Raw genomic sequence first — 118556 nt, 5'->3', positions numbered from 1 at the left:
TTTGTTTGTTTGTTTGTTTGTTTGTTTTAATGATAAGCGGCAGTGGTTACCATGGGGAAAGGTCATGAGCCACGGGCCATGACAAAATTCAGTATCAGAGCTTTATTGGGGGGAGGGGGGACAAACGAACCAGGCCTGGGGAAGAAGCACGTGCAGAGAGAGAGAGATGAGATAGTAGGGGACCAGGAGAGAACAGAGAGGGGAAAGGAGTCTATGTCCGGCTTTGTAAGGATTCCCATGAACATGCGCAGGTGGGCTCACAGAGCTACACCACGCATGCGCTGATCGCGTGACCACGCCCCACACATGTAATCTTCAGCACGCACTGATGATGATGTAAGACGCAGCCCCCTTGCTTAGCTCCTGAACTGCAAGTGTGCAGTCAGGCCGCTGGAGTGGGGCCAGAATCCTAACACATTGGCTCCATTTTTTTCCCCTCTTGCTAAGCTCCTCCCACTGTGTTTCCTCACCTTCCGGTGGAGGGGTGGGCACTAACACCCAAGTTTTTCCTTTTAGCTCAACACCAGCCCCTATCTCAAGCGCCATGTGTGATAAAGTTCTGTAAATAGGGGACGATGCCGTATGGGGTAGCGAGAATCCTAATTGGTCTTACTAATAAAAACCTAGGGCCAGATATCTGGGTAAAGGCTGAAAGAGCAGAGAGACAATGGAGCAAGCCGCAGCCACCTCTTGCCTCGCCAACTCCTCAGCGCAAAAGGGGCCATGCTCCTGTCTCCGCCCACCTTATATTCCTTTCTCTGCCCAGCCATATCACTTCCTGTTTCCTCCTCCCAAGTACTAGAATTAAAGGCGTGTGTGCCTCCAAGTACTGGGATCGAAGACATGATCCCAAGCGCTGGGATTAAAGGTGTGAGCCACCACTGCCTGGCCTCTGTGGTTGACTAGTGGCTAGCTCCGCCCTCTGATCTCCAGGCACGCTTTATTTGTTAGAGCACAAACAAAATATCTCCACAGCCGTGTCTTGAATAAAAGGCTGTTTCAGATTTTAATCTCACCGGTGGCACTTTTCTTTCCTTAAAGACTCGATTCGTCAGCTGAAGATACATCTCGGCTGGTAGAGCGCTTGCCTGGCGTGATGAATAATACCGGGCAGATGGGGAGGGGATGGGGAGTTAACCATTACAGGGAAACTTACAAAGTAATTTGAAATGACATCTTCTGTCAAAAGAAAGCATGGCAATTGCTACAAAAGACAAATACAGAAACAAAAGAATGGGTTTCGTTATGACACTTCATGCAAACATATCGTTGTACTTCTCTCCTATTCATTCCTCCTCTTCCCCCAATCTCTCCTCCCCTCTTCTGCTGGTCCCCTTCACCCCTCTCCGCAAGAAGCCCCCCCCCCCTCCCTGCTTCTGCTTTCAAGGCTTGGCCTGTTAAAAGTCAAGTTGTTGCTCCATCTGGAGAGCTGTGTAGTAACTCCTCAGAAGGGTGATGGTGGTACGCTGCACCGGCTATGAACTAATGACCAACAGATGGCGCTGTTTCCCCCATAGTCAGAATAAGGGGTCCGGAGCCGAACTCTTCATCACCCTACTGACTTTGTATCTCATCCCCCAGTGTCTGGTCTTCCTGACTTTGTGCTCTGAACACCTCTTGTTCCCGGTGGAAATCTTCAGGGCTCTCGCCCATTCCATTGAAGAATCGGGGCATATTCCACACAGTCTCATCATCTCATGGAAAGATCAGCCTCGTTGCAGAAAATCCACACGCAGCCACCATCATCACCGCTTCTGCCATGCCAACCCGGAGCTTTCTTTCTTATCTGACAACTATGATAAAGAAGCCCTTCCTATGGAAAAAATACACAAGCTTCTCAGTCCCGGGCATTCTGAATGTAGTCTTCTAGCTCTTCCCAGAAACTGTCTTGTAAACCAGTTTTTCTGCGTCTAGGAATCTAGATCTACTGAGCTTGAGGTCACACGATATGTTGCAGTCTCCTTCCAGATAGAGGTAAGAGGCAGAAAGAAAGCCATTGGTTCTGTGGGAATCTGGGTTTAAATGAAGGCAGCCCCTCTTTCTGGAGAAAGCAGTACCCAACCCCCTCAAATTCCTAGCTATTCACGATTCACAGGAAGCAGCCAGGGTCATTCATGGAATAATCCTGTTCTTTCTATAACTGTCCCCCACCCCCACCCCCTTTTATTTTTCTGTAACTGCTCTTAAAGAGGATTTCACTGCCAAGACACACAGCAATAAAGTCACTGGATAAGGAGGTATTGATTATTTTGGATACATCATTCCATTGGGCAGAAAAAAAACACACAGATGTAGGCTGTGAGGGTTGGAATGCTATCTCTGTGTGCTCAGTGACAGGTATGTATGTCAAGAACCCAAGTGTCAGCCTTAGTTCCCAGCAAGATCAGAGATGAGACAAAGGCTGCTTTGCAGGTCATTTATTTGGGGAGCAGAAACCTAGGGATGATGTTGGGACAGAGAGAAAGTTAATCCAAGGATGCGCTGTTGAGCAGAAGCATCTGTGAGGGGTCCTTCAGAAGAGCTGTGTAGAATGCACCGCAGAACTGTCCGCCCAACACCCAACAGAAGAGGGTACCCACCCACCAGCTCCTACCCACCATCACTCAAACAGCAGAGCCTCTCCTTCCTCCCCCTGCCTGGCTTAAGATCGAAACGTCACGGTCTAATCCATTATCCATGGGCTGTCCTGTAGAGGGAAAATTGAAACTGTTCAGAAATCATGTTCTCCAAGTGGGAGTGTCCCTGACCCTTGTCCAGAAGGGAGGCTGGTTCGTGTTCATTTTTGGAGGAAGAACAGCCATTTCTACATTACATCATTACATTATATTACACGGGAAAACTGGAGGAATCTTAACTATGGAGTCAGAGTGGATGTTGATATTGGGTACCCAAAGAGCGTACCGAATTAGTAAATTAGCATGTTTTCAGGCTACCAAGGACTCATTAACACTTTTCCAGTACTGGGGGGATTTTCCACCATTTGAGTCCCAGCCCTCAAAGGCAGAAACCAGAATGCTAGCTTTTCCAACAGCTAGTCTAGTGACACACGGCCATCCCCTGGTATATGATCATCTGATCCAAATAGGAGCTGTGTCGGGGAAGCAGGCATCTCGGCAGATGCTGTCTAGGAGAGGAAGAATGGAAGCATCAGAATTCTGAGACCAGCAGCCACAGAAGAGCGTGTTTATGGTGTCAGGGGTAAAAAGATGAGCGATGTGACAGGCTGCAGTGGATCTTCGTGACAACCTTCCTGTCGTGGTTTAGATGGTCCTCCTGCTTGAATAGCTCCCAAGACTGATCTCAGGCATCCAGTATGGTTTTTTGTTTGTTTATTTGTTTTAATAAACTTGCTTGCTGCTAACTTAGAGTAGATCTTATTGATGGCTTCTGGGAGTTCTGTCCCACCTGCAAGGTTCACTGACCACACTGTAGCTCGTCCTTAGAGGACTGCATCTTGTCAGGTTTTTGTTGTCTTCTTGTCTTTTTTTTTTTTCTTTCTTTTGGTTTTTTGAGACAGAGTTTCTCTGTGTAGCCCTGGCTGTCCTGGAACTCGCTCTGTAGACCAGGCTGGCCTCGAATTCACAGAGATCCACCTCCCTCTGCCTCCTGAGTGCTGGGATTAAGGGCGTGCACCACTACCACCAAAGCATTGTTTTGTTTTCTAATAGCATACTCTCCCGATGTCATTCATTGTTGTTTGATGGCCTTTCCCCCGGTTTCAGGTGTGCAGAAGCCTTACTTATATCTTTGGGGGGAAAAAAGAAGCCATGTATGGGGTAGATATCTTCATGTATGTGTCTAAGACCCAGCCAATGACAGATTAAAAAAAAATGTTTTTCTTCACGTTTCTTCACTGATTTGAGTGACAGTGATATTGATCAGGACGGGCAGCAGTTTGGATAATCTCTGTGTATGTCACAGGATTAGATCACGGTTTTAGGCTCTGCTGATACAGATTTAATAGCAAATGCACACAACTCTAAAGTTTTCTGAATTCTCTCCCCCAAATTGATGATATCTTCTAGTTGTAGTATTTTATAGAGTTTCCCCCACTCCTCCAGCATATACCCCGGGGTTTGGCTCCCAAATACAAGAACATCTAATGTTTCATATGTTAAATTGAGCTAGCTCTTGTTTGAAGTAAATAAATGAACGCCTGTGGGTGTGGAGAAGGGTGGAGAAGACATGGAAAGTCACGCTGGGAACAGACAGCTGTCGGGGAAGACACGGACGGACTTCCTGTGTAACCGAAGCGCATTAAGGATTCCAAATAAACTGCCCTTCAGGAGCAACTGTTCTCATCAATATTAGATAAATGTGACTGTTCAGGGAGCTATGCATGAACACCTTTGGACTACATGTGTAAGATGCAGTCTTAACAGAGAGACCCTGCTAATTAAGAAATAACAAGTGATTAGAGAGGCTTCACCCAGCAACTGATGGAAACAGATGCAGACCCATAGCCAAACATTAGGCGGAGCTCAGGGAATCCTTTGCAAGAGGGGGAAGAAGAATTGTAGGAGCCAGTGGGGTCGAGGGCACCACAAGAAAAACCACAGAGCCAAACTAACCTGGGCTCATGGGGGTTCATAGAGTCTGAACCGACAACCAGGGAGCCTGCATGGGCCCCACCTAGGCTCTCTGCGTATATGTTACAGTTGGGTAACTTGGTCTTGTGAGACTCCTTACAGTGAGAGCAGGGGCTGTCTCTGGCTCCATTGCCTGCTTTTGGGACCCTATTCCTCCTACCGGGACTGTCTCATCCAGCCTGAATAGGAGAGGAAGTACCTAGTCTCACCGCAACTTGATACACTATGGCTGACTGGTCTATGGAAGGCTCACCCATATCTGAAGAGAAATAGAGGAAGAGTAGATGGAGGAGGAGAAGGCAGGAGGAGGAACTGGGAGGAGAGGTGGGAGGGGAAACTTTGGTTGGGATGTAAAAGCAAAAAAATTAAAAAAAAAAAAACCCACCTCAATTAGCTTTCGAAGTATAACCCCTAAAAAAAAAGAAAGAAAGAAAAGAAAAGAAAAAAAGAAATACCAAGTGTTTTCACGAATCCTTATATTTTGCTTTGTGAATGTGTATAGCCCTTTCAAATCTCCTGTCCATTCAGTCATTCATTTGCTCCTTCATTTATTCAGCTACCAAGCATTTACCAACTTGGCAACAGACCCTGGGGATATTCCTGGGTAAACTCTTCTTAGTTGCTGCCATGATGAGTCTCTGAAAGACAGCCATGCCAAGAGCTGGTTTAGGATGAAGAGGAATATTCCTAGCCGTGGGAAATGGAGGGCTGAAGCCATTCCATAAAATCTTGACACAGAGAGAAGGATGAAGAGTCCAGAAACCCTGAAGGGACAACGATAAAGTGACAACCAGAAACATGCCTGCATACACTATGAGCTCAGCTTTATCTTTTGGTTAAATTCCATACATTTATTACGTTAAATGGCATGAAGGGACTTGAGTCTAGTCTTGCCCTCTGAATGTCACAGTTTTTGAATATTGCCAGTCTTCACCAAATCTCTTCCTCGGCCGCTCCCTTCTGAAGGATCCAGTAAATGAGAACAGCCACCCAGGCCAGTCTCCCCACCCCCAGCCGCTTACATACCCCTCCCTCCCTCCACATGGGTTTCACCTTGAAGGAGTTTGCTTATTTACCATGGATTAAGCCCAGTACCGGTTTAGTAGGGATTAACATGGAAGCGAGAAGAATTTATTTACTGAGCCAAGACGTTTTTGCCTTTGTTTCCTGTGAGTCAGATTATATTTCTCTTCTGCTCAGCATCTTCCGATGACTGCTTTTCACTGAGAATAAAGCCTTGCCAAGGTCTTGAACTGGGGCTCCCGCTTCACTCCAAACATTGTGCCCCTTCCTGGCCCGGGGTCTCTGACCTTGCTTCCTCATCTCCTAGACATTTCTCCTAGACACCTGCCTAGCTTGGGCTCTCTCCTTAAGTGTCTCCTTAGAGAGGCTGTCTGTAGCCTCCCTGTCCAAGGTAACCGCCATGTTGCCTTTTCTCTGTGATTCTCCTAGCCACCTTGTGTTCATAGCACACATCTCCACAATGTAAGACATGCATGATGATCGTCTACCTTTATGCTGCTGCAGACGCTGCTCCTTGGGACAAGAATGGCAGCTCTGGTTTGGTCATTGCTTGCCCCGCCCCCAAGTCCGTCTCTGGCACACGCTGCACACTTAATATGCATTTGACCCGTGAGTGATCCCACAAATGAATAAACATGTGTGCGGCCGGCACTGGTCTCTCATTCTATGACCGCATGCTTCTTGGTCCCATAATGTGGAGAGGATCTTCTTCATACTCGGGCCCAGAGACGTTACTTAGTTCCCAGGCTCAACTGCCAGTACTGTGAATAGGGCCAGAAGGGCCCAAGATACTAAACTGAGTCCCCATTTGCTTTGACCAAATCCGTGTGTTCTAATGATACCAAGGGTGGGGGAGGGGAGGGGATCTTTCCCCAAGGGAAGGGCTCTCTTTTCCTTTGTGACGCTGAAATACAGGGACTCGTGTGGCAGAGAGCCAGCTGCACCAACACTGCCAGGGGAAACCCGGGCATCATCTTCTGCGACACCCTTTATGATTATGTAGGTGAATCGCACGCTCACAGCTGATTAAACACAAGTTTACCGTGTTTCCTCTTAGCCTATCACATTCTTCTCTGGCTCCCCGCGGTAACTGATTTGTGTTTTATCTGCTTTGCTTTGTTGTTACTTTTTTGGACGGGCTTGTGGAGAAAGAACTGTTCATCCGTCCCCTCTGCACACCCCATATGGTCCTCCCTCACTCCGTCTTCAGCTTCCCTCGAAATCCATCCCCCACGGCTGCGAACACTGTTTCAGCTGTTGCTTTATTTGGAGAATTCCTTATTTAAGAACTGGTTCATCCTCCGAGTCGATAGCGCATTAATCACTTGTGTTATCTCCTCAGATTACCTTTCACAGTTGGTTTAGTTTCAATTCCCAAGTTCATTTTATTTGAGAAACATGTCGGCATGATAGCGATTTACCGTAGCCACAGCAGAGGCACATAGAGCAGAGGCCGATGCTTCGCCGATGTATCAGCAGGAAGAGGGATGCTTGCTAAAATATGTCCACCTCACAGCCCAGCTCACTCCCCTGTGGGAGTTTGGCTTGTGCTCTGGGTCTCGGTTTTTGCAGTGGCCAACAAGGATGACAGTCATCACCTCTGTTGACTGCCAAGGCTACTTCAAGGTTTGATTCATCATGTTTGAGGTAGATTCCCCACCGCCACCACTAAAGCACTGTACAGTATACCAGTCTCAGAAAGGAAATGTATAAAATCAACTGCCATCCTAAATATGTAATTAAAAAATTACTTGAAAGGTATCCTTGTGCTGACGACATCAGAGAGCTTTATTCTATTGCCGAGTAATTTAATATGTGATGCTTTGTAAATGAGTTCACATTCAATGTGGATAAAGAAAATAAACACTCTCTTCCCAGTGCTGGGGGAGGGGCTCTCTTTAACGTGTGGCTACTGCCGACATTTCTGGAAAGTACATCGGCTTGTGGATGCCTCCTGAGAGGATCAGCAGAGATGATTGACTTCCAAGGCCACACAGCAAGACAGCCACGAAGCAAGGGCAGACTGAAATCCCTGAATCTCTGAGTTGCTAGCCTGCCTCTGACCACGAGGCTCTGTAGCCTCCTTTTGCAAATAATTGCTCTCATTTAATGATTTTTTTTAAAAAAGCCATCAGGGATGTTTCCACAGGACAAAATAGGGAGGATTTGCCCACTTAGCTATTAATCTTCAGGCAGTCCTGGTGACATGAGAATTTCTCATAATGTGCTATAGAGCGGGGAGGGGGATGCCAAGAAGGTAATTAAAATTGCTGTCATACCTTTAGGCTACTACAGACTACAGGGTGCCGTGAAGGTCAGTCATGTAAGGCGAAGCCTGTGCTTATAAAAATAAACCCAGCATTCTTGAGCGTCACAAAGGGCGGTGTGTATTCTGGTTTAGAAACTCAGCTGCTTGATGAGAAACTATGGAGCCATGACTTCCAGGGGGAGCTGTCAAGATCGTGAGTGGACGAGAATCTATCTAGATGCATAAAATGCTGACAATGTCGCATATATGGCTAGGGGTGGATTACTAGAGTGTGTGCGGGGTCTGGGGGGCGTTAACGTGGATGCTGTATAGGGAGACAGGGAGTCTGCAGGATGAACAGGCTGGAAAGCAGATCACAACCCAGCTTCCTAGTTCTTTTTTTAGGAGGTTGTGAGGCAGATCTTACGTGCTTCAGTCGGAAGACTTATTCTTATGAATGCCCAGAGCCGACAGTGGGAAGGACCCTGAGAACCAGAGCTTTCTTCTCTGCCTCTTGCATACATCTCATCAGAATGGAGAAACATCTAACCATCAGCACGAAAGTGACTCTGGGATCCGTGTCTTAAAAGAAAAGTACTTTACCAAAGCGAGGTTTAGTGGTGGTTGTTTCTAGTTTGTTTTATTTTCTGAGCACCCCATGGAGAAATGAGAAAACCTCAACTGTGTCTTTGGGTACATTTTAAACACTTAAGTTTAACGGACTGAAGCAGGTTGACAAGGTGAGGGGTAATGTGTTCAGCTTGTAGGGAATGCGTTTGAAACCCACTGAAGCTGAGCGAAACTCTGTTCAGGCATGGCCAAGCTTCTAAAGCAACTATTTATGCTCATCACAGTCAGTTTGACAGGTAGGTAAAGCCATAAAGGTCAAAATAGAAGATATTCTGTGATTTAAGGATGAACCACCCTATGCTTCACATCTGGCTATGATGCTGTGGCAGCTACTGTGTTTTGGGGACATGGTCAACAGAGGACCCCGGCTGACCTAGAGGGACCAGAGCCTAGTGGCACCTCTAGGAATCTTGGGAGGCTCTGTGCACTTTCTAGAGTCCCCAGAGGGTGTCACTCCACACGTACACATGAACAGAATGCACAGAGGTCCTATGTGGACCTAAAGATCGCTTTTCGAGAAGCCTGAAGCTAGAGTTCATCTAGTCTCACAACACTCAAGGAGGTCAGAGTCTTGGCTGTTTATTAAAATAAAGGCATCATTTTTGCAACGACCCCGTGCAGTTCATGAACATCAGCCCTACGTCACTCAGGAGCTCAGTCTCACAATTGTAGTAAGCTCTTGGGGAAAGGAAACCCTTGACCAAAGACCCACAGCCTAGGAGATGTACTTGAGGCTGGCGGTCACCACTGTGGGACATTTGCCTCTCCCGCTCATGATCATTTACCCACAGTCATTAGAAGCGTCTTCCTGAGCCTAAACTGAAATCTTGCGGGTCCCACAAATTGAGCAATGATTGCCAGCGCTGTAGAGCCAGCTTCTAGAGAATGTCTAAGAATGAAAGGGGATCGGCAGGAAGCTGGGGAAGTTCAAACAGGAAGTGCCAGGTCCACGCAGCCACAATGTTCAGTCCCACGATTTATCAAGTTCGGGACATTCCATCCTGTGTGGTATAGACTTTACAACAAAACCTTACATGCTTTATTTATTTATTTATTTATACCTTTTTCTCCAATTTATTCCCCCACCCCCTATTTTTTTTTAACAAGAACCCACAAATTTTTAGGCTAGGAATGTAGCTCAGTGGATAGAATGCTTGCCTACCATAGTCAAAGTCCTGGGTTCAATCCCTTAGTACTTCCAAACCAGACATGATGACACATGCCAGTAATCCTATCACTTGGGAGGTTGAGGCAGGAGGATCAGATTTAAAACAAAAGAAAAAAAAAAGGCAGTTAATTTTTTTTGTTATGTTTACTTTTTATTTATTTATTTATTTATTTATTTTCCTTTCTTGAGACAGGGTCTCAGCAACCCTGGCTGACCTTTCCAATGGGCCATGTAGCCAAAGATGACCTTGATCTTCCCAATTGTTGGGATGGCAAGTGTGTGCCATCTGTCAATTACCCAGTTCTAAAACCTTCCAAAGGAATCATCCTAGGTCATCCTTCCTATCCCGACCCCACGTCCAAGTTACCGGGCAGTCTGTCAGTGCCTTCTCCAAAACATATGCGCCCACCCCTCTCCGTTTGCCTAGCCATCTCCCCAGTCCAGGTCATTATCTCATCTCCTGTGGCATCAGGGCTGGTCTCAGTCTCTTCGGACCCCCTTTCTACCCAGTTGCAGTACTAATACTCCTAAAATGGAAATGACAGCGAATCATTCTCCTTCACTAAACCCTTTAATTGCTTCCCACAGCTGGAATTAAGTGCTGCGTCCTACTAATGGCAGGCAGCAAGGCTCTGTCAGCCTCAGGACCCCGCCCTCTTGTTTACTCCAGATCGGTGATCTCTGTTTCCTGCCTGCATCACATTCGCTTAGAGACCCAAAGGAGACCAATGTAGTCCAGGCACGCGGGCACTGTTTTAACAATGAGTGCTGAAGGAGAGAGAAAACACACGCCACACAGGCAATACAGATGGAAGGATCTGGAGGAAGGGCTCAGTGGGTAAGAGACCTTGCTGTACAGGAGGAGAACCTAAGGGTGAATCCACATAAAACGCAGGCGTGACCTCACACCACTGTAACCCAGCCTCAGAGGACTGAGACAAACAGATCCCAGGAGCTTGGATGAGGTTCAGGTTCAGGGAGAAACCTCAAGGGAACAGGAAGAGAGCAATAAAGGAAGTGTCTAATGTCTTCTTCTGTCCTTTCCTTGAATGCACATGGGTGCACGTGTCCACACCCAGGCATGTGATGTATGCATATGCACACATAAACACAGAAAGAATCTTAATTTATAGGTAACCAATTTGTTTTCCTCTTATGGGCACTCCAGGCAGACACATTCAGATGGAACAGTTGAGAACAATTAAAAAGCTTGCTTTGAAGGTTTGTAAAAAATATAGGTTGCATACCAAGAGGAGATATCTTGCACAGCCATATTCCCAGGATGCAGTTGGGTGCCCTAAGCATCTTCAAGCATCTGTGGTTGTTTTGCAGAACAGAGAACTTCCACTCCTTCTGGTCAAAGGACAAAGCCCCGGAGAAATACAAATGCAATTTAAAAGAGTTCTTGGTCAGTTTAGCCATTTGCATTCAAAAGAAATTATTTCTGAAGCATCCCTTTCAGAATTCCAATTAGAGATATAAAATGCCCACAACGTAAATGGGAAGGTTTAAATTGAGGTGTAGATTCATATTGAGGTTACTAACTTAATAATGTTTGAGACATCAAATAAATGTTCCATCGTGCTTTGTTCGTAACGCATGCAAGTTATATCTGGGTTAGTTTGGGTTAATAGTCCCTTTAATTATCCTAATGAGCCTTCCTCGCTCGCCCAAGCTATATTCTCCTTCCTTTTGGCCTCATACCACTGTCTATTTTTAACAGCCTCCCTAAAATGGGTGTCAAGGGAGTCAGTGGTGTCTGGGAGAGGAGAGTTTATGTCTGAGACTCTGAATTCATTCATTGATTCTACAGAGATTTAAGCATACCTACTGTGCACCAGACTCTGGGCAGTGGAGACAGAGCAGGAACAAGGCAGTTTGTGCCTTGCAAGAAGAGCCTTAAGTCTGGTTAATGCCGGTTAGCATGGAAACAGCATGTGAAGAAGAACCCGTAAGGAAAGAGGTTACGGCAGCGTAGCCTGTTCAGGGATGGTGTCTAGGAGGGCTGTGATTTGATGGGTGTAAAATTCAAATAAATCAAGCAGAAATGTGGGTGTCCCCAGCGGGGGAACCAGCTCCAGTGGACCTAGAGGCATCCTCTAGGCACTGAGCACCCCTGACACTCAGCCCTGGTCAGACACACTGTCCCCTGGAGCACAGGGGCCTTCCCTTACCTGTCCTCTGGACCTCTGGTGCCTCTCCATCCCCCTGGTTTAGTTCATCTGTTTCCTACCCTGTTATCACTCTCTTATTCCAGTTTCAACTGGGAAATCCTCGAAAGGCACCTTCCCGCCTCCTAAAATCTCTTGTGCGTTATTAGAACAAGGTGAAGGGAAATGCACACGGCCCCCACGCTGTGAATGTCACTCAAAGGCGCCTTGTGGCAACAACTATCCGAATGACTTTAATTCCGTATTGATGCAATTTGGGGTCAGAAAGGCTACATTTGCCTGTCTGCCTATCCCTTCCTTCATCTTCCTGCAGCAAAAGCTTCTCACCAGCAAGAGCCTTCTTCGTCTGGCTGCATTGTTTCCCAAGTGTCCAGCGGAGCTTTCGGCTCGTGTTAGGCATTCCAGAAATATTTGTTGAAACATTTTCATTCATTTTACGGGGGATAGGATGCTCTGACCATCTTGACTCCCAAGAGCTCCTGGGGGTCCAAAGAAAGAGGCAGTGTTTCCTCGGAGTGGGTGGTCGAGGTTCTAACAATGCCAGTAAACCGTAGACAAGGCTGTTCAAAAGAGGGCAGGAACCCTGGGGCTCTCTCCTCGGGGCTTTGACTAAAGCCTGCTTTGCTAAATGTTATCTCTTTGTGGCAGGTAGATATGATTTTTTAAACATTTTTTTTTTTTAGCATGCACTCTCATATGCCCTGTAAATCCACTCATCATTCAGAGCCTGGGGGCGGGTTTGGGGGGGTCTGGGGGTGGGGAGACCTTTCTGGGTCACTACTTGAAGAGACATAAGCACCGATGGACCAATGTCCCTAGACTTTCCGAGGCTAAGACCAGCCACTCCTGAGAAGTCCCTGACCAGCCTTTGAATCTGCTCTTGGGATAGGGGCGCTTTTATACCAAGAGCCCCAGGATCCCTGGACACCCTGTTACCGCAGGGTGGGTGCAGCTAACCACGGGGTCACCCTCCTCTTCCCTTTGCTCTCTCTGAGCTGCCCTTGGGCCCTTTCCAGCCTATGAAGTTCCTCCTGTGACTCCCCCACTCTGAGAGCGGCTGTCTCCTCACTTCAATGAGCACAGCTACCTCTACTCAGGGCCCATCAAAATCCCCTGAGGCAAAGAAACAGTCGCCGCTGCCCGTGTGCCATGAAAAGCAGGACAGAGAACAAGCAGAGACTATCAAGACATTCCCATGCCACACACAGTCCCGCTCGACCATTTCAACTGGTCTTGTTCAGGTACCAGTTAAAGAAACACCCTTAGGAGGACCCCAGGATGAGGGCCAAATGCCCAATATTGACAACATTCTCTCACTCCCTGGACAATAAAGAGAAATGGAGGACTCTTGGCCAGGCTCAATTCCCTGTGTTCCCAGCATCGGAAGGCTCTTGCCAGCTCCTCTTTAAATCCTGTCAACTCCCCCAGCTTCCCAGGAACCTTTCTGGTACGTGATCCTTTTCACCCTTCTGCCCCGGAGAAGCTTTCTTCCACCCTCTCCTCAAACCGCTAGGAAGAGTCCCTGAAACTTCAAAAGTGACTCGTTCAGACACTGCTGTGGTGGGTAGAATATAAATGTTCCAGAGTCCTGACATCTTCTATGGGGGATCTTTCAAAAAGGACTTCAAAGAAAGTGCTCTCCGGCTTTGAGAATTTCCCACATAAGTAATAAATGAAAATAATTGCCCCTTTCTAGATGTATCTGATTTCGTCGAGAGAGACCGGGTTGTTAAATAGACTGGAGAGCCTGAGAATGTGCCTGGGGCCTCAGCGGTGCCTGGACCCTCAAGGGAGCATTTGAGGGGCCTCTGGTATCACTGCCTCCTCCCAACAGCCTCCAGGATGGTGTGTGGGCACTGGCATTTGGAAATAAACTCTATTCTCTCTTGGGGTAATTATTATTTTTCTTTTCTAAATACTGAATTCATTAGGTATTGTTGTTCGAGGCAGGGTCTCAATGTAGCCCAGGCTGGCCTCAAACAGACTTTGCAGTAGTCAAATACGACCTTGAACTTCTGATCCTCTGGCCTCTTCCCCAAGTTCTGGGATTACAGGCATGTGCTCTAGCAGGCCCAGTTGGTGAAGTGACGGAGATTGAAGCCAGGGCTTTGACATGCTCAGTAAGCACTCTACCCAATGAGGTACATCCTCAGCCACTAAATCGACGGTTTTAATGAATGAAGTTGTTTCAGTGAAATTAAAACCTGAAACAACGTCTTCTTGAGAGTGTGGCATTTCCCCTGTTTATAGAACCGTATGATACCTGTCACATGACTTAGGGGCTGGTGCCGAGCTAAAGGGAGAGGCTTAGGCATTCGTGCCCACCCCTCCACTGGAAGAGGAGTAATAAAAAAAAAAAAATGAAGTAAATGTTCCCATTCTGGTCCTCAGTGTCCCTAGAATAGTCCCTGCCTCGTGGAGCTTTTGAGAAGACTGGATAAAGTAACATCTGGAAAAATGCACAGCCCCACTGGGGTGCTCAGGGCCAGTGCTAAGGAAGTTAGCTGGCTTAGTTGCTAACTTAGGAGATCAGCCACATTCTGACCCACAGGGTCAGTCCTGGATGCCCATCAGAATTTGCTGGGTGTTTTTTCTTTCTTACTTCCTCTTTTTTTTTCCCCACTTTTCTTAAAATCCAAGCTTATGCTCATCTGTGGACCGTGAGTTAACTGTCCTGCTGAAGAACTTTCCAGGTGTTTCTGATGTGCAGCTAGGTGAGGCCAAAAAACTTGTAAGGCCAAGGACCACACCTATCACTGAATGAAAGCCGGCCAGGTGGTAAAGGGATGGGGACTTCAATATCATAGCGAAGATTCCAACTTGAAGTTTGAAAGTTTTGAAAATGCCATCCTTTGTTATTAGCAAATATATAATTGCTAGGAAAAGATAAATAACAATGGCCAGCTTAATCAAAGTAAAGCAATTAGGCTTACTATAATGTGCGCTCAGCACTCAGAAGGCCCGGGCAGAAGGGTCCACGCAAGTTCAAGGCCAGCCTGGGATACACAGTGAGCCACCAGAGGCCAGACTACATAGTAAGACTTGGCCTTAACAAAAAACAAAAAAACAAAACAAAACAAAAACAAACAAAAACAAAAAAAAACACAAATCAAATAAACAATAATAATAATAATAATAATTGAAAACAAAACTGAGTTCCCCAGCTGTCCTGTGTCTAGGGAAGCCTTGTTGACCCAGTTAAAAGCCAGAAAACAAAAGCACATCTAAATTAACAAGGGGGCAGTCATTTAATGCAGAAACCCAGTTAACATAAAGAGACACAAAGCCAAACAATAGGTCAGACTTCAGACGATACTGCATAGTGTTACGGATCGGCTCTTACACAGTTGGTCTGTTGTTCTTATGCGTTTGAATCCAGTACAAAGACAGAGAGTTGACTTCAATTCATGAAAAGTAACAGTAAGGCAACAGAAGAATAATCCTCTGGTGACAAGGAGCAGCCACCAATAACGCACGAGTAGCAGGTGCTGACACAAGACACCGTTAAGGACCAGTTCTGAAGATGCTGCATTAAAAAATCGAACAAGCCTGATACAGTGACAAGAAAATTATACTCGTTTTGTTATGAATCCTTTCGCAGATAGAAACAACTCTCCGGCGATCGTTATATACAAACTTTCTGAAACAAATGGAGATCGTACAAATTTTTCCCATCGCTGTTCCTCGTTTCTGATGCCTATAAATGTCCCGTGGCACACTGTTCCTCATTTCGCACAGCCAATGCATAAATAGTCATTAAAGCACTTGAACCCACGGTAGTCTCGTCCTTAGGAAGGTTGGGAGGTTCTGTGTGGATTTTCCCATCAGTCATCTGGAAAGGGCTGCAGGCAACAGGTTGGAATGTAAAAGACCTCTTTGTGCTTGGAACCCTGGGGTGAACTCAGTTCCGCTCCCATTTTGGAGGGACCCCACTCTGTAGCTGGGCCTTCGACGACGACCAGGGACGGTGCGGACAGTCATACCGTGGAGTCCCTGCCAGACTTGAGATGTGCAATCTTGGTCCGGCTAATAAACGGGTAGGCGATGCAGAGCCCTCCAGCTGCCACGATAAAACCCAGACTGCACCAGGCACAAAAGATGGACCAGCTGTAGCCGTGTTCCACATCGTGAGGCAGGCTGTAAAGGAGTTTCGGGACCCGGTTCAAATCATAGGAGACGCTGGCGGCGTATGTGCAGAGAGAGATGGTGCAAAATATGCCTGTGAGTGATACAAAGAGAACAGAACGATCAGTCGCACGCGTTTGCTTGTGTCCAGGCAAGACGCCGGACGAGCCTCCGTGAAAATCAGACCGCTCCAAAGGCGGAATTCCGTTACTTGAACGGATTCATTCCGTAAAGCGTTGACAAACTGCAGGGACAGTTCAGGTCATTTGGGTCACTTAGGTTTGTTCTGCCTGGTGTAAATAATGCTGCATGTTTCAGTTCGGTTGTGTTCTTATGTCTTTCACAATTAATTAAAAAATCTGCTCTTTCGGTGGTGGTGGTGGCGGCGGCGGCGGCAGCGGCGCACCACCTCTAATCCCAGCACTCAGGAGGCAGAGGCAGGTGGATCTCTGTGAGTTCGAGGCCAGCTTGGTCTACAAAGTTCCAGGATAGCCAGGCCTGTTACACAGAGAAATTCTGTCTCAAAAAACCCCCAAACCAACTAACCAACCAAACAAACAAAAACTGGTCTTTGGTTTTGTGTGTGTATGCAGTTGTGTGTGTGTGTGTGTGTGTGTGTGTGTGTGTGTGTGTGTGTGTATACATGTATGAGTATCTATGTGCTGGTGCATGTCCATGTGCAGGTATGCATGGAAGCCACAGGATAATCTCAGGTGTCATTCTTGAGGTGCTCTCCACTAATTTTTTTTTGAGACAGAGTCTCTCATCTCTCCCAAGCCTGGAGGCCAACCAAGCAGACCAGGTTGGTTGGGCTGTGAGCCTCAGACATCATCTCTCTCTGTCTCCCTAGTCCTGGAGATCAAATCCCAGTTCTCATGGAAGCTGGCACTTTACCAACGAAACTATCACCCCCCAGGCTGTGTTTTTTGGTGCTGTTGTTGTTTGTTTTTCTGAGACGGAGTTTCATTTAGCCCAGGTTCTTCCTGGAAGTCACTGAGGATGACCCTTGCACATTGGAGCCTCCTGTTGCCACCTCTGGAGCGCTGGGATCACCAGCATGCATCACCACACCTGATTTTTAGGTAATGCTGGAGACTGAGTCCTGTATACAAGGCACGCACTCTACCAACCGAGTGACACTCTCAGCCCTTAAAAATTGTTTTTAGGGAAAAAGAACTCTAACAATCTTTCAGATCTAACACTAAACAGCTGTCATTTCCTTTGCTCTGCCAGATCTACATTTTCATAGAGCTGCCCTCATTGTACAAAGTCATCTTGCTTTTCTTTCTTTTTCTTTTCTGTACACATTGGTTTTATTGTAGCAAAGCAACTTGGACACTTCAACATTTAAAATAAGCATCTCTTGATTATTATATTCATCATGCTGCCTGTAAGAGTAAATGAATTATTAGAAGTAGCTATTTTTTTTTGGTAAGATACAGAATCTAACACACACTAGACCTTCATCGATTTTTTAAAAAAAAAATAACGAATACTTCCAAGTAATATAAATTACGTCTAGGAATTTGGAATTGATGTGAAAATCTTAGTAAAGGTATTGTGCACTTTAATCGTGCAATTTGTAATTAATTTGAGTGGTACATATATGTGCCATATATGTGTGTATATGTGCATATGATATATATGGTATATTTTATATATATATATAACAATATTTTACCTTATCATATCAATATGTGTATGTACAATTGTCCTTTAAGAACACTAAAGTCAGGGCTGGGTAGACAAAACAAGGGCTCATTTGGTAAAGTTCTTGCCTTGCAAGCATGAAAGTCTTGATTTAATAGCCACATAAAAAGCCAATCGTACTGGCACATACTTATAATCACAGTATTAAGAAGGAAGAGACAGGCAGATAAATTCTTAGGGTTTACTAGCCAGCCAGCCTAGCTCATTGGGCCAGCACAACACACACACACACACACACACACACACACACACACACACACACACACCACTTACAAACATGTTTCTTAGTGCCCGAGTGACGGTCCAAGGATGTAAATGCTTCCTGCTCCCTAATGGTCCCTCAGGAATGTTTTAGAGGAGTGGGTATAGGATGAGAATGGGGTGCTTGCCAAGTTCATGAAATAAAATGAACAAATGAAAACAGAAACTGGCATTTCAATCAAGTGTCAGAATGTCCAAACCCCGCACGGTCTCTCATCCTGCCCTCCCTGGATTGTCACTGTGGACAGAGGAAGTGTCATCTGTTGGCTGGGAAATGGCTTTCACATCCTTGGGGATACACAAGGCACAGATTTTAAAACTGAAAAGACAGAGGCAAAAAGAAGCAAGAACTCTACCCCGTCTTAATCTGCAGCTTTGGAGATCAAAGCCACTAGCAGAGAAACAAACTCAGAGCAAGCAGCAGTTTGCAAGGAATGAAGATCACCCTACACCCTAACGCCATTTTACAACCTCTTGACCGCCGCCTCCATTTGGATCATGCAAAAGCACATTACCCAAATCTTTTTCCAAATGTACACTCGGAAAATAAACATTCTAAAACAAAAGTACTCTGTCTGAGATAATTTGGTATTCCCTACTCTTTGTCTGGCTTTGTTTCTAAGCTCAAAAATAAATGTTTTTGTTTTTCTGAAAAGGATAAAGTAATATCGCTTGAATTTTTTTTTTTTTTTTTTTTTTTTTTTTTTTTTTTTTTTTTTTTTTTTTAAGAAACATGGTTTCTCTGTGTAGCTCTGGCTGTCCTGGAACTCACTCTGTAGACCAGGCTGGCTTCGAACTCAGAGATCTGCCTATCTCTGCCTCCAGAGTGCTGGGACTAAAGGCGTGCGTCACCACCCAGCTCTGCAGTTTTTGTTTTGTTTTTTTGTTTGTTTGTTTTTGTTGTTGTTTAGCAACAGACATATCATTCAAGTTGTCCAATAGGGAAACAAGAATGGAAATCATTCTTTGATCAAGGAATAAACCATTTAAGAGAACTTCCCAGCTTTTCTCAAACCCCATGAAGAACAAATGTCCTTACATCTGTCCACATGACTGCACTGACAATAAGAACCATGTTTGTGAACAATAAGACCCTGAAGGGATGCTGGTACTAGAACAATAGAGCTGTTGGGGGAGGGGGGCGGGGATTGATCTCTGGAACATCAACAGGTAAACCATAATGGTGCAACAATGACCTCTTCCCAGGGAAAACAGCTTCATCCTGCACTCAGACGTCTGCACACAGCTGACTGCCTAAAAGCACGCATTTTTACAAGCAGCATGATGTTAATGACCTCTGAAAGCTTGAGTTCAAGCTTGGATTTTCCAAGCATCCTTTGATGTAAAATGCACTGGGCTGGGCTGCAAGAAATATTCATTGTAGTCTCAGCTCTTCGTGACCCTGATATTGCCTCCCTCGCCTTCCCTGGGGCCTTCGTGGAGAACTGGGGCATGCCCACACAAGTCCCTTATAGTGTCAACCCTCCTATTCTTGCTAATCCCAAATAAGACACAGAATAAGTCTATTCCCCAAGATGTCTTCGTGTCTATAGCACTATTAGGAAACTTAGCTTTAAAAAAAAAAAATGCAACAGCTTACATAGCTTTCTGAATAAACTCCCTTGAATTTTATCTCAAATGTTGATTTTTATGAGCACCCCCTCCCTCCAAGGACTCTATGGAACTGCTTTCGGTGTGATGTGTTTTATTATTACACCCTCGGTTCATGCTGAATAGAAAGGATGCTAAGAAGCCATCTAATCTGAAGACATGACCAGGCCAAAGGGTTCTCTCGGCCTCGTGTCCTGAATGAGTCTGTGTTTTCCTGGGCACCTGGTGAGTTCAGACCTCATGGACTCTGTGTGGAGTGTATCTAACTGGATTTCTTTTCTTTTCTTTCTTTCTTTCTTTCTTTCTTTCTTTCTTTCTTTCTTTCTTTCTTTCTTTCTTTCTTTCTTTCTTTCTTTCTCTCTCTCTCTCTCTCTCTCTCTCTCTCTCTCTCTCTCTCTCTTTCTTTCTTTCTTTCTTTTTTTTGTCCAAGAGGCCAGGGCTGAAGGTCCCTAAAGCTAAATCTGTGTCCCTCCCCCTTCCATGAGCAAAATAGAGACTATTTTGGCAAGCTTTTTAGCTTCTACCCTCAGTCTCGGATCTAACTTGCATTGTGTTATGGTTTGGAGTTTAAATGTCCATCAACGGCCACGTGTTGAACTGTTGTTTATCAGCTTGTGAGTGTTAAATATAATAATAATAATAATAATTGTATGTCAGTGACGGGCCTGAGAAAGGAAGCTGACACACAATCATCCCATGAGCCAAAAAAGTCCAGAGGAAAGAGGAGACAGTAGTAGGGGAGGAGAATTAGTGTTAGCCTCTTTTCCCAGGTCACAGCACTGAATGTTAAATATAATAGTAAATGGAGTGACCAGTTGGGAAAGACAGGTGATTATGTGTCAATCTCTTTCTGGAGCCGACCACTCTCTTATTATATTTAACAGTGGGCATGACTGAGAAACAGTGGAATCTTTGGCAGATGGGGAATGGCAGAAGAAAATTAGGTCACGGGGTCACAGCCCCCTTGAAGGAGCTATTGGAACTCTATGGGCTTATTCTGTCTCCGGTCCCAAAGCAATGGGGCTAAGAGACCATGGACTGAAAACTCGGAAACCGTGGACCCAAAAAAGCAAACAAAACCTTTCTTCCTTTTCAATTGGTTTACCCAGGCATTTTGTCACTGCTATGGAATGCTAACACATCTTACAAATCTGATTGTCCCTTTCTATTACTTTTTTTTTCTTCCTTGCCTATATTTATTTTACCATGAAATACCACATGTGTCTCCTAGCCAGCCACTCAGGTCCTTTTGGCAAGAGGTACTCATCAAACTGATGAAATGTTATCTCCTTGCCTCACGGGCCATGGCATGAGAGAGAGCCAGGTCTACTGGCCCACTCAGGTGTCCCCTGTCTGCCCTATCCTCTTCTCACAATGTCCCCTCTGCCTCCAGTGGTGTGGTCTCTCCTTCTAGAAGCTCTTGGAGTTGTTCTAGATGAGACGAAATCCAAGGAGAGATGAACAGGAGGAGCTATTCCATCCAGACCCTGGAGTCCCTGAGGAAGTCTGAAAACATGAAATGGCTACCACTGTTCTTAGTACAATGGAAAGGCTTATTCATGGTCATACAAGGAAATGTAGTGAGAGAAGACAAACTTTTACAAGATCTTGTAAAGAGAAGTTTGTCCCATTCAAGATTTAAAAAAATAAAATCCAGCTGGGTGTATCACCCCTTTCATTCCAGTACTTGGGAGGCAGATGTAGGTCGGTCTCTGTGAGTTTGAGGCCAGTCTGGTCTACATAGTGAGTTCCAAGACACCCAGAACTACATAGTGAGACCTTGTCTCAAAGCAAACAAGTAATCCTAAATCCTAAATTTGATCACATCAGGGGGAAAAAAATAACTTGTTTTAAATAACAAAGGCATGCCTACTGACTGCAGCCAGATTTATAGTTTAGGCCAGTTTTGATATAAGCTTGATTTTAAATGCCTCACACATCTTACAGTGTTCGTGTGTATGAGCTTGATAAAGCTACCGTAGCAATGAACTACAGACAGAGAGGATTAAAGAAAGAAAGCTATATTCTCAGAATTCCAGAGACTGTGAATCTAAGCTCGAGGCATCAGTATAAGGGTTTGCTTCTGAAACCACCTGACCTTGGACATGGCTGCCTTTCCCTCATCACTTCACGTGTAACCATTCAAATCTCCCCCTTCTCCAAGACCAACACCCTCTACCCGGCTTACGACCCAACATGTTGCCCTAATTTGATGTGAGTTTCTCTTTAAAGTCCCTGTTTCCAAGTTAAGTCACACGTTGAGGTCCTAGGGGGTGGGAATTCAACATTATAAATGTTGGGAAATTCAACTTAACCCTTAGCATTGGGTGTGTTTGGGTCTGCTAACTGGATAGAGTATACTTCTATTTCTTTTACAGGTCTTAGCAAGATTGCACTGTCTTAACGTAGTATGTTAGCACTTTTTATTATCTTCTATGTCCTGGACCTAGTTCTCGTTAGATGAGAGGTGGTTTTATGTGATTCCCTTAGATCTAGAACCCAAAGTGTTCTATCATTTCCCAACATGCATTGCAAGCAAAGATAGTAGGTGCCTCTTGGATTACCTGTAATTTCTACACAGTGGCTACCAGGCATACGCTCATAGAGTCAAGAAAGCCTGCTAAACAAAACTGAACTCTACAATTAACTGATTAATACCCTCTTAAGAAGTAATTCATGGGGGGCTGGTAAGATGGCTCAGTGGCTAGAAGCGACTGTTGGTCTTGGAGGGTTAGGGTTTGATTCCCAGCTCTCACATGTTGGCTCACAACATCTGTAACTCCAATTCTGGGGATCCAATGCCCTCTTCTGGTCTATTTGGGCACTCCATACACATACATACTATACAAATACACAAGCAGGCAAAACCACTCAGACACACAATAAAAATAAATCTTTTTTTAAAACTTAAAAAAAAAAAAGTAGTTCATACCAAATTGCCCCATGAGGGAATGACCTACTCATGAAGTTATTTCAGGTCATACTGCATTCTTACCAGTAGCAATCTAGTTCATACAAGGGACAGAGAGGGGTATGCAGGTATGTTTGCATTCAAAAGTTCAAAAAAGCCAAGGCCTATCTTGAGGATCCATAGGAAGAAAGGTTAGTTTTCCATTCTTCAATCCCACTCTCCCTTCCCTCCCTCTTCTCCTCCAATAAGCTCAAACTTCCAGCCCAACCGGAGACCCCAGGAGAGAGAGAGGTTTCCCTGTCCTGAGCTTGTTCCTGGCTATAGCTGGAGTATCTTCAAAGAGTGAATAATTACCGGTTTCCTGACAACCCCTGTATGTGGCTACTTCTCTTATAAAATATTAAAGGGTTTTCTGCCGATATTCTTAATTAGAACGCACCATGACATCATAGAAGGGCAGGACTGGAGGGGATATTTTTAGATCGGGACAGCAAATAAATTGTTGCCACCGTCCCAGATCATCAGCCCGATTTCCTGCCCTAAAACCTCCGAGGTGCCCATGGCCAGCTTGGAAGATGTAATAAGGCTAACCGAGGCCCCTTGTTTTTGATCTCCCTCCTTTGAAGTGCTTAAAAGGCCCAAGAGTAGAAGCCACTTCCCTCGGCTCAGCCTGCTTGATAAACAACTGACTACAACACCCAGAGGCATAAACATCGATTTTCTTTTCCCTATGCCTTCAAAAGATAGCCTGCCCATCATTCCGGTCTTTTCGCCCTTTCAGCAAAAAAAAAGAGACTTGTTCCTTTTCACACAGATGAACTCAAAAAGCCTCACCTCCGTCGTCTTAACTAAATGATGTGGCAGGCCTGCCAGAGACAGACAAAACTTATAAAAATAAGTAAACAAACACAATGAAAAGATCCATGGTCTTCAATTCCTTTAAAAAAAAAAAAAAGCTAGTCTTTTTCTGCAATATGGCATCCATTTCCTTTAGAGGCAAAGTCTGCCCTGCTTAGTGTGACTATTTCATACATTTTTGTTGCAGACATGTTAATGTATTTGATTTTGCAACAATGCCCCAGACCTTGCCGACATGTTAGGTAACTCAGGCCGCATGTGCCCGCCATATGCTCTTACGAATATAAAATATTTAGGTCTTGAATTCCAAAACACACTGAGTCCCCAGGGTTTCAGATAATGTATCAAGTGTCTGTGGCTTAGGGTTGTAGTTGATGGACAGCCTAGATCATTCTAGGAGAAGACCTGCTACAGCAGCAGACCCCTTTTACTTAGATGCACGGAAGCAAAGGAAGGGCCAGGCCAGGGTGAGTGCTGGCTGCTCCTGATGCTTTGAGGGGCTGCCTGCACTCTGCTGTTGGCATGGGGGTGTCACATGCCATGCCACGTGTGCTCTTCCAGAAGGCTTCAGCCTTTGAAGGACCATAAGTACAGTTGGGAGTGAGACCGGCACCCAGGGAGGAAAACGGAATGCAAGCTTGCTTCAAATAGGAAGACTTCCGGTGTATTAAAAAAAAAAAAATAGCTAAGGGCCAGGGAGAGGTTTCAGCAGATGAAGCTGCTTGTCCAGCCCTGAGTTCCATCCTGGGAAGCCACATGGTGAAGGAGAGAACTGAATCCCGCAAGCTGTTCTCTGACCTCCACATACCACACACCACACCACACACACAAACACAAACACACACACACACACACACACACACACACACACACGCATGCACGTGCGCACACACACCTTAAAAATTTAATGACAGACAGATTAAAATTCCATAACAGATAAAAAATATACAAAAATTGAAAATATTGAACAAATTAACCCTTTAATGGCAACAATTACAACTAAATTAGTATTGTCATCCAACAGAATGCTTCGTTTACTCATTTTTTTTAAACATACATCTACATGTATGTGCTCGAGTGTGTGAGTGTGCACATGTTTATGGAGATCTCAGGACAACCCTGAGGAACTTTCTTTACCTTCCTTGAGACAGGGGCTCTCATTGGCTGGGAGCTCCCTAAGTAGGCGTGGCTGGCTGGTCAGCGATCCCTGGCGACTCTTCAGCCTTTGCCTCCCCACCGCTGAGATGACAAGCACACACCACCACATTCAGAATTCTATTTTTATGTGGGTTCTGAGGATTAAATGGAGGCCCTCATGCTTTGCGGGGTGTGTGTGTGTGTGTGTGTGTGTGTGTGTGTGTGTGTCTTTGCTGAGTCAGTGATCAACCCAGATGCTTCATTCACTCAATGTGGATAGAGTACTCATTCACACCACACTGAAGATAGTACATCCTAGCAACAGGCAGGGGCCTAAAGCCGGAAAAGGAGGGTCTCGCTGACTCAGTCCTCTGTGAATGCCACTGGGTTTGAGTGCGTAACCTCAGAGCATGTGATAATCACAGGTGTAATATGACGCCCCAGGTCCTTCTCCAGGAACCCTGGCAAGGCAGGAGAGTAGGGGTCGGGCACATGGGGTTGCAGCCCAACCCTCAGATGCAGACTGATGTCCAGAAGGAATCGTTCCACCCGCAAGTCTTCAAGGCTGGTCCGTGGGCCACGTGGCTGAAGGAGGAATGCTGTTCTGTGTCTCTCATCTTAGCAGCTCAGCTGTTACATCACTGGGGTTCCCATTGAAGGGCTAGCTAATCAGTTCAGGCAGAGAATGAAGACGCCAGCCTATTAGAAGGGGCTAAGTTTAGCATCAAAAATCTGTGGGAGGGCTGCTGTCTCGAGGTGATGAAGGCAGCCTGCTTAATTAAAATCAATTCTTTTAACCCTTCTGTGTTTCCATGGCCCGACACTGCCTGGGAAGGCGCTCCAGCCAAAGCTATCTCATCTGGTGTCCCGAGAGGACTTTGGAGACATTGTTTGTAGCAACAAAATCAAAAGGAACCTCCCTACAACCCACTTCAAGTGACAGAAGAACACAGGACCCTGAAAACTGTCAGCTCTTCTGTGTGATGACAAGATGCTGGATTTTCACTTTCCTTTCAGTAAATACCATCTCCTTGGCCTCCCCAGAACTATTAGGCCTGGCTTGTGTGGCCTTATGATTTATTTCAATACTAATGGCTGTTTCATATTCTGAACATCCTTAGTTACTCATGCATTACCTCTAGTTTAAAAAAAAATGACCTTTAAAATAATCCTTCTGTGACTTTTGGTGTGGGGCCTTTCAAGAGTTTTGGGGAAGTGGTCAAGCATTACAATGTATAGCTGCAACCCCAAGATTCAGAGGACAGAGGCAGGACAGCCACAAGTTCAAAGCCAGCCTGGACTACATAGCAAGTTACAGACTATCCAGGGCTACATAGCAAGACTCTATTTGAAAAACAAATTAAAAAAAACCATGCTACAAGAAAGCAAACTACAACTCTTCAATGTATTTTGGGCTGGAAACCAAAAACTTGGGGTGCAACTCACAAAGGGGAGAGAAAGGGAGAGATTTTTACTGACTACGAAGCCCCAGCCAGGCTTAGATGAATCTTTGAACAATTTGATTACTTTGTCTGGGCTGTTCATTGACATGAACCCAGAGTCTGGCTTTACGGGTTCAAATCCCTCTTCCAAACCTTGGGAATCAGCTTCAAGCCTTCCTGAACTACGTCCCTGGCTCTCCCTCTAAACCCAGAAGAACTAACTTGGCTTTCTGCTCCGAATGATGCGGAGTCCATGGTCTGTCTGAATGTTTTGTCGGGGGTGTTTATGACAGTCCAGAGACAAGGCCCCAGCCCTGCATGGAGAAGGAGCTGAGTGGAGTAAAGAGGAAGGGGGGCTGTTTCTCATGTCAAGGCTACGAGGTGAGACCCTAGAAATGAAGCACCGCTTATCATTCATTGACTCTGAGAGAAATGTAGAGAAGATGGCGTGGACGTGGACGAGAATACCACACTGAAAACCATTCTTTTGTGCACTTAGTATATGCTAATAGAGCAAAAAAAAAAAAAACAAAAAAAAAAAACAAAGTGGGGTCAGCCCTGGAGGCATGTTGCTGCCAAGACACCAGCTTGATAAATCCCCCATAACAGAGGGAAGTATTGGGCGGGGGGAATCTTGTCATGGTCACTTGAGTACCAAAACCTAGGGTAGTGTTGGTTAAGCTGGGACAACATTGTGAGACTTGATTTGGCATTCTCTTACTATTCACACCTTTACTTCCTGGCGAAGGCTGAAAAGAAAATCATTTCTTCTCTGTGGCCACCTTCAGCTAGTCATTGACTCTAACTCCCACCTCCCTTTCAGACAGAAATATCCTTCAAACTTGTTAACCAAAAAAACCTAGCCATGTCTCTACGCCCCTTAGGCTTTAAGTAAAGTCATCCTTCGATGAAAACTTCTAGCAGTTTCCATCACCTTCCCTTCAAATTCATGCTCTTCTCTTCACTAAGAGATCTCTAAGGATTTGGTCCCTGACTATGGTGGTCCCCAACCTACCTTGTGTGGTTTATTTCCTATTGTTCTTCCTTCTATTGCTCGGAACACGCTCACCTCACTCTTGCCCAGGATCCGGGGCTGGTGGCTTCCTCAGCCCACAGTTCTCTGCCAACTTCCGGCTGCCCACTTCTCGTGGTTTAACTCAGAAATGGTTGCGTCAGCATCACCCAGCCCGACTGCACACTGCTCATCTTCTTCACAGCTTTTATTGCTATCACAGATCATTTCTTATGTCTCTCTATGATAAAAATGGGCGGTGACATCGCATGCTAGAGAAGCTGTGTGGTGTCTAAGACCAAGAATAGCCGCTAACATAGTAAGTCCTCCAATAGCGACGCCAAGGTACATATACTACAAGGGGACTTAATGCTATTGAACTTCCTCTCTTTGAGCAACCCTGAGAAAAAGTGGCCCATCTTTGTCAAGAGTCCAAGCCAGAATTCAAGACACAGAATTAAACAATGAGACAGAAAATATCACCACTGGATGGCTCTTTGGTTGTTGTTGTTTCGAGACAGGATTTCTCTGTGTAGTTTTGGTGCCTGTCCTGAATCTCACTCTGTAGACCAGGCTGGCCTCGAACTCACAGAGATCCTCCTGGCTCTGCCTCCCGAGTGCTGGGATTAAAGGCGTGCGCCACCACCACCCAGGCCGGCACCAGCACTGGCTCTAATGGACACTTCCCTCTGACCCACTAATGCTACCGTGGGAAAACAGGCAATGCCCTTTGGACACTGTTCCCTTTGAATTCTGTATTTCCTAGGAGAGCTGGGTGAGCTTCTTCTGCTTGCTCTCTTCCCACCCGTGAAAACAAAACGAATCGTGCTACGACCACGCCGAACGCCGGGCCGCCGAGAGGAAATCGATGGTGTGCAGTATACCTGTCATGAGGAACAGGAGTCCAGCCACGTGCTGGGTCAGGCTCTCCTCCCAGAAGAAGCTGACAGTGGCCACGATGCAGCCACACAGCAGGACAGCCACCGCCATGCCCAGGAAGCCAGCTGTTATTCTTCTTAGATCTAATCTCAAGACAGAAACAGACAGTCAAAATCGGAGGCGGGGGCAGGGAAGCGACTGAAAAGGCAGAACGAAGACTTCCATATGCCTTATGAGAAGAAATCAGGCAGGGCCTGGGGCCTGCAGGGTGGGGGGTTGGGGGGATTCTCACTCTGGGATGAGTGTACCTCCTCTGTATCCGTGAAGTCAGTTCAGAGGGGACAACCCCAGGGTAAACGTGAGTAACAAACAAGGTACATAGTAAAGGGGGTGAGGAGGATTCAAGAGACACATTCTCAGCCTTCAAAGAGCAACCCAGATGAAGGTCAGCGCACCACAGTGGCTGTTATTAACCCGGCTTCTCCCTCTTTGGAAGAAAGAGCCTAGAAGGCAAGCTTGCACTACAAGAGGGTTTTGTCTGAGCATCCCGGATGCCAGTTAGTTTTGTATTTTTCATTCCTAGCTACTCCTGTCTACTTTCAACGGGTATTTAAGAAAAATGGGAGAAAGTGGCGCCACCGTGGAGAAGGAAGCAGGAGCCTACAGTGTGTGACTGAGACAGGTAGCTACTCATAAACACCTCACCACCACTAAATATAAGACTCACAAGCTGAGTGCCTATTTACCCAGGCTAAAAGGGGAGTATACCCATGGGACAAGTCTTACAAGCAGAGTACCAACTCACCTATTTACTCAGGCTAAAGAGACTATGCCCACGGGACAAGTCTCCACCGTATGCCTAACTGGCAACATCTATATAAGCTATTCTCAACTTGTTGGTCACGACCCATTTGAGGATCACTTATCAGACAACCTGCACATCAGATATTTACATTACGGCTCATAACAGCAGCAAAATTATAGCTATGAAGTAGCAATGAAAATGATTTTATGATTGGGGAGGATCATCACACCACAAGGAACTGTATTAAAGGGCCACAGGATTAGGACGGTTGAGAACCACTGATCTATACAGAAATGTGCCTCCCACTGGCAACACTCAGGTTGCCCGCCTTCTGGTTAGTTGACTTTTCCATTGTTTCCTTCTGTCCTTCCTGCTTCTGTTCCTCTCTTTGTTCGGAAGAAAGCAAACTGAAAAGAGTTCTGACCTAGATGCTTGGAGTCTACGATGCTTCTTAAAACAAGAGTTCCCAAACACACACCTGCTGCCCCGAAGGCCAGGCAACAAGTCTGAACAAAATACATGTGCAGGCAGATCTCAGCAAACAGCTGGGTTTCTCTGCTGCTGTGGGATGATCTTAGGGGCACTGTGTGGAGGAAAGATTGGCTACAGTAGCTTCCAATCTTGGCCATAGCATCTTAGCCACATGTGGTTTTCCTATTTTTTTTTTTTTTTTGGTTGGTTAATTGGTTTTTCGAGACAGGGTTTCCCTGTGAACTTGGCAGTCCCGGAACTCACTCAGTAGACCATGCTGGCCTTGAACTCACAGAGATCCACTTGTCTCTGCCTCCTGAGTGCTGGGATTAAAGGTGTGCACCACCACTGCCCAGCTGGACTTCCTTATTTCTTCAAAGGGAGTCCTTATTTTCATCTCAGAGCTTTTAAATCTTTTAATCTGAATTAAAATAAGGCTTTTTATCCCCTCAGAAGAGAAACTATACATCACAAAATAAGGGGTCATGGAGAGTGTAACAATTTAAATATGCTGAATTTAGTGTTATGGGTACAAGGATACAAAGAATTTGGAGATGGCCACATAACAAAGAATTTGGAGATGGCCACATACATGGAGAGGGACTGATAATAGCTCAGTCATTTGCTATAACATCCCAAAGCCCTGAGGTGTGAAAGATCTGTCCTCTGTGACTACTACAAAATCACAAAGATCAGACATAACCTACAGGGGCCTGGCACCAGTTCCAGATACGGTGGTGTTCTTACTGGGAAATGTGGTACAGATCACTAAGCACGGCTCTCTTAGAAACAGCCAGGTACTCGGGCACTGAAAGCATCTTTCTCTTAGATGCTCAAATGATTGCCTTATTGGGTAAAGAGGCCCAAACCTGGAGAGTTAAAGAGATGAGGTCCTTTGCAGTAATTTTTCTATCTGGCCAAAGTCAGTAATAATGAGACTGGTCTTCACAGACACTTAAGACAAAGACCGTCAAATGTGCTCATAAGGTGTTAAGAAGAAAGAAAGACCGCTCAGATAAGACTGAACGGGTCTACTGAGAAGTGCTTGCTCAGATTTGCCAGCAAGAAAGAACTTTCAAGAAATCTATCATGCACTCAGAAAATGAACCACGTTTTATCCAATGACTTGTGTTTGACAGGGTTTCTCTACAGACTTGGCTATCCTAGAACTCACTCTGGTTGGTCTCAACCTCGGAGATCTGCCTGCCTCTGCCTCCTGAGTGCTGGGATCAAGGGCGTGCGCCACCACTGTGTGGCTTTTACCCAGTGACTTTTCTCAGTCCTAAAGTTGTCATCAATATTTATATTAGACCACTGTGGTGGCGATGTACGAGCCCACATGTTGTAGTGAGAATCGGGACAGAGCCTTTTGCTCTACAGGACAATTTACTAGAAGAATGAGATCATATCTACAGTGGCTTTCTCCGCCAAACAACATGACCACAGTACTCTTCACTGCTTGTTCATTGGAAAAGACCACAATTCTGCCTTCTGACTCTGGGGTGCACAGGGAAGGACTCAGTGTCTTATTTTGCTTTCACATGCCGCCCGCCCCTAAGCAGCTTGAATCAACAATTTCCAGGTAAATATCCACCCTTTTGAGTTTCACATTTCGTGATCTTATCTAGACTTCCACATCTCCTTGACAGTGAAAGAGAGCAGTTCTTTCCACTGAGATGTAGAGATAAGAGACACCCTCTGAGAAAATTATGATATGGACTCATAAAGGTATTTCAGCAGAAATACAATAATCTGAGCTGAACACAGTAGCTAAAATAAATATTATATAAAGAAAAAAATGAGAGCAATGAAGGTATAACATTCAGGGCAAGTCCTTATACCCACTAACTTGGTTTACAAAAACAACAACAAACAAAATGAGATGGGCTAGGAAGGTGGGTGGTGGTTAAATAGCACATATTGTTCTTGAAGATGATCTGAACTTGGTTCCCAGCACTCATATATTGAGTGGCTCACAACCACCCATAACTCCAACTTTAGGGCGATCTAGTGGTGCCTCTGGCCTCTGCGGGCACCTGAACTCTCATGCCACCCCCCCCTCACAATACACATCATTAAAAATAAAACTTTAAAAAAGAAAAAATGTTCAGCTACCCCAAGTTAATTAGCAATGCCACTCGGGCCGACAGGCACACAGCCCTGTCTTGTGGAGCTTGACACCGGATGTCTCTCACACTTGAATCTGTGAACACAGCGTGTTCACAACATAGCAAACTGATGCTCGGAGTGTTTGACCAAGTTCAGCGGGGCCTCGAGGGCACATTGGATAAACAACTTTCGATCCAAACTTAAGAGGGAGGTGGGGATTTTTTTTTTCTTCCTCTTGTCTAATCCTTTCCCAGAAATACTTACGAAGCAGGTGCCATTCATCTTGCTGGATTGTCTTGGTTAAATTGAAAGGAATGTTTCTTAAGCGGATTGGCTGAGAAAAGTGGTACTTGATAGCTGTGCATCGCTGTGCGATACCTTGAAAGAAATAAGAAATGCGATTTGCTAGCTTTTTCATCTGGAGCCCAAGGCAAAATAATTTATCCTAAATCGGGGAATGAATGGGAAAGGGGTAAGGAATCCTGATGACTGTCATTCACAGAGGCAACTCATAGCAGCAAAATGCAAAACCTTAAAATAGATTTTAAAATCACATTCCATTTTAAATGCATTTTATAACGGTATATATATATACATAGATTTAAATTTTTATATATATATATATATACATATACATATATATGCCTTTCAATACTGGATGAGTTTGTACAACTTAAACACAAAGCTATTCAGGGGGAAAATGTGCTAAAATGTACAAATGGTTGAAGAAAACCAGCCTAGAATTTTAAATCAGCACTTCAATACCTTCCCTAAATTCGGTCTAGTCTCAAACTCTCAATTAAGTTTCACTCCCAAAATTCATTGGTATATGTGTTATTTGGAAACTAAAAGGCATTTTTTTTCCATAGTCGCATGGTGGTTTAGAGCGTAGCTATAATTGCCAAACAAAAGTCTATTTAAGTACTCCAGCAGCTGGGGTCGCTGCTTAATGTTGCTGACTTGAACTGTGAATCTTGAGAAAGACTTTAGTCTTGGTGGAAAAGGAATTCTTTTCTTCCCCTCATCTGGCGGCCTGGCCAGTCCCAAATTTTGATACGGCCTCATCTAGCCATTGGGTTATCTCCAGCCCTCTTCCTCATCCTCTTGTTCAGGGCGTTCATTGAATGACTTTACGTGTCTGTTCTTCTAAAGCCTTCTGAATCCTATGAACAGCATCGTTCCTCTCTTAAAACTCAACCACAAACAAAACATACTTCACTCAGGGTCAGTCATCATGGCCGGTTGTCCAGATAAATGCATCTCATGAACTAACTGTATAAACAGCATGAGTGTGTGATAGCCCTTTGGCCTCCGGCAGCTGCTAACTAGAGAATCCTCACAGATACAAATTAATCTCCAGTGGGTAGACTTCCAGGAAGTCAAAAAGCAAAGTGAAATAAAAAAAAAATCAGACAGTGAAAGGAAGTTAATCTTACAGAAATAAATACAGGGGAAACCTGCCAACACTAATATTAGATTGGACAGAAGACATTCCTCAAACTCAAAGACTGACTTGAGGCAACAGGTAATCTATCCATAATGAGGAGGGGGAGGGAGTTTGTAATTAACTTGGTAAAACAAGTCCCCTAAGGAAAGACCCAAGACTTGGCCGCTGAGTTTTACCAAATGCTTGAAGAAGAATCAGCAATCCTCAGACTCTTCAAAAAACCAACAAACAAAACAACAACAACAAAAACCAAACAGAAGTGGAGAAAATGCCTCCTACCTGGATCTGAAACCAAGACATCACAAGAAAGGAAGCTATGTGTGTGTCTACATGTGGGTGCATGTGTGAGTGCATAGGTGTGCACGTGCGTGTGTGACCAGAAAACAGCCTTGGGCGTCACTCCTCGATACTATCTGCCCTTCTGTCCTCCTGTCCTTCCGTCCTCCCTCCCCTCCCCCACTCTCTTTCTTTCTTTGAGACAGGACGTCCCACTGGAACTCACTAGGTAGACTGGCTAGACTGCCAGGCAGCAAGTCTCCAGGGATCAATCTGTTTCCTCTTTCCAAGTGCTGGGACCACAACCTTCACCATCACCATGACCTTCACCATCACACCCAGCTCTTAAAAAAAACCATGGGTTCAGCAGATCAAGACTGGGTCCTCATACATTTACCAATACTCACCATGCGAGTCACCTCCCCAGTCCCAGGAAAATACGCTACATTCTTTAATATATTTTATGTGAAATTCCTTCACAATACTTGCAGTCTGAGCTCGGCACCATTTTAGAAAGCCATGCATCCTGACCCGGTGAGATATTTCTCAGGAACACAAACTGGTTCACTGTACAGAACTCAATTTGTGCAGCACACCATAGATGGAATAGAGACAGAAATGATCTGATCGTTCCAGGCACACAGAAAAACCCTCTGTCAAAAACCCCCTTGAGGGGTCGGGGGAGATGGCTCAGCAGGTCAAGGGCTCGCCCCATAAGCCTGAGGACTGGGGCAGCTCCCCAACACCTATGTAAATACTGGGCGGGGGGGTGTGCAGCGGCCCACCTGCAACCCACTTGGGAAACGGAGAGAGGAGCCCCAGTGCACGCTGACTGGCTGAACTATTGTGCATGCTGACTCCTGGAACAGGCAAGCTCTGGGTTCAAATAAGGTCCTCTGCCTCAGTATCTAAAGTGGAGAGTAATTTAGGAAGATGCCCAACATTATCCTTTGGCTTCTACACACATGCACACACTCTTGCACCCGCACAACATGAGACACATACATACCACACACCACACACATGCACATGTAAAAAGAATCCAACCAATACTCACCAATGACCCCAGGTATAATTATTTCCACCCAACAGAAAAAGTCTGAAGTTTGGCGGCTAGATAATTAGCCTGAGGCCAAGGTACAAGGAAGTAAGCAAGTCTCAATGTGTATGCTGTTAGACAGAATGAATTCTTTAACTTTTAGAAACTCATGTGAGTCATACAGATTTCTACTTGTTGTTACTATTCTAAAATATATGGCCAATTCAATATGAAAAATTGACTTTTCCAACTTAGTACGGACATGAGCACTTTTGGAAACAAAGCTGCTTTGTGGTGGAGGATTCCGTCTGTGTATTTTCTGCACCTGTCTATACATGTTATTTGGAGATTACACTGGCTGGCGCCCTGGCTTTCCCCACCTGCGTCTCTTAGAAGCTGCTTCGTGCTGGAGATGAGGTGCAGAATTGGAAAAAACAAAAAAACCAGTTTTCTCAGCCTCACAGAGATTGGCCTTAAAACAACTTCTGCACTTAGGAAACCATGTGCTTTCTTAAACCACTGCAAATCTACCCAGGACCAATCCCCTCCTCTGCCCCTTGGCAGTAACAGACAGGACCCCCAGGAGGTGGGAGCACAGCAAGAAGGCAAGCAGCTGGGTGCCCTGCTGGTACCAGAAATGAGGTAAGTGGCACATACATTACCAGATACAGTTCCCTCCCCTCGGGCATCAGAAGCATCAGAAGGTGGCAAGGGAAGGGACCAGATCTACAAGCCACACTCAAAGATCTCAATGATTAGGGGTCTGGTGGTAAAGCCCTGACATCCTAAACTCAGAGCGCAAGAAAATGTCCTACGTTCCCAGTGCTCCACTCCCCAGGGAAAAAGAGACTCTGGACTTCCACAGAATTAGAAGAGAAAGTATGAGTGAAGGATGGATCCGAAGCCATGTCAGAGACCAGCCATAAGACTTCTAACGTCGTGGTCTTAAATGCTTGTTCCACCGTCACAGTCAAACTCAAACAGATTTGCAGGAGTAAATAATAATAATAATAATGTTAATAAGGTTTGGCTTCCCACAACCCATGCATTAAGCTAACAAAAATGGTACAGAAAAAGACCTGCTAGTGTTCAATGCTTTACCAAAGCTTTTTCATCTTAAGGCCTTAAGATTTAAAAAAAAAAAAAAAAAAAAAAAGGAAGGCAGATCTGTGCAACTACTCATGTACAGTCTACGAGGAGGAGGATGAAGACAGGAGTTCCCTGTGGTAATGTTCAGGAGTGTGATACTGGCAAAATCCACAAGGAGGCGTTAGATTCCAGTGCTTTTGAAGCCACACAAGCAAACTCAGAAACCAACCCCACTTTCTGGGCTTAGAAAGGATGAATCTGGCACGCTGCAAAGGGACACAAAAAGCATGAGCTCATAGCACCAGATGGCATCGCACAATGAGGGGAAGAAGCTCGCAGAGGGCTGAAAAGAACAAGTCGTGGTCTATATTTGGTGATTAATTAGCTTCTTTACAGGGCCAAGGAGAGCCACTTTAACGATGCTAAAAACCATAGAATAAGATATATAAATAAATATGTTCCACCGGGGTGAGGAGCGGAGCCTTTGGTCCAGCGAATTGTTGCTGTTTCCAATGCTGACAGGGGCGAACTAGTTCCAAGCTGAGTCACAGGGCCCCACACTGGAGGTTAAATAAGGGAGAACCATGACAAGCACGAGATGCTATAAAAATCAGTTAATCAACAGCGAGATGTGATTCAGGCTTTGAAGATGGGCAGGACATGGGTTTGAATTACAACTATGTGTATTTAGTGAATCATTTAACCGGTGCCTGAGTTCACTCCGCTGTAAAAGTGGAGACATGACAGCGTGTATTTCATAGGGTTATTGTGGGGAAAATACCCCATGAGCCTCAGCGCTGGTCCATGAGTCATCTCCTGGCACTTGCTCACATTCATTAGACAGAACCATTGCCATGCACCAGGACGCTATACCCTAAGTGGCCATCGCAGATTAACCCACATGTACAAAGAGATAAGCAGAACCATGTAACCATTGCCTGGGCAATGACCCAACCTTGGGTTCCCACTTTCCTATCCATTATTGTCACCTAGGCAAGATTCCCAGTACTGTGGCTCCTGAAGAGATTGAGAACCTCCATGTCGCTCTTCTCTCAGACCTCAGGTCACATGTGTGCCACTGCTGGATTAATCTGCTGTGTGATCATTTATGGTATCTGTCTGTCTGCCTGCTCTTCTAGAGGACCTGAGTTTGGCACCCAGCACCCCCATGGTGACTCACAACCATCTGTAAATCCAGTTCCCGAAGATCTGGCGCCCTCTTCTGGCCTCTGTGGGCACCACACATAGTACACAGACACACATACAGGCAAAACACCCATAAAAAATAAAAAATAAATGAGTCAAATGGAACTTAAAGACTTCTGAAATTTTGTTGTTATTGTTATTGTTGTTGTTGTTGTTGTTGTATTTTCAAGACAGAGTTTCAGTGTCCAGTGTATGTATTACACCACAAAAATGTATGAGCGGCTTTCCCTTGACCTGGATCTCCCAGTCACCCCTGTCCTTCTGTATTCCATGGCAGTGCTGTGCCTATTTTTATGACCCTCCTATTCCTAAAACTCTCACCTTAAGTCCTTCCCCAAACCTACTTAGGCCCTGCCTGGGAAACAGTGAAACATCCCAGCTGTCTTCTCTGGCTCCCTCCTTGGCTCTTGAGGACACCTCTATGTTCTTTCCTGACAGGTCAGAGAGTCAACCTCGCTGTTCCCAACTCAAGTTCCTCATGCACGGAGGCTGTGGCTTCTTCGTGAGAATGTGACATGCCAATGATAAAGTCTGGAAAGGGTACGACAACAGCCGTACCTCTCATACTTCAGACTCTCTAGCTGACAGGTCATGACAGTGTGCCCTGTTCCTAAAACATTTAAGGGCGACTTGGAATTCCGTAAGAGGTCCATGAACGGAAGTAAAGACTCTTTTTTCCCACACACAGGCTCTGCTGGCACACACCCCAATTTAAAGGGGGAAGATCAACCCCAGGGTCCCAGGCCAGAGCAGCAGCTGTGTTCTTATCAGAGAGATTTCATCTCAGAGGGAAGTGGGTGCTAAGAAGGAAGAAATGTTTCCCTTGTCACTTCCTTTACCGGGTGCGGTATTTATTGAATGAATAAACCAAGTACAGTAAGTTCGGGGGGCTTCTCCTGACTTTGAGAGCCTCAACCAGCCAAAAAGACAGTCTGGAAGGCAAACCCATCCAGTCTGTGTACTGGAAGAAGGATGAGCAGAGGTGGTAAGTCCATGTAGCATTGCCGGGGGGGGGGGGGGGGGGGGGACACATGACGACACAATGCAAGGCCCGTGCAATTTCAAATTTCCTAATAGTTGTAGTAAGAAGTAAACTGAGGTGGTTGATTTTAATACTATATATAAACACAGAAATATTATGCACACATACACACACACATATATATGTGTGTGTATATATATATACACACACACACTCGGACTATGCATATATATATATATACATATATATATACATATACATATGCTCGGGCTATGCATATATTGAGCTTGGACAGAACTTCTTATGTAGCTGAGGATGATCTCGAACTTCTGACCCTCCTGCTTCCATTTCCCAAGTACTGGGATGACCAGGATGACAGATCACACCCAGTGTTACGTGGTGCTGGAAATCAAGCCCAGAGCTTTGTGAATGCTAAGCAGACATCTACCACCTGAAGTCTATTCCCAGCCATATTTAATATTTTAAGCACATAATCAATGCCTTGAAACTTTTTCCTTGAGAATTATCAAAGCTATCCTGACATCTTTTTTTTTGGTCAGTAAGTCTTCAGATGCACAGCACACCTCCTTTAGATGAGTTTCATCTCATGTGCTAAGCATCTCCTGTGGCTGACAGTCACCACGGCAGGGAGAGGAGAGGGGTGCAGAATGGTGACCAGTTCAGAAATTAATTCATCACAAGTGCCCAAGCGAGAATAATATAATCCTGGGCAAAAGTGAAGGGCGTCCTTTAGTTTGGGGTGGCAGGTGGTCACTGCCAGGCCAGGTCATGTCCAAAGCCTTTAGTGTGGCTATTACATTGTGTCTACAGTCAAAGTAACAAAACAGAGCTGGGCGTGGTGGCTAACCTCTGAGTTGAAGGCCAGTCTGGTCTGCATAGTAGTTTCTAGACCAGCCAGGACTTCATAGTGCCGACCCTGTCAAAAGCAAACAAGTACCAACACAACCCCACCAGCAACAACGAAATACCAGGAATTCCCAGCTTCTCAGAACCATCACAGCATACACGGAAGGGCTTGGCAGGCACTGAGGATTTGAAACTGAGGAGTGTGATTCTGTGTGGCTTACGGGAGATGTCAGACCTAGCTCATGTTTGCCCCATCCAGCCCTGGCTTCTCCCTTCCCGCCTTCTCTCACAGGAGACAGGAGAACACAAAACGCAGGCGTCCTCTCCTTTCTCCCCAGCTCAGAGTAAGTAAGGAGTGTGAACGGGGACATCCTTCAAGAGAAGACAGAGCAGACCAGAACCACACCCCAGCCTCTGGCTTCTTCCCCTGAACACAGGCAACAGCTCAGACGATGCTCAGCCTAAACAGGCTGGGGCGTTTTTCCTTTCCACAGGGAACACCATCCAGGCTAAAGACAGGCCAGCAGTCACCACTGGTCACTCTGGTTCTGGTCACAACCAACAGACCTCAGAGAGGTCAGTAAAGTCAAAATAGATGCTACCTGAATAGTGCACGGGTTTAGCGGCGATACTGATGTCTGCCTGAACGTATCAACGCCTGGAGTTGTGGTTCTCAACCTGTGGGTCCCGACCCCAAGGGTCCCCTAGCAGATATTTGCATTACAATTCATAATCGTAGCAAAATTACAGTTATGAAGTAGCAACAAAATAATTTTATGGTTGAGGGGTCACATGGAGGAAGTCACATTAAAGGGTTGCAGCATTAGGAAGGTTGAGAGCCACTGCTCTGGACTGAGAAAGACACCATGGTTTGAGCAAATCTAAGCTTTCTTCTTTTCCAGCATGACTTTTCCTTTTTTTTTTTTCCCAGAGCTGAGGATCGAACCCAGGGCCTTGCGCTTGCTAGGTAAGCTCTCTACCACTGAGCTAAATCCCCAGCCCTCCAGCACGACTTTTCAAGTACTGTGAATAACAGTGATTTGTTGTTGTTGTTTTTAAACTACGAGGTTGCAACATTATGCTCAAAATACTGGAAGGAGCTTGGGAGTGCATTTGATACGTGTGTGTGTAAGCAGTAGCATGTGCGTAAACCAGACATTAGCTTTGAACCAAGTGTGACTTTACAGCAACAAATTCAAACACTCAAGCATGTATTTCCTCATTTGTATAACAGGTGGTCACCAATACCCCCAGAATTGTCATTAGGACTGAATGAGCCAATAGCCCATGCTTAGTAAAGGCCCATGGACGCTCTTTAGAAGGACCAGCAAGTTGTGAGCTAGAAGTTGCAGTATGTTTTAAAATTTCTTTCCCACACCAGTATTAACAGAAAATAAGTGGCCAAGTAGCAATCGCTGGATTTTTCCCCAGCTATGCTTATTATGGTAAAATACTGTTAACATAAAATTCACTGTCTTCATTGTTTTGTTGAATATATTTAAGACACCTAACTTGATGTCTTGGCATGCATATACAATTGTGGAATAACCATAACCAAGTCATTTAGCATATCCGTAAGTTCACAGTTACCTGGAGTAAGTGTGTGTGTGTGTGTGTGTGTGTGTGTGTGTGTGTGTGTGTGTGTGTTGAAAACATTCAGGATCTACCCTCTCACAAGCATACAATATAGTACTGTTTCCCAGTATATGTGGCTGTACACATCTCCACAAAAACCTACTCATTGCTCATGGTAAGTATCTCATTCTTTCTGATGCTTCTGTAAGCGGGATTGCTTCCTGGTCTAGATAGTGTTGTTAGTATAGAGAAATGCAATTGATTTTTACATGTGGATTTTCTATCCTAAAACGTTTTTTGGCAAGTTTTCCTACTTTCTTCCTGATATTGATTTCTAGTTTCATGTCACTGTGGTTACAAAAGATAATAAAGTTTCATTCCCACATTGTCTCCCTTTATATGGGTTGCCTTATGCTGACTGTTTTCCTTTGTCGATAGGAGTTTAGTTTGCTTAGCCCCATTCTTTTTTATTTCTGCCCAACCTGTATTGTGGGTGTTCACAGCTAAATCTTCATTTTGTTCATTGTATGGCTGAACATGTCACCTATTCTATTCAGACCTCACCGTTAGGCCCCCTCACATCTGTCTCCCTTTGCCTGCTACCAACTCCAAGAAACACAGAAAGTGCTACTTTCTGTTCCTATGAATTTGATTACTTTGGGTTCCACCCAGAAGTGAGATCATTCACCACCACGTTTGTCCTCTCTGGCTTCTTTCACTTAGCGTGTGTCATGGATCCATCGCGTTTTTGAAAATGGCAAAGTAATACACAGTCACTCCTCTTTTGGTGGACATCCACACTGTCCCTGTATCTCAGCTATCCCGAGCAACACCGCAAAGAACACGAGTAAACAAACGTCACTTGGAAATCTCGAGTTCTTCTAGGTAATATAAAGCTGGGTAGCTTTAAGTTTTGGGGGAATCTCTGTTGTTTCCCTTTGTGGCTGGACCCCAACTTACTTTCCCATAAAGTGTGTACCAACGTTCCCTTTCCTCTGTATTCTTTCTAACATATGCTGCTTATTTTTAAATGCCATCTTAACAGGCATAGCATGCTGTTATCTCGTGGTTTTTGACGCCACTTTCCCAATGGCTGATTAGCTACGTTAATGACATTTCATACATATGCTTGCCATTTATATATCTTCATTTGCTACCGAGTTTTCTGATTCCTTATACATTTTGCATATTACCATCTTCAGGCATATGCTTTGAAAACATTTTCTCCCTTTCCATAGGCTGCTCTACACTGGCGGTTTTTCTTGGTTGATAGAAGGTGTTTGTTTCACCCGACTCTTTTTATTTTTGCCCACATTGCCCGTGTTTTTGGCTTCATATCTGAAAAGTGACTGCATGGACCAACTACCAAGAAGTTTTCTTTTCTTCCAGCATTTTGCAGTTTGAGATCTTTTCTGTTTTGTTTAATTGTATGAATGTTTGACTACATGTTTATATGTGCGCCACATACACGCAGTGCCCATGGAAGTCTGGAGAAGGTGACAGATCCCATTGAACTGGAGTTGTAGATGGTTGCTAGTTAGCATGTGGGGCTTGGAATCAAACCCAGGTCCTCTGAAAGAGAAGCAGTGCTCTTAAACACTGAACCAACTTTCAAGCCCCACAGTTTTGAGGTCCTAACTCTTTAACCTATTTTGAGTTGATTTTTTAATACAATAAAGACATTCTATTTTATTCTTTCACATATAGGTATCCATTTTTTTCTACATTATTTGTTTTAAAAAGCATCTTTTTCCCATTCACATTCTTGTATGTAGATTCATATGTGGGCTATTTATTCTGTCCTCCTGACCTATGAGACTGGTTTTATCCTAGGACCAACCACACAGTCTGATTACCATAGCTTTATAATATACTTTGAAATCATGAAGTGTGATGCCTTCCGTCTTTGTTCTTCAGAGTCTCTTGTGGCTCCAAATTAATGTTGGAACTTCTTTCTACTTCTGCAGAAAACATTGGAACTTGGACAGGAACCGCATCAAGCCTAAAGGTCACTTTTGGAGAATTTGGCAAAATCAATCTTCTAATCCATGAATGTGGGATAAGCTTTCATTTTATTTCTGTTTTCCAATTATGTGGATGTTTTTACAATTTTTAGTGTATGGACATTTTACCCCTTTGGTTAAATTTATTGTTTTATCCTTTTTAATGCAATTGTAAATGGATTTCTTTTCTGTTATAGGTGGTGAAGTTATAGTGTAAAGAAATGCAGTTGGTTTTTATACATGTGTTTTTTCTGCCCTACAACATTTTGGGGGCAAAATTTCCTCTTTTGCCCCTATTCTTGCTATTCTTGATTTCTCATTTTTTACTATTGTGGTTACAAAAGATGATATCATGTCAATTTTCTTAAGATTTGTTGCACAGCTGATCATGTTATCTGTCCTGGAAGCATGTCTCCTGGGTGCTCAGGAAGAATGCCTATTCTGCTACCATTGGATGAGAAGCTCCATATCTGTCTGCAGGGTCCATTTGGCCTATAGTGTTGTTCAAATCCGCTGCTTCTTCATTGATTTTCTGTCTGGATGATCTGCTCACTGTTGAAAGTGGTGTATGCAAGTCCCCAACTATTACTGAATGGCTACCTATTTCTTTCTTCAGTGCTATTGATATTCGCTTTATAAAGTCAGACACTCCAATATCAGATATGTGTGTGTGTGTGTGTGTGTGTGTGTGTGAGAGAGAGAGAGAGAGAGAGAGAGAGAGAGAGAGAGAGAGAGAGAGAGAGAGAGAGAATTTTCAACTGTTAGGTAGTCTTAATGAACTGATTCTTCTATCATCAGACAATGACCTTCTTATTTCTTATGATGTTTTTTTCGTTACAGATTATTTTATCTGATATAAGTATAGCATATGCACTTGAATTGGAGTGTAGGTGCCCTCAAAACTTAGAGGCAACAGATCTCCATGGAGCTGGAATTACTAATAGCTGCAAGCCGCCTGACTCGGATGCTGGGCACCAAACTTGGGCCTCTGTAAGAGTAATGTGTGCTCTTACCCACTGAGAAATCACTCTAGTCCCAGATTGGGGAATTTCCTGTCATTAATTCTTTTTAAATTAATAATAATAATAATAATAATAATAATAATAATAATAATAATAGTTATTATATTATTCTATGTGTATGGCTGCAAGTATGCCTGTGCATCACTTGTGTGCCTGGTGCCTGCAGAATGGCCAGTAGAAGTCATTAGATTCCCCTAGAACTTGAGTTACAAATAGTTGTGAACCACCATACAGGGGCTGAGAATTGAACCTGGGTCCTTGAGAAGAGCAGCCAGTGTTCTTAGCCCACTTCGACCCTACTCTCTAGCCTCATCATTATCTCTTTAACTAAGATTTCTCTTCCTCTGTTTGTTTTGTTTTTTTCTGTGATTTCCATGGTGCAGATACCATTCTGTTCGATGGAACCTCACATGTCACAATGGTGTCCTCTGCTTCTCCCCTTTCCTTTTCCTGCATGATCTGACTACGGTGAGGGCTGTCTCTCCAACCCTTCAGTTCTGTCATAACTGTTTTGCTCCAGAATTTGGTTCTCTTTATGGTTTGTGACTCCGTTAAGGCTGTTCCTTGGTTCAGTATTGTTTTCTTTGTTTAACTGAACTTTGTTACCATCCTTATTTGAATTCTTTGTCAGGTAATTCATCAATCTCCATCTCACTGGGACTAGGCCCTGAATATTTACTTTGTTCCTTTTACAGTATTACATTTACATTTTATTCATGTTTCTAGAGCCGTCCCCTCTAGCAGCCTTTATCGATTGGCTTCAGAGAACAACCTTCACCACTGACAGACGTCAAGATCCTTCTGACCTTCCTGTGGAATCCTCTGCTCTCTCTACTAATTTTCCTCTGAAAGGGAAAGTCCTAGGATTGTTGGCCACTTTTAAACCCCATAAAATCAGGCCAACTGCTAATACACTCCAATTTATTTTCCCCAGAGAAATGCCTTTTTTTTTTTCTCCAAATGGGATGCTGATTTTCTGGTTTACAACAAAGCTCTTTCTGGCAGTGAATTACCATGAATGATGTCATTCTGCCTTGGTGACTTTAAGACATCCACTGCTCACTAGAGTTAAGAATATTCACACTGCTATGCAACCATCCCTGTTCAGCTTACAAACTGAAATCCTACCTATTAAAGGAAACCTTCCCACCTGCCCCTCCCACATCCCCATGGAAATCACCATCCTGCTTTCTGTCTGTATGTCAATCATTACCATGGCCCTTCAAAAGTCAATCATTACGTCACTTATTCGTCACTCATTCATTTACTCATTAATTCAACAAAGATTTATTTTGCAAGTGCCCTTTACCTCCTGACTCTAGGAATTGGTATCACGAAGACTAAAAGTTAATGAAGTGAAACTAAACCAGAACTGGGAAATGGAGAGGGAGAGAAGGAGGCAGGAAGGGAACAAGAATTCCGACCTCAGGGGGACCTGTAAACCCCATGGCTTCAGTAATTTCCCAAATATGCAAACAAGAGCAACTGCATAGAAAAAAGCTACATGTTTTAGACCAGGCAGGCAGTGTTCCACAGAAAGGCATCCTGAAGCAGTGTGCTGCTGCTCTTTTCCATGGGTCTTGATAGAATCTTTCTAATTGAGACATATTTTTTGAAGTTTGCTTCCTTTATGAAATAAACCCTGGATCAAGCCAAACTGACTAATTACTACTGTTTATGGAGATTAGGAAACAACATTCAGTATAGCTAATTTATGAAAATGTAGTCGAGGGGCGATCACTCTACGCACATTATGAAAATAATTTATGAATATTTGGTATGTCAAACAATGTTCTCTCGTCCCCTTCACCCCCTGATGGACTACAAGATTTATGATGCTTGTGTCGTGGGCACATACTAAGATACATGGAAACTAGGAATCTACATAAAGCCAGCCTTTAAGATCTAAAGAAAGTCGAAAGGACTGGTCAAGAAAGCATGAAGACCTGGGGTCAGTCCCCAGAACCCACAGAAAGAAAAAAAACAGGCTTGGCTGTGCACACCTGTCACCCCAAGACACGAGGCTCCCTGTGTCTGATGAGCTAGCCACTCTAGCCAATCAGAAGGTCCAGGTTCAGTGAGAGACCCTATCTCAAAGAATAAGGTGGAGAACAAGACACCTGGCATTGAAATCTGATCTCCACATATACATATACTTGCTTATACATGTGCAACACACACACACACACACACACACACACACACATGCACGCACGCACGCACTCACGCACACACACACAGACACCGTTATTAAAGGGTATACAGGAGAATAAAGTAGAACAAAGGCAGACAACAGGTTAACAGGTTCAGCGGTGGGGAATAGAAGGAATACCTTCGAACAGTCTAGAACACAGTAGGATAACCATGGTTAGCCACAATTAATGATTTCAAAATAGCTAATGGAGAGGATGGGGTATGTCCCTAACACAAGGACATGATTACCCAAATTGATCACTCCACACTATACATGCCTGTGTTAAAATGTCACACTGTGCCCTATAAATATGTATTAGCAGTCCATTAAACTATTTTTAAAAGAGAGTGTATTGTATAGCTGGTTTTATAATCGACAGAAATGCACTCTTGGGCTTTTATGGATTGTTAAAATCAATTTTCAGAAACTACATATAAATTGATTTTAAGCAATATTTTCAATTTTTTTTCTAAACAATAGTCAAGTAAAGCTGATATCCGAACTTCTTTTTTACTTCTTCATCCCACTCTCTGGTAGAGAGATTGCCTGACAGATACCAGAGGAAAAGAAGTAAAGGGACAATAGCATCTTACCAGGGGTCCTTCAGCAAGATGAGGCTGCATTCCTTACCTTCCAGTGGCAAGAGCCTGATGGTGAGGAAGATGCCAAATCCTGAAGCCATCAGGGGCAGCAGCAGGAAGTGACAACCAGAGACGTGGGCCTCTGGCTTTGGCTGCCTTTGTCACAGTTTCCTATGAAACTCCACACACATCTATCTGTAAGTCACGACATCACCCTGCAGCGCACTTCTGGGGCCATCAGAACAGTGGTTGCCCGGATGTAGGAAAACAGCAACCATGCTTTTATTCATCACATAGCGTGTTATGCTCTGCTCAGAGTGCTTTCTCACCATCCCTGTTACTTTACATATGACAGACAACCTCCCCCTCTCCCAAATAAGGGGGCGCCAAAGACGGTTGCTCACGGCCGCACAACCCAACCATGGCGGCAGGAATTTACTGGGGCCTTCCTACATGGCAGGCTCCGTGCACGGAGCTTTATTCCCATCTCTTTGTGACCAGCTCTATTACTCTCTCTGCTCTAAGGAGCAGACTGAGGCTTGGAAAAGTTAAATAACCTGCCCAGCGACCGACTAAAGTTGCCTCTTCGCCTTTTTGGTCGCGATAACAAGCGACACCTTTTATCTGCCTCCGAGACGATCCGAGCAGACTCCACCCGATAAGAATCACTGTGACTGTATCTCACCATGCCCAGCTAATTCTTCTAAATGGACAAGGGGCAGAGCAGGCAGGACCAACCTGGCATGCCGTTTCGCTTCTATCACATCTGTCTACACCCCTGGTCCCATTTCCGCTCGCACGCTGCTTCGAGGAGGCTGTCCCCTCTCCCATGCTGAAGCAGTAAGAGGAAGAACTCAATGAAACTGCTGTGCAAAGATATCTCTCCCTGATGGCAGAGCAAGTTTCCAAGGACCTGGGCCCCTGACTGAGGCGGAGACCAATGCAAAAGATGCAGAAATGACCAGGAAGGGAAGAGATGTGGGAAGTGGATGAGAGGACGGACCACTAGGGAGGTCACTGCAGAGCACCAGACACACAAGCTCACATCAGGGATAGGACTGGAGAGGGGGGCGGGTATTCAAACCCCAGTGTGACAACCGGCAAAGAGAAACCTCCCAGTCTGACCAAGGGAGGCAGACATTTCCATGTGGGAATCTCTGTTTGCATGAGGCTGGGAAACCTACCACACAGCTGGACACTCGCAAACTGAATTCCCGTCCTTCCCATTGTACAGTCTCTCACCGCATAATTCAAACAATCCAAATGGCCGAGTGCTTGAGCCTAAATGGACTTTTGGTTCAGTTCCAAGGCCAGGATGGAGGGGAACTGTGATTCTCTTTGTGCTCACCACCTGTCCTGATCACATCTAGTCCTGACAAAGACATACATATCGCCTAATCAAGGACCAAGAGAGGACACAGGACACGATATCTTGGAAAGAGTCCAGATGAGTACCTCACCCTACACATTGCATCTCAGTCTGTCACACACACACACACACACACACACACACACACACACACACACACACGCCCCACTGCCTTTCCCCCTACATCTCATCAGAGCGTACCCACACAATGTTCCCAGCATTAATCTTCCATCAAGCAGCATGATGTAGCCAATCAAGCAAGGGAGGAAAAAATGTGCCAATAAGCAGTTTTGCTTAGCATCCTTACATGAGCTATTTGAAGGAGAGGATGTTAAGAACCAGCCAGTAAGCACAGTGCACCAGGATCACAAAAGTCAATAGGTTCACACCCAGTGTCCCCCCCCATCCTCCCTTTCATCAACAACGCTGCCCCCCCACCTCCCCCACCCACCCACACGAACAACCCCCGCCCAGGCTTCGGCCCCCCCATCAGCTCCCTGCCCCCAGGCTTCTTGCTCGGCTGGCTCCCCTCAGCAACCAGTCTGCTCAACGCATCAGCATTCCTCTCACTCCCCTCAACCCAGGGGGAAACATTTCCAGCTGCCTTGTACTTAAGCATCACCCTCGGCACCATAAGCCTGAGCCTGTGCATAATTGACAAGGAATATGTTGATAAGGAATGGGAACGCTCCAAGTTTCTGAAGGATAAGTAGGTAATTAAAAGAAAAACCTAATTTAAGAAAATTCTAAGGACTTTTTTCTCCCCCCTTCAAATCTCTCTGGCAACATCCTTTATGGATTATTCTGTTACCAGATGATTTCTGATTTGAATCTGTTTGTTTTTCAAAGCCGGGGGCTAGATATCCAATGTTCTAGGGCATCCCACAGGCCTCCTAACTCCTAGCGGGGCAGCTCAAGAGCCCAGTGCTGGGAGTGAAATACTTGCCTCTGTTTCCCCCTCAGGGCTCAGAAGTACCTGAGTTCTCCAAAGTCTGAGCATCAGGTGACTTCCTGCTGAGGTTCAGCGCAGTGCTGTGAGGCACTCTGGCCAGTGGCTGTACATCCCTGCACCTCACCCTGCTTGTACACAGAACTGTATTTGATGCAATAGGTCTCCGAGTGCACAGCCCATTGCCAAGATGCAAGTGTGCAGAGGTGGAATCAGTGTCTGGGGGTGCTCCAAGCTTCCGGCTGCATCACTGGTTAGCTAGCTGGTTTAAGACCCTCCCATAGTGGGACTGGGGATGTAGCTCAGTCAGTAGAGTGCCTGTCTAGCATGCACAAGGCCCTGGGTTCAATCCCCGGCACTGCATAAACTGTATAAGAAATACAGGGTGTGGTAGTACAAATCTGTAATCCTTGCACTTGGGAGGTCGAGGTAGGAGGATCAGAAGTTCAAGGTCATCCTTGTCTACATAGCAAGTTCAAGGCCAGCCTGAGCCATAAGAGATTCCCAACTCAAAAAAAAAGGGGGGGATAGTGGAGCAAACCCCCAATGAACTGGTCATCTGCCAAAGCTGCAAAGCTGCAGACAGACAAACCAACCTGGGCTCTACAAAGTGCATACCAGGTAGTCTGTCGTTTCTCAAAGCAGAGCTGGGACCTGTGTGCTCCATTCCACCTTGCCTCCCTGTCCTGAGTGTCTAGGGCGGTAAACAATGGACTGTATCCCCCTCACATCCTCGCTTAGAACCTCCATCAAAATAGTTCGGAATCCTCATCATAAAAGGGCTGATCATTCAAAGGTCTCCAAGACTCCAGGCCCTTCATATTCGCGACCACCTTTACCGGAAGGTTCTTGTCCTCAACCATTTGGTCTAGCCTAATTTAACTAGTCTTATGTAGCCTCCCCTGGTAGTTGAAGGACTTGTCTAACTTATGAACCCTGTGATTTCACCCTTCCAGCACCCTCAGCCCCATTCTACATATAAACTGAATGTAAACAAGCATAAGCTCCCCCTTGAAGAGCTTGGGGTCCAATGAAGGACATAGGCATTGTTGAAATAATAGCACAAAGAGATGTAAAATGGCTCTAGATGAAGGAGAAGGATGCAGAGCTATGGGATCAGAGAACAAGGTACCTGCGTCAGGAGGGGAAGGCAGTTGGGGAAGGCTCCTGGGATGGTAGGATTAATCCTAAACAGCAAAAGCACACTTGATCAAGGGCTCTGAGTGGGAGAGCAGCTCAGACTTGGAGCAGGGAGCCTTGCAGGGGCATTGGAGAAGATGGAGAGGGAGTGAACTGGAAGAGTCTGATGTCCAGGTTGAAACTTCGTGGCCCCAGACTGTGAACTAGAAGACATAATCAGAGTTGATATTTTCAGCAAACGAGCCAAAGCCATTTCACTCTGGCCTAGCACACAGAAGGGATTGGGAAAGGTCAGCAGGCCACCAGAGAACTGCCAGGAGGTGTGTGTGTGTGTGTGTGTGTGTGTGTGTGTGTGTGTGTGTGTGTGTCCACGTGCGCACGCACGCATGTGCGTGTGTATGTGTGTTGTGTGTGTGTGTTGAAGATGTGGGGACCTGGATGCCCTCTGGAGATAGGCAGGTGAGGAAGGAGCACCCAGACAAAGGAAAAGCCATGGTCAAGTTCAGAGGCAGGGCGTGTTCATAAGAACTGACAGTGCAGCTCAGTATTTCTGGAGTGGGGGGGGGCAATGAAGGGAAATATTAAGCTAGGAGAGAATGTCAGTGGACACCAGACTGAAGATTTCTCCCCAACATGGCCAGACCTCACCCAGGGTGACCAGGAGCTACAGAGGATTCTAGATTCAGAATGATACATCCAATTTATTTAAGAGAGCTGATTCTGTCGGTTGGTGGAAAAGATACCAGGAGGAGATAAGGGAGTCAGAAAGATGAGTTAACTGAACAGTTATGCACCTACACACTAAAATACTATGCAGATATAAAAAAATGATTAAAACTGTATAATCCTTGTGACCTACTGCCAGTTGTGAGATGGTATATTTCACATTATCTCAAATATGTGTTTGTGTGTATATATGTGCATGAAGACTGGGTGAAAACAAATCTTTTAACAGATTTGTATAACTAAGTTAGGGATTATAGATGATTTTTGTTTCCTTCTTTATGGTTTTTTTTTTTTGCAATTTCTATACTGAGTATATATTTATGAATTTCAATGAAAAAAAAAAACCAAAGTACATGAAGTCAGCACAGACGATCCTATCGAACTGATACCAACAATTTATGTTTTGATAGCATCTGATATTTAATTACCCTAAATTGTAAGCTACAAGATAAAGACTACCCTCTTTTTGCTCGTAGAGAGTAAAATGGAGAGCGGGGAACCAAATGATTCATTTAACGTGACAGGAAGAGCTGGAGGCAAAGGCAGACAGGAATTAGGTAGATGCCTGCGCTCTTCGGCTGGTTCAATTCTTTTTGCTGAGAAATTATCTGAACAAAACAGATCATGCACAATCCAATGATTAAGATAGCCCAAATAATTAGCAACAGCCCAATAGACTGCATGATTATCAGCCGAAATCAATAGAGAAGCAGCCAATCCTGAGACCTAGAATAAACAAGGCAGGCTACGCTGCTGTGTGGACTACAATTACAGAGTCTTCTGCTTCATTAAGAAGGTATTTACATTGCCTTTTCTTTTTTGTGTGTATATATGTGTTTTCAATCACATGGGTGTGCGTGTGGAGGCCAGAGGTTGAAGTGAAGTGTTTTCCTCAACTGCTCTCTACTTGTTTTTGTTGTTGTTGTTGGTTTGGTTTGGTTTTTGGGTTTTTTTGGGGGGGAGGGGGTGTTGTTGTTGTTTTTTGGTTTGGTTTGGTTTTTCGAGACAGGGTTTCTCTGTTGTAGCCCTGGCTCTCCTGGAACTCACTCTGTAGACCAGGCTGGCCTTGAACTCAAGAGATCTGCCTGCCTCTGCCTCCGTGAGTGCTTGGATTAAAGGCGTGCACCACCATCGCCTGATTCTCTTCTTTTTTAGGGTAGAGGGTTCTAACTGAGCCCGGCACCGGCAAGCTCTGGGCACCCTCCTGCCTCTGCCGCTCCAACACTGGGGCTGCAGGCGCGCGCTACCCGTTCTACGCAAGCTCTCCGCCCTCTACGCAAGCCCTCCGCCCACTACGCAAGCCCTCCGCCCTCTACGCAAGCCCTCCGCCCACTGAACCATTCTTCTCCAGCCCAAAGGCAGTATTCCTCCTTTGAGCAGGAAGTCAGCTTTAGAAGTTGTCTGTACCCTGTGTCCATCATCATCCACATTGATTGTGTTCAGCGAGAGGACGCACAGCTCTAACCCGCTTAGCTGCCACGCCAGCACAGGCAGCATGGGAGGTTCTAGCTTCCAAATGGCTACTCTCTTCACAGCTCTCCCAAATACTTCTCCACCACCCTCGTGAGCTACAGGAAACACACGGTGGCTGAAGCTACAGCCACAGAGGTGACTAGATGCTCCAAGCTCCAACACTCGACTCCCGATGAGCTCCCTTGTCCTGGGAAAGCGTGTGGTCCTCCCAGCAAGCTCCATATCTAAGAGGCAAGGTGTGTTGCCTCTTAGGTATGGGCACCCCAAAAACCAAAGGAGAACTCTGCAGACCAGCCCTGTCTTTTTTTTTTTTTTCCTTTTAAAACTTTCAGAAAAAAAGCTTAGAAACCCAACGATCTGTTTAATATGGCTTCCATATCCTAAAAATAACACTCCTGGCTTTGTTGTTGGATGGGTAAGATGAGACCATGAGGGAGAGAAGACGGAGGAGGTAGGAGGATTCCAAAAATTGCCAGCTCTGCAGATTAAACAACTGTAAATTAGTCAGCAACCAAAGTCATGTGAAAATGGACATATTGTAGTTTGCAAGCTAATCGCGTGGCTTTTATTAGTAAATATACAAAAAAGTGGATAACCAATTTAAATTTTTTTAATTGACTGCAAGAAGCCCTGAGGAGCTAAAGAACCAGGAGCTGGAAGGGCTGCACCACGGGTTTCTAACTTAATCTTTGCAGCTACTAATTCACCTTTTCCACTTTATCTTACCAAGGCGGCGGTGGTGGCGGCGGCGGCGGCGGCGGCGAGCAAGCCAAGGCTGGACATGGAGTGACTGTGTAGGATGGTCCACAAATGAGATCTGGCCATGCCTGTCAATCATCTGGACACTCTGACAGACCCTCTGGGTTTGCCCTTTGCAAGGCCCCTTCGAATCCCTTAGCTCTCTCACAGTCCCTCAGACTTGGCTTTATTGCTCTCTCCTCTTTACATGTCTAGAAGAAATCATTTGTAAACATAAAGTAACATATACCTCGATACTGTACTTATTGCAACACAGAAAAGGTGCCCCCCAAAGCCTTAGGCGATGCCAAGGAACTCTGGAAGTCTTCACTCACAGAAGTAGCTCCTGAAATGTCAGCCGGGACCACACGCGCTCACGCCAGACATAATGTCAATTTGCTTCATCAATGGCCACTGTCTCTTGCCCATTAGAAGCAGCAGAGTGGAGTATGAAGAGGGATGGCCAGAAGCAGACAATAGAAATAAGGAAATGATATTGATCAAAGCAGTAAGTATAAAACAAACAATAATCCGAACAAACACAACCATTTTTCAAAGCACAGACTGTGCCATTAAGTCTTAAGGCACACCACTCGCATATCACCCCACAGTCCTTTGGGGGCACTTTGGTACTGCATCATCGTATCATACGATGACCTTGAGTCCTTACACAAAAGTCAGATTTGGTGCTTTGTGTTTCACAAGGCTGAAACATGAGCAATGTGCTGAGTAAATACATCCTTCCAGGTAGATCAAACAAACTTTGATGCACATAAAGACACTATTTGGGAAACTCACTCTTGACTTCCTGAGGCCAGGAATAAGTCATAGAATGTAAGAATTTGAAAATGCTGAGAAAGTGTGATGCTTGAACCTACACTAAGAACGAGGAACTGGGGTCTAGAACACTTCAGATTACTTGTCCGTGTCCCAGGACCAGGGTCGAGTTTCTGGTTCCCAGGGTTCCCTCACTGTACTAGAGACAGGCTCTCCACAGTACACCCACAGCAACTGCCAACAGTTCCACCATTATTCTTTCCTAACCCACAGGCTTAGTCACAGATCGTGTCTCCTTCCTCTCTTTGGAGCAACCACTTTGAATGATGTGAAAAGAAGGTGCAGTGGATGAAGGCACTGTTTCTATTGCACTAGCCAGGCATTCTTCATCCTACGATTGTTACAGACTTACAGCTCCCGACTTAATCATCCTTACATGATTTTATGAGCTCCCTCCTCTCAAAGAAACAAATAATCCAGCAGAATGAAAAAAAAAACCTAAGAAACATATTCAGAAACGAAGAAACAAAGTGAAGACCAACATGCATTCATCATGCATTCAACATGCATTCAACAACATGCATGGCTCTCGCCTTCATCCTTTTATACCCCTCTATCTTGTCTTCTCCATCACCTTTACATGCAGTTTGGTTAGCTTGTTTTGGCCAGACTCATCTGTCTTGACTTACATAATCCTTGCAGTGAGACTTTCAAAGGAACCCAACACTTGTAAGAGGACCAAGGCGAGGCAGTATGCTCACCATGCACAGAGTATGGCTACTGGGAATAGAACTCACACAGTATGTCTATTGGAAGTCTCCCAGCACCTCTCCCAAAGACAACCAGCCAGACCCTGATGCAGCCACTTCAGGACATCAGTTTGTCCATCTTGTGTCTGCTTGGTATGGAAGGGTTTAAGAACAAGCCAACGAAATTGTCCTGTCAAGTATCAGAGCGTGAATTGCAGATCAGCAGTTGCCTGTGTTTACTAAAGAAGGTTACTGATGCTGGGTGTGCCTTCCATCTGCACAGAGAAACTAGGGCTTGAGAAAAAGGAATAGCATGTTCAATTTCTCTAAGTAGAACTCTCAGTGAAATTAACTATTATGCTGATTACAATATTCGGTAAACTACCTAGAAATATCATTCAAAGGAGAATGGAAGAAATTGAAATGAATAATCAAGATCCATAATGTGAATTAAAGTTGATCAAATATAACTTCCAGGTATTTAACACATTAACTATGAGACTCAGAAAGCATGCCACTAAAACTTGTGAGCAAAATGAGGCATAATTGTGGACTTCTCTTTGATTTCACGTAGATTATGCAAATGAATACCCTCAGGCAGCAAGGGAGAAAATCAACCTAGAATTTTCCCTATAGTAATAAAAGACAGTGGATTTCTTTCTTTCATCAAAATCTTTTCAAAAGTTCTTCAAAGACATTTGAAATGAACTGGTAAGGCAAAATTTAAATTGTACATACTATGAAAATTTCTAAAGTATATTCTCCATTAAATAGACACTCAAATTCCATTGCCTAAAAGCACACATATCTTATTGATACTATCCCCTATAAAATGCATGTAGGCAGAAGAAAATTAGAGGATTGAATGCTTCCAACCCAGTGGCAAACACTGTGCCCACAAAATGCAAATGCTGAAGCAGGACAGGAAAAAAAAAAATCCTGATTTCTCCCTTAATTCCATCGTGAAACGAAAAAGAAAATTAGAGAAAAGAATGTGTCACATTCAAAAGAGCAAAGCAAAGCATTGTGGAGGGAACAACTGGAAACGAGGGGAAGGCCTTTAAACTGGCTTGTCCTAACACCTGCTTCTCGAAAAAACTGACCTTTTCATGGCCCGACACTTGTCGAAGTTAATTAAGCTATGTTGTCTAGGCATTGCTCTCATCACAGCAGTAGACGCTGAAAGAGACGCCAACAGGCTCTACTAACATCCAAGCTCTCTGTCTACAAAGGAACTAATCCGGATCTGGAGAGGCTCGATGACTTGCCCAAGGTCACACCGTCAGTTAACGCAGTGAGGTAAGACCCCAACTCTCCTGACTCCCGGCACTTCAAAAAACTGCAGAATAAACTGGCTGAAAAATCATTTCAGAAAAAGACCAGCAAAGCCCCTCATCTCTTGAAGAGGCAGAAGAGAAGACTCTCCCCCCCCCCCCCCCCGCAACTCATGGGATTCTCCCCAGAAGCCTCCCTAGGGACAAGTCAGATAGTTCATAACTATGGCAGCAGATAGTTCATGTCAGGACCAGTGGAGGACGTCAGCCATGAGGCCTCAGCAACTCCCTCCCACCCACCATTCTGCTTTCTGCCTATGGGAAGCACATAATTGGGTTTGCAATAATTGTATTGAAAAAGGAACATTTAATAAGCCCAATGTATGAGGACATTGTGCATGAACTTGGCAAAATAATAGCAGCATATTGTGTTCTTGTGATGTGAAAACCACCTGAGGATCCTTGTAAAAGGATAAAGGACCAGTTCCTGGAGGGAGGAACTTCCTGTGGGGACACACAGCAAGACAGGAAAACCTGAATAGTCTCACAATCCTTCCCTTAAGGATTGGGGGCATTTTGTAAGAAAAACCCATAAAGGAGCTCTCTGTTAATGTTACACTGATATTTTTAATGGCTTGGAAAGAAAAATGTACCACGGATGCTAGCTTTTGTGGTCTCTACAATTTCTATGACGATTATTACTTTTTAAATGCCAAGTACTTTCTCTTCTATTTTTTAGTGTCTTATTCTTATTAATCCTTGGTGTTTGGTCTCTGAAAACACGATTTCCCCCTCTAGTGCTTGGAATAAAGCCTCAGGGAGTGGACGAGAAGAAATGGATCAGGTATGACTGTGATTTGAATCCTCCCAACATGATTGTTTGGAACAGTCATTATATGAAAAGATCTGTATGGTCCAAATAATAAGCTGGCTGGTATCTGTTCCTCGTTTCAAGATACAGAGAAAGAATGGACAAAGAAAGGCTACAGTACACTCCAAACACCACTGTCCTGAGGCACAGACAACACCGTAGGGTCCTCGTCAACAGTTGTTCCTCTTCATTCAAGAACAATATGTCCCCAACCTCTAGTGGATACCAAAAATTGTGGTTAGAACCAAACTTTCTATAGGCATAATGTTTTTCCAGACATACCTATCAGAAAGTTTGATTTATGTATTAAATACAGTTAAAGTTTAATGATAACAATTAAAATAATCATAAAATATACTATAATAAAAGTGGCAGCACCACCATTTTTGGACTTTGAGGTATTATTACATGAAATAAGGATCACCTGAACATGGGAACGGAGATATTAGGACCGGCTTGATCATACAGAGGTTGCTAGTTAACCAGAAGGCCAGTAGCATATACTATGTGGTTACATTGATCAAGGGGAGGCTTCTCAATTCACGGGCATTATAGAGCAAGGGGTACAAGGTTTCATCATGTCACTCAGAATGCTGCTCAATTAAACTTACGAAATATTTATTTCTAGAACTTTCCATTTTAATAATTTTTGGACCACAATTGAACTTTGGATAGCAAATTTGGGTGTAAAAGTAGAGAACTGTAAAACAATTCATCCTGGTGTACTAGTTCAAACAAGGAGAGGGGTGTAGGGACAGGGGGTGAGGGAAGGAGGAACAGTGATTAAAATGAAGTGAGTATATAATAAATCACTCTATATATGATAACCTGTAGATACTCTACAAGGCTAGACACTGCTAGTCCTAGAAGTAAAGGATCACCAAACAACCACCACCACCACCCCCCGCCAGGGCCTGGTATCAGATACCTCTGTAGGAATTGCTTGTCAACAAGAACTCAGAGGCCCCCAAAACAATACAGGCGCATACCACTCCTCTTGGTTACCCACCAGAACGTGTTGGTAAGACCCTATTGCTGAAGACACTACTGGACAGGTTAGATTCAAGGTACGGAAAAAACTAAGCTGGAACTAAGCTGGACGCTTCCTCCCTAATGGTGAGGGCCCAGTGATGCTCTGCAGGATGCTGGCGGATAAAGGCGTCAACTGTCTTACCTGGCTGTGAATCCTATGAACTACAATTCCAGCCTTCTAGGTAAAATGTGCTCACTGATGCAATAATGTCACAACCATCATGGAGGTAACCAAGTGTTCCTTGACGGGATTTGATGCCTGCTTCCCAAAAGGGAACCTTTATCTAGTATTGCAAACCTGGATGAAAACCCATCCGGGAAGGGGAAACCCAATACTGCTGGGTTTACATAGCATCAATCTGCTTTCTACAGACAAAGGCTCTTCTACACTTTAATCAGAGAGGCCTCTCACTGTAGTGAGCAGAAGTGAATGCAGAGACCCCTGGCTTCAGAAGATGCGGAGCATGAAGGATGGCTGAGGGCTCTGCCCTAAACAGGACGTTTAAGCACCCTCCCAAGGCTCCTAAGAACCAACCAGAATATAGGGAGATGACTTGGAGAATGTCCACCACAGTCACAGTAATCATAAACTCACAGTCGCTATGTTGATGTCACTGGCCTCACACGAGTCCTCCTAACAGCCAGCTACAGACTGGGAAGGGGATCATGGGGCCCATCAGTTATTACTGATCTCCTGGCAACTAGCAGATTCTGGGAGAGCAGAGAGCATAGCATCCGGTGTGAGCCCACCAGGCTCTAATAGATAGTTTCAAACCTATGGTCACACAGATGGCCCCAGTTAGACTCTGTGGGACACCAGGCAAAAGAAAGAGTACTGAACAAGGAAAAGAAATTTGGAAGGAAGGAGAGGGACTGGGAGGGATGGGGGAGAAAGTTTAAAGGGCAGTAACTAGCATCATATGCAGATATGAAGCTGCCCAAGAATTAAATGTATTAATAAAAGCTCAAGTTTACTCTGCAAAGAATGAAAGTAGAGCCGAGCATAGAGTCGAGAAAATATAAGGGCACTTGAATTTCAAGGAAAAGGCAGCCATGTCCTATATGGAAAGGAGAGAATGGGACTTCAGGCAGAACGGGCTATAAAAAGGTGAAAGAGTGTATCACCTGGTCAAGGTTTCTACTCATGTGAAGAGACACCACGACCACGGCAACTCTTCTAAAGGAAAACATTTTAATTGAGGTGGCAGCTTGCAGTTCCAGAAGTTTAGTCCCTTCTCATCATGGCAGGGAACATGGCAGCTGGGGGTAGGATGGTGTGCAGGCAGACAGAATGATGCCAGAGAAGGAGCTGAGAATTCTACATCTTGATCCAAAGGCAACAGGAAGTGAACTGAGATACTGGGTGTGGCTTGAGCATATATATATATATATATATATATATATATATATATATATATATATATATCCTCAAAGCCCACCTCCACAGTGACACACTTCCTCCAACAAGGCCACACCTACACCAACCAAGCCACACCTCCCAATAGAGCCGTTCCCAATGAGCTTATGGGGGCCAATTACATTGAAACTACCATGGCATGTGAGAGGGGGACAGCAAATTCTAGGGTAGCCTGGCCCTGGTATTTTTATGGCGAAGTGCTGGTCCTGGAGAAAGGTAGCTGGAACCTCATGGTTAAAAGCTTGTGCATGACCTCATAAGAAGTTCAAACTTGTAGCTGGGGGCAGTCATCAATTTTGGAGGACCTTGATGCTGCCGTTCACCATTTTAAATTGTGCGGTTTACTGACAGTACATTGTGCCACCTCCCACTATTCCCAGAACATTTTCATAAACCCCGAAGAAAACTCCACACCCACTAAGCAATCACTTCTCCTCCCTGTTTTCTGTCTCTCTAGGCTCGCCTCTTCTGGTTATTAGGATCCCTACAGTGCACGGCCTCATAGCCTTGGCTTTGTTCACGGAGCATAAAGTTTACAAAGTCCGTAATGTTGCAGCGTGTCCAGTATTTCATCCCCCACCTCCCTCCAACCTCCGAATAATGGTCCATTATATGGGCACATCACATTTCTGTATCTGGTGGCGGGCATTTGGGTTGTTCCCACCCTTGGCTGTTAGGAAGAATGCTGCTGTGGACAGATACAAGTTACTGTTTATGAGTCTCTGAGTGGAGTGGCTGGTTTCTCGGGAAATAACCTGTTTAAACTTAGGGAGAACTCATCAGAGTCTTTTGGTGGAAGGATTGACATGACGAGGTTGCATTTTAAAATGCCGGATGATTTTAATGTTCAGGAAGTAAGGTCCTTTAGAGATGGCTTCCCAGAGACTCAGCAGACACTTGGTCCTCCTGTCGGCTCCCCTGGTCTCCCTACAGCCTTTCTTTTCTTTTCCCCTGTATGCATATCCATATTCTCTCTCTGTTTCTCTCTGTCTGTCTCTCCCTCCCCGTTTCTCTCTGTGTCTCTCTCTGTATGTGTGTGTGTGTGTGTGTGTGTGTGTGTGTGTGTGTGTGTGTTTTGAACCTACAAGTTGGCATGCCATCCGGTGGTCCAAATATGTGTCCACCCACACACCTCGCGGCTTTCCAGCATCTTCTCAGGCTCCGGCGCTAAAAAGCCCTGCTAGCTCAGCCCATCTGTGACAGTTCACTTTCGCTTTGTCATCCCTGCTCTGAGCAGATAGCAGACGCAAGTGAACAGGCCTCCCGGTGCCCCAGGAGAGGTGCAGAGGAGCATGGCAATTCCATCAGGAGACACGGAGTTCAGGGCAGTGGTGTGACTCGAACATCCCAGCTGAGATGACAGGGGCTCACCTCCTCTCCATCCCCTCTCCTCCAAACACAGCAGCAGACACTGCTGAGAAGTGGTTTCCTCAGCTGTCCTTCTCCGTGTGTCAATTCCAAAAGCAGATGGCATCTCTGAATTGGAATGGGCTAGTTCTTCGGATTTGGGGTCTGTGCCTCCCTCGACGTGCAAGGACACAAGCAGCGGCAGTCACAGAGAGGACCTTGTTGATTTCCTCTGCAAAATCACTAGGGGACTGTTTGAAAGTTGGCTCGACGGTCACTTGGAACTAGTCAGGAGCTGGGAGTGAAATATATCATCATTACGCTGTTTTCCTTGAAATCAAGCAATTAAAATAAGCCGTGGTGCTGCTTGAACAGGTTTATCAGAGGAACTGGCCTGTAAGGAGGTGTGCATGTTCTGAATAGCAATCTCCACAAGGCTCCTCTGGCTGCCGGACTTCCACCTACTGGGAAAGGTGGAGGGGAGACCAAGGCTACATGTTTGGGGAATGTCTTAATATGGACCACACCAATCTAATGTATATCAGATTTTAACAACTGCACCAACTCATCTTAGAGGACACTTTCAACTCCGAAATCGCACAACTTTGACCATTTTGTATCGCATTTTAAACGTGCAGTTTTAAGTAAGCCGGTTAGAAACAACTATACCACCTGTGGGTCATTCTAGATTAAGGGAGGGGAAAAAAAAGACATGTCATTTTCAGAAAAGAAAATGCAGGGCCTTCACTGGGGCCGAGTGTGGAGGAAGTGGTAAGCCAGAAGAGTTGGTTAAAATAATCTGAGTTCTTCCACTTGCATGCTCCCACTGTGACACTCTCCACATTCATGTATACATGTCCTTGGCTAACTTTGAACAAACCAGGTAACCACGAGCTTCCAGAGAAGATTCACACCTCTCAACCCAGGAGGCAGAGCTTGATTAGTCTATGAGAATTAGTCATCTCTTGTCCAGGGGTTGGCTTAGAAATGGTCATGTGACATAATTCTGCACAGCGAGACTTGTGGGAAGTCTACTGAACGTTTTATAAGAAGTGGGTCAAGAAGTGGGTAGGGCCTCTCCTAGTGTCTACCTTCCAAACTGTCGCCACGTGAGGAAGTGACTCAGAACTGCTGTGTCCAGGAAGAAACCAGGCTGGAGGCTAAACCAGGCTGGAGGCGAAGCTGCCTTTGTTGGAGCTGCTAAAGCCTTCCAGCACCTAACCTCTGTAATTAACTATCTGGGATGCAGAATTCCTCCAGACTATATGCAAGGTAATGCTTTTTCCTTCCAGGTTAAGCCATTTTTATTTGGATATTCTGTTATTTGACACTAAAAGATTCCTAACCAATAAGCCTACCCGGAGGAGTGCATAAATGTATATCAAGTACTGTATTAACTTCCTTTTTAAAAAAAATTACACCCACAACCCAAATTATAATGTGTCATACCTCATCAGAAATGCTGCTGTAGCTGACCCTTTTGGATATAAAAACACCACCAGAAAAAAACTACATGTATAATGCGATTTAATTGCTATCAATCCACGGAATCAGCTTAATGATCAAAGAAATGTATTTGGGGGTTAACCCACAAGACAGGAATAAGGGATTGTAGCAGGATCCTGGAAGGGGTGAGGTAAGGTCCAAGCTGTTCTCTGGGGAGCTCTGCCCTGGTCACTCTCAGCATCCAAAATCCACAAGGTAGAGTGCACACTGGCATCCCAGGTCTGAAGGGTCCCTGGCGGCCACGCCCCAGGGGCAGGTCCCTAGCAGCTGCCTCACTAGGGGCAGTCCTTCAGGACATGGCACAGACAACCACCCACTACACATATATGGAAGAATATTGAGGGTGGGGGAAGATGGGGGGGGCGCCGATTAAACTTGCAAATGAGACTAGAAGGATGTCCACAGCAGAGTCACGTGATAGTTTACACAGAAACTCATCCTTTAAAACACACCCCTGCCACAAACTTCCATGATGAAACTCTGGGGCCTATTCGTACCAAGTACCCATTTTCCTCCACAGCATAACCGAAGGACCACGACACTCGCGTCTGTGCGCATGCCTAGGAGACCAGGGACGACTCCGCTCGATGCCCATCAGACAAATTCACTCCGGTAACCGTCCCATTTGGAGGGCGCGCACTGTTGTGCCCTACCTGTGGTTCCTGCTGTCATTTCCTTTTGAACGTCTCCACATCAGGTGTTTGGGGACCCGTTCAGAGGACCAACAGGTGATGAGTTATTTATACAGCTGCCACTTCTCCAAATCAGCGCTGGCACCCACCGAGGGACGACTTTCAAGGACTGAACCCCACCCCAACCCACCCCTGCCACTGTAGCCCTCAACTCCCCCACGAAACAACCTCCACCCCCAGAAAAGCGAGTGGGTTAAGCTCCTTGGCCACCTCTTCTACGTAAAAATCAAAGGGCCTTCTCCTTCCAAATGATGCTGTCTGCTTCTAACTTAAAACCAATTCAGAATGAGGCTGATGACAATTTTTTTTTGGGGGGGGGGTCCAGTGCACAGACAGACACTCAGCTAACAAGCTGGGGGAGAGGAAGGGGACGGGGAGTCAGAGGTACTGCAGTTTTGAGTGACAGGTTTGCAGTACAACATCGGGTGGTCAGGGCTTGACGTTCCTTTCAACTCGACGGATCTTTGAGTCTACCTGTATTTCATATCTACCTCCTCCCAACTTGAGTTTCTCTCGGAAGGACGAGGGGGAGGGAAGAGAGGGACCGGGAGTGAGGAAAACGGAGTAGGCAGGAAGAGAGACACAGAGAAAGCGAGCGAGAGACAGACATAGAGATAGAGAGACCCCTAGCCCCTGAGAAGGCAATAGAGCCCAGCTTCGAGACTCCTGCAGCAGACATCTAGCTAGATTCCGCCTGTCCACTGCTCAGGGGTGAGTGGGAACCTCGCGCCTTTTGCTTCCAGCTCCCGAAGAACGCAGTGTTCTCTAGAACCCTTCACGTTAACAATGGCTGCTGCTTTTCCTCCCTTTCGTTCACCCATCTTCTTTATTTTTCCAGCACTCGAGAGTTGGAGCTCTCTTCATCCAATACTTCCACTGTCCCAACGCCAAGCAAAGCTTCCCTGCAATGCCGGATGCTCCGTACCAGATGAGCTCTAACAGGCAGTTCATAGTTAACCAGTTGCCCAGCTCAAATGCTATGTTCCATGTAGCACGGACTACGCCAATAGGCCATCAGGATTTCTGGTCCCAAGATAAATCTGGAAATTTATCTTGGGTCAAACTGTTGCTGTAATGACCTGTTCCATAACTTCTCAATCATATGATAAGTGATCAATTTTGTTTTTTTCTCAAGAATAACTTCATGAATAATATTTGCCACAATGCTCAGACTCTATAATCTAAAGTATTACTGTAAGCAAGTTTTTTGGGTTTTTTTTGTTTGTTTGTTTGGTTATTGTTGTTTTGTTTTGTTTTTTTAGTTTTTTGAGACAGGGTTTCTCTGTGTAGTTTTGGTGCCTGTCCTGGATCTCGCTCTGTAGACCAGGCTGGCCTCGACTTGGAGATTCGCCTGGCTCTGCTTCCTGAGTGCTGGGATTAAAGGTGCACACCACCGCCACCCAGCAAGCAGTTTTATACTACAAATTAACCACAACTCACAGGCCCTTCTCCACTGCTATGGACATGATAAAGGCGGCAACTCTGTTAGCATGGGACCTACAGAATTTGGCATTCATTTTTTTTTTTTTTACTAAGAAACCACTTATTTTTTAAAATAGGTTTTTTTTTTTCCTAACAGTAATGCATATTGACTCTTGAATGAGGCCAATACATCTCCCACACTGGAATAAAATTCTTTAAAATGCAGTGAAATTAGGTTCCAGCCAAGTAGAGCCCCCAACCTCCCCCCCTCACCCCGATTTCCTACCCAACTTGTCCCGAGATGGCTACAGATATATCCTAAGTACGCCAGGCGGGTGCAAGCATCATGGCTGATTTGCAGGTGAATGTCCTGTTACAGAGACAATCAAGCCTTCTAGAATCATCTCACAATTTCCCACTTCAAGAATTTCTGGAATCTCTTTTCCAGATGATCTATGTCAGAAATCTTGGAGGAACCAAAGGGCACAGAGAAATCCTTCAGATTCTGAAGGGGAAAGAGAGTTGATTAATATTATTTTTAACCTATGAACAAAATTTTTTTTTTAAATTCAAACTCTGGGGAACACCCAGTAAGTAATTCACTGTGTCCTTGCAAATTCAAGAAAGGAGAAGGTAAAAAAACAGATCCTATGCTTCTCCCTTTCCACTGCTGGTGCATTCCCCGATGGGTGCCCCGCCCCCATGATGTGACTGCAAGGTCTACTGTGGACTCCTCTGGCTCAGTTGAAGGAAAGACCAAGGCGTCACGTTGCTTTCTGGTACCCCGCTGCGAACAAACGCTGTCTGCCTCCCCACCTCTAAAGCCGAGGCTCATGCTCCAAGAAGTTCAGTTACATCCTTTTAGTTAAAACTTGCAATAAAGCAGATTAATTACCGCAATCACTTTTAACCACAGGGAAACCCCGTGAGCAAGTCAACAAGCAAACGTTATAAATTTTACCAGGTTTGGAAGATAAAATCTGTTCTCTAGTCACAGTGCCTTTATTTTGATTTTTTAAAACTCTTTACCAAAGGCTATGCACAGCCATAGATAGTATCAATACCTGGTGTTTTGTTTTGTTTTTTTAAGATAGTAACTGGGGCGGTAGGGATGGCTCAGTGGTTAGGGGCGTTGAGTGTTCTTGCAGAGGACCCAGGCTCAGTTCCCAGCACACCACATTAAGTGGTTCACAAACTGCTGTAATTCCAATTTCAGGGCCTCCAACACCCTCTGGCCTCCAAAGGTACCTGTACTAATGCATATGGTGTACATAAACTCTTACACACACACACACACACACACACACACACACACACACACACACACACACACGACCAACTATCTTAAAGCCTGAGGCAGATCTACATGGTTAAAATGGGCCTCATCTTTGTCATCAAAATAATGAGCTAATGTTTTGCTTCAAAGGAGATATATTTGCTGTGTGCATTATCTGCCAATCTTTCAGTTGGTTTTTTTGTTTTGTTTTGTTTTTTCAATTTTCCCCTCCCATCCCACAGGTTGCTATTGGAAGCGGGTGAGATATGGAGAAGATGATCCAATGATATCTGATGACTTTTATTCTTTGAAATCAGCAAACCGTCCAAGAAAACAGACCAAAGATGTTCACACACGTTAGACGAATAGAAAGACAGTGGACTTTCTCTGGAAGATGAGACAGACAAAAGACAGGTGAGCTCAGGGAACAAGGGCACAGACGATCCAAGGTGACAGCTTGCTTGGCAGAGGTCCTAGTATTAACAATCTGCAACGAGAACCTGACATTCAGTCATTACAGGCTGATAAGCAGGAGTCCAGGGCATCATGTTCACCGCGATGGAATGGAGCCTGTTCTCGGTCCTGTTGGGGAAACCCTGAGACCTACCTCCACCCCATCAACATTCCCACTCCTCGGGACCTCATGATTAGCAGTGACACAGGGAGTCTTTGTGACTCCAGATGCTCCTCCAACCAAAGCTTATGTTGTACAGCAATCAAGAACACTGGCAATTACGAGCCGTCTGCCTGATGGAGTTGGAGGGCTCTTTTCAAGCACTGAAGAAGAAAAATCAGTAGCTAAGGGGGAAAAAGAAAGTCACAACAAGTCGGGTATAATTGGATGTGAACTTTCTATGACACAGCAAAAAAAAAAAAAAGAAGTTTCCGTTCCCCCCCCCCCAAGGCCATTGCAAAATTTTATCCACAGGACATCGTGAATGAAAATGTCAATGGTTCTGGAAATTTTGATCACAAACCACTTAAAGCACCCCCGACTCTTATGTATGGGAATGACTTTTCAAAGATATTTCCTGTGCATGAACAAGCAAGAATGAAAGCAAGTCACTTCTTTAGCTGACAGGGTAGCAAGAATTTAATTCTTGTTCCAGATAACCTTCCTGGGTGTTGGTGACAGATGTGTGTTGAAACAGAGTATCACAGTCGGGCATGCTCAGCCTCCACACATCGTGGGACAAGACGAAACTACAAATCTAGTCATTAAGAGTTGTGCGGGATGAAGTAGCAGTTGTTTAATCAAAAGGGCTCATTTAATACTGTGCCTAACGTCAGAACTGATGTGGAAATAAAATGCATCTTCCATCCTCGGCGCAAGATAAATGTGTGTGGTGTAACAGAATCCTGGGAGAACATGCATAAATTTCAGCCATGATAAGCAAACCTCTCCTCCCTCTGGCCAGAGGAGAGGAGTCGCTGTTACTAATGAGCGCCAAGAGGAGCCATTTTTAAAGCGTGTTTGTGGGGAGGCACTGGGGTGCCCATGCAAAATTTCTATCTATACCATTTTAATATGATTCCCCCCTCAGAATTTGCTTTTGTCTTTGCTTTATGATGCATGTACTAATGCAGCCCCTGCACACGATTTTAAATGAATAAGAAAAAATTATGTTTAGATAAGCATCAGAGTGCATGCTCAAAAATATCTCAGGCACCACTCGTCTAGAGATATAAAGGAAGTCTTTTTAAGATGTGTGTGTAAGAGTTTATGTGCACTATATGCGTAAGTACAGTTGCCTTCAGAGGCCAGAGGGTGTTGGATGCCCTGAAACTGGAGTTTTACACACATACACACACACATGCACGCACACATGCACTCACACATGCACACATGCACGCACACACGCATGTGTCACATGTGTGTTGGTGCATGCTGAAGCCAAAAGAGGACACTGGCTCCCCTGGAGCTGGAGATACAAACGGTTGTAAGCAATTCCGCGTGGGTGCTGGGAAATGAACTTGGGTCCTCTGGAAGAGCAGCAGGTGTTTTTGAACACTCTTCATCACAACCAGAGATTCCCTAAAACTGAGCAATATCCTCCCCAGCATTGTCCAAGGAGAGATCTGCAAGCAATCTGTGCCCTCTCCTGGGCCGAGAAGAGGAAAGAATGTTGGCCACTTGGCTTCCCTAGGTAGCTCTGCCCTTGGCAGATAATTATTCCCACACAAACGATACTTTGGTCTACAAATGAGCTGAAGAGAATCATCCATCTATTTCTGTGTCAGGTAGGACTTGGTGGGTCCTGCACAGACTATTAATTTTGTGGAGAATAAGCAACAGGGGGAGCAGATAAATCGTTAGCAGGGAAGGCCTAGTAAATTCTTTCCAGAGCTTTCTCTCCCTCTCCTTTTCATACCGAGAGCAAAATGACAACGTATTTATGTACCACTTTGATATCTCTGTTTATCTCATTAGGCGACTTCAAAGACCATTAGGACATATTTCTACTTCAAGTCTCGATTCAATCCCCATCGATTTTTCACGAGTTAACGTGACAAACACAGAATTGTAATCTCCCCATCTCTGAAATCCTGTCATTTTTAATTTCATAACAGCAAAATACTACTTTAAATTTCCTTTTGTTTATCATGGGCAGAGCATGACACTGAAATCTGATTTACATGTACAAAGTGCGTCTATCTGAAAAGTTACGTTAATGGTTCTTAGTGAAAATTCTTAATGGAAAAAAAATATTTAAGCTAAAGCTAATACGATAGCTAGAACTTCCCACAGAGTCCAGTGACCATTTCCAGTTCAAAACTGATTTCTCCAAAGTTCCACACAACGTATTCACAGGTCTCATCACTATGTATTTGTTGAAGTAAATGCTCCCAGGCACAGAAAGAAAGCTCATGTCACATTTCCGAGGGACCCTCCTCCCATCTGCCTTTCTAGCTCACTATGGCACTTGGACAGGATGTCAGGGAGTTCCCCACAGGGCTCCACGCTCTGTGACACAGCCCTGTATTTTCTGCCATTTCCTCACTGGCGCTATCAGCTCTCCCAAAGTGCTCTCCACTCTCGTCAGGCAATCTTCCACAACCTACTAAGAGTAGCTACTGTGTAATCCACTAGAAAATACAAACTCTGCTCCTTGAAATGCCTCCTTAAGAAGGCAGGGATTTGTCCATTTTGTTCGGCCCTCAGTGTGTCTTCGACATGCACATGATCAATGCCTGACACTTCACCATCTATTGAGTAAATAAATGGATGATAACCAAATGAGTGAAGAATCTGTCTTTAGGTCGCTTTCTGTTTTCCGAGGCCTTGCATAAACCCTGCCAAGTCCACTGGCCTAACCTTGCTTTGATTTTTTTTTTTATACAGAAAATCCTCTTTCAACACTCCTACATTTCCAGTGTCACAAAGGGGCCCGAAGCCCAGAGCATTAAGTCCATTCTGTTCAAGTGCCTACTTGGTTTGCTCAACTGTTCCACACTTCTCCTCTGATTAGGCCGAAGTGACTCATCTGCATATTCTCAGAGCTAGTCCTTTGACCAGGAAAGCTTTCTTGGAGCCAAAAAAGCAATGACCAGCTTGAGAGGTGGCTCAGTGCTTAAGAGCACTGGTTGCTCTTCCAGAGGATCAGGGTTCAGTTCCAACATCCATACGATGGCTCACGTTCATCAGCAACTCCAGTTCCAAGGGGTCTAAATGCCTCTTCTGGCTCCCACTGGCATGCACATGGCACACAGACAAATGCATGTACCATGTATACAGACAAAGTACCCAGATACATAACATGATCTTTGAAAAACAAAAAGCCAGAAACCACAAAAACACACACGCAAAAATAGCTTAGAGTGAGACACAAAAGAACCCTCAATGGGTTGCCAAATCTCCTAGTATTACCTTCCAAAAATAAGCTTTTGGTATGTTTTTAATTGAATTGGAAAGTAAATTAAAGGAATACAGGGTAAACTATTTTAAGGCATTTGATAAGATTTCGTGTTATCCTGGCCTTACAATCCGAACATGAATCCCATTCCCCTTAAAATAAATCCATGGACTTAATGCAATGTTCAGAGATGCACTTCTGGGGAGTTGACGGGGTCACTGATGGATTCATGACTTGATGGTGTGATTTTGAGGAAGTGGAAACCAGGAGGTAAGAGGAATTAGGTCAACTAGGGTATACTCTTGTGTGCTTTGAAAAGCTGTACCCTTACCCCAGGTAAACTCTCTGCTTCCTGGCCACCGTGAGGGGAATAGCTTTACACCCTGGTGTTTCTGCTTCCCCACGTCAGTAAACACAATAGAACTAGCCAACCGTGGGCAGAAATTAGACGTTGAAATAAATTCCCCATTCAGTAAGTTGTCTTAACCAGGAATTTTGTCACAGCAATAAAAGACTGACCAGCCTACCAACTGAGCAAGACAGTTGCGCTAGAGAAACTGGTTCAGACAGGGAGAACTTGAGGTCTGAGAAACAGTGTTTAAACCACTGGGGAATAGCTCACAGTTTGGCCTGGAAAATCAGCACAGGGGTACAGTCTTGGTCCTTAAAAGGCTTATCAATAACTTGACCTCAGGCTGGGGATGGAGTTTCCTTAGTAGAGTATTTGCCTAGCACGCCCTGGACTTGATCCCAGGCACTTCATAAAGCAGGTGCACATCTGTAATGCCAGCACCTGGGAGCCTAAAGATTCAAGGCAGAAGTTCAAGGTCAGTGTCTGCAACTTAGTGAGTCGGTGGCCAGCCTGGGATATAGGTGACCTCATATCCAAAAGAAAAGAAAGAAGGAAGGAAGGAGAAAAAAAAACAACAACCATTCTTATTGAAGGTTCTGCTCGGAGGTCCAACCTAAACCTTCTAAAGAAAAGGCTAGGTAAATGTGACCTAGAATCATAAAAAAGGGACAAAACCCAGAATTTGATTATTCTCCCAAAGCTCTGTATCATTGAGTTGGATGCTTTTCTGTTTGCGTAATTCCTCTTGGGTAGATTAATACTATAGAGTCTACACATACTGACTCTAAACTAATCTCTCATTGTATATGTCTAACTCTTATACCTCAGAAACACTTATAGGCTCTCCAGGAATAGGGCTTACTAATATTTCTGGAAAGAAAACGTTTTCTATGTTGCCCTCTCTGGACCCTTCACCTACATTCTACCTCTGTCCTCTGTATCCCCAGGTTAAAAGCCTAACTTATTTTTGTCCCAGAAGTTCACTGAGCACACCAGAAAGTTCGTACCCCGCCCCCCATTCTGACCCGGGCCTAGTCTCCTATCTGAGTCAACTTATTAATAATTAAAACTTCACAAACAATTCTAAGACTCATCAGGTCACTCAGAGAGAAAAGTCAGGAGCAGACCTTGAGCCTCTGGTTAGAGAAATGTTTTAGCGCCATGTGACGACAAGTTCCAGTGTCTTGTGCTCATTGAGGAAAAGTCACACCACAGCCACTTGATGCCAGGTGCCAAAACACAGTAACAGTGTTTACCTAATACGGATGCTCGAACCATCTGCTCGAAACAGGTAAATACATCTGGTTTCCCTTCCTCGGATTATTCACAGAATCCGAATTTTAATGAAACTTGTGTGTCCCTTCATTTCCCAGAGGTGAAACTGAGACACCCCCCCCCCCATGCCCAAAGAGTTACTCAACCAGCCTAATGCAGGTTAGTATCAAAATATTGTTGAAAGTACCAGAGGCACTTCCGGCCACCACCACCCCCCAACAGCAAATTATGATCCCGCAATGGTAGTATTACCCTTTGCTCCAAGCTCCTCATTCCCTTACACGACCAGCTCACTAGCTTCCCAGGAACCTAAATTTACAATGTTAGTATAAAAACCATGATACAACTCAGATCCAGCAAATTCTCCAAAGAACAGTCAGCTCATAGACAGAGACAACAAAAGCAAAGGCCAAATAAGTTTGGACAATTGTGAGAGAAAAATACCCCTGGGATTTAGTGACAGACCCAGTGGGGACTCCGTATTTTCTGACTGGCCAGATAGCCCCAGTGTTCACCACAAAGGTTTAGCTAACAAACGATCAATAGCATGAATGTGAGGTCATTTTTTCCCCCTCTCATCTAGAAGATGCATTCATGGCCAGAACAATCTGATTCATTTAATCAGTATGTGAGTTCTGCTGTGGTGGTACTGTACTGGGCAGCCATCTGTCAGAAACTGTAGAAGGGTTAGAACAGTGGGTTGGAAGATTGGATCCGCTGACCTCTAACAACATTCTTCCACTTCTAAGATCATTTATTTGATTTTGCACACGCTAGGAGCTGGATACCTTAGCTAGCCAGCATATTTCCACAAGTATCCTGGAGCGTCCCCGTGGGAGTTCTCCCGCTGAGGGCTAGACTCGGCCCTGCTGTTCCAGACACTACACTCTATCCAAATTGCATGCAATGAAATACTCCAGGCACAGAGAGTACATGGAAAACGCAATGCTGCCGTTTCCAAAGACAGACTACCGCAGCTTAACTTTCAAAATTGCCTTGCCTAAATGAGCATCCCATAACCCAGCCTTCTTCACAAGCAGCTTTGGCAGCTTGTTCATGTACTACGCTCCTATCAGGATTAATTATGCAGTGTCTTCATGAGGAGAAATCAGATTCGGATGCAAGTTGGAGCAGAAAAGAGAAAGGTTGACTTCTCAAAGGAAGATTACTGTATCGAATCGTCCCCCCAAAATTGCTGGAGTCCTTCCATGTGCAGACAGATTTGGATGGCAGTCCCCAGCTGGGCTAGCCATGGGAAGGAGGAAATTGACATGTTTGAGAAATGAAGCCCATGCCAACCAACACGATGGGGGAGGGCCAGCACATTATTAACCCCCTCCTTTCTACGGAGTTCCGTGGCTAGCTGTGATTCAATGTACATCTGTTCATGTGCTTCTGAAATTTTAAAGATGGACTGACTTCTGACTTCCTTTTGGGAGCAGTGAGTGCAAGGAAAAGAAGTTTTATTCATTTTTCTTTCGGGAGATAAAAATTCTGTTCAGGTTGGAGCTAGAAATTAAAGGGAGCTCCACAAAAGAGGATTCTCGTATTGATTTTTATTTTACATGCATGGGGTTACCAAAAAAAAAAAAAGCCTTAAACTATCTAATTATATAGACAAGCTAGGTGTTGCAAAGATTCCAGAGGAGCAAAGTGATGCTATACAACCCAATGTCTAACCATGAAACTATACAAAGTGTCACAGTCTTAAGAGTGTGACATGCAGTCTCTGTACCCAAGACTACTTTCAAGGACTTGGCCCTTGGCACTCCTCAGCTACTGCCCAGACCCTGAGGAGGGTGGGGTCATGAGGGAGGTTGAATAATGAAAACAGCAGGTGTCTTAGCTGCCTTCACCAGTGAATTATGGTATGTAAAGTCCAATCCAAACAGCCCCCGGAACTCGGGGTGTTCGGAGGGCAGACCGTCTTCTCTCCCCATGAGCCCTCCAGGATGAGGTGCCCACCTCAATTTATTGCAGTACCAACCAACACCAGCACGGCCCATGAATAAGCCCTCCCGGCCCCTCAACCCCCCATTCTGGGTTTGCACCTCGTCTCTTCCAGAGGGCATTTCTCAAAGGAAAACGCAACTTGAGGAAAGGAACCTAGTTGAGAAAAATCAGTCTTTGTGGCTGTCACCCTCCCTGGGAACAGCGGCAAGAAAATCCACACATACATCCCAAGTCAGCCAGGTGCCCAGGCGGAGGAGAAGGACCGGAGGGGAGAGAAAGAGACAGCGGTAAGGGGTAAAGCAGAGTCCAGGGAATGGGTAAAAGAAGGGCAGGATGAAGGAGCGAAGGACAGCGAGAGAGAGGAGGAAAGAGAGAGTAGCTGGGGAAAGAAGGCAGGGAAGGCAGCCAGGAAGGGCGAAAAATGCGCGGGGCAGCGGAGCGCGGCGACTGGAGAGGCGACCGCGGGGACCCGCGCGCCCCTGGGAAGCCCGGGCTGCGCTCCTGGCGCGGACGCCGGGACGCGGGGTGCGCCCCGCCGCTCACCTTTCAGGATGAGGGTGTCGATGTCCCGGTCGATGCCCAGGAAGTAGCACTTCCTCCAGAGGCCCGAGTAGGTGGCGAACAGCGGCCGGCCACACTCGGCGTCCAACCCTCCGAGCCCCAGCAGCGAGCGCCAGGACTCCGGGTCTGCGCGCCCGGGGCCGCCGGGGAGCAATCGTCGTCCCAGGGGAGGCGAGTCCCGCAGCGGCAGGTGCGACAGGGGCATCAGGCGGTTCTTCTGATCCGGGGGGTCGGCGCCCGCGCGGCTGCGCTCGCAGCTCTCCTTGTGGCGCCGGGGGTCGGTCTCGTACCAGTGATCGGTGAAGATGGCCGTGACGAGCAGCCCCAGGGAGCAAAGGCTGAGGCCGAGGCTGAGCGCCGTGACGAGCGCCCGCGGCTCCATGGCTTCCCGGCTCGCCGCAGCCGCCGGTGGGCTCGCCGCCGCCGCCAGACACAATGCACTTGGCCTCGGCGCTCCGCCGCGCGCCCTCCCTCCTCCCCGCCACCTGCCCCGCACTCCCCTCCCACGGCCGCCCGCCCGCCCGCCCGCCTCACTCCCCGCGGGAGCCTCCTCCCGCCCGGCCCCGCGCCCTCCCCCTTAGCTGGCTCCCCGCACTCCACCGCCCCCACCCCTCTTCGCCGCTTCCGCCCCTGGTCCCTCTCCCTGCTTCCAGCTCCCGCGGTCTGTCCCCCCCCCTCTCCCTTCCTTCACCTCCGCTCTCGGTCCTCGCTTAGCTCTCTCCCGTCCTTTCTCCTCTTATTCCCCGGTCCCTACTTTTCCCCTTACTTTTCTTCAACTCTTCCAGACGCTCTTTCCTCACTCCCGCTGCCCCTTTGCGTCCCTGGCTCCTTCTGCCTTTATATACCCGCCTTGGATTCCAAGCCTCCCCGCACCTACCCCTGCGCAGACCGCCTCCGGTCCTCTGTCCCTCCCACGACCTTACGAGACATCCACCAACATCAGGCTCGATCTTGCCTCTTGTCCAAGTTGATTTGGATCACTGTCTCCATTTTGCTCCCGGGAGCAAATCCCATCCAATTCCTTGAGCGTGGGCGTTTTTTTGACTCTTTAGAATCTTGATCTAGAGCCACGAACCTCGTTTCTTGATCCTTGAAGGATCCAGACTCAGAGACCTTGGCTGCTAGCTGTCTCTGTAGATGGGCTTCCCCCTCTCACCAGCTCATGGCAGCCTGGAAGCATCCTCTCTGCTCCAGTTCTTTTGCGAGGAGACACCCAGTGTCTCTGGAACCACAGAACCACACGGTCAGAGATAATGCCTGCCCACTTCATTTCAGCCTGCTCTGAAATGGACTTCTTTTTCGTGGGCTCTCTCCACGCCTGAGTGACTGAAGGCCTCCTGGATCAATAAGGCCTTGCTGTGGCACCTGCTCTGCCAAGTGATTATTGCCTTTGAATAAAGCAAGCCCCCAGTGATAAATCAAAGTAATGATTTTCTACTGTGCAAGTTTCTCTGGTGGCCATCGAGGGTCAACAACAAACCAGGACTCCACACCAGTCAACATCTGAGGCTTTGTGTTTTCCAGGGCTCTCTGGAGTCACAGATGTTCACTCCAAGAACGGCAGGCAGGCTCTCGTTTTTCCAAAAGAGGAATCCTCACGACTAAAGTACTAGGAGTGAAAGATGCACATGTAATCGTCTGCATGGCAAGGTGCAATACCCTTGTCCCACCTCCGCCCTTGGGGCTATGTCAGAGACAGAAAACCATGCTGCACCAGCCCAGGATAGCTAGCTAGCCTTATGTCCCGATGCTATGAAATATTAATGATTCAAGAGATTATGAGGCATTCATTAGATGCTAAATGTCATCACTCTGTGATTTAATGGGACTTATTAATTAGTGCCCCCACATCAATTGATATTAAGGTGATTTATCTGCCTCCTATGGAATGGCATCTGTAAAGGTAGAATGAGAAGCCACTGAGATTCATTTCCATTGCTGCTTATGCTCAACGTCTTCAGGGGATATTTTTCCTGGGAAGAGCTTGTCCCTCTTCTGAGCTATTCAATTCACAGATCCCTTAAGCAAATCTTGGTCATATCAGACCCCTGTGTCTGTTTCTGCTGACCTGCCAATGTGAATTATTGCTTGGATTTTCTCACAGCCTCAGCAAGAACTGTGGTGAGCTCTGGGTCTAATTAAGGAAGACAAAGAATTACAATTTTAGTGTTCTTCTCACAATCAGCTTTCCTTTAACAGGAAGCAGGAAACCCGGCAGAGGCATCTTACCAGGATTTACACAGAAATCATGGGACTTAGAAGGTTTCTTTTATTTATATTCTATAATATGTGGAAGATCATAGATATTTCCGGATATTCACAGTCCCTTTCGCTGTGAGCCCAAATGGTATCTGAAATTAACTTAGGGTGCCCCGTGTCTTTTTGTATTGAAAAGAAGTCTCTCAAGATAGTTACTGCAAATCTGAAGACTCTCAAACGTTGTCAGCCCTTTAGTGTGTCTTTATCATATCCTCACCTCCTGATGTACTTACTACAAGACACAAATTCTCCGCCACATTTCATAGTCATGTGACCATCATCACACTAACCCTGTCCCCGCGTGGAGAAAGACAGCAGAAGCCCTTTTCAGTCACGGCAATGTGACTTAAAAGAACATAGTGTTCTGTCTGGTTTCCCTGGATGGAACTCTTTGATCAGAACCTTCTTGGGAACTAGCGTCATCCTTGGGGTTCATTTACGTCTCTGTTTAAAATCAAGCCCCAGCATATAATCTAAAGGTTACTCCATGATGGATTGCCTTTGACAGTAGTTCATAAAAAAATGTCACACATTACAAATACGGGCCAGCAGTGTGTAATGAGAGTGTGCTGCCTCTGCTGGTGCTGCATTAGCGGCGTCGGAGAAAAGTGACATGTGATGTGTATACTGGCTTTGCTACAGCAGCTGTACTTTGCTTCATCCTCGTTTTCGACATCCCTCCGTTGGATATTTCCAGTGATGATTTATCACCCACCCAACCACTGCCGTTAGAAAGGGAGGGGTACAGAGACGAGAAAAGGGTTCCCATCTCCACGCTGTTTCCAGTCTGGTGGCAAGAAAAAGACCCGTGCCCAGAACTAGAGGTAAATACTGGGGCAGAAATATAAACAAAGTGTTGCAGGAATGTGGACCTGTAAAAAGGCTAGCTGCCTGTGGAAGAGGGAGTTAGGCAGGCGGGCCGCAGAGAGACATTGGAGTCAGTTCTCCGAGGATGGATTGAACTTTGCCAAGAAAATAGTATCCGAGATATTAGCATTGCATTCAGGTTATAACTCTTCGATTTTATGTCCATCTAGTACATCTGGAAATTTCAGTGTTTATGGACATTGTAAAACAAGTACTTTTCCACATCTTTAAGTCATCTAGTTAGACTACTCTAATGGCTGCTTACACTCTGGGTGCTTACAGAGGGCTGGAACAGGAGTCTGAGCCAGAATATGGTTAAGGTATGAGGACATTGAGCTTGGCCCAGGGTCAAGCTCGTGAGAGATTGCACATCCAGAGAGAGCCCATGCATGGCTCAGCACCAGCTGAGCTAGAACCTCGACATTTTCAAACTTGGCTTCGTTCACGTGTCTAAAATTTGTCTCTGCTATCTCCAGATCAAATACCCCAGTGCACCCCTCACAAATACCCCAGAGCCAGGTCTTGAAGTGACAGAGGGGAATCTAGAAAGCATTCCGCCTGGGAATGTCACTGTCTTGAGCTCAGCTTGTCCAAACCTCAAGCTTGTATTTCCCCATGCTGCAGCTGTCTCCCCCAAGCTCTCTTTCTCCCCTGCTGACAATTCATGGAAGCCACTTAAATGCGGCATTTCAGAATTTTCCAAGTGGCGAAGCGTTTTCCTTTGCAGTGTCATTTATATCCATCCTTCTGGGTCTGTCCCACTAGCAATGCCCATGCCTCTAGCACTACCTCTGGATTGGCATGACAGTGCTCTCCTTGTCCCCAAGATTTCAGGATCCACCTTTCCTGTGGTTACCACGGACACTGTTGCCAGATGATTCTTCCTCAATGTCTCTTTCTCTCACCTTGCATTTCCCACTCCTTAGAGTAGAGAGAATAATCCCCTCTATGCCTCTAGAGTCCTTCTTTGCTGCTGTGAAGCATTCCCACAGCAGTTAAAAGCTCCAACTGATATGCTGGCCGTGTTTAAATATTTAGAAAACAAAAACACATTTGCCATAATATCTGGGTGCCATATGACATTGATCATATTTATTGTTAGAGTAAGAAGTTCTTTACACAGACATTTCCTTATAAAAAGGTACACACACACACACACACACACACACACACACACACACATACACACACACACACAAACTACCTCCACGTATCCCAGAGCTACAACAATGATTTATTGACATATCAATGCACAGCTAACATTGTTGGCCATAAATATTCTAAGAGATTTTCACCTTTTTGTGATAGTGCCAAGATTTTCAAGTACCATCCTTTCTTATTTTTGAACACTTGGATTAAGCCCACCTCACTCAACCAATAATAAAAGGAGACTTTCTTTTTCCTGGTAATATCACACATTTTTTTTTCAATACTTAATGTAAGGATGTAGTCAATTATGTTGTTGATCTACAATATGTCGTTTCTAAAAATACTTGAGGTATCTTCTCTAAGTTTTTCTCTGGAAGCAATTTTATTTTAACTCAAGATATATTAAGCACTTCCAAAGTAAGTCTTGGTGCTAGGTCTCACTGGATTCTGCCAGGATGAAGGAAACACGGTCCATGCATACCCTCAGGAAGCTTTAGGTTGGTGGAGAAGGAGAACAGAAATGTAAGAGGTGATGAAGAGGGACAGCTTGGACAAGTGATGTCACAGAGATACAAAGTACAAGAGGAAAATCTAGTCCAGAGACAGAAGTTTCCGCTCTGAAGTGGATAAGCCATGTGGTATCAACACCATCTCAGGCCCTTGGAAGAGAAGACATATTTTCTTCTGTGTCAACTAAGTTCAGGGCAAACCCAAAGGTCTATTTTAGAAGCAGCACCCACACTACGGTGCTCTTCTGTATCCCACACGTGTGGTAAGTCATCCTGACAGTGCCATTTTGTCACGGACTATATGCCTGAAACCACAAAATACCACAAAAACCCTGAAATAGATGGTGGCTGATAGTTTCTCATCTTGCTGACACACCACAGAATGTCACCATTCTTCTTCACATTCCTGGATTAAGCTGTTTCCTTTTTGGATCCTTTAAGCACATATGGTAGGAGGGGGGGAGATGTTCGAAGAAACCCATAACCATGTTAAGTCCCACTCAAAGTGTGATGTGCTAGCAGATGGAGGCTCATTAATTGCCATACCTAAGTACATTCACCACCTTATCTGTGGGTGCAGATACGAGAGTTCGAGTCTGTTCTCTTGGGCCATATTTGACAACCAAAGCAGAATTGGACATAGCTAAAATGTCCACGGCCTCCAATTCACAGCCATCTGTGATGCTGCCCGGATGGACAAAAGAGCCAGGCTTTCCAAATGTCTACCCATTCTCTCGGACACACAAACCTTCTCTCGAGGTTGTATCTATGCACAGACACCAGGACCTGGAGAATGTACATGGGGCAGCCTGCTTAAGAGAAACTCGCTATTCTCTACCTGTGTACCCCAAAGCAGGCAGTTACCCAGCCTCCTAGATACATAATTCTGAACAACTGGACTATAAATGTCTACCTCACATGATCATCATATCCTTCTCACTCCCTTCTCTTCCCTGGGTCTACTAGAGCAAGAGCATCTAATGTAGATGTCATAGATACGAATGGTGAGGCAACTGATTAGAGACACACTTTTCCTGTTGTTATTTACATTAGAATAAAAAGACAACCTACTGTCTTCATTTGCTGAATACTATGTACAGAGTTCCTAGATGCCAGGGAGAGAGTATTGTAAAGAGAGAGAGCCCGGGGCACCAAGGAACTGAAAGCAGGGAGCTGTGGCTGGAGAACAGTTAACGAGGGATGGATGAATGAAGAAGAGCTAAAGTATGAGATGACATTGCAGTATCAGGCAAGTTCAACCATACATGGAGCCTGGACTTGAATCAAAAGAAAATCTTTAAGGAGTTTTAGGCAGGGAAAGGGCATGAATGGATTCGTGTTTTTAAATGTCACTCAGACTGCTGTGTGAAGTTGGTTGGGGGCTAGGGATGACAAGTATCAGGCAGGGAACCCAGCCATGGGGCAGCTGTCTAGACAAGGTAGGTACCATTAGCATGTGAGCCAAGGAAGCATCAGCTAAAACGGAGAGGAATGGATGGAGGTCAAACTCACAGAATCTCTGTGAGTGCAGGTGATGAAGGCCAGAAATCAAGAACCATGCAACTTCTTCAGTGTGAGTTCCCAAACAGTTTGCTGTGAGCTCAGAGGGGAAGGCTGGAGGAGAGAAGTACTTGGAAGAAGGAGAAACACGTTTTGGACATGTTGACTTTGAGATGGCACTTAGCAAGCCCGGTGGAAAAGGCAGTTGGATGTGTGAATCTGAGACTAAGAGAAGCAGCCTGGTTGGGGGTGTTGCTTCATGGAAGAATGTTTTCTCAGTGTGTGCAAGGCCCTGGGTTTGTTCCCAAGCAGAAGAGAGGGTTCAGACTAGAAATTTCTGCTGTTCACAAAATATCACTAAATCCCCTTTATGGGCCCATAACAAAATAGCCTATTGAAAGAGCGTAAATGGTTCCTCCCAGTCTTGAATGCATGTCATCTCACTGCTACTACAGGCAGTGTATGTGTTTAGAGGTTTCATACCAAGCCCTCATGCTTTTCATTAGGGTCCAATCCTCGGAACAGTAATGGTCCATTACTGACAATAGTGACGTCAACATAGAGATACTAATTTCATAGTGACAGTCAAGTTCATGGGACTAGACGGGATTGTTCAAGGGAAGGGTAGCTTTAAAAAGCTGAGAGGTTGAGCTCTAGGCTCTGAGATCCTGAAAAACACAAAGCTTTATTAGAAGGGAAGATTTCAAACCTCTGGTTCCTGCTCTGTGAAGCGGGGATAAAAGTAGGATCCTTCTTAGGGTGCTAGAAGAATGTAAAAACACAGCACACACAGAGACACAATGGATGCGAAGGCGGATGCACAGCAGGTGTCTAACATGATTGACGGCCGTTGTCATTGTTATTATTTATCATCTCCATCAATAATATTTGAAGACTCTCTTTTGCAGGCCATGATCCTGTGGTCAGACCATTACTGTTGTGAGGATTGGACCCTAATGAAAAGCATGAGGGCTTGGTATGAAACCTCTAAACACATACATGGCCTGTAGTAGCAGTGAGATGATATGCGTTCAAGACTGTGAGGAACCATTAGGCTCTTTCAATAGGCTATTTTGTTATGGGCCCATAAAGGGGATTTAACACTATTTTGTGAATAGCAGAAATAAGCTGCCAGGGCATGATAAGGTGTCTCCACCTTCCAAGGTCTTTAGAGTGGGTGAGTTAGAGAGGCCTCTCTATGAAACAACTGCCCACAGCTACTGTATCTTACAAGCACAAATCATATTATGTGAGTAAGAGTATCTGGACGTTTCCTTTCTTGACTAAGGAATAGAGGGGCTCTCAGAGGACAAGGGGCCATTAAGTCAGCCTTGAACAGCACCTGAATAGGAAGAGAAAAAGAAACATCCTCCCTTTTAAGGTGAGAGAAGGTCAAGGATTCAGGCACCATCCCGACTCAAAGATACAGGTCCTAGAAGGCAGAAGGGCTTGCTGGGTAAGGGATGGGGCCTATGAGCTCCATCTGTGAGAACTGGGTTGGCCTTCCTGATTCTCATGGCCAGGATCTGGAGACAAAGACTTAATCAAATGCAAATCAACGTGAGTGCATAAACATCCATCCCCACCTCTGAGAGCAAGGTCGAACCCTGGACAGCTCTTTTGTTGCCTTCAATTCTTGATTTGGATAAATCTCTTGAAAACCTGGGCGAGCCCAGGTATTCATTAGCTTGGATGTGAATCCCTGTGAACAACTGGATACTCGAAGAATATCTCAGGTTGTGCTCTGTTCTTCACAGCTCTCCGTGTGCCAGAATTTGCTCAGGCACCGCGGAGTGCAAGCATCTGATGCACACTGTGCTTGGAGAACCATGCTGTCCTTCTGGAAGGAGTCACCAGTTTGGCAGCCCTTGGCATACGATCCTCATGGTCACACCTGAGCCCCTGTAATGAATGGCCTCCACATGGCATTGATGGTCACTCAAGGAGAGACTCAAACGAAAGCTTGGGGACAAATTACCATCTCACCTCCCACTGTGGGATGGAGATGGGCAGGACCTTGTCAGGGTCAGATTTATGAGGCTCACTAAAAGAGAGAGAGGGAATGCATCGGTGGCCAAAAAGGAATCCAAGTAGGTGGCGTTGATGTATGAGCTTCATCTGCCTAATTTATTTGGTGTCGGTAACCTGCATGTGATGGAGAGCCTTAGATTATGTGAGTGGCAAGTCGGAGAGAGAGCTGGCAGTCGGGGAGATGTCTCTTAGTGCTTTCCAGCCAAGTCACCAGGTGCCTTAGGAAACCCCATGAAAATCCCGACATGACAGAGAGTGTTTCTCTCTAGCAATCCTCACATTTAGCCAAAAGAAATTCCCAAAGTTTCGAGGACTGAAGTTTAGTCACAAATAGGGAAGGTTACTTTCGGGTGGTCAGGGAAATTATTTAATTACTCAATTTCTTTTTTTTTTCCCAAAGATGCCTGGCTGGCCTCATCCTAAAATTTGTAATTATTAGTTTTTCTAGTCTCATTTGGTGGCTTACAATTTTCTGTATCATCACTTTTCCCAAGAAGCCTAGGCCTTTTTATAATCTCCTGTCAATAAAATGAGAATTTAAAATGGTCTTTATGGAAATATTAATTGGATTTATAGGACTCGTTTTTACTGTACTTTTAATTATATTTTTATTATTTAAAACAATTCTAAATTTTAAATATATTTTGATCATATTTTTCCCCTCACTAAGTCCTTCCAGACCCCCTCCCCCTCCTTGCCCAACCAACTTTAAGTTCTCTCTCAAAAAACAAAAATCCAATACAAATAATAAACCCCCCCAAAACCAAGAAAACAAAGCAAAGCCATACCCAAAAGAAAAAAGAAAAACCAAACTGTAACCAAATAAAATCACACACATGCGCGCGCACACACACACACACACACACACACACACACACACACGCGCACACACACGCACACACACACACCAAAAACATAAACTATAGGGCTCCAATTATATGTTGATCAACTACTCCTGAACATGGGGCTTGTCCTGGAGTGGTTGATATACCCAGTGTCACCCTATTGGGGAAAACTAATTTTCCCTCTCCCAGCAGGTATAAATGACAGTTCAGTTGTTAACCTTTACCCTACTGGCTAGATTTTCATTCATTCATTTATTTTTTAGTATAATAAAATAAAATATAGTAAGATGAAACAAAAACTATAGCATAGAAGTTGGATGAAACAGACCGACAGAAGGAAAAGAGCCCAAGAGAAGGCACAGGAATCAGAGACCCACTCATTTGCACACTGAGGAACCCCATAAAAATGCTAAACTGGAAGCCATAACCTGTAGGCAGAGGACCTGGTGCAGACCGGTGCAGGCTGGACTTACAGGGTTCAGTTTTAAATGTTATCATTGATAGAGATGACAGTACACCAGATATGGAATCCTTAAAAGGTGTTGGGGTGGTGGGAGGTCGGCCTGGAACACAACCAGTGTTGGGATTAGGACCATCTGAGGTTCCTGGGATCTGGGAGGAGATTTGGAGATGAATTTTTCTCAAAGCAGAGGAAAACAACAGGATAATAGTAAATGGTACATGATCAAGGCATGTGAGCAATGGATTGTCTGTCTGTCCATCTATAAGCTGGATACAAGCTGCCCCAAGACGGATGGACCATGCAACAGGCACAAATCAGAGGAGTTGATGCAACCATTCTCCAGCTTGATTCAGTGTGGGTTTGGGTATCCATCTATCTATCTATCTATCTATCTATCTATCTATCTATCTATCTATCTATTTTGTATTTTTGAGACAGCATCTCATGTTTCAGGCTGGCCCTGCACTCACTGTGTATCTGAGGATGGCCTTGAAATCTTGATCCTCTTGCCTCTGCCTCCAAAGGGCTGAGATGACTGACGCCTCCCCACCCACTACACCTGGCTTAGGTTTGGCTATCTAAAGTTCTGCTTGGTTTATGCTTAGGAGGATAGCAATTTCTATAACTTCTCTGATCTGGCTGACTACCTTTCACCATTGCAGTGAAATATTTGCAGGTTTATAGGTAATACTTAGCATGTATTGGTCATATGCTATTTGACAGGAGCTGGTAATATTTTATATGTGGTTTTTTTTTTCTTTAATCTTTTCACAACTACTAGCATCAGCATCAGCATCAGCAAGAGCAGCGTTGTTGTTATTATCTAAGTCTTCCCAGTAAGGAACCTGGAGAAGCACAGAGGTGAGCAACTTGCTCAGGTCATTCTTTACTGATAGAGCCACGATGCCAGCCTGAACTTACACCTATTATTCGTTGACTTCCTAGGCAGGTGACAGCTTTTAACCCATGATGAAGGTATCATGATGAGAAGTGTGTGGTTTCTGAGGAGATACTGAAAGCAAAATCAAAAGGATTTACATCGTAATAACAAAAGAGAATGGATGGCAATCTCATCGATGGACAAAGGGGAGGCTGTGGGAAGTGGAGTTGAAATGTGGGCAACATTAAGAGCTCAGATGGGGTGCACTAAGATTTCTATTAGCTACGAAGTTAAGCAAACCATGGTCTATGCAAGTATAGAGTTAAAGGAAGTAGTTCAGGCTAAATATAGAAACTTGGAAGCAGGAGAATCCAAATATAGACGAGGCTTCAACCATGAGACTGGATGATGTCAGCCAGAGAGTAAGCCTTGACAGAAAAGGTCAAGGGCTGTGACATGGAAAAGCATTATCTATTGGTGTCTAGGAGAGCAGTAAAAGCCAAACGAAGTGGCCAAAGAGATAGAGAGAGTGCAGAGTCCTGGGAACCAAGAGGAGAAAGTATTTCAGACAGGAGGGAATTGTCAGCATGTCAAAGTCAGTGACTAGTCCAGCAAGACGGGGAGCTGGGGCATCAGTGTGGGGCTTGGCAATGCAGAGGTCACTGGTGGTCTTAACTACAAGAGTTTCAACAATGTAGGGGTGTGAGCTTGACTGGAGTAGATCCAGGGAAGAATATGACAAGAAACAAAAGTGTATCTAGACCGTGCTTTCAAAGAGTGCACTTACACATAGGGGTAATAAGTGGGGGGGGGGGAGAGGCGGGGGGAGGTGGGAATAAGGTAGAGTATATTTTGTTGAAGCTTGGCATATATGTCTGCACCAACAGAAATGTCTAATGAGAAAAATAATACAGAAAAGAAAGGGAGCTTTTAGGGTTTTGTTTTTCTGGGCAAAGTAGGTGTGTTGGTATTGGTCAGGGTCTGGACTAGGTGTTTCCAGGTTCCTGACCTGAAAGAAAAGCCCACAGAGATTACATAGCATTGAGGAGATTTTATTAAAAAAATAAATAAATAAAGCAACGGAACAGAATACACTGCAAGACAACAGTGGACCACATAAATGAAGATATGCCAGGCTCCCATTATTGTTTGGGACTTTGTTTTATAGGATACACAAGACAGGAGGAGTTTGGTTACTAGGGTGTAATCAAGTGGTTCTCTATTTTGACTGTCAGCTTGTATTACATCAACATTTGCTCACTGTCACTGTCTCTTTCCTTAAGACACCTAGTTTTAATATGTACACCCTATTACTCATACTCATAGCTCACAGAGGACTTTCCTTGAGAATTTACTTAAAGACAAGTTTCCCTTGTACCCCAAGCCAGATCTGCCCCCGTACCATCCATATTCAGAGGTATGTATGTATAGTACGTGCAAGTAGTGGTGCTTAAGACATTGTTAGAATATGGGTGTGTGCATAGCCCCAACCAAACGGATCCCAGGTTGCTAAGCCATTCCCTATACTCTTACCTCACATGTGCAGACAAGAAGGGAAGAGATCTGGTGGGTGAATGGAGAGGTTGTTGTGGGTGTGGTGTGGACATCACTGTCACCTATAGAAACCATCAACATTGCCGAGGACCCAGCAGAAGGAGCAAGGAGATGAGTAACTTGTGATAATTTGCCATGGTGGAAGTTCTTTGCTGAGCAGAGATTCTCAGGGGACGGTAACGTGGTTAGAGGATGGGAAGCCATAAATAGAGGTGCCCATCAGAGTGCTGATGGGATGTGGATGCATGGGAGCACTTTGGTGGTGAGAAAGAAGCATTTCAGCAAGGGAAAAACCCATACACATCCAGTGTCAGAGATGAGCAAGGTACGCTCATGGGTCAGTGAGCACCTGGTCCAGACAGGATGCAGGGTCTTCTGACGAAGAATCTTGGATGAAATTGCAAACGTTGATTCAGACCGCAGGGGATTTAAACACCGTCAAGATATTGATCAATGGAAAAAAGGGCTGTGACGTCACAGAAGAAGAAAGATGGTAATTAATCTAGCCATGATGGTGAAAAAAAATGGTAACAGGGGCTGGAGAGATGGCTCAGAGGTTAAGAACACTGGCTGTTCTCCCAGAGGTCCTGAGTTCAATTCCCAGCACCCACGTGGTGGCTGAAAACCATCTGTAATGAGATCTGGCTCCCTCTTCTGGCCTGCAGGGATACATACAAACAGAACACTGTATACATAATAAATAAATAAATCTTTAAAAAAAATGGTAACAGAGCACCCCAGAAGCATCCAGGCATGAGTGATAAGGCACAGGCATTGTGATAAGAAAACAACATTGGGTATGTCAATCAAAGCGGAAAATGAGTCAGAGGAAAGTTGTGCAATTCCAAGGTGAACTGAATGAGTGACAGGGGTGAGCAGTAGCCAGTAGAGAAGAAACTAAGACAGGAATTAAGCCTTTGAAGCCGGGCAGTGGTGGCACACACCTTTAATCCCAACACTCAGGATGTAGAGGCAGGCAGATCTCTGCGAGTCTGAGGCCAGCCTGGTCTACAGAGTAAGATCCAGGACAGGCACCAAAACTACATAGAGAAACCCTGTCTCAGGAAAAAAAATAGAAAAAAGAAAAGAAAAGAAGTTAAACCTTTGGCTTCTGAGTGGTAAAGAAAATATGAAAAAAAAAAAAAACTTCAGGTAGCACAGGCTGATATATTTCTTTTCTTTATTGAGAACTCCAGCCATGAAAGGAGATGAACCATTGTGTAGCTACAAAGGATAGGAAGAGTAAAATCTATTTTGTAGATTTTTCCATTGTTGTGGTTGTTTTCTTGTTTATTTGTTTTGTCTTGCTTTGTTTTCTTCTATATTTGGGACTAAACCCAGGCTCTTGGGCTTTGTATACAAGCATTCTACCACTGAGCTAAATCCCAAGCTCCTAAAGTTCTTTTGAGGTAGAGGAAACTCAGGCTTGTTTGAAGGAGAGGCATAGAGAAAATGACGACAAACTTATGGTATGACAAATTAAGTTTGTAATTTGAATAAATAAAAATCAGGCCATTCCTAGTATTATAATACTGCATATTACACTATATTATAACATATTATTATAAGTATTGCTTGCTTATAAAACTTTGTTACAAACTGATTTGATATCCAATCAAACAAACAGTTTAAAAAAATATCTATGGAGAGTCATTAGCTCCTAAGGAGATAATCTCCTTAGGTTAGGCCTAATCTTGGCATCTCATTGAGAATATCAGCTTTGTGACTGTGGTGGGGTGCAGTGACTGTCAGCCTCTTCCACAACCCGAGAGTGTGTTCCCTGACATGGCAGAAGGGATTTTTGCAGGCATGACAGTTTGATCAGTAAAATGCTTGCTGCACAAGCAGAAAGATCAGAGTTCGATCCCAGAACCACATATAAATCCTAGCTGTGGTAGCACATGTTTGTAATCCCAGTTTGGGGACGGTAGAGACAGAGGGATCCCCAGGGCTGGCCAGCCAGCCAGCCTAGCTGCATCAATGAGGCCTAGACTGTGAGAGATCCTGTCTCAAAACACAAGGTGAGTACTGACTGAGAAACCGCTAAGGTTGACCTCTGGGTGTACACTCCTCTCCCCCAACACCACCATGCAATAACAAATGTGCGCGCACACACACACACACACACACACACACACACACACACACATAATTTAAATAATAAAATTAAAAGATGAGCAGTTATCCTGGATTATATACATGGGTTTGATCTAATCCTATGCAATCTCAGAGCCATAGATTTTTCCCTGCCACAGTCTAGGAAAGGGAGAAATGTGGCGATAGAGAAAGGGACAGAGGGATCACAGTGTCACTGGATTTGAAGGAAGAAGCTGGCATGTGCTACAGACCGCAGGCTAACCTCCAGAAGGCAGAGAAACATAGGAACCATTTTCCCCAGGTCTCCAGAAGGCACACACCTGAAAAACCGTTTACCTTCCACCCCAAGGGAGCTAATTTTGGACTTCTTATCTCAGAACTATAATATGATAACTTGTGGTAAGTGGTTAAGTTACTAGTAATTTGTTGGAGCAGCCGAAACAGACCTGGTTGTTGAGCTCCAGGTTTGTTTTTATTAATAAGACCTTTTAAGATTCGTGCTACATCTGGCACCCAACATTCGTGGTACGAATTCTCGAAAAAGCCCCTTGCCTGTGGCCTTGTGGGCCCCAGCTCAGACCCGAGCTACCCTCAGCCAGTTGTGGTAGCACACTGGTTGGATTTACTGAAGGAGGCAGAGGCAGGAGGATCCCAAGTTTGAGGCCAGCCTAGGAGGCTTGCTAAGGAGACTTGGTAGGCTGAGCCACAAACAGTGGCGGTGGGACCATGGAGGCAGCGGCTGCTGCTCCGAGTTGCTGGCTCCTTCTCATCACGTTGGTGACTACCATGATGCTGTTACCGGGGACGAAGGGCTTACTGCCGCTTGTTCAGAGAATTGCCAGGGCCATCGTGTTACAAGAAAGCATCGGCAAAGGTCAGTTTGGAAAAGTTTGGCAAAGCAAATGGTGGGGAGAAATTGCTGTGAAGATTTTCTCTTCTAGGGAAGAATGTTCATGGTTCTGAGAGACAGACATTTATCAGACTGTGGTTGCTCCAAACCACAGAGGAGGCATAAAAAAAAAAAGAAAAAAGAAAAAAATCTACAGAGAACCATGACTACGGCTAACAGCAACTTTGAAATCTTCAAAAAGGATGATGGGACCCCACAAAGATGATTCCACGTGGACTATGGTAAAGTCATTAAGCTGATTAACACCACGGAAAGATCGGCTTTGGACTACTAAGTGCTCAGAACAATTTCGAGATAGCTAGCTGAGATGATCCAGATTCCCAGACAACTCGAGCAAGGACTTGAGACAAGCCCTACATTTTCCCATTATGCAGAGACTGGACAACAAATGATACCAATGGGGATTTCTACCTCTCCCAGGACTTGACAATTAACCCCAAAACACGTGCTACCCACCACACCACAAAACACACACAGACACACAATTAATTCATTAATTGTGAATTGGCTTGGGCTCTTCTAAAAGAGAGAGTATGTGGCCCTGAAATGGATTGCATCCATGAACTGGTAACATTTCCTAAGTAGAACCTTCTGGAAGGTTCAGATTAGCTCCCCTGAGCCTGCTTACCTCTCTTGTCCACTCCTTTATGGAAGAGCTGCAAGAAAGCCCCCCCCCTTATGGTTTCCATTGCCTCCTTCTTCAGCTTCCCAACTGGAATGTACTTCATGGGACTCCCATGAGCTGTTCCCTCTTCTTCCTCCTCCTCCGCCTCTCAGGATTTGGGAGGCACAAGTTTCCTTTATAGCGGAAGCCATCTTCTGGTTTATTATCCAGAGTCTATCAGAATACTAGTAAAAACTCTACCTTCAAGCATAGCCCTGTGGCCACAGGCTTTCGAAATCTTGTTGATTGGCCCGCGATTCAGGTTCCGTTGCCTAGAAGATGGCATTAATAAAGTGGCAGTTGTGGGGCCTGGGAAGATGACCAGGCAGATAAAATGCTTGCTGCACAAGCTTGAGGACACAGCAGTGTCTGTTGATGATCCCAGCACTTCTTCAGTGAGGCGAGCAGAGACAGGAGAACTCCCAGAAGCTCACAGGCCAGCTGACTTAGTTCACACGACAGCAAATAGTAAGAGATCCGTCTCCAACATGGTGGAAGGCAAGGACTGATACTCAAAGCTACCCTCTGACATCACATGCAGTCTGGGGCATACTATTGCCTACACACGTGTGCACACACACACACATCACCTACACATATGAAGAGAAGTAAGACAATAAAAATAAGGTGGCCGCTGGGCCACGAGGCAGGGTGATTTGTTTTACTCTGACCCATTGCCGGTGACACAGCAAATCTGATCGTTCACTCGTGTTTATTTAGAGATAACCATAACCAGCTAGACCGGCACAGAACCATCTTTCTGCTCTATGTTCAAGCCGAGCCCTTATATAAGAGGGACTAAATGATTGAGGTCAGAAGAGGGCAGTACTCTCCTGTCATCTCAGACTTCAGGATTTCCCACCCAAGGAGGAGGACCACATCAGGGATGACAGGGCTGACGAGGATGACAGGGGATGCTGTGATGCGTTCTCTCTGGCTCTTCCCAGCTGTTCTGCAGGAACAGAATCGGTCCTTTAAGTCACTTCACGACACAGAGCCTTTTCCCTTTCACGTGACCATGAATGTGCGCATACTGGGGGTCCGACTCGGGGGCTGTTTCGAAGTTGGGAATGCGGTGCGTAAGGAAGGGGGTCCTTGTTTTCTTTTAATGGTTCTACACTCTCATGCTCAGGAAATTGTTGAGAGTTTGTCTTAAGAGCTGAAGAACCCAAGACCTAGAAAAACAGTGATTTACCTGGGATTGATGGCATCACGGGGAATAGATTCCCTGTCTGAGTCCTTGCTCATGTCTACCCAAGCTGCGTGTGTCATTGGAGCATGTAAACTAGCTCCCCTGAACCTCAACTACTTTCCTGAAAATGGGAACAGTAGGGTCCCTCACAGGTTTCTTGTCTTGTTCAAGACTTGGAAAGTGCTTTGTAAACTCTCAAAAGGAGGGACGACATATTGACATCATATAGACAATACATGGTGTCATATCATTAAGCTGATAGAGACAGGGGTGGTGGCAGTGAGCACTTAGACCGGAAGTCCTCGACCTATGGTTCACAACCCCTTGGGTGGCCGAACATACAGCATGCGGAAGGCTGAGAACTACTAATTTAGACTCATCGTCCCACCCCGTCTCAGAAGCTGGCGCACACACTAGAAATGTACTCCTGTGAAATATTCTCCTGATAGCTTCAAGCTACCAGAGAACCACCTTGGCAATTACAGACTTGTTCTTCTTGGCTACTGGGTAGTCCCAGGCTTACTCTGAGAAACTTGGCTGAAACTCTTCTAAATTATTTTAACTTCTTTTTCAAATATATATATGCATATATATATATATATATATATATATATATGTGAATAGTACATGTTAATTGCAACCTTGGCATTAATACAGAAATGGCCTTCTCACCTTCCCCAATGTTGTCTCCCACAGGTAACATTAGTCCACACCCACAGTTTCAAAATATATAAGTAGTGTGTATATGTACATATTAGAATATACAGGATGATAGTTTTTTTCCCCAGTTACGTAACACTCCACTGTAGTAATATAACATAATTTGTGCTTGCCCTCTTAGGTCATTTCTGATCTGTAATTCTTTTTGAGACACAGTCTCATGTCTCTAGGGTTGGCTTCAAACTGGATATCACTGAGGATGTCATTGAACATCTGGTCGGTATCTGTCCATGCCCCCACCCACCCCACCCACCCCACCCACCCCCACCCCTACCACCCACCACCTACCCCCACCTCCACCTCTGAGTGCTGGAATCGCAGGCTTGTGCCACAACTTCAGGTTAATGTGCTGGGGATCAGATCTAGGATGTTCTGCACGTGAGGCAAGCACTCTAACCAAATGAACTATGTTCCAGTCTTCCAATTTGTGATTCTTACATGTGATGTTGTAATTAACCTCATTGTGTATGTGCTTGTGTGGACATGGTTTTATTTATGCAAAATTGATGCCTAGTATTCACGCAGTAGATATTTCCTTCACTTTGAGTAACCTTGTTGACTTCCGCTATTCTTTTGGTCATCAACCATGTCTCAACACGGTGGAGCGGTCCAAGGCCACTACTGGAGCAGAGCCAAGAGTGGCACTGGAATAGGCTGTTGCACAAATTGGAGAGTGTTATCTGGTGAGCGTTCATATCCTTCCCCTCTCACCTCATCAAACCACACATTCTTGCTGAAAAGCAGCATCTGCATGTGCCAAAAAAAAAAAACCTTCCAAGAGCACCAGCCTGAGGTTGCTTTAAATATACCAAGGAGGTCATGTCACAGCTAGTGAGTTTCATAAATAACCTCCTAATGAATAAAAACAAGAGGACGCCCAACCTTTCACTCTGCCAAAAGTGATCAGGCTAGTCTCCATGGGAGACAGAGAGTCTTGAGCCCTCACCAGCCAAGTGAGGCCCTTACGTGCCCAAGGCGAGGTTCTACTCTGATGGGCTGCACGTAGTTCCAACCTCTCTCAGCTCCCACAGTCCCAGGCCATGCAGCTCAACTCCAACTCCTGGGAAAATGCTGGAACAAAGTCCAACTTCCGGAGTCATCTGTCATTTGAAGAACACACTTGCAGGGGATCCATTTGTACTTACTGAGCATTCATGGACAGACACTTAATGCATCCGAATTTCTGGACCAATCGTAATTCACCTGCTACATTTGCACTTTGGGCTGAGCTATAGTTTTCCTAAATTGAAACATTTCTTAGGCTCAAAGATCTCCCTGGTGTCCAGAAGCAAAATTGGTTTCCTACGAAAGCTTGGCGCTGCTATCATTAATTAACAGAGAGCAGAATGCCTCTGCGTGTTTACCTTCACAAAGCGTATCCATGCAATACACATCTTTCCCAGAGGCATAGTTTATTCCTATAGACCAGAAATTATGAATGTATTTAAAAATAAATGCATGTCTTTTACCAGCAGGGAAGTTTGGAAGAGCAGACTACACACTTCATCAAAGGATACCAGACATGGGGATGTGGAAATTCAATAAAGCCTCTTGGTAGGAGGAAGTAAATGATGTTAAACCTTTCGGTTAGTCTGAGGTCATTTTTCTATGGTTTGGTTCAACATTCCCAACAATATATGGGTTCATCATCCAGCCAGTCACTAGCTATTTATTTCCTAGCTGTATATATTTAATCTGATTTGGTGTAACAGAATGTGTGTGGGGTGTGTGTGTGTGTGTGTGTGTGTGTGTGTGAAAGAGAAAGAGAGAGAGGTTTTATTATTAGTTAGAATTTCAAGGATTCATGGAAAAACAGAACCTGTCTTAGTTAGAGTTTTTATTGCTGTGAAGAGACACTATGACCACAACAACTCTTATAAAAAAACAAAACAAAACATTTAATTGGGACTGCCTTACAGTTCAGAGGTCCAGCCCATTATCATCATGGCCCGGAGCATGGCAACATGCAGGCAGATGCGGTGCTGGAGGAGTAGCTAAGAGTCCTACATCTTGCAAATAACAGCAAGTCAACTGAAACACTGGGTAGTATCCTGAGCATAAGAAACATCAAAGCCCACCTCCACAGTGACACACTTCCTCCAACAAGGCCACACCCACTCCAACAAGGCCACACCTCCTAATAGTGCCACTCCCTATGAGATTATGGGGGCCAATTACATTCAAACTACCACAGAACTCTTTATTTGTTTTTTGTTTTCTTGAAACAGAGTCTTAGCACATAGCCCAGGCTGACCTTGAACTCCTCCTCAACCTTCTGAATGCTCACATTACAGATGCGTGCTACCATGCCCAACTTCAAGATAGATTGTTTTTAAAATGTGGTGTAGGGGTGGGGTTATAGTACAGTGGTAAAGTGCCTGTCTAGCATGCACAGTACTTTAGATGATCCTTAAGAATGCAGAGAGAGAGAGAGAGAGAGAGAGAGAGAGAGAGAGAGAGAGAGAGAGAGGGAGAGAGAACACTGGAATGTTGCCAAGCTAAAAAGAAAGAAACATTGTTATTTGTGACAACATAGTATTTCAGAAAGATGCAGTCCTGGCATATGAGAAGTGGCCACTGATGGTCGAAGGTGCCATGAAACCAAACAAAGAGGCAGAAATGGTCCATGGACCCAGGGTGGCACAAAGAGCAATGTATTGGGGATTTACAGACAAAAAACGTGTCTTAAGAAGCAGCAATATGAGTGGATCTCCACACTGCAACACAAGAGGAAATGGTTCATTCAGATGCTAAGCTAGACGAAGGTGGAACAATTGAATGTGCCTGAACTTCCCTGAAAGTACTAACATCAATCAGTCTGAGTGTCAAGGTTGGCACATCACACTAAGCTATTTTAACAATCTACATATCTTGAAATGTATGTTAATGTCCAAAACAATGCATTGGGATCACAGCTAAGATGCCTACAGTCATGTCAAGCTGGATGTCTCCATGTGGATGATCCTGGGATCATTGTGTTGCCAAGCCAGACTCAGAAAGATAAAGATGACTTGATCTCATCTCTATGGGGAATCTAAGATCCAATCTTGTGTTTGAATGAGAATGTCCTCCACAGGCTTAGCTGTTTGAACACTTGGTCCCCAGTTGGTGGCGCTATTTAGAGGAGGTATGGGATGTGTGGCCTTGTGGGAGGAAGTATGTCACTGGAGGCAGGCTTTAAGGGTTTAAAAACTCTATGCCACTTCCTGTTTGTTCTCTCTGTTTCATGCCTGGGGGTTCAAGAGGTGAGCTCTCAGGTTTCTGTTCCTTCTGCCGTGCCTGCCACGTGTTGCTATGCCTCTGACATGGTGACTACAGTGGACAAGATTATGTCACAGCCTTGAAATTTTCTTAAATGCTCTCACTACAAGTAGAAAGAATAGGAAATGGAAATTCTGTGAGGTGACAGATATGTTAGGAGTTTGACTGAGGTGATCACGTCGTCATGCGTCTACGTATACCAAAACATCAGGCTGTACACCTGAAATGTCTTAAATGTGCACAGTTCCAATGGGTCAGACTTCAGCAAAGCTGAAAAATTAGAATCTCTTCGGATCCTGGTGCTGGAGAGTGAGACTGAAATAAATGTTCTTTGTGGGGGTTTGTTTTCAGTTGGTGGTGTCTGAGTCACGATACAGCGAAAGCTCTGCAATGTTTTGTAAGGTTAGCTACATTACCATATGCATTAGATGATTTCAAGCCATAATGTAACTGGGATTGTATTCCGTGGTGGAGTGATTGCCTAGCACGCACCAAGCCTCGGGTTCAGTCTACAGAACTGAGGGGGCAGGGGAGGGGCAGAGAAGATGGTAATGACTTGTGAGTATGTCCTTGAAGTCTGGAGCCTCACTGTATTTTTTTTTATTTATTTATTTATCTTTTGCTTCTATGCCTTTTATAACAAGGTTAGGGAGGTGAGTGTTGCTGGTAAACACAGTGTTCAATAAACACTTGCTGACTTTAATTAGAGATGATCTCCTATGTTCCGCGATAGAAAACATCAAACATTTTAATTTAAAAATCCTACTCGGAATCCTTCAGGCTTGTCGCTCACAAGAAGCAGGAGGCGCAGTGGGACCACAGCTGAAGGAAATAGCTTCTTGGCTGGCCTCTCTTCTCTCCCCCTTCTGGTGCGAGCACTGCCCGAGCCAAACCGAGCAATGCCATGTGTCCTGGGAGCGCCGAGCAACATCAATTCTATTAGACTGAAAATGGAGCCGGGTGCAGAGTCCAGCCGGCGAGAGGCTTGCTGGGGTCTTGGCAGCAAAGGACAGGCAGAAACAGGCACAAAGAGCCAGAGCACAAGCCAGGCCAGCTGCAAACCCGAAGGTCTTGTGTCCAGGCTGACAGGTGCCAGTCGTGCGGGTGAATGGATCACAGGACCTGCAGGATTCCGTCCCCAACCTGCCCTGGGATGTCCTTCATGCTCGACTCTGTCCCACCTGCACTCTGAACTCCCTGCACTTTTTTTTTTTTCCGGTTTTTCGAGACAGGGTTTCTCTGTGTAGCTTTGCACCTTTCCTGGAACTCACTTGGTAGCCCAGGCTGGCCTCAAACTCACAGAGATCCGCCTGGCTCTGCCTCCCGAGTGCTGGGATTAAAGGCGTGCGCCACCACCGCCCGGCTTACAGCATTTCTTATTTGGTAACGCTTAAATGGATTCTCTTAAAATAATGAGTGTCAAGGTCCCTCTAGCCTGTCTTGGGGACCCACTTCTGTGGCAGTTTCCATTGTGGAGCCCAGGCACCCTCCCTTGGTCCTTGAATATAGGGGAGTCAGAATCACTCTCAGGTCACAATCCTCAAATGATGTAGTTGTTGTGCCCAAATCTCGACACCCACCCCCCAGAGAGACCACCAAAGATGAGCATGCCGGAATGCAAAAGCAAGGTTTAATTCTGGATATACAAGCCTAGGCAGGGACTTCGTCCAATACATCCAACACAGTGGAGGCTGGAGGAAGCACCCACCTATCTGCAAGCTCAGTTTTTAAAGGGAAAAAAATCACAAGGTTACATCATTTAGGGGTGCTAGTATGGGTACAATTCTGATTGGCTTGCTTCTAGGGGCTTTCTAGAAATCATGGCTTAACCTTATTTCTAAGGGGGTGGTTGCCTGCCACCATTGCTCATTGGCTGCCCTCAGGTGGGGACATTTTTATGGTCAGTTACCCTGGAAACCAAGGTTGGAACATTCTATAGTCCGGCAGTCATTACCTCATGACTACCTTGTGACTCTGTACTTTTACATTTCCTGGTTTCTGGAATCTGGACTGACTTGTTTCAGTAACTATTGGCCTATTCCTAGAAGGAGAAATCTTAGGCCTTAGTTTTTGGGTGAAAGCATTTTGGTCTTATTTCTAAGATGGCTCATTTTGGCCTCACAGTAGTGGAATCAGACACAGCTCAGTTTGTGAACACACAGACCCTCAGCCCAAAAGGAGGAACACAGGAGCAGAAGATGCACAGAGAAGGGACAGTCACAGTGTCAGGCAGCAGGCTACTGGTTGGCAGTGGGCACTGAAGGCCTGGTAATCAGGGCGTGCTCAGGAACCATACCCGGCCATGTCACTGGGCACTGATGCAGACTAACTCCAAACCCTACTAGGGTTGATCTCAGAACTGTGGCGGCCATGGAGTTGGAACCGAGCTTTGACAAGAGACGGGGGGGTGCAGTCAAAAGAAAGGTGGACCGAAGACATGGTGATGTGGATACTTCCTGGAGAAGGTGCAGCCTTTGAAATTGTTCCGTGTGATGAAAAAAAAATTGCTCTTTCTTTCCACTCACATAATGTTTTAGAGAACTTGGAGGAAGGAAAAAAAGAGTCGGCATAGTTAGCAATTTTAGGTTTTCCAAATTAAGCAGAAAATATTTTTGATAGCTGCCATTCACCTCCTCACAAAGATCATTTATCTACCACAGGAGTATACCTGACTTAAAGATAAAGAATAAATCCCCATTTGGGAAGGTCCAAATAGGGTCTCAAACCTTTCAATAGAAAAGCCCAGGCCAAAGAGGTTGGCTGAGTATGGGGTAACATTTGAACTCATTCGCCAAGATCAATAGGTCTCCTCCCAAATGTGTGTCTATAATTTAATCCTCCCCGCCATGTAATCTGGTTTGCTATTGTAAATCAATGCAAAATCACGACAGCAAATACTTAAATATATGCTTCAAGCCTGGACAATTGCCCAGAAGTAAAATGCATCCAAAGATCCAATATCCTGACATTTAATAAAAGTTTGAATTATATTTACAGCCTGCTATGATTTAATTTTCCCGAGTTCAATATTTAATAAAACTATAAAAATCTATTACATGTATCCTGTGCTGTTGAGCAACTACCGTTGACCTGTCTTGTTCTAGTTCCACACTGCAACAGTTTAAATCCCAATTTCGCCAGGAACTAGTTGGGTAACAAATCATTCAATCTATCTGTCCCTCGGTTTTCTCCCCAGTTAAATAGGGAAGTAAAAGAGAATCTACCTAAAGTTGGTTGATGAGATGATTCCCTGACTGAGCATAAAGAGCTTGGGCCACTACTTGGCCTGCTGGGCTCAGCCTCAATTAGTTAGGTTTAAGATATTTAAGATGGAACTAGTTTTTTTTAGTTTACACTAATTATTTGTTGTTGTTTTATTTTGTTTCATTTTGTTTGTTTGTTTGCTTGCTTGCTTGCTTGCTCACTGGTGTCAGATAACTGCACCCAAACTCTTTTTAGAGAGAGAAAATTTTTCCCAATTTGTGAATTCAGCAAGGGCAATATGAGGTCGAGTGAGCCCATATTAGCAGTGATTTGTCTTGAATCAAGCCTGAACCCTGTAAAAACTGATGTGAGGGCAAACTCAAACTGTCCTAGGCTTCTGGGCTCCGAAGTTGATAAAAAAAAAATTCCCACAAAACACTAGGGGAAAAAAAGGAGAGCTGGTAAATAACATACTGCTTATGTCTAATTCTGCCATTTCTACTGTATGCCCTATAACACGACGCAGCATCCCTAGAGGCCGTGGACCATCAAGAGGGGATGCTGAGGAGGCAGGCAGGGATGCTGGCTCGCTCTTTAAATGAATGGAATAGACGGTGAGACTTGACTTGACAAGTGCCTTGATAATGCCTTTCTTCATGAATGATCACACTCCATCCGCACAAAGTACTCACGAGAGTGAGACAGCTGAATGCAAATATTTTACTTAATTTTTTTTCTCTCTCTCACACTGTTGGGAACTTTGATTTTCTTCTTGGATTTCTGATGATTCTGGAAGAAATGTGGCACAGACTGCGTAACTATAACAGCTTCTACTTATCAACAGCTTAGGAGTGTTTAACATGTAGAGCAAGCAGTCCAGGCTCGAGTTATTACCCTTGTATCAGTTTTAAGGGTGATGAAATAATGGAAAATGGAAAGATTGAATTTCTCTCAAATCACATAGCTATTGACCTGAGGATGTCAGCCCGAGGCCAAGTCTTATCTAACTCAGAAAACACCACTTTTAACAAGTGCACTGCAGTAAACGCTGTTTTCTGTAGAGGCCGGGGAGGTGGCTCCATGAGCAAACCGTTTGCTGTGCAAGCCCACGTTCCTGACGTACCCCCATTACCTATGTAAAAAGCCAGGTGTGGTGTGTGGGTCCCAGGGCCAGGAGTTGGAAACAATGGCAAGCCAAACTGGCAATCCCGGCTCAGCAGGAGATCTGGTCTCCAAATCTAAGGTAGAGAGCAGTAGAGGACACCTGACACCGACCTCTGGGTGCCACGTGAACACTCACACACTGGTGCACACTCATGCATACAGCACACAATTGCAAACACATACAAGGATTCACAAAATAACCGATAAGAGAACCTCGCCTACTACATGGTTAAGAAAGCCGAAATGTAAGTCAGGCATGGTGGTGCGCACGCCTTTAATGCCAGCACTGAGGAGGCAGAGGCAGCTGGATTTCTGAGTTTGAGGCCAACTTCGTCTACAAAGTCAGTTCCAGGACAGCTAGGGCTACACAGAAGAAAGCCTGTCTCAAACAAAACCACCCCCACCAAAAGCTGAAATGCAGAGGTATGAAGTGCTTGACCAAATGCTTCATCAAAGAAAATTCTGGGACTTGAACTCAGGACTCATGTCTAACAACCCAAGACCCTTTCTCCTGAACCTGATTGCTGCCTTTAACCAAAAAGCAATAGTTTGGTAAATCAGATCCTCCTGAGAGAATACTAAAAATGACTTCCTTTGTAAGATATAACTTATTCTTGGTTCACAAGCTCAGTTTTTTTGTAATCCAAAAAATATTAACGCAAACTAAATTCTGCAGGCTAGCAGTCAAAACATCCATGGTTGTGGGCTTTTTTCTTTTTCTTTTCTTTTTATTTTCCTGCATTTGAAATTTCCAGTTAGGTCATGCTTCCTGACCCCTTTCCAGGGAACAGAGCTGATGAAGGAAATAGAGAAAGAAAGAAAGAAAGAAAGAAAGAAAGAAAGAAAGAAAGAAAGAAAGAAAGAAAGAAAGAAAGAAAGAAAGAAAGAAAGAAAGAAAGAAAGAAAGAAAGAAGGGAGGGAGGGAGGGAGGGAGGGAGGGAGGGAGGGAGGGAAGGAAGAAAGGGAAGGAAGAAAGGGAAGGAAAGAAAGAAAGAAAGAAAGAAAGAAAGAAAGAAAGAAAGAAAGAAAGAAAGAAAGAAAGAAAGAAAGAAAGAAAGAAAGGAGGGAAGAAAGAGGGCAGGGAGGGAAGGAGGGAGAAAGGGGAGAGGAGGGGAAAAGAGGAGGGAAGGGGAAGGGAGGAGAGGAGGAGGAGAGGAGAGGGGAGGGGACAGTTAAAATCAACCATGCCTGGCATTTATTCACCAGATGGTTGCCAAGTGACAAGTGTGGGTGACAAAGTTCCTTGGTGAGGTCCAGCATCTTACCGACAAGGCCTACTATACTGGTCCATTTGTTGAAGATGCCCACAGTACACCAGCCCTGTGATGATCGCTCAGCAAAAGACAAATACAGGGTGCAAATCTGATTGCTATGACAATGAAGTTTATTTGTAGTTTAAAAGGAAGGCTGCTTTTTTTTTCTATACCTTTTACTACAGCCATGAGAGGGGCTGGAATGTGAGTCCCCCAACCCAACCCCTTCAATGGAGCATATTTAAAGTTGCAGGCAAGGAGGGCTTGGTTATTAAAGATGTTACACCCAAGAGAAAGAACCCGTGTGCTTTGGTCTGGAACAGTTGGAATGATGCCTTGAGGATGTCTCCAGAATTAACTTGACTCCACTCATGAAGGGATCAAGGATGTTAAGGTTATCACTCATTTGAAGTATTTCATTTTGAGATGAGACTTCCTGGGTACCATGTACACACAGGGCTGACTAGAGAAGTGTTTTCCCGGCTCAGCCACTCAGAGGTTACCACTGCCATGGTCCAAGGAGCCCATTTATTGCTCAAGCCGATGGCAGACCTTGTCATCATCCACGTGACCTTGCTTTTGTAGTCATGCGGGATGCAAAGACTGCAGAGCCATACAGGCTGCCAGATAGATTTAAAAAAAAATAGCCTGGGTGGCTAATCAGTGTGTGGTGGGTTTGGAGTCTCTGTAGAGCTTGCCAGAGTGGGCAATGCCTGAAGACTGGGAGCCAAGCCTAAGTTGACAGAGAAGACTTCAGGATACTGGAGATGTCAGAATTATAGGGTATACGCCAAGGAAAACCACAGGTAATGACAGAGCCAGCTCAAGAGAAGAGACCATATGGTCTATGAAAGGCAAGGCCATGGGGGTGGGGCCACCCAAACCCTTTGGAGCTGAGATGATGCTACCATGCTTTTATTGTCGGCCCTGTTGGGCTGTGTTCTTGCTCTGGTTCCATCCCTCTCTCTATACCCCATTTCTCCCTTTGGAAAAAGAATGTGTATGCTCTGACACTGTATATTTGAAGTAGGTGACTCTCTTTTTAATTTTACAGGGCTTCACAGCCAGAAGATTACATTGAGTCTTGGTAGAGACACTAGAGTTGCATTTCTAATGTTAAGATTGTGTGGTATCAAAAATAGACTAAATATATTTTGCATTAAAATATAACCAGCAGCCTTAGGGGGACAAGGGTAGAATATTATGGCTTAATATTAAATGTCCCTCCATGGACTCACATGTTGAGCATGGTAGTAATCAGTTGGGAGCAGTATTAGGAGAGACTGCAGAAATTTTAGACTCTGGAGCCTCGTTAGATGAAATAGACCACTGGAGGGCATGTCTTAAAAGGTTATACATGGACCCACATGCCTGTCTTGCTCTCTGCTTTTTACCCAGCATGAGATGAATGGCTTTGTCCTTCACATGTTCCTGCCACCATGATGTTCTCCATAGCCCAGGATCAACGAAACAAATGAAACCTATGAATGGAATGGAACCTATGAAACAGCAAAGCCAAGTAAATCCTTCCTCTCATGGGTTATTCCTGTTGCGTCTTTTGTCATAGCAAGGAGAAAAATTGGTAGGGGGGAATCAGTAAAACACGCTTCTGGAGGCGTCCATGAGGATAGTCCTGGAAAAGACTCACCTGTGGGAGAGCAAAGGGCCTACCATGCATGTGAGCAGTACCACCAGGTAGTCCTGGATGAAGCAAGAGCAGAAGGGGGAGAAAAGACAGCCAGCGCACACAAGCTCCATTCTCCCTGAACATGTGATGCTCCTGCTGTCATTGCTTGTGGTCATCAGACTCCAGCTTCTTCAGTTCTTTCAACACACACACACACACACACACACACACACACACACACACACACACTCCAGGTCTCTGGTTTGAGCAGCTACCAGGTCCCGCGCCAACTCTTAGGAAGCCAATCTAAGCAAAATCATGTTTATAATAATTATTTATTCCTTTATTCTGAACATCTTCATCTCATTGTAATCCCCGAGTGGACAGAAAGAAATAAGGAACAGACACTATTGCTTGTATGGTTGAAATAAATGTGGGTCTTTCTGAATCTGTAGTTCTATGTGTGTGTATGTGTGTGTGTGCATGTGTGTATGTATATGTATTCATTCTGTTTTTTCAGAAAATGCTACCTGATACTGAATAGTAATTACCTAATGGTAACATGATCACTATCACTCCCCACCTATAACATACTGTTCAATCATCATCTGAGAGAGATATTCGAAGCATTCCCAGTCACAGCATGACTAAGTGGTGTAAACAGAAGTGGACATTTTCTGTCCCAGCTGCCTGGTCCCAAACACACAGAGGCTTGTATATAAATATAAATGCTCTGCCAATAGCTCAGGCTTCTTACTAACTAGCTCTTACATTTAAATTAACCCATTTCTATTCATCTATGTATTGCTTCATGGCTCATGACTTCACCTGTCCTCCGGCATCTTGCTTCATGTCTCTCCCAACTCTGTCCTTCTTCATCCCAGTCCTCAATTTGATTGTCCCACCTAACTTTATCCTGCCTTGCTATAGGCCAAACAGCTTTATTATTAACCAATGAAAGTAATACATATTCACAGCATACAGAAGGATCATCCCACAGCAAAGTGGATGAATTTGAACCTAAGATCCTTCATTTCCAAAGTTCATGCCTGTAACACTATACCACATGGCTTCTTTCTAACACCATGGGCAACTCAGATGTAAGTCAGTCTGTAGAAGGGTCTACACAGAGCCAAACAATTTAAACCCAGGTCACCTAGCAATTGGTTTAGAGCAGGCACCACGAAGCTATCCCAGGCTTCTTGGTCTCAATTTAATACCTGGGTAGATAAGAAGAAACAAAGAACTACCTTGGTTGCTCATGTGGTTGAAGTGAGTATAGATTTTCCCCGAGTTTCCAGTTTCCTCCCCAAATGTACATGAGTGTCGGCATGCTATCTTTGTATTGTACTTCCTTTGTAGTGAGTTTAATCACGATTATATTAAATCAAATGGGCGTGGTTTGGATTACATGTTCCTTTTCCTTCATTTACACTTGACTTCCTCTTTTCCCCCGACTACGCCATGGACAGCAGCGGTCTTGGAGGACTGTGGGCAGAAGGTGGACTGGGCAGGGAGTGTCAGGGACAACAGGCTATTTCTCTTACTTCATGATCTCAGGCAAGCCATGTTCATACGCTTCTCTTGTTTGTGTGTGGGAATACATGTGTGTGCATGCATATAAGCAAACATATATCCATATGATGGCAGGTGGGCACATACATGTGTGGAGGTCATGAGTCGACATCTAACGTTTTCTGCTGTCTATGTCTACCTTATTTTTGGAGCCAGGAGATTGCTAATGCCTCTACACTATCTGGCCAGTGGAGGATCCTCCAGTCTCTTTCTCTACCCCGCTAGGATTATAGATACACAGTGTCACACCAGTTTTTTTCCCCACGGTTGCTGGTGAACTCAGATCCTCATGCTTGTGCGGTCAGTATCTTGCCAACAGAAGTGTATCCCCGGACCTCCATATACTTATGAGCAGCCATAAATAAATTGTGCACAGACTTAGCAAGAAATGAGAGTTCACTCTTTGAAAAAAAAACCTGAAAATCTTCTTTAGAAATAAGAAAAAGAAATATTTCAACATGCAAACACACAGCACAGACTTGAGCTGGAGAGATGGCTCAATGGTAAGGAGTACTTATTACTCTTGCAGAGGACCTGGGCTCAATTCACAGCACCCACATGGTGGTTTACAACCATCTTCAAGTCAGTCCCAGGGAATCCAACACCCTCTTCTGGCCTCCATGGACACGAGGCATGCACATGACCCACATACATGAACACAGTAAAAACGTTCATACACATAAAATAAATAGATCTAAAGTCAAAGAATGTGAAGACTCCATAAATGCTATTTTCACGATCCCTCTCAGCCCACAGCTAAGAAAGCTGCACCAAGAGTCTATGGAGGCTTCATTCTCAGGTCAAATGTAGCTCTGGGGTCAATTTGACTCAAAAGCTCAGATAGAGTCTTAATAGTATTTCCTCCTATGAATTCAGCCAGTTTCTAGGATTGGACTTCCAGGACCAGTCCTCAGTCACTCCTTTTCAAAATGTATCATCAAGATAAAAAGTTAATTATATCAAATAGGCCACACTAATCCCATACCTTCGGCTTTACATGGACCTTACAGTGAAATCTGAAGTTAATTCCCTGGTAGTAAAGGATCAAAGGTTGGTAGGCAGAGGATCCTAAAAAGCTTGTCTACCTCTTCAAATTTCTCTGGTTTCACCCCCTTCTCAGGGGTGGGCTTCCTTTAAAGAGGAGCCTTAAAGTGGCAAGAGACAGTCCTTTCTTCAAGGCTTCCTGGGGCATGAAAGTCTCCCCACACCCAACACACCCCCCTCTAGTCAACACATGTGGTAACAAACAGTAAGTAGGAAAGGCTGGAAATGGTGAAATAAAGGAGAACTGAGAAGGTGGTGTGCTTCTCATTTTGTGCTCAGAAAGCAAAAGATGTTTCAGGTACTTTGCGGTGTGTTTTCAAGAATTCATAAGAATCTAGAAACGGTGGTCATAGTAAAGCACTGAGATACACCGAAAGCCCTTGAAATGCGAACAAAAGGAAATAACCTCTCACGGTACCCAAAACAAATAGATCAAGATACGGACGCCAATAGCTCAAGATACCCTGAGCAAACATACGCTCAGCCGGAAGAGTTAGGCAACCACCGTCAGACCTCTGCTGAGAAAGTACCTGGCTCCCCCTTGCGTGAGGAGCAAAGACTAAGCGTAGGTCGTAGCGTAACAGGTGGCCCAGCTGAGCAAATACTAACCCAACTGGCTGAACACATTGAATTATATTGAAACAACCCATTTGTGTCTTTAAGCTTTATTCTACAACCGCAATCAGCTATTGTTTTACATGCAAAAATACCATCTGACATCCACGCTACGTCTCAGATGATGAACAGATTGAGAAAATAAACACTTCCTACTACAAGGGGAATTTATGTGCTTAGCACAACCCATTTTTGGGGTGCCATGTAGCCTCTGATAGTAACTGCTGGGACTCTCCATCTAGCCTCTCCTTCCCTATGCCGCCTTGGTCACCCACCTTGACCTTTTCTCCTACAAGTACCACTCTGCTCCCCCAGTTAAAGTAATGTATACTAAATTTTGAATGTTTGATAACCTTTGTATATTAAAACAGAGGACTTGTTGACCTCAATTCAACTTGAAGACGGGATAAGTGACTTTTAAGGAGTATCCCGATCTTGGGTGACAAGTTACTGAAATCAGATGAGATCAGGCGCATCCAGGATGGGATGGCCGCAAAGCAGGTACTGAAATCGAATCAAACGACTTCAAGATATAAGGGAACTTGTGTTTCGTTATATTTCCCCCAGAGATCACTCGAGCTGGTTCTTTATCCGAGTAGCAGACTCAGACTGGCCCATGTTGCTGGGTATAGAGGTAAAACGGCTGTCACTGAATTGGGTTTTTAATACAGCATGGCTTCCCTGGTGGCCAGGGAGGACATAGAGATGGCATAACTTAAATACCAATGTTAGAGACCTGCCCGTGAGTTGGAAGTGTGGCTGGAGAGTATTTTTCTGGGCTAGGTGGACATCCTGAGAGCGATCAACAACAAGAGGCCAATCATCCCTCAGACTCTTTCAGTTTGTGTTTTCAAACCCTGACAGTAGATTGACTCATCAGACCCTCATCTGAAGGGTGAGTTGGCTATGGAGCCTGGGAACGCCTATTCCAAGTAAGAGCACCGGGTGGTTCTTATCATGAAGGTCTTGGGTCACTGGTTACCCAGGACATTTCTGAGGAAACACGATCAAGATCCACCAAGTTGCACCTTTGCTTCTAAACGTCTTTGCCTTCAATCTCCGGGGAGCTGCCTCTCTCTCAGGCTAATACCCTGGGAATTTTCTATCCTGAGTCATTTCAAGGTCTTGGGAAGCAAGTCTGAGAAAGTTCAAAACTGCCCACTCTTCAGCAGGAACGGTGCTCTGCCCTTTCAATGCAGGATGAAAAGCAAGGGTTTCAGAGAAGCAGTCAGCGTCCCACGTGCATTTCTCTCTGCTTTCTTGGGGATCAAGATGGTAAGAGCGACTCTATTCGTCTAAATTCAACCAGCACGAGAGCAGAAGAATTTATTATCTCTCACTCACATGGCCCCCTCCCCTTCGTCCTCACCTCATCATTCTAAATCACCTGGGTGCTCAAGCCTCACACATCTGATCCTATCAGCTTGGAGATCAGCTCACGTCTAGAATATCCCCAGAAAGGTTCAGTGGGACAGTGATGTAAAATACATCAAAGGCTTGGTTTTATATACTGTCTTACAACTCTAATATTCCCCTGGGGAAGGCATGTGATGCAGGTTTATTTTTACGTGGAGACTTAACTGAAGGAAGCCACAGATGCAATTAGGGCTGAGATCAAATCCATGACTAACGACAGCTTCTGAAGCCTTTCTTCCCTCCTTGTGGAAAGTGGAGTTGGGTTTTAAAAATAAGTGTGTTGCAAAATAAATACCAAAGGCCAACGCACTTATGAGAGATTGTTCCACTCCAGTAGGAACATAAAAAAAAAATCTGATTGTTCTTTGGTAACAAATTGGCAAAGTGAGCCTTAAAAATACTTGTGCATATGTGTGCGTGCTTGCGTGTGTACATGCGTATATGTGTGTGTGTACATGCATGTATGTATGGTGTATGAATGTGTCCATGTTTGTGTAGGTGTGCACCTCTGTGTTTGACTGAACACACATGTACATAAGAGTGAGCATATGCACGTGTATGCTGTGTTCCTTGTGTTTATTTGAAGTCCAGATGTCAGCATCTGGGTATCTTCCTCCATAGCGTCCACCTTCTTTTTTGACACAAAGTCTCTCACCGAACTTGGAGCTTACTGATTTGCAAAACTAAGTGACCCGCAAGCCCCTGGGGTCTTCCGTAATCTACTCCCCCAGCTCTGGAATTTATAAATATGTGACATAATAAACAGCTTTTCCCATGAGTGCTAGGTCCTGAGCATGCTCATGTGGCGACCACTTAACTGATTCAGACATTTTTGACAGCTTACTTTTGTTCATAAAACAAAGCAATTTTGTTACCGGTAACTTACCCTAAAAAAAAAAAAATAACCTAAAATATTGAAGACTTGGCATGAAAATTTTTGTACGGTTGTTCACAGCAACACTGAATATATTGATGACTACCTGGAAGGAAGGATATTCAGCATCAGCAACTGGTTGAGCACAGTGAGGTAGGTGCTAGGTACAGACCACGCTGTTATTAAAAATGATGAGGGAGGGGCTGGCGAGCTCCCTCAGCAGGTAAAGCAGCTTGCTACCCGACGTCAGCCTCCTGGAGACCACATGGTGATAGGAGGAAATAAGTCCTTCAAGTTGACTTCGGACATGCACTGTAGTATACACACACACACACACACACACACACACACACACATTAAATACATGCATACATATGTGAACAAATAGATAAGTCAATAAATTAAATAAAATAAAAAATTTAAATGATAAGTATGATAGCAAAGTGTTCTGTAAAAATAGCTACCAAAGGCATGATATGTTCATATTGAATAGATTAGAGTAGCCACGTGTCAGGTGCCAGCCTTGCCCACAACTCCTCACAGCTGGCCCTTTGGAACTGTGGCTTCTGTATCCATGTATTTAGCCAGCCAGCCAGGAAGCTTTAGAGTTTAGTTTGGTTTGTTTGGTTGGTTGATTGGTTTGATTTTTTTGAGACATGCTTTCTCTGTGTAGCTTTGCAGCCTGTCCTGGGACTCGCTTTGTAAACCAGACTGGTCTCAAACTCACAGATCCATCCGCCTGCCTCTGCCTCCCGAGTCCTGGGATTAAAGGTGTGCGCCACCACCGCCCAGCAGGTATTTTTTTTTTTTTTTGAGACAGGATTCCATGTAGTCCAAGTTGGGCATGGGCGGGTGGTGTCCAAATCAAATACTAGACCACTTCATACAAAGAATTTGACATCCACAGGTTGTGATATGTGAGTAGAAAGCAGTCCTGGAGCCAACCTGTAGAGACAGGGAAAGGCCATATATGACATCACTCCCGACCCACAACTCTTTTTTCTTTTCTTTTCTTTTTCTTTGCTTTTTTTTTATTTTTTTTTATTTATTTATTTATTTATTTTTTTGAGACAGGGCCTCTCTACATAGCCCTGTCTGTCATGGAACTCCCTATGTAGACTAGGCTGGCCTGAAACTCACAGAGATCCACCTGTCTCTGCCTCCTAAGTGCTGGGATTAAAGGCATGGGCTTTTCTTCTTCCTCTTCCTCTTCTGCTAGTCCTCCTCCTCTTATCCTTTTCTAACCCATAGCTCTTTTAAAAAAGGTAGCTTCCCCGGGCAGTGGTGGCCCACGCCTTTAATCCCAGCACTCGAGAGACAGAACCAGGCGGATCTGTGAGTTTGAGGCCAGCCTGGTCTACAGAGCGAGATCCAGGACAGGCACCAAAAACTACACAGAGAAACCCTGTCTCGAAAAAACAAACAACAAACAAACAAAAAGGGGGGAGCTTCATGGCTCTTTTTCTCCTAAAACCTTGACTTTGGTGAGTTGTTGTAAGGGAACTGACTGGCAAAAGCCTGGTGTTCTCTTTTCTGTGGGAATAGACAGGGACCAGGGTCATGAAGTGATGGACACATGTGCTGAAAGACATTGTCACATCAGAGCTGGAGTGGCCATTTTCATTTACCTGTAAGCACAGGAGTAAGCAGAGGACACTTGTCAGCTGAAGGGACAGGGGCACAGCAGGGACAAAGTGGAGTAAGTGCCTCAGGACTGTCCAACATCTCTCTACAGTCAAGCACGTCTCCCTGGCTCAGGCTACCTTGAGTCCCAGAGAGCAAAGCTCCAGGTATTAATCTGACTATTGAATGTACAGCACGGTTATCATAATTAGGAAGTATATATGTGATATAGTAGGAATTTTCTGAGAGTAGTTATTAAGTATTCAACACACATACACACATACACACACACACACACACACACACACACACGTAAAAAGGTGACTCATGTGGTGATGCATGTATTGGTCAGCTCAATAGTGGTAATCATTTTACCATATGTATGTATATCAAATATATGCATGTTCCATACCTTAAATAGACTGCTTTTATTTATCAATTATAGCTTAGTGTCCTGGTTGTGTATTTGGTTGTTTCTGTCAGCTTGACACATGCTTGAGATATCTAAGAGGGAACCACAATTGAGAAAATGCCTCCATAAATTGGCCTGATGGCGCACATCTTTAATCTCAGCACTCCACTCAGGAGGCAGAGGCAGGTGGATCTCTATGAGTTCGAGTCCAGACTGGTCTACAAGAGATAGTTCCAGGACAGCCAGGGCTGTTACACAAAGAAACCATGTCTTGAAAAGCAAAACAAAACCAAAACAAAAAGATAGGCCCGTGGGAAACTGTGATTGATGTGGGAAGGTCTAGCCCATAGTAGGTGGTCTTATCTCCAGACTGGTGGTTCTAGATTGTATAAGAAAGCAGGGTGAGCAAGCCAGTAAGCAGCATTCCTCCATGGCTTCTGCTTCCGTTCCTGCCCCAACGGCTCTCGGTGATTGATTGAGTGTGACCTGAGAGTTGTAAGCCAAACTAAACCCTTTCCTCCCCAGCTGCTTGTGGTTAGGATGTTCTATCATAGCAATAGAAACCCCAGCTAAGACATAAGGGAAGGTGAGAGCCAACCCCTACAAGCCATTCTCTAATTTCTCTTCACATGAATACAGCACAGATACACATGCTACACACATGCACATGTATGTGTGGGGCTGGGGGCAGAGAGAGAGAGAGAAAATCAGTAAATAAATGTAAACATCAAAGAAATACAGTAGATCAGGAAGACACCTAACATCAACCCCACATAGGCACTTGCAACCCCAAACATAAACATTCATATATACCATACACATACAAAAAAAAATAATAATAATCCCTAACACACACCTATTACCAATATACAAAAGAGAATCAACCAAAGCTTTTAATTATGGGAACTGCTGGTGACTTATGTGTCTTGGTCAGGCTGGGGTTAAACCCTGCCACGATTTTAGCTTTAGCTCCTGGAGCAACGGTTTCTAAAATATATTATTAGTCCACTTTTTGGCTTCGGTAAGTCTAAGACATAATTTAATCTTTCTTTGATGATTTGTGAGGTACTTCACACCCTTGCAGCGCCTCGGGTCATTATTTAGGACATTCATTTTCATTGCCCTGTCCCAAAGACGCAGGAGTTATAGCATAAGAAATTGGACTGAATTTGTTCAGACCCAAACCAGAGGCTGAACTCTGTTGAAGGGATTTTATGTTTCTCCTAAGTCTTCAGAATGAGTATCTTGTCTCGCCTCGATGCGAAATAAAGAACAACACCACTCTGATGAATTGAAGGGCCCGATTGTGCTCGGGATAGTTACTTGTGACGTCAGGCAATGATACCCTGCCGGGGACGGCACCGCAGACCCCTGTGACCAGCCACTCCCGCCTCCCATCCTCCTCCACCATCCATGGAGAAGCCCAAAGGAGGCATCCATAGGAATACTTCAGATTTGATGACCCCAAGGGATTTTTTCACTTTGTCGCTTTTACAAATGTTCTCCTCCGGTCCCACACGGCGCCCACCCCCACCCCAAACCCACTACTCTCCCATCCTCACCCCCAACCCCCGCCCCTACACATGGACACCCGCTCTGTCTGGACAAAGAACTAAGACTGCTTCAAGGCCACTTCCCAAATAAATAAGCTCACGGCTGCGGCCACTGCGCAGCCACTGTTTGGCTCCAACTTGCAAGGGCTTTACAGGAGATTTCTGCTTTATGGAGTAGTCATTCTCAAGCTGTTCTGAGCCTCTACGAGCTATTAGAAATCATCTGAACCAAGTCTCGTCTGTTCGCTCTGGTTCTCTCTCCTTGTCCTCCTCCCTTCTTGACTTCTGTCTCTTTCCTCTCGGGCATCCTTCTGAGGTCAGACCTGTGACGGGCACAGAGTTTTCTCCCCGACTCTCACTCAGGCACTCTCTCTGTTTCTCATACTTGCCCCCATTGGTTTCTCAGTTAAGGTCTGTTCCTGTAAGGCTCACCCTGTGCGTCACAACCCCTTTGACAAACCTCTGTCTCCAAAAATATTTACATCACGATTCTAACAATTGCAAAGTTACAATTCTGAAGTAGCAATGAAAATAATGTTATGGTTGGGGGTCACCACAGCATGAGGGACTGTATTAAAGGGTCACAGCGTTAGGAAGGTTGAGGACCACTGTTATAAGGGAACTTGGTCTTGGTACATATTTAAGGGCGACATGGGTAGTGTTTCTTTGTACACAGGTAGTTACCAAAGGAAACTTAGATCTGAATGTCTGATGCTTTAAGAATATCATACTGGGCTAGAGAGCTGACTCAGCAGTTTAAGGCCCATACTGTTCTTGCAGAGGATCCGAGTTCTGTTCCCAGTTACAGTTTGCAGCTGCCTGTAAGTCCAGTTTCAGAGGACCTGACCCCTTCTTCTGGCTTCCCGGGGTACCTGACATCATCTGTATGTCCACAGAGAGGCACATACATACAGATAATTGAAAAATAAGTCTTAAGAAATATCACTATTTCTTAACTCAGCAGTTTTCTTTTAAGACTAGGCACAAAAGGTTTACGGTAGCTGTTCATCACGACAGCGAAGCGGTTGGTAAATACACAGAAGGAAATACCCAGCCAAGCTTGATTGCACATGCTGAGGCGGATGCGCACCATGGAGGCTACTCTAGCATCTCATTTGGAGACTGAGATATATCAAGTCTGACGCCCTTCCTTTGGGGCCACCAAAAAAGTGAAGATGTGAGTGTTTGCCTGGAGAACCCTGCAGTAGTGCCGATCCCAACACAGGATAAAAATAAGCCGAACTCATGAAACTTCAAAGAACGATGGAGATCGGTGGTATCCAGGAGAAAAACAATACAAGAAATTCATGCAGCCTCAAATAGTACGATTGGGACACGTTTTCAAATGTAGAAACAAAAGGTCAAATTAATGTCAATAATATGCTTCCTTCAACCTCACGCACTAAAATACTACAGTTTCGATGGATCTTCCATGTAAAAGATACCAGTGACTTAGATGTTTTTGCTTTTGTTTTGCATTTTTTTTTCACACTAAGTCTTCAAAATCCAATATGGATGTGACACACTTTACCACACATCTAAGTTAGGACCAGTCCCCACTCGAGGGCTCAGCAATGCCACGTAGGCTCTGGTTCCCACTCTGGACCAGAGCAGAATGCAACTCTGATTTCTTCAAGCAGGGTGAGAGATTTTGAAAACCAACATACCATAAAAGCTATTTCCCCAACATTCTGTTTTAGACATTTCTCCCCAAGTTTCCCACTTAAAGCAACTGGTCGGAATCTCTCACCCTCTTCCTGGCTTCAGTGGTTTCACTCTGTCCTGCTCTGTCCCCCACCTTCTCAACTTGTCATTGGGCCCCAGTCCCTGATGTCCAAACTCTTCTACATCTACTTCCCTCCCAAGAATGGGCCTTTCTATAATTGTAACAAAGAAAATGGTCTTACTCGTTTCTTAGTAAATGTTCAGAGTTCAGCTGGCTCGAACTCACTTGGGGTTTCTTATGGGGGCCACGCCAGCGTGATCACAAATGGCCCCCAGCCAGGAACAGGTGAGCCACGCTTCAGATGCACAGGGCCTTCACCAAGGCAACCAGAACTGCCTGTAGTGAAAATGTCCGTGTTAAGCAGCTCTCTTATGGGGGGGGGGGAGGGCTTCTCGGGACATGTGCCAGTCTGCAGCACCATGGGGAGGGATTTCTGCCTATGGTAAACACTTGTATCCCACTGAAATTCCTGAGAGCCTGGGGAATGGGAGGATGTGAGACCCAAATGCCAAGCAACACTCCCCCGACCCCAGTTTTATTATACTTAGCTGAGGGGGCTGTGGAATTCACTGTGGTCTGTTTGCACAGCTTTTCCGTCAACACCCACAATAACTGCTTTTTGCTCGTCTGAGACCCACATGTGCTGCCCCCCAAAGACCATGCTGATGGAGCCACATCTTCATGTGATGGGAGTAGATTTATTCGTGTTTGGCTCTGTCCTTCCTAAGAGTCCTTATGAAACTCACAGTTTCAAATCATTTGGTCAGGGTGAAGATTACAAACCTCCGTTGTAATGTTGTAATATCCATCCTTTATCTTTGGGAAGCAGATGCAGTACTTTCTAGTCTTGTCTTAAGACACAGTTGGATCTAACCCGATGAACCCTCATGATTACTGTATCTACACAAAAGACATGATTGGATTGCTCAGCATCTACCCCCAAATGAACCACATTTTAATGAGAATCAGAGGCAACCCAGATGCTCCACAGTCATCCAGACCCATGGAGGCAGCAAGACAATCTGTTGGCCCCCTGAAGTTCTGTAAATGAAAGAAACAGGTCATCCGGGGAGAATATGGACTTGATCAGCATTTAGTTCAACATCTTTAACCTTGTGTTAACCACTCATGGAAACTCTGGCTGAAGACCTGATTCATAAGCTCCAGAGATGTCTCCTTGTACATAAACATTAAATATTGTCCAAGAAATATCAATTGTTCTTCTCATCTTTCTCCAGCTGAGTTGAGTCATCCTAACCCTGAATGGCTTTTTAATGTGGTTCACACACTCCTCCTCGTGTCTGCCAATATTATAATGTATTATTTGGCTGGTGATTTTTCTCATTTGTTTTCTCAACCCAGCAGCCAGAACTGCTTCTCCCGACTTGGCAGAAGTTGAGGATGTCCATTCTTGCGAACTTTTGTGCCTGTCCACTGCCAAAACTCCATGCTATGTAAGGTTCCAGCATGTGCATCTGCTTTTTGTTTTCTCAGGAAGAGTGGGTTATCTGCAGACCAAACTGAACATTTTCCAAGTTAACTCTGTGGGTTAAAAAGTGGCAAACCCACAGCCAGGTGTGTCAGTGACACATAATCCTAACACTTGGGAAGCCGAGGATGGGGAATTGTCACTAGTTTGAAGGTGGCCTCCACAGTGAGGCCTTCTCTCAAAACAGAACAAAGGTGAAAAAGTACCAAACAGTTCTCAAGAACCATTTGCCAAGTGGGACAAATGGTGTAAGGAGTCTACCTAGAACCTAATCCTTTGGAAGGGCATCGTTAAATAAGAGTAGACCTTCTTGTGTTTGTTGTATCCATCATAGTTTCCTCGGAACCGGTGTGTTTTCAGAAGAAAACTGAAGACTTCTGTGATACAGCAGAAAAGGGGTCAATGACATGGACTCTGCCACCAGTCAGTTGTGGCCTTGGAGAGTCACTTTGTATCCTTGAGTCACACTAACTCATCTGTTAAAAACAAGGAACCTCAGATCGATGTTTCTCCATGTAGAGGTCTCTAAGAGCCTCCAAGTCCACGAGATTTGTATACCCAGCAGGTCACAGACGAAATAAATGACATGCCTCATTCATGTAGGCATAATTACCTGTTTGAAGCGATTCTGTTGTGATTAATGACACTTAAACTCATGTGAATGGTTTCTGAACTCACAGTGGTGTGTTGTCACACTACATCTTCACAAGCCATTTCCGATGTTTGTTTCAATGGCAGTCTGTGGAAACCCAAGGCACTCTGATACAGAAAAGGGATTCCGGTGTTCAAAGCACTGGGAACCCTGCGGCCCAACCATCTGTAAAATTCCTTAGCAATACAATTCTACGAATCAATGTTTCTGTTTTGACAAGAAGCCCTCCCGTGGTCCAGCTCCAAGTCTGGGAAGGGAGACAATGGAGTGTGACCGCTGACTAGGAGAGATCATCAGCGCCCATTGTGGATCAAGCCAGCCCCCTCTGGTCCTGTGAGAAAAGAACGTTCCAGATGGGGGCTATTACTGTCTTAGAAGGCTTCTTAAGTTACTTTCTGGCCCTTTCTGTGTCTTTCTCTCCCTCTATGCTCCATTTAACTGTCAAATAACTTCTGACTGGATATTTCTAAAATAACAATTATAGTAGCCAAATAGAAAAAATTTGGAGCCAGGGGATTCCAACCTGAAATAAGACACCTTTTCAAAACAGGAACATGTAAATACTAAGTCTTGGGGGTCCTAATTTTTTTTTCATCTTAAAGTAAGGCTTAAGATAATCCTAGTGATAAAAAAAATTAGTGCATGGATAGGAGACTTGTATACTCATTTGTATAAGAGACCATGTTCCATAATAATAAAAATAAAAGCATAGGAATAATATTTTTTTTAAAATAAGGAGGCAGAGAGGGGATGAGAGACAGCTCAGCAGGTAGAGGTACTTGCCAGGCAAGCCTGAAAATGTGAGTTTGATCCCTAGAGGCTACATGAAGTGAAAGGAGAAAATCACATAAATGTGCACACACATGCACACACACACACACACACACACACACACACGCACGCACGCACACGCGTGTGCACATTAATAATGATGACAATGGTAAATATATTTTTAAAGGAATAAGGATCAGCTTCCTAACTTGAGTTCCTTAAGGAGAGACAATCTTAATGCTGAATTTGTTTATGGCTATTGCTGTCAATAAATATTTTCCAAATGGTGAGTTTCTTGAATTCAAAAGTTTTAACGTTGGAAGGGGACATTGACCTCCCTTTGACCAGTGACGACAAAAATGGAAGTCAGCAGCGGCAGCCAACGTGATGGGTACAGAACGGACAAATATTTATCTGAATACTTTTTCTAAGCACTTAGAAAAATGGATTATGAGCCAACCCGTCATTGTAAAAGGACAGACACCTAGTTTTCTGTAACATGAATGGAAATCTGTGTCTTCGGAACTGGTGTATCAGATTACTTGTGAAGTTCGCAGATGACTGTGAAACTGAGAAGCGACTTAAACTATCCGGGGAATTACCAAGAAGGATTCTCTTTCTTAGTCTAAAGATGCCAGAAAGTGTAGCAGGCAAAACTTCTGGGGTCTAGGAAGAGGGAGTGGGTTGGATCTAAAGATGCAGCTCGGGTGTCAGAGGGCTTGTCTAGCACCCAGAAGCCCTGGCTCGGATCCCCCGCACTAGGGAGGTGTAGTCAAGAGGACTGGGAGTTGAAGGCAATTTTTGATTACGTAGGTGAGTTCCAGGCCAGCCTCGAAGAGAGGGCGGGGAGGTAGATGAATGTGCTCAAAAAACTACAGAATTAGCAAAAAGCTTACACAATGTTTCAAGACAAGAAAAACGTTTTGAATGTTTAGCATTCGCCCAAATGATGACAAAGAGAAACTTTAACCTAAGAGTTATTTCTACAGGAATATTAAACACAAAAATGAACACATGTATATATTTTTAACACCCGTTATGTATCTAACGCTATTCCAGGTGATTTTCATTCTAATCTCACTCAGTTCTGCCAGGTATTTTTGTACAATGTAATCCTGATTTACAGATAAGGCTCCCAAAGGTTTGCCCAATATGACCCAACCAGAGAGGGGCCTGTAACCCGAACCGCCAAACGGTCTTATTAATAGAAAAAACCCGGAGCCAGATATTGGGGTAAATGCTGAAAGATCAGAGAGGCAGAGAGCAAGCCACTGGTTCTTACCTCTACAAAATCCTCTGCCGAAAGAGAGTGAGTTCCTATTTCCTCGTGCCTTACATACCTTTCTCTGCCCTGCCATATTACTTCCTGGGATTAAAGGTGTGTGTCCTTCTCAAGCAAAGACATGAGATCTCAAATCCTGGGATTAAAGGTGTGAGTCACCACTGCTGGCTCTGTTTCCAGTGTGGCCTTGAACTCACAGGGATCCTGACGGATCTCTGCCTCCCAAATGGTAGGATTAAGGGTATGTGCCACCACTGTCTAATTCAGTGTCTGGCTCTGTCCTCTGATCCACAGATAAGTTATTAGGGTGCACAATATATTGGGGTACACAATATATCAACACAATAGCCCGGGATAGGTGTCAAATATTCCTACTCCCATTAACAGGAACCAAAGGGACATAGAATTTGGGCAGCAGCAGGATGAATTTACTGCAGAGACAAACTGTCTTTCCCCGTGAAAAATTTAGAGTCTGATTCTACTAAATCCACAGAGAAATCTTGGCTGGACCCAGAGGAAAGGAGAAATGATCCATTGCTTAGAGCATCTGCTAATATTTGAGTGCAGCTTATTACCACCAATGCCAGTGTGGAGGAGGCTTAATCCCTCATTTGGTGGGATAGGGAGGGAGCACTTACAGAAGGTGTTTGGATCGCCGAGTGGAAGCCCTCACGGATGGATTGATAGCCTTCTCGGGTGAGTGCCGGCTCTCTCTCAGAGACTCTAGGCTAGTCACTGTGAGTTCAGTCCATCTTAAGCAGCCTACTCCAAATTCTCCCTCTTTTCAGGCACCCTCTTCCCCTTCTGTTTTACTTGCACACTTTGCACAGAACCAGGCACTTGCCAGATGCGGCCAGCCATGTCATCTCGGACTTCCTGTTCCCAGAATCGACCTCTTTATAAATGATCCAAACTCAACCATTCTGTTATAGCAACAAGAAACGGCCTAAGCCAGGGTCTCAGAGATTGTTTGCTGGGGGGGGGGGGTGTTGTTGTTTTATTTTTTTTTTTTTCATTTTGTTTTTTAAGCAGGAGAGCAAAAGGCATTCATAGCAGAAGTTGCCGGCATTGCAACACACCGTTGATAAGATTTTTGCAAAATTCTGCCGCAGCAGCTGAGGCCAGCAGCCAGAGGCAAGATAGATGAAGTCTGGCAGACTGCCATAGAGAGGCAGGGGAGAGCTGAGGCTTTTGGTAAACTTAAGGAAGTCACAGAAAAGGGAGAGCAGGAGAAAGTCACTGGATTTTAAGCAGGGTTTGGGGGGAGGATCTCTCTGACTCAGACAACACAAATCATACACAGGCAAACCAGACCACAGCATAAAGTCACGTGTAACAGAAAGTGTCAGGTGTGTTGGGGCTGCAAGAAATCCAGGCAAAGGAGCTTGGGTGCTAAGTACCATTTGTCCACTATTTCACAAAATATCTAAATATGCTGCCAGTCGAGGAAGTGTGTGTGTGTGTGTGTGTGTGTGTGTGTGTGTGTGTGTGTGTGTGTGTGTTTAAAAGCAGGATTCAGTTAAAAAAAAAACAAGATAAATAAATAAACAAGAATGTCATTGAGTAATAGAGGAAATGCTGAATTGACAGTCCAGAGACTTAATATGATATTTTTAAGCAAATAATTTGGCTTGGCTAAAATTTAGTTTCCTTACTGGTATAAACAGAATAATAATATCAGATTCAGGGAGGTTTTGTGAACATGAAATGTCACATTGTGAAAACATCTTCTAAGTTCCCAGTACTAGTCAATCTTTATGACTCCTGCTCAGTTCCTATTCTGCAGCTTGTCTTAGTTGGGTTTTTATTGCTGTGAAGAGACACCATGACCATGGCAACTCTTACAAAGGAAGACATTTCATGGGGCTGGCTTATATCGTTCAGAGGTTTAGTCCATTGTTATCATGGTGGGAAGCATGGTGGCGTGCAGACAGACATGGTACTGAAGAGGTAGCGAGGAGGTCTACATCCTGATTGGCAGGCAGCAAGAAGAGAGAGTCTGGCTTGGGCTTCTGAAACCTCAAAGCCCACCCTCCAGTGACACAAGGCCTCCAACAAGGCCACACCTACTCCAGCAAGGCCACACCTCCCAATAGTGACACTCCCTATGAGCCTATGGGGAGGGCATTTTCATTCAAACCATCTGACACAGCCCTTCCAGCCATAAATAGTGGACAAAATGGGGAGAATAGACCAGGTTATCCTTTGAAATGTTCACATTCCTTGCTTATGTAAGTCATCGCTTTCTCTTTTAAATGACATAAATACATGTAATTATATATAAGCGTACAAGAACCCAGAACGTTCATACCCAGCAAATGGAGAGAAATCAAACTAAGAGGGAGACAGAGCAACCCTGAGATCCCAACCATGCATAACTGTCAGTGATAGGAAAACAAAGTGGAACTCAACAGCAATGGAATAAAAATTTGGAAAGAAATTCCATTCTGCAGGCTCAGCCCTCTGGCACTCCATTAAATAGGGGGTAGGTCACCATCTCTCTGCTCTCTTACCAAACTGCTTCCATCTTTATAGAGTGCAAACATCTATGATTCCCCCATGAAGCTTCTCTATGTCGCTCTCAAAGTCTTTTGTGTATCACACCCTTATCAGCCACTTCTAGCTGGTTATTTTGCATGTCTGCCCTGCCCAATAGATTGCTAGATTCTTAAGAATTGGAACATCTTAAGAACTTACGTTCATTAACCACCTGGCTAATGGAACTGTGCTGAAGAGTGTAATCGACAAAAGCCTTGCATTAGTCTCCTTAATTGGAAGCTCATTTGAAAAGAGGTACAAAGACCATTCCATTCCTCTGAAACTCTATGGAATCCAGGATCTGTCACAACCCTGAAACTGGATAGTTGCCCCTCTGTCTAACCACTGGTTTTCAGGTTGCCAGAATACTGCTACTTGTCTTCTCCAATTTGTGAATGTCCGTCAACTTATAAATTTTGAGTACAAGAAAACAAAGCAAATTGAATGAAAACCATAGTCAAAGACACAAATAGAAAAAAATCATAAATTATAAAATTATGCATCAATATATGCACACACATGCACACCAAGTATATATACCTAAGTGTATTCTTGAAAGATAACTTTATACGAATATAAAGAAAAACTGTACAAACATCTAGACAACTTTAAAAAATAATTGCATGTGGGGCTGGAGCAATGA

General features: G+C 44.8%; 1 protein-coding gene and 1 long non-coding RNA gene across 2 annotated transcripts; one reads left to right on the top strand and one right to left on the bottom strand.

The window, feature by feature from the left end:
* Positions 1-15058: 15058 nt before the first annotated feature.
* Tmem178a (transmembrane protein 178A) lies at positions 15059-72680 on the bottom strand. The gene is made up of 4 exons (XM_006988364.4): positions 72177-72680; positions 31425-31538; positions 27781-27918; positions 15059-16048 (listed from the first exon to the last, which is right to left on the bottom strand). The coding sequence occupies exons 1-4, from the start codon at positions 72574-72576 to the stop codon at positions 15807-15809; spliced, it is 894 nt and encodes a 297-aa protein (XP_006988426.1). The 5' UTR covers positions 72577-72680; the 3' UTR covers positions 15059-15806.
* On the top strand, positions 61180-65531 carry LOC143270234 (uncharacterized). The gene is made up of 2 exons (XR_013047326.1): positions 61180-61537; positions 64442-65531. It is a non-coding gene; the product is annotated as an uncharacterized LOC143270234 (long non-coding RNA).
* Positions 72681-118556: the final 45876 nt, after the last annotated feature.

Source organism: Peromyscus maniculatus, chromosome 22 (assembly GCF_049852395.1).
Source record: "Peromyscus maniculatus bairdii isolate BWxNUB_F1_BW_parent chromosome 22, HU_Pman_BW_mat_3.1, whole genome shotgun sequence".
Classification (NCBI taxonomy): Eukaryota; Metazoa; Chordata; class Mammalia; order Rodentia; family Cricetidae; genus Peromyscus; species Peromyscus maniculatus.
This window is presented reverse-complemented; position numbering and strand designations above follow the sequence as displayed.

Excerpts from the sequence above, each read along its gene's own strand:
- Tmem178a (XM_006988364.4), bottom strand. The coding sequence starts at position 72,576 with ATGGAGCCGCGGGCGCTCGTCACGGCGCTCAGCCTCGGCCTCAGCCTT. Across the intron at positions 31,539-72,176 it reads CGACACCCTCATCCTGAAAG|GTATCGCACAGCGATGCACA; the intron begins GTGAGCGGCGGG and ends ATTTCTTTCAAG. Across the intron at positions 16,049-27,780 it reads ACTCCTGTTCCTCATGACAG|GCATATTTTGCACCATCTCT; the intron begins GTATACTGCACA and ends TATCACTCACAG.